The 107,500-nt window shown below is 42.9% G+C and overlaps 1 protein-coding gene across 1 annotated transcript; it reads right to left on the bottom strand.

The window, feature by feature from the left end:
* Positions 1-26,531: 26,531 nt before the first annotated feature.
* On the bottom strand, positions 26,532-101,907 carry LOC143298298 (DNA polymerase theta-like). Its single transcript, XM_076611116.1, has 30 exons — positions 101,011-101,907; positions 87,985-88,504; positions 86,799-87,191; positions 85,446-85,565; positions 84,695-84,849; positions 83,671-83,827; positions 82,953-83,049; positions 81,181-81,395; positions 79,962-80,135; positions 78,316-78,462; positions 76,673-76,885; positions 75,756-75,904; positions 74,371-74,545; positions 71,518-71,672; positions 68,780-68,953; positions 66,764-66,914; positions 62,813-63,056; positions 59,266-62,444; positions 54,915-55,061; positions 53,860-54,174; positions 52,957-53,169; positions 50,008-50,135; positions 46,502-46,753; positions 40,720-40,858; positions 38,863-39,054; positions 34,969-35,153; positions 32,076-32,187; positions 31,515-31,639; positions 29,773-29,908; positions 26,532-26,814 (listed from the first exon to the last, which is right to left on the bottom strand). Exons 1-30 carry the CDS (start codon positions 101,905-101,907, stop codon positions 26,615-26,617), a joined length of 9,459 nt encoding a protein of 3,152 aa, XP_076467231.1. The 3' UTR covers positions 26,532-26,614.
* Between the last annotated feature and the right edge of the window lie 5,593 nt (positions 101,908-107,500).

Below are 107,500 nucleotides of genomic sequence, written 5' to 3'. Positions count from 1 at the left end.
TCTTCTAAAGAATTTCACAAGCTAGATGTATCTCACTTCATGCTCACTTCTTTTTATATGATACTGACCGTTGTCAGTAGTTGTTTGCCCCTGTTCGGGAGCAGTTACGTCCCTTGAATTCTTAGTGGAGTGTCCTGTGCGTGCCTGCACCCGTCGTGAACACAGCGCAGGCCTCCAAGGGTGGTGCAGGATTGTTCCAAGGGCGGGTGGAGACAGTGCTTCTCTGGGTCCTCCCCAGCGCCTACGGGTGTTTCTCTTTCTTCTACGTTTCTTTAAAAATCAAATCAATCAAATCAAATCAAAAACACTTTATTAATCCACATGGAAATTAAGTTGTGCAATCACAGGCTCATTGTAAACACTGGCATAAAATCATGCGCAACATAAGAAGAGATTAAAACTAGTCAAATAAGAATTCCCAATAGCTGACGATATACTACCCCCCCCACCCACCCCCCCCACACACACATACTCATGTTAAGACAATAGGGTATTGCACAACAATATTAACAAATGAAAACATCCAACAAAAAAAAAAGGGTATAAGATTACTAAAAATGATATGCGCGCACGCACGCACGCACACACACACACACACACATGCACACACGCACACACACGTTAAGACCAAAGGTAGCAAAAAAACAAACAAAAAACAACAACAACAAACAAACAAAAACAAAACAAACAAAAAACAACAACAAAAAAACAAACAAAAAAAAACCAACAAACAACAACAACAAAAACAACAGCAAACAAACAAACAAAAACCAACCAACCAAACAACAACAACAAAAATCGAAAAACTGAAAATAAGAGTGAATGAATCTTTCGTTTTACGAATGCTTACTATTATACCACCAGAACGTAAACAGTGATGCAACAGCAAAAAATAATAGCAACAACAAAGAAATAATCAAATAATGAAGGAAGAAAAATGTTTACAACGCGAAAATGAATGAATGAATGAATGAATGAATTGTATTGTATTCCACAATTATTATCATTATCAGTATCAGTAGCTCAAGGAGGCGTCACTGCGTTCGGTCAAATCCATATACACTACACTACATCTGCTAAGAAGATGCCTGACCAGCAGCGCAACCCAACGCGCTTATTATTATTATTATTATTTAATTTTATATTACTATTATCATTAGAAGTAGTAGTATTATGTTTTATGTTATTTTGCTTTAAGTTTTTCTCGGCCGGTAAAGACGCTCATGTGAGAAACACTGTTTAAAAAATAAAGAGAGAGAGAGAGAGAGAGGAGGGTGGAAGTATATATATAGAGAGAGAGACAGAGAGACAGAGACAGAGACAAAGACACACAGAGAGAGACAGACAGAGAGAGAGAGAGATAACAATTGTGCTCCGTGTGTTGCATGCAACTGAGACCATAGAAAACGAAAAAAAAAAAAAAAAAAAAGAAGAAGAAAGAAATACACCGTTCTTGAATCTTAGTGCCAAAGGGTACTTTGCATGCTCTTGAGAGGTTTGGCCCTGCGTTTCACTGCACGCGGCTGGGCCGATGTCTAAAGAAGCTTCCACGCGAGCCATGTCATCCAAAAAACAGTACACATGGATATGGTTTTGACAGAAAAGCGTCACCCGAAACTGTGGCAATCTTCTTCTTCTTCTTTGCGTTTGACAGCTACGCAGTCAGGGTCGAAGTCCGAGGGATGCCACAAACTCGGACGTCCGGTGAAGATCGGCTGCCGTCCCCCAGAGCTTGGTGTTGAGGTCAGCACCCCCAGGCCAGGACTGCTGCCGCATCTTCTCATACAGGGGGCAGTCTTGGAGAATATGGGATGGGGTCTGGTCAGCCTGGCCGCAATCACATAGGGATGTGGCTGCCACTCCAATCCTCTTCAGGTGTGCTCGGAGGCCGCAGTGTCCTGTGCGAAGGCGGTAGATGGTAGTCTGGTGTCTTCTCTCCAGTGTCCTGATGGGATCTTGGTGTGCCTGGTAGCCTCCGTTCAGGGTGACCCAGCCTCTTCGGAATCTGACTGTGGCAATAATTTATGTAATTCGACCCCTGCAAACTGGTATGTAAAATTCGCTGCCGTGGGTTCAGGTGTGTGGAGGGGAGTTGGGGGATGGGGGGTGGGGGGTGGGGGGAATTTGTCCTGCAAGTTTAAAAATCTCTGAGCTTTTCTTCTTCCTTTTTTAATAATCAGTTTCCAGTTTTCCGCATTTAAAACATCTAACATACATAATACTGGGTCTTATGGCTGAAATCGATCTATAATGTAGTTTAATTTATCATTCCATGAAGCATATCAACAGAAAACACACACACACACACACACACACACACACACACACACACCAAACAAACATAATCATCAAAAAATACGTTGAAATTTAATTTCTATCAACTTTGTGCAACTGGTTTTGCTATCCTGACAGGCAATTCATATGTAAAACTCACTCCCTACTACTTACCTGATATCTGATAATAACTGTTGAGAACCTTCCCCACTGATTACCGCTTTTCACGTTCTGACATTCAAAAATTTCCACGCCTCACGCAGCTGGGAAAGGACAATGCTGAATGGGTCTCCTGTCTTGCCTCAATAGCATAGCCAAAAACATCAGACTACTGGTATTGGCCAATCTTTGCTGGTCACTGAGGTTTCAAGCAATATTTTTTTTTATTCCAACCTGGACTGAGTGATTCCACGTGTGACAATGGCCTCTCAGGCTCAAAACACGTTATTCACGAAAGAGGCAAGAAATTCGTGCTTTTAGCTTTACGAGCTCAAAGGGATGGCTTTGACTTGGAAGGGGATGGAGGAAGGAGAGTTATTTTAGTCCAACAGAAGGAGGGCAATGTGTATTGGACAGTGAAACTGGTGTGAGTGACAGGGGAAGGGGGAGGGGCAGTAGCACGTAGCAAGTGACAGGCAGTTGGAATGGAGAGGGTGATTGGTGGTCAATATAATAATAATAATAATAATGGATACTTATATAGCACACTATCCAGAAATCTGCTCTAGGTGCTTTACAAAAACGCCTTTGTTAACATAAAACCTTATATCTATGTTACATACACACACCAAAATGTGACTACACACACACACACACACACACACACACTGCATACATACATTTTAACATACATGTGTATCTAACAGCTACCCTAACACATACGCACACATAGGCAGGCACAAACTTATATAAACGCAGTGTGCTAATAAACTACTGGCTGTTGAAACAGAGGAGGGGGTTGTTTCATTGATGTTTCTTTTCCAACACTTCCAGCATACATGGTGCAAGACACACACAGACAAAAGTTACAAGGCATATATAGTTATAGTTGTTACAGTTGTTTGATGTTAGCGTTTCCTTCTATATTGTGCCTATGTCTCCCGTTTTAATACTTTATTTTTTCCAATGCTCTATATCTTTCCCCACCACACACACACACACACACATACACACACACCATTTTTCACCCTCTGCTCAATACCGTTCCCTCCACCACGCCCGCCCTCCACCCCCCCGCACCCCTCCCCCCTTTTTTTTCTTTTTCCCCCCGTCTAATATCACTTAAAGTGGAAGACGTTAAACTGAAGACTGCTACAAGGCATGACAGACCATGACAGATTTGTGGAAAACAATGCTTTTTTCATGAATAGTGCAGACTTCACCTATACAAATTCTATACCACCCTCACATTTTACGTCATGAAAAAAAAAATCTTTTTTTTTTTAACCTCCTGCTGCACAGAAGGTATTTTAGAAGTTTGAGTTATGAAACATTGTGCTGTCTTTATTTGATACCTCAACAATTGTGTGTCCAGATTTCATGAGACTGTGTTTATTTGTTACTTTTTTACAATTAAAAAAATCAACAACTATACAAACGCCCAGTACATAGAGGAACGCGAGCTTACAAATCGCCCAGAAGGGAGTGAGTTATATACCTGTCAATGGTATTAGTACATTCCCAGCGAAAAGGTCACCTTATTCACATGCACATACTATTAACCATGGTTCTACTCTACCTCCAAAATTATGTTCTCATTATGCTGTATAGAAAAAAAGAGAAAAACAAGAGTCACTCAAAAGAGTGATTGTAAAAGTGTGAAAGCAAAACAAGACATAATCATACAGGAGATCAAGAAGGAAGAGGATGATAAAAGAGTCCAGTAAGGCCAGCAGGGGCAGCGGACAGCATGGGAAAATGCACTCCAAAGGAGCCTCAGCTGGAGCAACATGTAGAGCATGGCCCCTCTGAGGATCAGCTTCATCCTAAGATATGTGTACGACCTCCTTCCGTCGAATACAAACTTGGTGAAATGGGGGAAAACAGAGGCCCCTGCATGCCCACTCTGCCATGGCAAACAATCAGTGGAACATGTCCTCAGCTCATGCAAAGCGGCGTTGAGCCAAGGACGGTACACATGGAAGCACAACCAAATGCTAAAAGAAATTGAACACGTGGTGAGCACTGTCCAAGGAGCACCAACCCCATCAGACGTTCCAGTAGAGTTCCTCTCTACAGAAGGCAATAAAATCTGGCCAGGAACAGCTGTAACATCCAAAGCATGAAAACGTGGGCTGCTTGATGGTGCCAAAGATAGGGAATGCACAGCTGACCTACCACAGGGGAAGAAACACCTGGAAATCATTAGCAAGAGCGGCATGAGACCTGACATAGTACTCCACTCCAAGGCAACGAAACAAGCGATTCTGATTGAACTGACTGTGCCATACGAAAGCAGAATGGAGGAAGCCCACATCTAAAAGACCGAGAAGTATGCTAGTCTAGCCAGCAGCCTGATAGAATCTGGCTTCCAAGCCAAAGTCCTCACCATAGAGATTGGTGCAAGAGGGTTTGTGAGCGCATCTGCTTACAGCCTCATGAAACAGCTGTCGCTTTCTGGCAGAGAGAGAACACGGGCTCTCAAGGCAATGGCAGAAGCAGCAGAAAAGAGTTCCAGCTGGATATGGTCGAGGAAGAATGAAAGCAAACTTCATAAGGATTAAACTTCCCTACTTAAACTAGGCGTGCAATGCACGATGGCTCAGTGGTTAAAACGTCTACCAGAAAAGGTGACTCAATCCTGAAGTGGCGGCCACCCTGGAGGCACGGGTTCGAACCTGCTGAGGACCACGGAAAAAAAAGAAGAAAAAAAGGCGGCAATACAAGGGCATCCAGGAGTCATGACCTGGGTGTGGCCCGGCCCCCTTAGAGTGAAAGGAGTTAAGGGCCGAAAAACTTGACTCAGGGGGGCCGGGCTTCTCTGAAGACCTTGCACTGTCCAGCTCTCCCTTGAGTTTCTTATTACCTTTCACATTGCAGGACCAAATTACATGAATTTCATACACACCCAAAGGCAAGGATACTGTATAGATATCCTGACCTTTGGTATTCACATAAGTTGGCAAAGTTACAAAAGACTAATGCCCAATGAAACCGAAAGCTTGCATCCTCTTTTTATCGAGATGCACAAACGAATAATGTCCAGTGAAACTGAAAGCTTGCATCCTCTTTTTATCGAGATGCACAAACGAATAATGTCCAGTGAAACTGAAAGCTTACTTCCTCTTTTTATCGAGATGCACAAACGAATAATGTCCAGTGAAACTGAAAGCTTACTTCCTCTTTTTATCGAGATGCACAAATGAATAATGTCCAGTGAAACTGAAAGCTTACTTTTTTTCCCCAGGCTATGTTTTCAGTGAAACGAGATACGACTTCTTGAGTCACACTTCGTGAACAAAAGACTAGTTTTGGGACGCATGACAAGTGAAACGTGAACTGCGTTAAAAAGAATCCCGCGTGTTTGTGCAGCTTGCCCATGGATGGGACAGCTCCTGGTGATTTCCTCACAACAATGCTCAACTTCACAGCTGGACACGACAATGTGGAAACAACGCCTCTGGATTCTACAACGACATCTGAAACAGTGGCAGTATTCCCATTGACTGAAGGGAGAGTTTGGATACGTCTTGCTGTTGTGCCCTTCGTCATTGTCCTCAGTTTGTTCGGCAACGTGATGACTATCGTTATCGTGTATCGCTTACGAGCCCGTCGTTCTATTTACGATCATTATTTCCTGTGCTTGGCATTGTCCGATTTGTGTGTTACGCTCTCAGGACCGCTTGTGGTCTGGCTGAGCATACTGACCGGAGTCTCACTGGCCGGACTTCACGACGTTGCTTGTAAGCTGCATGACTTTGGTTTTGGCGCAGGGGCCTGTATTTCTGCGTGGATTGTGCTGGTGATGGTAACACACAGAGCTCTCTCTGTGGTCTGGCCTCACCGAGTGAGTACAGTCTGTACAACGAAAAGATCATGGGGCGTTGTTTTGTTCATTGTCATTGTCTTTGGTATGGTTTATTCGCACGGTCTGTATGGACGGACAGCAGAAGGAGGAGTTTGCGGGTTCAGAGAAGATTACCTGGAGTTCCTCTTGAAGTTTTGGTTGAACATCGACATATTTCTGTTCTCTGTAATTCCTTTCATTGTGATGATGATCTGTAACTGCGTGCTTGTCGTCAAACTAAGAACCTCAGTGAAGGAAGCAGGTGATCAGTTTTCTGCCAGTGATGAACAGAAAAGCAAGAGAGAGAAAAAAGTGAACTCCATCACCCTGACTGCTCTGCTGGTGTCAGTGTCTTTCATTGTCCTGACAATGCCTGCAGGCATGTGGAACATGATACACTTCAGTATTGGACAATTCACTAAAGAACTAACAATCGAGGAGAAAGTATTTCGCCGTTTCATGCAGGAACTTTTATATTGTATCTTATACTTTAATTTTGCCATAAACTTTTATCTGTACTGCCTGACAGGGCAGAGATTCCGAAACGAATTTCGTAAAACCATCAGCGAGTTTATTGACATCTTCAGGTGCTTCAGTCCATAGCCAGCTCACGTTCCAGATTCACATTTATTTTGGGTGAACAGAAGTCTTAGATGCAGTAAGTCTTGCTTTAAACACCAAAACTTAAATAAAGATTGTGTGTAGACACCATAACTGCCACTCCCTCATTTTGTGTGTCACAAGCGCAAGTGTCTGTAAAAGAGCCCATGACAACAAAGGGGTTGTCCCTGGCAACAATGCAATGCAATAAAATACAACGCAATACTGTACATTACAAAGTGCAATGCAGACTCTCTAAAAGATATTTTTTCGTTTCCTCGCTTTTGTTTGTGACCCAAACATTCCACTGAGTCACATCTGTTTGAACACATACTTAACAATGATGAAGTGTGTTGTCAGTTTTGGTGAATAAGGATCAATCAGGCTGCGTAGCACGTAGATATACAGAAGGAAAACTTCGAACAACACATGGTATTATCTACTAATGTTTCTAGAAACCTATCGGGACTACAAATCTCTATCGATATCATATGCACAGCATCATACTTGCTTTCGGATTTTTAAAAGGATTACAAGATGAACTACATCTTTTTTTTTCTTTTCTATTAACATTACAGTACGTTGTATTGAATGGAAATGTATCTAGATGGACAGATATATATAGACAGGGGACGCCGCCAAGGAGATCCCATGACACCCGATATGTTCCTTCTTTGAGCAGAATTATTTGCCTGCAAAATCAGGAGACAGAGGTATCAAAGATATACAGAATAGCTGAATTCATGATATATCAGTTTGCAGACACACTACTTCTATCACTCAAAAACATAAGAATTCATTTAAAAATCTATCCCAAACTATTTTACCATTAATTTGAATTCATATCTGGATTTAAAACCTAACTCTGACGATACAACTAATAATTGGTAGAGAGGAACTTCACAAAAAGTACATTTTCCACATAATTAAACGGTATAACTACAAAATGTGAATCGGAATATGATTCCGCACTTTTCATTGATCCTGTTATAGCTTTGCTGTAAATGTATGGCCCAAAACGACTCTCAGAAAGTAATGTAAATACATTTCGGAGAGTAGTTTTCTGATCATACGAAAAATCTTGCGACCAAGTGAATTTAACTCACTCAGTACGGCCAGTCCTCTCTTCTCCTCTACACAGACCCCTCGGATGTTCAGTGGGTGTCTCAATGACCCAACCTTTAGCTTCCGTCGTCAGAATTGTGGTATTCTTTGTGAACATTCACCTCTTCAGTATAAGAGCCTTCCGCTTGCAGTATTTTGATGGTGGTAATTGCGGTGAAACGCTGTTAACGTCGTCTCTTTCGCCGTTCGTATGGAGAAAGTTAAGACTGATCGAGACCAAACAGCCGGGCCGTATATAATTCATAAAAGTGAGAACTAAATTTCACAAGAAATAGACACAGAAATGTTTTTTTCTTGTTAAACATTTACTGAATATAATGGTGACTTTATAAGTCGCGAATTATTTTCCCCAAAACATCGGCTTTGTTGTAAACGTAACCGCATTCGCTCTGTTCAGTGGAACATACCATTGGATTGTAATACAACTTGTTCGTTAAATATACTTACAGTTACAAAGGGATGAAGCCAGCAATATAATGACGGAAAATATGTTTTTGACATGAAAGCCTTTGTCAGTTGGGTAAGAAACAAACAAACAATCTTAAGGAAATTAAACCACAAGTCATCACACAATACCAACTAATCACAAAACACCAAGTCAAACAGAATACAAACTATTGTGACACAGGCAAAACAGTTTCAGTAGCCCAAGGAGGCGTCACTGCGTTCGGACAAATCCATATACGCTACACAAAAAAACAACAACATTAAGACACTGTTGATGGTGTGTCTTAGTCTCTCCTTTTCTTGGGGGCAAAGGTAGAAACAACTTGGAAAGTCCATAACAATTATTGCGATAGACTGTTAATGCTGATATAATCTTTACAGTGATTATAAAAAACAACACCAACAACAGAACCTGATGATATACTCCTTTGCTGAGTGAAACAATCAAACGAATGGGCACGGTTGACTTTAATTAACGTTCTCTTTTACTTACTTTCAGTAATGCAAATGCGGGTAATGTCTAGATATCTATCCTCCATACCCTATCAGGGGGTAAAGAATTATACATTTTTCTTGATCTTTGATTCTTGATTCCTCGACCACACACACACACACACACACACACACACACACACACTCAGACTCACACACACACACACACACACACACACACACACACACACACACACACACACACAAACACACACGCACGCACGCACGCACGCACGCACATATTTCGAAAATAAAATAAAAGTGGATTTTGATTTTTTTTTTTTTAATTGCCAGGAACAACCCTCTAGTTGTCGCTTAACAATGACAACAAGTAGGAACAAGCTGCCTTCAAGCAAAATGTCAAATGAAAAGCAACAACAATACTGCAACATGGACCAAAAAAAACAACAAAAAAACAGCAACACCCCCCCCACACACACACCGCCACCAACCCCCTCACACACACACACATGCGCACACACACATACACACACACACCATTTCTCACCCTCTGCCCAATACCGTTCCCTCCACACGCCCAGCCCTCCACCCTCTCTCACCCCCCCCCTCCACCCCCCTCCCCTTCCCCCCCCCACCCCCCCGTCTAATATCACTTAAAGTGGAAGACGTTAAACTGAAGACTACTACTACTACACACACAATTTGGCACTCCTCAAGGTGTTTTCGTACGGAAGTTTCCTTTAACCAGATGCGAACCACACACACACACACACACACACACAGAGAAATATGTGTATCTATTTATCTATTTATCGGCTCTGGGCGAAACCTGGGAGTGGTGAATTTGCATCACAAATGTACGTCATGGCGTGCTTGCGTCATAATAGCTGCGTAAATGTTGCTCGTTCGTTCTTTAGTTTAACGTCTTTTCACTGTAAATGATATTAGACGAGGTTAGGAAAAAAATCGAGTGGGGGTTGGAGGGGGCAGGGGAGGCCGGGGCGGGGGGGTGGGGGTGGGGGTTACTGTGTATGCATGCGAGTAAGTGAGAGAGAGAGAGAGAGTGTGTGTGTGTGTGTGACATATAGAAAATACGTAAGAGTGACCCTGGTAACATGTAAACCAACCTATTCCTTGAGGAAGTAACGTGATCGTTCCGAAAATTTGGAACAGGCCTATGTGACAGATTGATGCTTGTTTTTTCTTTTTTTTTTCTTTTCTTCTTCTTCTTCTTCTCTCTTCTCTCTCTCTCTCTCTCTCTCTCTCTCTCTCTGCAAGCGCTTCAAGGACACCTTGAAGACAAACATCAAAGCCTGTGACATTGAAATCGCTTCCTGGGAAACTGATGCCCTTGACCGCTCTCGCTGGAGGATGCTGTGCTCTAGTGGCATAAAGACGTTTGAAAACAAGAGATCGCTGGCCATTAAGGAGAAGCGTGAGCGAAGGAAGCTGGGCTCAACTTCTGGAGACGTTGTTCCTTGCAAAACCTGTAGGAAGTGCTGCGCATCCAGAATCGACCTCTTCTCCCATATGAGGACACACACCGACAGATAAGCCTGCCTGCCTACTCGTCCGTCGGTCCGACGGGAGAGTCCATTATTATTATTATACATCACATACTTTGCTGATCGATGTAGTGATTCAATATTGATCGTGAAGTTAACGCAGATTGTAGTGTGGTCCGTGACGCATTAACTGATCACGCTTTGCGTCATTAGGCTGATATGAAACGTCTGTGACGCATTTGTGATAAGTTCATGTTTTGACAATGCTTATCACTGCCAAAGCCTCCTCATCACCTACGTCCACGATCGTCAAATAATTATGTCCACAGAGCTTTATGTGTATTGTATTGTATTGTACTGTATTGTATTGTACTGTATTGTACTATATTGTATTGTACTGTATTGTATTGTATTGTACTGTACTGTACTGTATTGTATTGTACTGTATTGTATTGTAGTATTGTATTGTATTGTACTGTACTGTATTGTACTGTATTGTATTGTACTGTACTGTATTGTATTGTACTGTACTGTACTGTATTGTATTGTACTGTAATGTATTGTATTGTAGTATTGTATTGTATTGTAGTATTGCTCTACTTTTTTCTGACAACACCAGTTTTTCTGAATGTGGAATTAGGGGCTGCTTTTCCCATTGCCAATGTTATGAAATGTTACGTGTTTCATGTAACTATAACGCAAACGTTGAAAACGCATCTGGCGCTGTGCTCACAATTTATTACGATGGTCATACCAAAATGATTAACTCAGTGATACATTTGATACTTTTGGAGAAGAAAAATACTAGGCGGCATTTGTAAAGCAACGTGACGGGGGTGGGGTGTGTGTGTGTGTGTGTTGCGCATACACACCACGCATTAAGGTAGATATGGGTAACTGCGAACGATCCAGTCGAAGCAACCAGCTCAACGTGTGTACTGTAAAGATAGTATGTCGTATGACAGTCAAACGTAGATCGTTTGTTTTTTGAAGGCTTTCTCCGACTGGTTGCACCAGGAAAAGTTCGTCTGGTCACTCTTTCTAACGTTTTGTCGGACGTTTGAAACAGCAAGGGTGCCTGAGGGTAAATGCGAACGGGCAAGTGTAACGGCGAACGATGGTTTTGGGTACATGTAGACAATTAAAACAGAAGCAGGTCTTTAAGTCATTAGACATAACATATTATTGGAACATCCGACTAGACTGTTGTATTGTTGGTTTTGATTACACACGCACACAAACACACACACCCCACATCGCACACAAACACACCCTTTTGAGAGTGCCCAGTGACTGTACAGCATCGTTCGCAAATAGACTCGCGTCAAAATATCCTATGGTCTAATTGCAAACGACAATATTTTGCAGATTCCTGTTAAAACTGACGTTCGGATCTGTCACTAATATGCTTTCTTAAATTCTCCCAGCACTGGTAATGCGCATTCAACATATCCGATCAAATGAAACTATTTTAAATTCTGTCAAAGTCGGAGTCCTACAACTTGCTTCCCTTGATTTTAGGATTTTGAGAGTACGTTTGTAACCTTGGTCGGCAGTGGTGCGCGAAGAGAAAAAATAGCGCGGAAATAGCCAGAAATAGCTGATGTTGACTGGTTCTTTGGAATGGGTATTAAGGTATTGGGAAAAGCTCGAAGCAGACGTTAAGTTGTGAAATGCAACCATTGAGAACGCTTCCAAGTGGGGCGGTATACGAATCGGTCGCAATTACACGCTGTTCACAATAGACCGCTGGAGAGTTCCGCGGCCATCTTGGATCTTGCGCATGCGCATTTAACTTTTACTCGAAATCGCGAGCAGTGCCAAAGGCGATCGACGAAGGCAAAAGCAGCAAACATGCGCTGTCCCCCATTTCTTCAGTTGATAGCCTCCATTGTTGCAACCAAACTCTGTACAATGTATGCGCAATGAAAAAAGAACAAAATATGAGCACACACCCACCCACCCACACACACACAAAATCGAAAAAAGAAGCCTTCTGTTTCGCACGTTCTGCCTCTCTCGTTCGCCTTGTTGCTCGAAATTCCGGAGAGCCAATCAACTTCGAGAGCACAGATCATGTGACGCGCCTGTATGAGTCATGTCAACACGGAACTCTCCAGCGGTCTATTACCCATACCTACCCTACTCACTGCACATGGGGGTTATGACGGCGTTTGCCGATACATGGTTGCTAGTTGTACGATTCACTTTGGGGTGGTTTCATTGATTTAAAGAAACAGGGCATTGAGTGCTGTCGCCTCGGCGCAGACTCGCCATTCCCACACAGAACACAACACAGACAGTCTTGTGACACATGAACTGATCGCCAGCGAGTCCCCGACAACTGTGCAGACAGGCGTAAGACGCATGGCTTGATCAGTCGATTGTGTCACTTTTGTGTGTGTGTGTGTGTGTGTGTGTGTGTGTGTGTGTGTGTGGAGGGGTGATGTATGTGTGTGTGTGTGCGCGCGCGCGCGCGCGTGTGTGTGTGTGTGTGTGTGCTCCAGATTTGGGGACATTTTTGTTGTGTATTTGCTATTTCATTTCTAACTTTCGTGCTCAAAGCTCAGCCATATTGTGGAAGAAAACACACACCAAAAAAAACAAAAAAACAACAAAAAAAAACCACCAAAAAACAAACAAACAAACAAAAAAAACACCCAAAAAACAAAACAAACTAAACCAACAACAAAAAACAACAAACAAACAAACGACAACCCTGTAAACTTTGGTCCAGTTGAATCAGAAAAACAAACCCTCAGGAAAGAAAATTTAGCATATTAATGCAGTCATATCCATGCACACACACAAACCTTGAACATGCCTTTGTGAAGGAGAACCTGTGAGAGGATTACTGGGGGGTGGGGGGGAGGCCATAAAGTGGGGGCTGGGGGGAGACAGGGGGCTTGGGAAGAGAGTTACGTGGGGTTGTCCTGGGTGAGGGTTACTTGGGGGAGTGGGGGCGGAGGGAGTATTGGGCCTGGGGAGAGGGTTATTCGGGTTGGGGGGTAGGTTGTCTGGGGTGAGGGTTTCTCGGGAGGTGGTGGTAGGGGACATGGGGTGAGGGTTACTTGTTGGGGAGGGAGTATGGGACCTCAGGGGGTTTTGGGGGGTTACTTCGGGCGGGGGGGGGGGGGGGGGGGGGGCGGGGAGGGGGGATATGGGGTGAGGGTTATTTGGGGGGGAGGGGAGGATTATAGGACCTATGGGGGAGGGGGGGGTTACTTCGGGGGTGGGGGGTGAGGGTTACTTGTTGGGGAGGGAGTATGGGACCTCAGGGGGTTTGGGGGGGTTACTTCGGGCGGGGGGGGGGGGGGATATGGGGTGAGGGTTATTTGGGGGGGAGGGGGAGGATTATGGGACCTATGGGGGAGGGGGGGGGGTTACTTCGGGGGTGGGGTGGGGGATAGGGGACATGGGGTGAGGGTTACTTGTGGGGGGGTGGGGGGTCTGGGGAGAGGGTTACATGGTGTGTGGGTATGGGGTTGAGGCAGGGGAAAGGGGGGTGCGAGGAGGGCGAACGGGGGGCTGCAGGCGGGGATATGGGGGGTGGGGGGGGGGGAGGGAGGGGATGTGGGGGATACGGTATGAGCGGCGTGGGAGTAATGCCACCAAAACAGTGCGGATGATGAAAAAAAAAAAAAAAAACCAAAATCCAAAGGCATTCATTGCCTCGTGCAGGCTCGCTGGCGAGTGGTGAGGCCTGTATGGGATAGACCTGTTTTGCCACAGCGACAGCAAGGGGAAAGTTCAGGGGTAGTGCAGGCACAGTTTGAGCATCACAGGTTTAGGGCAAGATATAAAACAAAAAACAGAAATGCACAGAGATGGATACATTGACTAGAGAGACTGTTGCATCGACAGAGAAAGCACTGTTAATTAAAAAAAAAAAAAATCAACCAGATAACCGTAGTAGGTAATTGATAGAAAGTAACTTCGTAAAAGGTTTGTATTTTCGGTTGAGGCACCATTAAGAATAGTTACACTTAATCATGAAGAATCGAGTTTAACGAGCGTTCGTCTTTGCCTTCAAGTTCACGTCATTGGATGCTTTAGTCTCAAGACTATCTCAATCCTGCGTTCATTATACACCAGTGCATCAATCAGACTACTTCCAGGTGAATACATTACCATTAAAGCTGAATGTTTTTATACTGTGCTGTGTACAGTAGGTGAACATGTGATAAAGACCTTGACCACTTTGCCTATGGCTTTGAACATCTGATGCAACCGGCAAACTCAGACATGGCCTTCATAAACTCGTTTCTGAACCTCTGTCCTGTGAGGCAGTACAGGTAAAAGTTGGCAGCGAAATTGATATATAAGATACAATACAAGAAATCCTGAAAAAAATACTCAAAGACTTTTTCGTCGTCGGACAACTGTTTAGTGGATCGTATAGCGCTGAATTTCACGGTGTTCCACACAGCAAGAGGCATTGTGAGGACAATGAAAGACACTGACACCAGTAGAGCAGTCAGGGTGATGGAGTTCACTTTTTTCTCTCTCTTGCTTTTCTGTTCATCACCGGCAGAAAACTGGTCACCTGCTTCCTTCACTGAGGTTCTTAGTTTGACGACAAGCACGCAGTTACTGATCATCAAACCAATGAAAGGAATAAGAGAGGCGATGAATATGTCAATGTTCAACCAAACGTTGAGCAAAAACACAAGATAATCTTCCTCGAAGCCACAAATATCGCCTTGCACCACTCGTCCGTACAGACCATGAGAATAGGCCAGGCTGAAAACAATAACAACGATTAATACAACGGCCCATGATCTTTTCGCTGTACACACGGTATTCACCCGGTGAGGCCAGACCACGGAGAGAGCTCTGTGTGCGACCATCACCAGCACGATCCAGGAGGAGATGCAGGCCCCTGCACCAAACCCGAAGTCGTGCAGCTTACAAACGATGTCATGATAAGCTGTCACCGAGTAGTCACCCACTGTACTAAGCCAGACGGTCAGCGGTCCGGAGATGGTCACACACAGATCGGACATAGCCAGGCACAGGAAGTAGTGATCGTAAATGGACCGGCTGGCCTGTAACCGACGAACGATGACAACAGTCATGACGTTGCCAAACACGCTGAGCACCATGATGACGGGCACGACAGTCAGACGTATCCAGTATCTGGCTTTCAACAACGGGGATTCGCTTAAGTCCACGGGTTCAGAGGTGGTAGTGGAAACATCGAAAGCAGCTGTGAGGTTGGACATGATCGTGAGGAACTTGGCCAACGACTGCTGTTTTCTTCGTGCACTGAAAGAAAATGCTCGACAAATGTTACTGTTTCTTCTTCTGTGTATCGTTAGGAAGAGATATAGATATTTCCACCTAGAAAGGGCATCTAAATGCTCGACAAATGTTATTGTTTCTTCTTCTGTGTATCGTTAGGAAGAGATATAGATATTTCCACCTAGAGAGGGGATCTAAATGCACGACAAATGTTATTTTTTTCTTCTTCTGTGTATCGTCAGGAAGAGATACAGATATTTCCACCTAGAAAGGGGATACAGATGTAGAGTGTTTTAATTAACTTTCAGTGTTGTAAATGATTTGATTTGAAGATGAAGCACGAAGGAACTGAAACAGTACAACTGTCTGTGGCAGTAAAAAGCAATGTCACGGCCATGACTATGTGATGCGAAATAAGTATTGTCGATAGATTCCTTCAATTTAACTCTTTCCATACGAACAGCAAAAGAGACGACGTTAACAGCGTTTCACCCCAATTACCATCATCAAAATATTGCAAGCGGAAGGCTCTTATACTGAAGACGTGAATGTTGACAAAGAATACCACAATTCTGACGACGGAAGCTAAAGATTGGGTCATTCAGACACCCAATGGACATCCGAGGGGTCTGTGTAGAGGAGAAGAGAGGACTGGCCGTACTGAGTGAGTTAAACTAATTTGTGACTGCATTTTTTCCCCTTTCTGATAACGCCTGAACGATCGTGGACGAAACAAGGTAGTAGCAGTGGACTGAGAGCTTGAATAATTATAATCAATTAGAGCTGTATAACCATACAAATAAGTCAAAAGTGAATTTGGCCATGCAAATGAGAACAAGACAATTTAAACCTCTATCAAGTTAATTACGCTTATGGTACAGGGAACACAGTTCATGATTCTTAACATAGGAAGGTATCCATTTTGCTAGATTTCTAATAATAAACATAAAGATACACCTAAACCGTTTTTTTTTTCTCACGCTTTTTTATCACGGTGAAAACCTTAACATCTATTCTCAAGTAAGCCTATACCTAAGCAGATTAACAAAGGAAGAAAACATGGGCAGCGCTGTGCTATGGCGACATGCCGTCCACGGAAAGAGCAACTCGATTTTCACACATAGAAATCTGTTATGACAAAAAGTAATACAATACTATAAAATCACACCAAGCGGTATTTGCCTTCAACAAATGCAGAATTAGAACGTGGTGTATACCTACTGACAATTGATCTCTCTTGCTAAATATGCAGCCGAGTTATTGCTAAATATGCAGCCGAGTTTCTTTCTCATACCTTTATATTTTATCAAACACACACACACACACACACACACACACACACACACACAGAGACATATCTATCTATCTATCTATCTATATATATCTATATATATATATATATGTGTGTGTGTGTGTGTGTGTGTGTGTGTGTGTGTGTGTGTGTGTGTGTATGTGTGTTTAAAACCCAAGGATTGCACACAACTGAGGAACTCATTAACTTTTCCGTTCAGTCATGATTAAGAACAGTCATCAACAGATAATGGTACATGGCAGGGTGGAAGTATGGGTGCGGTGGTGGATTCATGTGTATCATGTGCGTGTGTTGTGCTGTAGTGTGTGTGTGTGTGTGTGTGTGTGTGTGTGTGTGTGTGGTGCATGTGAGTGCGTGCGTGTCTGTTTGCGGCGCGCGTGTGTGTGTTCATGCGTGCGTGTGTGCGTGCGTGTGTGCGTGCGTGTGTGTGTGTGTGTGTGTGTGTGTGTGTGTGTGTGTGCGTAGGCTTATGTGCCTGCGCACGCGGGTATTGTGCCTGTGCACGAGGTGTGTGTGTGTGTGTGTGTGTGTGTGTGTGTGTGTGTGTGTGTGCGTGCGAGCGTGTGTGTGTGTATGTTACCACACACGCAGGTTTGTATGCGTGTGTTTGTGTTGTGTGTGTGTGTGTGTGTGTGTGTGTGTGTGTGTGTGTGTGTGTGTGTGTGTGTGTGTGCGTGCGCGCGCGCGCGTTAAAAAAAAAGGAAAAAAATGAGCATCGAGCACAGCACCAGCATAGTTCATTACACAGCTAAAAAGTAAATATTATCTTGGAATTACTGTAGAACTTTTCATCCCAATGTTGATGTTTTGTTGCTTTGTTTCTTTGTTTGCTTGTTCTAATTTGGGGTATGAGATGTGTATATAATTTGCAGGAAATAAAAAAAAGATATATATCGCTTATTCCACAATGACTCATAGAATTAATTTTGTGGAGAAATCAGTATGCATCTTGTGTTTTTTGTTGGGTTTTTTTCTGTTGGTTAAGACAAGAGTATAAACCTATATCAATGAAAAAATATTCGGTTGACATCGTGTCATCTGCCACACATAACTGTTTTTGAGAAGTATAAAGCGTTTTGTACAAATCACATCAGGAAGAAAATCTGAACCACCATGGCTTATAGAATCAGAAGTATTTTAATGTGAACTGAATCGGATGGTGTTTGCGATTCACAGCCGATTTAAAACAGATACTTAAAAATTTTTTAATCTATACAAATATTATGAATTATTTCCGGATTTAGTGTACATACCGAAATGATATCATATTAATGTTTAGATCATAATAAAAAATAACATTTTGAAAAAAAAAAAGTTTTTCTTCTAATATTCACTTGTCATTATTTTCCTTCGGGTAAGCCTATAGGGTATAGGTAGGCCTGGTTGCGAACGATCCAATCAAAGCGACCAGCTCAACGTGTGTTTTGTGCAGATAACAGGTTGTACGATAGTCAAATGTAGCTTTTCTGGGGGTTTTGTTTGTTTGTTTGTTTGGGGTTTTTTGTTTTGTTTTGTTTTGTCTTTTTTTTTTTTTTAAAATTTAAAGGGCTTTCTCTGGTTGGTTTACATGCGAAAACTTCATCTTCTCCTTCTTTTCAACGGTTGAAACAACAGGGTACACGTGCTTGAGGGAAAATGTGAACGGGCCATCTAATTGCGATCGATGTGTTTGGGTAGGTGTAAAAGTAGACAATTAAAACAGTACCGGTCTTGAACTCATTTGACATAACATATTATTAGAACATCGCACCAGACTGTAGTATTGTTGGTTTTGATCACACTTGCACACAAACACACATTTTTGAACACACACACACTATACACCACACACAAACATACCCTTTTGAGAGCGCTCAGTAACTGTACAGCATCCATCGCAAATAGACTCAGTCAAAATATCTTTGGGTCTTCTTGCAAACGACACTGTTTCGGAGATTCCTGTCAAACTGACGTTCTGGGATCTGTCACCAGCATGCTTTCTTAAATTCTCCCAGCACTGGTGATGCACAATTCATTCAGCAATAACCAATCAAATCAGCTATTTCAAACTGCGTCAAAGTTCCGGTCCCACAATTTGCTTCCCTTGATTTTAGTATTTTGAGAGCACGTTTGCGACCTTGGTCGGCAGTGGTGCGCGAAGAGAAGAAAGAGAGAGGAAACAGCCAGAAATAGCTGATGTTTGACTGGTTCTTGGAAATGGATATTCAATAAGGTAGACATTGAATTGTGAAGTGTGTGTGGTGAGAACGTTTCGAAGTGGTGCGGTACACGAACCGTTCGCAATTACACACTGTTCGCAATCTGGCCCACTTACCCTAGTTAAAACAAATTACCTTATAGTCAAAATTTGTAGATCTCGTATCATGCCACATGGATCATAGATTCATCTTTGCTGTGATGTTTGTATCCTGTGACTGGAGAATTGCATTATTTCACAATGGAATGATACAAATTTACAGTTCAAGAAAATGATTTGTTTTTACACACACACACACACACACACACACACAGGGTCAAGATCTATACGTCGCAGGGGCCATTATAGCCATCGTCGCAATGGAACTTGGGAGAGCGCATAAATTTTTTTTTTTAAATAAAGAAAAGAAGAAGAAGAAAAAAAAAAGCTACTACCACTGCTACTGTTATTGATGGGAAACTAGTTGGCAGGGGTCTTTTGATGGCCGCCATGAATGCTGCGGTCGTCCCCTGCACTCAAAACTCCTTCCTCCTGATGATCCATTCCGCTATTGTCTTCACAAAGAATGAGTTCTGTGGCTGATCTGTCCTGGAGAATGGAATGACATAACCCTTGCTGTTGTTGAAAGTTCTTCTTCCTACTATACTGTCTATATCAAGGTCTTTATAAGATGTAGGCTTGGATCTTCTGCTGGTCTAGCTTGCAGGTGTCAAGAACTTTCCTGGTGGTAAGGCCGGTATTTGATTGTCAACAATCCGAAACATTGTAGTAATTTGTATGGTTTTACGACGATCCTCTGAAGGTGGTAAATTTTGATTTTGTAGCATTTGTGTCATGCAGCCTGGATCCCTTGATCTGTAGTCCCTGGTCATGAATCTGGCGGCCTGGTGTTGGACTCTCTCAAGCCTTTCGATGTCCTTTTTTGAGGTGGGGGTCCCAGACTACTGCTCCATATAAGTTACAGCGTTGAACGTTCAAGTGAAATATATACCATTCGGCGGCTTTCTGGGGGGCAATTCCTCAGGTTACGTCTGAGAAAGCTTGATCAGGATCACACACACACACACACACACACACACACACACACACACACACACACACACACATTAAGTTAAGCGCTCATACGCATTGATTTTATCTGAATAAAAAGTAATAGTATTAATCATAAAATTCCTAAAGCGCGGGGCATTGACAATTTGCTCAGCAAATACAGTAATAGTATCGAGTCATGCGCAAACTTAAATTTTTTTTTTCTCTTTTAATGCACATCCAGCATCCAACACCATCGCTTAATAATCACATCTTTCAAATCGCTGCTCACCTGATAACCGGATTCTGAGACAGGCTATACACACCTAAATGAATGAGCATTAAATCAAAACCACGTTGCTAATGGCCCAGCACTACCGCAGAGAGGACGCTTCAGGTCGGACACCTGTCAGCTCTTAAAACAAGTCGAACAGAAACCAGAACAATGTCAAGAGATCTATAAAAAATAACATTGAAAATACCAAAAACCACCTTCATCTCCTTCTGTCTACCTTGAAATTTCAGTCAAGATGAAAATGTTTATTTCCTTTGGGAACTGAAGGAATTTTTTTTTTTTTTTTATTTATTATTTTTTTTTAATCCAAGAACACGGTTTTCGTGGAGCTAACTGCAACATGTGTGTGTGTGTATGACATCATGCGGAACTCAGAAGTCGACCAGCAGATGTTTGATATAAACTGCGAAGAGGCTGGTTGCACTCAAGGTCTTGTGGAGGGGGAGAAAATATCGGTGGCTGAGCCGTGATTCTAACCAGCGCGCTCAGATTCTCTCGCTTCCAAGGCGGACGCGTTACCTCATGGCCATCACTCCACAGTCCAAGAACACGGTTTTTGTGGAGCTAACTGCAACATGTGTGTGTAAGTGATATCATGCGGAACTCAGCAGTCGATCAGCAGATGTTTGATACAACTGAGAGGCTGGTTGCACATAATTATAGGTATTTACATACATCAGAAAAGAATGGCCAAAGAGCCACAAGCATCTGTATAATTTTGTGCGACACACGGCAGCATTCGTGTGTCCAGATATGTATACAGATGTCTTAAGTTGACGGAGAATGTCTGCATGCTTCACACACATTAATTAAAAACTCCTTGACTGCCGTAAACGTACTACGTACGTGCATAGTGACGTCACTGATGACGTCACCAGAAAAAGGGAAATAAGCTCTGGAAGGCTGAAAATTCACATAGCTGGTTTAGAGTGGTATATCTCCAGACCATTTTCTCAGTTTTAGGCTTATTGTTTTAGATGTTTTTTTATGGCCTGAAACACTACTTTCTGCTGTTTTCCCCTTGGCACTGAAGGGGTTTTAATCTAACGGGATGATGCTATGTTTTTTGTTGTTTTGTCCCCCCCCCCTCCCGTTTCATCACAATCAGTCAGTCACAAAGGGAAACGAAACAAACTCATATTTCACGTGGGTAAATAGACAGTCCAATGTTTGTGCGTTTGTTTGTTTCTTGAAACAGTAACATGTAACGGTTTTGTTGTTTTATATAATTATTTTTCATCTTTAAACTAGCCAGTTATAACCTCTCTCTCTGTTCTTCAGTTTCTTTTGACGTGACCGTTAATACATGTGTTTAACATTTTGGTATGGCTCTGATGTGCTGCTTGTATGTCCATGTAGCGCTCTTCTTGAAGAGTTAATTGTAGCCTGATAATGATTGAATGATTCGTATCTATATTATCCCTGCCATTTATGTTCATGAATTGTGTGTGTGAGAGTGAGAGAATGTGTGTGTGTGTGTGTGTGCGCGCGTGGGTGCGTGCGTGTGTGTGTGTGTGTGTGAGTGTGTGCGCGTGTGTATGTATGTGTGTATGTGTGTGAATGCGTGTGTGAAGTTAAAGTGAAAAGAAATATTTTCACTTCATTAGTGATAATTATAAGGCAACTATTGAACGGCAAGTTCCAAAGGAACAAAGCCACACGAAATAACAAGCGTCTAGCAAACATGATTCATGCATCTAAAATGAAATATCTATAAAAGACCACGAGAATTGACAAAAAGTGCAAAGCTTCCGTGACTTAAATGTGGCTGCAACTAATTTAAACTATACAAATTAGCATTGGTAAAACGAACTGAAGAAAGAAAAAAAAATGTTGCCACTTATTCATTGAAGTAAAAAGTTAATTTGGTAGGTTTTAGTAATGTCAGTGTCTTTATTACATAAGAGATATTTAAACAATCTTATTGCGAATAATCTAATCAGTTGAAATACATGTAAAATGATTAATTGGCTGGTGTGTGTATCATCATATCTGTACTTGGAAATTTTGCTGGTTTTGAGGGGATGTTTGTTTTTCTTGTTTCAGGATCATCTGAGTGTGTGCTTCCACATACACACACACACGCACATGCACACACACACACACATACACACTGTGAGCATAGGATTCAGAAGTTGTGCCCGAGTCAAGCGGGGATTCAGGATCACTTTTATGACGTATCTCTGGTAGCACAACAACATGTGCTCTTTTGTGCTGTTACAAGAGGTCTTATATCTTATCATTGTCACGGATGCCAGTTTTGCCTGTTACAATCACACCTGATACATAGTGTGTATGACTCATTGACTGTGTCACAAACGCTTTAGAGATATTAAAAGATCATATGAAATACAAAAGTAAGTTATCAGAAAAAAGAAAAAAAAAAAAAAAGATTTCACACACACACACACACACACACATATATATATATATATATATATATATATCACCAAATCTCTTGTTCTGGAGTATAAAATTGTTTATGATGACAGTGGTGATGATTGTTATCTCTTTGATAAAGACGGAAGATCCTTAAAAACAACAACAACAACAACAAAAAAAACCCAAAAAAAACAACAACAAAAAACAACAACCAACAACAACAAAGAAAAAGCTACACAAGTGAGTGGCCTTCTTTGACTGAGAGATCAGTTTAACTTGGTAGTCATTATAACAACAACAACAAAAAAGAAAAAGAAAAAAAAAGAGTTCTTGATTGAAATAAGACACAGACAACTCCAAACTGCATCCATGGTCACACACACATGGCTTCATACACAGCCAATGATCTCTTTGGAAAGGGTCTGTATGGTTTCGTGACATGCTCATGTGATCAATCGATGTGTTCACAGAGGGCGTGATCAGTGTGTGTGACACATCGTTTGATCACCTTGATCACCCATGTGACTCGTCATCACGTTAAATCAAGGAGCAGTTCCTCAACTGCAATGTAGAGTTTTATTCAGTGAGTGTGAGGTGGGTGAGGGGGTGGGGGTGGGGGGTTGTATGTGTGTGCATGCAATAAGAAAACTAAACATTTCAGCTTTCATAGCGCATGTTCTAATTCCATGACAACAAAACCACACAAAGCAAAGATGGTTTGTACAAAGATTTATTTCATTTGCAGTATTATATATAGTAACATACCCATCATCATTCATATCCACTCACACATATTCTATTATATCTAAGTTCATATACTAAATAAAATAAAAAAAATTTCCGAACATGTTCCATGATCATGAAAAAATACATGATAAAAACCACACACACAAAAACACCACCTATGATACGCTGTACAATACATGAGGCATATATTTCCGGATTTTTTTTTTTTTTTTTTTTGTACATCAGGCAATGTCCAAAGTTTCACAATGATATCAGATGAGTGAATTGACATTATTCATGTTAAGAATAGAATTCATTATGTCAAGAACTGATAGTAATTGTGAAGAACAGAATTCATTTTGTCAAGAATTAACATTATTCATGTCACAAAATAGAATTCATTGTGTCAAAGAATTAATGTAGCCAAGTGCTCAGCTAGCTACTAACTGTAGTTCAACTCACAGCACATGCCGTAAAGCAGACAACAGTTTCGCTGCAGTGAAACTGTAGTGATGGTGTCCAACCATTGACATGAGGAGGTAACTCCTGTGGCATAAGGCTATTAATATTCAAATTTGAACTGTAAACTGTTGCGTGTCGGCCGGTCACTTTCCGAGGTGCCGCTCTCAAGCACACATCAAGCGTGTCGCACACACAGTCAGCTGCCTAATATTCTACTGCACTGTCTTATCTCTTCTTATCTTCTCATACCTATTGTAAATAAAACAAAAGAAAAAGCCTTTTTCTGATTGGCCTCTGCATGTTCCTGGCCTGTGCGGGGATCTTTTCTATCCTTTAATTCAGTAAATTCTTTTGTACCGTCCCCTTTATGATATACCACTCAGTTTACAACACGGCTACATTAATATTCCTAATGAGTCAAAGGAATAAGAAAATGCAACTCTGTGTGTCATTGACGATATCATCAAGTGGTGATTTTGAAGAAAAAAAAAAAAAAGTTCAGGAACATGAGGTGTGGAGTTTGGGGAATCATAATTGTTTAGTACTTACATAGTAAGGCATGGTTTTCAGTGTGCACTCTGCTTGCCAACATGGATATAAATTTCTGGTCTTGAATTGATATAATCTGTGTTGTCCTAGGTTGAAAAAACAAAAACAAAAACAAAACAAAAAACACACCAAAACAATCAGTAATAACATAGATCAAGAACAGAAACACAATTAACAACAGAAAACAAACTACAGTAGCAAAGAAAAAAGACAACAACAACAACAACAACAACAAAAAAGCCACACACAAAAAAACTGGTCTCGGCATGTAACAGATGTACATTCTGCTACACATATATTTGTATTTCTTTTTATCACAACAGATTTCTCTGTGTGAAATTCAGGATGCTCTCCCCCAGGGAAAGCGCATCGCTACACTACAGCGCCACCCATATTTTTGCATTTTTTTCCTGCATGCAGTTTTTATTTGTTTTTCCTATCAAAGTGGATTTTTTCTACAAAATTTTGCCAGGAACAACCCTTTTGTTACCATGGGTTCTTTTACGAGCGCTAAGTGCATGCTGCACACGGGACCTGAGTTTATCATCTCATCCGAATGACTAGCGTCCAGACCACCATTCAAGGTCTAGTGGAGGGGGAGAAAATATTGGCGGCAGAGCCGTGATTCGAAGCAGCGTGCTCAGATTCTCTCGCTTCCTAGGCGGATGCGTTACCTCTAGGCCATCACTCCATATCATAATAATATACCTTGCACATACTTTTTATTTTTGGACAACGTCAGCATCACGACATAGCCAGGTGCATTAGTACTGTTGTTATTCTGCAGTATATTAGAACATAATTTCTTTTTCTTTCGTTTAATCATGGGATAAGGGGGAAATGAAGCATAAATAAAACCCCAAAACTACAACAACACCAGAGACAAACCAGAAGTACATGCATCATTACTACAATGTGGCCATTTCTTAGAACAGTAGGTTATCTTGAGCAGTAACAGAGCTCAGATAAGTTAGATGTTCACTTCAAGAATGTCACGAAAAGTGCTTGTGGAAGATACTTTTGATTTATTGCACGCACACACACAGCACACACACGGCAAAATATTCAAACATTGCACTTCAAAGTGTATGACTAAGAAACCATACTTTTCATGCAAAAAAAATATACCTATAGAAATTTCTTTTTTTTTAATGAAATCACTATATAAGAAGTTCATTCAGTTAAACACTAATCACTGTATAAATTTCACTCAATCAAAACATTACCAGTGTACATAATTTCATTTAGCACAAAGTGACATCATCTGCATAGAATTTCATTCAGAATGATGTAATTGCTTATAATTTGATTCAGTATAATACATACAATCCCAACAGACTCATGAATGACCCCCATAAAAACAATTTCAAAATGTGCAACAGCATTTCATTTGAGGAAATTATAATGTTAGTGTATAAGTTAAAACACATACACTGAATACGATCAATGATTGTATCAAAGACACACAATCCCAACAGAGTCATGAATGACCCCCATAAAAACAATTTCAAAATGTGCAACAGCATTTCATTTGAGGAAACCATAATGTTAGTGTTTTAATTAAATACATACAATGAATACATACAATGAATACAATCAATGACTGTATCAAAGACAAAGTCCACTTTCTTTACTTAAATAACCTACTTCTAAAAATAGTTACACATCTCACAAAGCAGCAAGTACAATGCTATCCACTAATATGGTTAAAAGAAAAAGAAAAAAAAAGAAAACTCATCTCATACATGCCAGCATCAGTGCTGCTGGATACATACTACTACTGCTACTTAACGTATTCATATAGTGTTAAATCTTGTACAGAAACAAATCAAAGCACTAAAAAAAGGGAAAAAAACAAAAACAAAACAACCCCCCCCCCCCCCCCGAAATCACTCACACTCCCTAAAATATGTTCCTCACTGTCAATCATGGCAAGACATAAAACAGATTAAAGAAAAGAGAGAGAACAACAACAAAACAAAAACAACAAAAAACACACCAGAAAATATCACAGTTCCATATCATGCAAACGACCCCAGCTGGGCCCCACCTTGACCTTGACCGGCAGGCGTACGGAGAGGGGGGTGGTGGTCTCCATGAGCCGTTTGACGATGGCAGCTACCTGCTGAACGTCACTGCCAGAGGCCTCATAGATCAGCTCATCATGAAGCTGCAGCACCAAGAAGGCGCCTCGGGGATGGTCAGCCTCTGCCCATTATATATATATATATATATATATATATATATATATATATATAAAGGAAGGTATTGTAAATGTGTTGCAATGTATTGTATTGTACTGTATTACTCTCTTTAGGTACTGTAAATGTGTTGCATTGTATTGTATTGTACTGTATTACTCTCTTTAGGTACTGTAAATGTGTTGCATTGTATTGTATTGTATTACTCTCTTTAGGTACTGTAAATGTGTTGCATTGTATTGTACTGTATAATGTATTACTCTTTTTTGTCACAACAGATTTCTCTGAGTGAAATTCGGGCTGCTCTCCTCAAGGCGAGCGCTACACTGACAGCGCCATCCTTTTTTTTTTTTTTTTTTGCGTGCCTGCAATTTTTGTTTGGTTTCCTATCAAATTGGATTATTCTACAGAATTTTGTCAGGGACAACCCTTTTGTTGACGTAGGGTTTTTTTTTTTTTACATGCACTTATGCATGCTGCACATGGGACCTCGGTTTATCATCTCATCTGAATGACTAGTGTCCAGACCACCAGTTCAGGTCTAGTGGAGGGGGTGAAAATATCGGCGACCGTAGGACTCGAACCAATGCACTCATATTCTCTCGCTTTGTAGGCGGACATGTTACCACGAGGCCAAAACTGCACATAATGTGTTGTATTATAGCCTTGGGGGCTAGGTGGTGTTTAGGGACCATCCTTTATGCAGACCAGTCCTAAAACACTCTAGGCTGAAACAGTGGGGATGCAGCTTGGGAAGACACACTCCACTGATTTCAAATCCTAGCCCAGATAGTCAGGACAGCAGTTGCTTCCTCTGTTGTTCGGAATGGGTGGACATGACTGACAATTAATTACACCTAAAAAAACTATTAAAAAAAAGAAGAAAAAAGTATGGTATTGTAATACTTAAAAAAAAAGAAAAAAGGATCGTATATTAAAGATAATAGAGTATAGTATCAAATACACCAAAGAATGACAATTGCCGTTGTAATTATGTCAGTTATCACATGAATACCAGGAACATTTACAAACAAGGCCTTTAAGACGCACTTGTGATACACTTTAAAAAAAATCCAAGCTTTTTATGTATTGAGTATAATTTCAAAATGTAATGTTTAAGATCAGAAAGATCAGTTTAAAGCAAATTAAGTCCCCTAGCATTAATTACAGAGTAATTTCCCTTTTTTACTGTCTGCACCAAACATTTGCAAAATAAATAAAACTTCCATGCTTAGCAAAAGAAGTTCCTGTTTGAACAAAAAATGATAATAATGACTGCTCTTGTTGTTGGGTCAGAATATCAGATCAAAGTGCCAAGTTTAGAGAATACAAAAAATATAAATATAACAGTAAATGCAGTTTGCATATAATTAGGCTTCATTTTTTTATTTTTTTGTGCCCATCCCAGAGGTGCAATATTGTTTACAAAAGTGAGTCAATAAAAAAGATGAAAAAAGAAAAGAAACAGGATACATAGATAAATGAATAATTAGACAGACGAAAAACAACAACAACCCCCCCCCCCCCCCCCCAAAAAAAAAAAAAACCCAATAAAAATTAGTAGAAGAAACCTAGCATTCACCTCCCATTCCTCTTTTGGTCTTTATCTTCCCCCCCCCGCCTACTTTTGTATCTGGAATATTTATACAATATTAAGGAATGAAGAACAAAAGTGACATCACCTATGTTCACATATATTCAAGCAAATTATCGACACAACATTGCGAAAAGAAAAACATTAAAAGGGCTGTGTGATTTAAGACATATTAAAGCAGTTTTGACTTAACTGGTGAAGGACAAATAATATCAAATCACAAAAATATTATGCTACTTTTTGTCACAACAGATTTCTGTATGTGAAATTCAGACAGCTCTTCCCCAGGGAAAGTGCATCGCCAGAGGACAGTGCCACCCATTTTTTTCCTGTCTTGCAGTTCATTTGTTCTGCTGTTAGATTGGACTATTCTACATGATTTTGCCAGGGGAAAACCCCTTGCTGTTACGGGTTCTCTCTTACATGTGTTTCATGCATGCTGTACGTGAGACCTCGGTTTATCGTCTCACCCAGAACTACGAGCACCCAGACCACCATTCAAACTGGCGAAGGGGGAGAGCAACACTCCTGCATTCTGGGAATTTTGTTGTTCTTATATATATATATATATATATATATATATATATATATATTAAATCCAGGCCCACATGTCTTTGTATTTATATAATGGAATGGAGAACACACCAAAAAACAGTCTTGGTTAATTCTTTAACCTTTAAAACTGTATTTGTGAATTGGGGTGGGTGGTGGTTTGAAAAGCTCTCATTTGCCCATGTTGGTCCTAAGTACCTCCAAAAGGAAAGTTGATTTACACAGCAAGCGACAGCTGTTTCGCACTTGGGAAGTGCTCATCGGGCTTGGTACCTACCCGCTCTTGACTGCGAATCAGAGAGAAACCACTACTCAAGCAAGGAGAAATTACCAAAAAAGAAAATGTCTCTCAATAACCAGCTTGAGCAGAACATGGCAAGAAAACCCAGGCAAAAAGATAAAAGAAACGTAAAATTGTTTTAAAATCTGCATTTTAAAACGATAAGTCAAGGCCTATGGGGGCCAATTGCAAGGGATCTCTCTCTCTCTCTCTCTCTATATATATATATATATATGTCTTCGTGTGATCTTGTATTCCACTGTGTACTATTATATGTGTATTATTTCTTAAGAGGCACTTAGAACCCACTGTGGTGGGACTTCACACAAGTACCAAATATTAGCTTTATTATCATAGTTATTAATAAACCAGAGACAGAAGAGAATATTGTACAGTTCCTGTGAAAATGTTGCAGATTTGTTTGTTTTTTTGTTATTAAAAGAAAAAAAAAAACCCAGGATTTTCTCACATGTCTAGTAGTATCATCCTACTCAATCAAGCATCACAGCTGTTATCACCACAGGAACTCACTCACGTACCTGCGTGGCAATGTCTGTGGGGGAAACGGGTGTCAGGGAACGCCTGAGCCAGCTCCCTGTCGATGGCATTCATCGCGGCCTTCACTATGTCTGCCGCTGAGCCCTGCACTGTCGTGTTCACTGCCTGTCTCTCTGCCTGAAACATTGATTGACTGATTGATATGGGATACTTATATAGCGCCTAGCCTCGATCGGAGACCAAGCTCTAGGCGCTTTACATATACGGGGTCATTTACACAACAGGCTGCCTACCTGGGTAGAGCCGACTGATGGCTGCCATTGGGCGCTCATCAATCGTTTCCTGTGTCGTTCAATCAGATGTCAGGCACGCACACATACACACTCAGACAAACATGTAACATTTAACATTTCACATGTATGACCGTTTCTATGTTGGCAGCCGTACTCCGTTTTCGGGGGTGTGCATGCTGGGTATGTTCTTGTTTCCATAACCCACCGAACGCTGACATGGATTACAGGTTCTTTAACGTGCGTATTTGATCTTCTGCGTGCGTATACACACGAAGGGGGTTCAGGCACTGGCAGGTCTGCACATAACGTTGACCTGGGAGATCGGAAAAATCTCCACCCTTTACCCACCAGGCGCCGTTACTGAGATTTGAACCTGGGACCCTCAGATTGAAAGTCCCAACGCTTTAACCATTCGGCTGTTGCGCCCGTCAGAACATAAATGAACAACTCTATCATCTCCTAATATAGACAAAGCGCAGCTGGTAGGGCATAACAGACAATTCTTCAACACAAAGATACATCAAACCGTGATTCAATTAAACACCAGCAATTCTGTTCATATGAGAGGGGGAAAAAAAACCAAACTGATTTAACACGGAGCAACATGCACCTGAGTTTCACCCCTTGTGAAGAGCCAACTCATGAATGCCATAGATATGTTACGGAATGCTGTATGGTGCATGAATGTCATAGATATGTTACGGCATGCTGTATGGTGGCATGAATGTCATAGATATGTTACGGCATGCTGTATGGTGGCATGAATGTCACAGATATGTTAGCTGTATGGTGCATGAATGTCATAGATATGTTACGGCATGCTGTATGGTGGCATGAATGTCATAGATATGTTATGGGAATGCTGTATGAATGTCATAGATATGTTACGGTCTGCTGTATGGTGCATGAATGTCATAGATATGTTACGGAATGCTGTATGGTGCATGAATGTCATAGATATGTTACAGAATGCTGTATGGTGCATGAATGTCATAGATGTGTTATGGCATGCTGTATGGTGGCATGAATGTCATAGATATGTTACGGCATGCTGTATGGTGCATGAATGTCAGATATGTTATGGAATGCTGTATGGTGCATGAATGTCATAGATGTGTTATGGCATGCTGTATGGTGCATGAATGTCAAAGATATGTTACGGAATGCTGTATGGTGGCATGAATGTCATAGATATGTTACGGCATGCTGTATGGTGGCATGAATGTCATAGATATGTTACGGCATGCTGTATGGTGGCATGAATGTCATAGATATGTTACGGCATGCTGTATGGTGGCATGAATGTCATAGATATGTTACGGCATGCTGCATGAATGTCATCGATATGTTACGGCATGCTGTATGGTGCATGTTCATGAATATGTCTGTAGTTGTGCAAACATTTTCATTTCCTTTCTCTCTTTTTCTTTTCTCTCCCCCCCCAGGCTTTATAGGATCCTGTTTGTCAGCAAAACAAGGCAGTCTGTTACCTGGGCCCGGGCATGGGGGTTGGTGTCCTTGATGGCAGGCAGGTAGCGCCTTCGTCCAGTGACCGTCATCACGTAGCCACTCTCACGACAACGCTCCACCGTTTTACGCAGGTAGCTACGCATGCCTGTACGATCACAGTCAGTCTAACCTGGGTCCTACATTTGCTGTTATATAAGCTACTTAAAAAAAAAAAAAGACAGTTCTTCATAATGCTATGGACACTCACTACCACTCTCACAATAATATCAAGACAAAAACAAAAAAAGCAGAAGAAATTAAATTTTCTATCGGTGAAAGTACAAGGATAAGACAAATATAGATTGTTACCTCAATATATATATATATATATTTTTTTTTCAAAACAAAATATTGCCAAGTTATTTTCAGTGTGTAATACCAGACTTGAAAATAAGACATTTTCTGAAACTGCACGAAAAATGACTCCCCCCCCCCCCCCCTCCCCCACCCTCTCCAGCAGTTTTTCTCCCTCAATTCTCCTCATCTGTTATCACTTACAGTGAAAAGAACAAGCACACACACACACACACAGCAGACTGTACCAGTGTACTTGGCCTTGAAGGACTCCATAAAGACTACAGCATCATTCTCGTCCACCCCAATCTGCTCGCCCAGGGCTTTGGGGCCGATGCCGTACAGCATGCCGTAACATATCTACGACACAGGGGAAAAAAAAACCAAAAACAACCAACACACTGTGGTCACATGATAAGCTGAGCAAGCAAACAGGTTACATGCTTGACAGGCGCAAACAGCACAGGCGCAGAAAAGAAAGGGGGAAAAAATGTCATGGCTTGCTGGATAAAAAAAAAAAAAAAAAAATGAAGAAAAGGGGAATAAAGTGGGAAGGCAGAAAAAAAAGAGAGCAGATTTGTATTTGTTGTTATTATTATTTATTTTTATTTTTTTTTTTTTATCACAACAGATTTCTCTGTGTGAAATTTGGGCTGCTCTCCCCTGGGAGAGTGCGTCGCTACACTACAGCTAATAGTGAAGAAAGAAAATCAAGCAGAAACAAAACAAAGAGAGCGAAAGAAATGAGGAAATTTCTAGCACAAATTTTCCAGAAGATGGGGGCGGTGGGAGGGGGGCTGTTCATGATGAAAGAACCCCAGTGTAACAGCCTCAAACTATCCCCCCCCCCCCCCTCCAAAAAACAGCAAACATGGGCGAGTTCTATTTTGATAGCCTGTAATGATTCTAACTGGGTCACATTTACTCCCAGGGGTCATTTCAAGCTAGCCTAGGATGACCCACATATCAACTGCAAAAAGTGGTGTGAGGTATGTGTACACCCCCCCTCCCACTCCTCCCTTCAAGATTGTTCCAGACTTATCTGTACAGACCTGGCAAGATTCCAAGGGACTTTAGATTACGCCATATAAAGGACCTTGTAAGGACTTATCTGGACCATTTCCTCATTCTGTAAGGACCTTCGCTCATCAAAGACAAATGAAGTGATATCTTGCAAACTGCACATTATTCTCAAACTCACTCCGGATGATGGAATGCTATAGCGTTCCTGATGTAAGGTTGCGTTCCGGACGACGGAACGCTATAGCGGTTTCGACAATTAAAAATTTTTCCACGTTTTCTTCATGTGGTAGCATAACAATTGCAACTACACTGGGCATTGCAAACGTATCAAGGGTCGAATGGAAAGTTTCTTCATGAGATTTCGTAACAACACACTCCACAGTGAGCCAGTGAGTTCAGGACCCCACACGACAAGCTAATCTGCATACGTATCGAAAATGGCGTCGCAGGTGATAAAAGTGGAAATGTTTGGAGCAAACTAGATCACGACAGCAGCTTTTACTGCTGCTGAAGTGATTGAAATGCTTCAAACTGAAAGTTTCGACATCAACGAGGATGATGAAGACGTTGAATAAAGTATCTGCAGTGAAGAAAGCAACCAGCAAGAAGGTACTGATAGTGACTCAGCTTCTGAGAGCAGTGAAGAGGGAGGGGGATGGGCATTCACACGACGTGAGGAGAGGGGTCAGTGGGTCAAGTGCAGTGAGTTTCATTCAGTTACTTCATGTTTTGTATTTTTTGTGATATTTTTCCTAACCCTAACAAATGGGTTGTCTGTAGGGAAAAGCAAGGGAGAGAACTATTCATCTGGAGTGAGTTAATTAATTCACTCAGTACGGCCAGTCCTCTCTTCTCCTCTACACAGACCCATCGGATGTCCAGTGGGTGTCTGAATGACCCAACCTTTAGCTTCCGTCATCAGAATTGTGGTATTCTTTGTCAACATTCACCTCTTCAGTATAAGAGCCTTCAGCTTGCAATATTTTGATGATGGTAATTGGGGTGAAACGCTGTTAACGTCGTCTCTTTCGCCGTTCGTATGGAGAGAGTTAACCAGTCCCTATATTCTTCCTCTTTCAGCCAACGACCCAGAAATGCACACTACCGTGGCAAGGATTTGAGCTGACCTGAACAAGCACCGGTAATGGCAAATGGAGATACCACAATTTCACAAAAAAACAAAACAAAAAAAAACAAACAAAAAAAAGTCAAGCAGGAGTATTGTCTGTTGTATTGGTGAGGCCTAGGAAGAAGGCCTAGAAGGTCTGAAGTTCAGGAATAGTAAGAGGGGGGTGTTAGCACTGGTGCTGTAATTTGTTGAAAGCGGTTTTGACCAATGACTTATTTGCTCACATTAGGACTTGTAAAGACCTTGATGTCATTGTCAATGCAAGCACTTGCAAGTCCTTACTTGGGAATAGAAAAAATGTCAGGATTTGTAAGGACTGGTAAGGACCCTAACGAACCATGCCTGGGGTTAATCTGGGCTTGCCAGGTTTGTCCCTGGAGTAAAAAACCAACAGGGTGCCCTGCTGTCATGGTGACCTCAATTTCGGTACCCCTCCACTTCGGTGCTTGGGGTGAGTCTTGTCAAGGTCTTCAGTGTCGGCAGATTCAAGGGGCACTGCCGTTCGGCGTTGGAGGGATGTGGTGGCGGTCTCCACGCTGGGAGGGACGCTCACGCAGTCTGGCTCCGCGACTAAGCCATTATTGTCATCAGTAGGAGGCTTAGTAGGTGGTGTCCTAAGTAAGCTAAATCAGAACAGGCACCACTGAAAACCACTGAAGTGACTCAGCAGCAGTGCAGGGTCTCCTCTGGTGTGTGGCCTCCTGGCAACCTAACATCGATGGTTCCCTGTGGACTGCCGACGCTGGGACTGTGATGGATGAACCCGGGTGTGGCTGTGCATGGGTGACTCGGAATGAGCGGCGTGTGAGTAATGTCATTGAAATGGGGCAGATGATGGGATAGCACAAAAAAACAACCCCCCCCGCCCCCACACCCCTCCCTCCCCCAAAACGAGGGGTAAAAAAAAAGGCTGCATCCCAATTGGGGGTGGGGGGGCTGAGAAGAGTCTATGCCTGGTCCCCCCCCTTCCCCCTTCCCACCCTCCATACCTGTTTGGCGTGCTGTCTCTCTTCTGCTGTCACTGCTTCGGGCTCTGTGTTTTTCCACTGGGCGGCGATCAGTTTAAACACGTCCCCATCGTTGTTCAGTACAGAGATGAGCTTGGCATCGCCTGACAGGTGAGCGATGACACGCAGCTCCAACTGTGAGTAATCGGCTGCAAGTATCACTCCCCCTGTTGTTGTTTTTTTTGAGGGGAGGAGGACGGGAAATAATGACAGAAAAAGGGATAAGAAAAAAAATCAAAACAAATCAATGAGATAAAAAACAAATGATAACTAACTTTTTCCCCCCCTAAACAACAGTTCACATTTTTGTCTTGGCTTATTTTGGTATTTACAAAGTGTGGGTCTGTGTAACCCAAAAAGTCAGAATAGGTGTAAATCGTCTGCAACATGTGGTTGCTTTATTTACAAATTAACTGAGACAATAGAAAAATACAAAATAATTATCAGGGGAAAAAAAAGTGAAAAACTCATATGAAATTTGATTTCTTCATTATTTTCTGAAAGATAAAAATGGGTCTGTTACTGCCGTAACATATGGTGATATTTAAAGTGTCATCTGCATCTGCACGTGAAGTCATTTGAAGATCACTATGCACATACATCTATGGATGATAATAATAATCATGGATGCATATAGCACTGTATCCAGAAAACTGCTCTAGGGTGTTTTACAAATCACATGACATTATACATAATAGTCCAATGGTTAAAGCGTTGGACTTTCAATCTGAGGGTCCCGGGTTTGAACCTTGGTGGCGCCTGGTGGGTAAAATGTGGAGATTTTTCTGATCTCCCAGGTCAACATATGTGCTGAACTACTAGTGCCTGAACCCCCTTCGTGTGTATACGCACGCAGAAGATCAAACACGCACGTTAAAGATCCTGTAATCCATGTCAGCGTTCGGTGGGTTATGGAACCAAGAACATAACCAGTATACACAACCCCGAAAATGGAGTATGGCTGCCTACATGGCAGGGTAAATAAACAAAACGGTCATACATGTAACATGTTAAATGTTACATGTCTGTCTGAGTGTCTCATGTGTGTGTGCCTGACATATGATTGAATGACACAGGAAACGAATGATGAGCGCCCTATGGCAGCCGTCAGTCAGCTCTACCCAGGTAGGCAGCCTGTTGTGTCAATGACCCCGTGTTCGTAAAGCGCTTAGACCTTGGTCTCTAACAGAGGATAGGCGCTATATAAGTATCCATATCAATCAATCAATCAATCATAGCAATGCTACATATTCACACCAAAATGCACCCAGCAAACTATGCACACACATAAACACAATGCATACATACATTTCGACATACATTCAAACATTTAATGATATATATATACCTGCCCCCTCCCCACACACACTCTCACACACACACACACAAACGACATATTCATGAATGCATACATGTATACACATACGTATGCATACAGACATTGTCAAAATTCCACATGTAAAAGAGTTTGGATGGACATTTCCACAGTAAAGCATATCGCTGGCGAGAAGAGGGGAGTTCCACGGCCAGATTCAAAAGACTCAAGGGAGTCAGCATCAAGGGAGGTTGTCAGGGAGTCTGTTCCATGTCTTTGAGGCGTGAAAAAAAAAAACAAAAAAAAGATCTATATCTGTACAGGTCTTCGTTCTGACACAAGGTATGCTGAGAAGTAAGGCCGGATTCAAAAGACTCAAGGGGAGTCCGTGTCAAGGGACATTGTCAGGGAGTCTGTTCTATGTCTTTGAGGCTTGAAAAACAAAAAAAGGAAAAGACCTTTGACTGTGGGTCTTCATTCTGACACAAGGTACGCTGAGGTCAGGCCAGATTTAAAAGACATGCCGCAAGGGAGTCAGTGTCAGAGGTTGTCAGGGAATCTGTTCCATCCATGTCTGTTCCATCAATGTCTTTGGGGCTTGAAAAGAGAAAGAAAGATCTATGTCTGTATGGGGAGGGTGTGGGGGGGGAGGGGGGGAAGGGGGGGATGCTAGGGGGGTGAGGGGGTCTGTTCCATGTCTTTGAGGCTTGAAAAGAAAAAGAAAGATCTGTGTCTGTAGGGGGGAGGGAAGGTGTGTGTGTGTGGGGGGGGGGGGGGGGGGGGGGTCTGTTCCATGTCTTTGAGGCTTGAAAAGAAAAAGAAAGATCTGTGTCTGTAGGGGGAGGGAAGGTGTGTGTGTGTGTGGGGGGGGGAGGGTCTGTTCCATGTCTTTGAGGTTTGAAAAGAAAAAGAAAGATCTATGTCTGTAGGGAGGGAAGGGGGGGGGGGGGGGGGTGTCTGTTCCATGTGTTTGAGGTTTGAAAAGAAAAAGAAAGATCTATGTCTGTAGGGAGGGAAGGGGGGGGTGGGTGTCTGTTCCATGTGTTTGAGGTTTGAAAAGAAAAAGAAAGATCTATGTCTGTAGGGGGGAGGGAGGGGGGGGAGGGGTGTCTGTTCCATGTCTTTGAGGTTTGAAAAGAAAAATCTATGTCTGTAGGGAGGGGGCTGGGGGTGGGGGGGGGGGGTTGTCTGTTCCATGTCTTTGAGGTTTGAAAAGAAAAAGAAAGATCTATGTCTGTAGGGGGGAGGGAGGGGGGAGGGGGTGTCTGTTCCATGTCTTTGAGGTCTGTGTCTGTAGGGGGGGGGGGAGGGAGCTTGGGGGGGGGGGGGGGGTTGTCTGTTCCATGTCTTTGAGGTTTGACAAGACAAAAGAAAGATCTATGTCTGTATGGGGGTGGGGGGGGCTTGGGGGGCTTGTTTGTTACATGTCTTTGAGGTTTGAAAAGAAAAAGAAAGATCTATGTCTGTAGGGAGGGGAGGGGGCTGGGGGGGGGGTGTCTGTTCCATGTCTTTGAGGTTTGAAAAGAAAGATCTATGTCTGTAGGGGGGAGGGAGGGGGGAAGGGGGTGTCTGTTCCATGTCTTTGAGGTTTGAAAAGAAAAAGAAAAATCTATGTCTGTATGGGGGCAGAAGGGGTCTAAGAAAAATCTATGTCTGTATGGGGGCAGAAGGGGTCTGTTCCATTCAATCTCTGAGGCTTGAAAATAAAATAAAAAGATCTGTCTGTAGAGGGAGTCTGTTCCATGTCTTTGCAACTTGGCAAAAAAAAAAGAAAAAAAAAAAGAGAGATGTGTGTCTGTACTGTTGGTCTTCGTTCTGACAAAAGGTATGCTGAGAAGTCAGGTCAGATGATTCTACCCACAGCGGCCCCATGCATGGGGGGGAGGCCCCTACCCTCACCAGGAAAGGGGACGAAAGGTATGCTGAGAAGTGTGTGTGTGTGTTTGCGCATGTGTGCATGTATGGGGTATTTTTGTTGAGTGTGTGTGTGTGTGTGTGTGAGAGAGAGAGAGAGAGTGTGCGTGTCCATACCTGCTTCTTCTTCTTCTTCTGCGTTCGTGGGCTGCAACTCCCACGTTCACTCGTATGCACACGAGTGGGCTTTTACGTGTATGACCGTTTTTACCCCGCCATGTAGGCAGCCATACTCCGTTTTCGGCGGTGTGCATGCTGGGTATGTTTTTGTTTCTATAACCCACCGAACGCTGACATGGATTACGGGATCTTTAACGTGCGTATTTGATCTTCTGCTTGCATATACACACGAAGGGGGTTCAGGCACTAGCAGGTCTGCACATATGTTGACCTGGGAGATCATAAAAATCTCCACCCTTCAACCACCAGGCGCCGTCACTATGATTCGAACCCGGGACCCTCAGACTGACAGTCCAACGCTTTAACCACTCGGCTATTGCGCCCATCGTCCATACCTGCAATTTGTAGTATTATCTTGGTGTATAGATACACATCTATGTGTTGTTGTTTTTTTTCATGTGCAGAGGTATGTTATTATCCCCTACTGAGGGGATGGGGGAGGAGGAGGGAAGTACCCAGACACTCACCAGGAAAGGGGACAAAAGCGTGACGCATGCTGACGGCCATGTGGGTGGCCGTGGCCGGGTCGCTGACATGGGCAGTCTGCGGGATGGCGCCGCGCATTGCCTGCAGGCGAGAGTTTCCTCCCTTCCCCCGAGCCTTGCTGGCAGGGTGAGAGGACCCGCCGTGCAAGGCTGGGGGACTCTCTCCGATGACGTCTGTTGGGTCAAGTGAACAGAAAATGCTTGAGTTAAGAAAGAAGGTAAATCTTCTTCTGCGTTCGTGGGCTGCAACTCCCACGTTCACTTGTATACACACGAGTGGGCTTTTACGTGTATGACCGTTTTTACCCCGCCATGTAGGCAGTCATACTCCGTTTTCAGGGTGTGCATGCTGGGTATGTTCTTGTTTCTATAACCCACCGAACGCTGACATGGATTACAGGATCTTTAACGTGCGTATTTGATCTTCTGCTTGCATATACACACGAAGGGGGTTCAGGCACTAGCAGGTCTGCACATTTGTTGACCTGGGAGATCGTAAAAATCTCCACCCTTTACCCACCAGGCGCTGTCACCGTGATTTGAACCCGGGACCCTCAGATTGACAGTCCAATGCTTTAACCACTTGGCTATTGCGCCCATCAGAAGGTAAATCAAAATACAATCATATATATATAAAACCTCACATTCACACACACACAAATACACACATTCACTCACTCTTTCTCTCTCTCTCACACATACAAACAATAATCTGCTTCTCCGTCTCCCAAATCTGAACCCACGAATTCCTCCATACCCCCAACCCTTCGCAGTGGAGTGATGGCCTTGAGGTAACGCGTCCGCTTAGGAAGCGAGAAAATCTGAGCGCGCTGGTTCGAATCACGGCTCAGCCGCCGATATTTTCTCCCCCTCCACTAGACCTTGAGTGGTGGTCTGGACACTAGTCATTCAGATGAGACGATAAACCAAGGTCCCGTGTGCAGCATGCACTTAGCGCACGTAAAAGAACCCACGGCAACAAAAGGGTTGTTCCTGGCAAAATTCTGTAGAAAAATCCACTTCAATAGGAAAAACAAATAAAACTGCACACAGGAAAAAACACACAAAAAAAAGGGTGGCGCTGTAGTGTAGCGACGCAGCTCGAATTTCACACAGAGAAATCTGTTGTAATAAAAAGAAATACAAATACAAATACCCTTTCCCCCTCACACATACACACACAATATTCTCCTCCAGTCAACTCAACCCACAAACTTCTCCGTGCCCTCTCCCTCTCTTCCCTCACACACACACACATACACACACACTACTATCCTCCAACCAACTCTTGACCCACAACCCCCCCCCCATACCCTTTCCCCCCTTACACAAGCAAAACATCAAATTTTGATATTCACCTCCTCTTTAAGTCTTACCTACAAACTCTTCCATGCCCGACCCCACTTCTCTCTCTCTCCCCCCCCCCCCCCTCCCACAGACACACACAATATTCTCCTCCCAACCCCATTAACTCCCCCATGCCCCTTCACCCCCTCACACACACACACACATGAACACACATGATATTCTCCTCCTCCCAACTCTTAACTCAACTCCCCAATGAATCATGATTAACACTTTGTGCCCCCCTCACACACACACACACACACACGAGCGCACACATAACTCTCCTCTGAATCATGATTAACACTATGTCCCCCTTCTCTCTCTCTCTTTCTCACACACACACACACATGAACACACACACACACACAACATCCTCCTTGCAACTCCTAAACCACAAACTCCTCCACACCCCCACCCAACCCCCTCCTCTTCCCTTCCCTTCCCCCCACCCCACCAGAATCCTCCTCAACCCATTCTCTGACACTCGTGCACCTGGCAGGAGGATGTCAAAGTCCCTGGGGATGTTCTGCAGGTTGGGCTCCATCAGACTGACTCTCCCTGTTGCCGTGTGCGTCTGGCACTCGCTGAAGATGCGGTGCATGCCCAGCGCCTCACTGTACACCTTCCCCTTCTGCAAACGGAAGAGCAGGGTGCTCAGGGACTTCAGGCTATGCCATGTAAGGACCTTGTAAGGACTTAGTTACAAGAACACCCCCCCGAAAACAGAGTATGGCTGCCTACATGGCGGGGTAAAAACGGTCATACACGTAAAAGCCCACTCGTGTACACACGAGTGAACGTGGGAGTTGCAGCCCACGAATCAAGTAGCCCACGAATCAAGTAGAAGAAGAAGAAGGTACAAGAACCATTTTCTCTTAGCGATATATGGCAAACTGCACATCGTGCGTATCTAATGCTTATCTTTTGAGCCTTTCTTCAGCCAGTCCCCATATTCTTCTTCCTCCTTAAGCCAACAATCCTCAAATGCAAACGTCCTTGGCATTTCTAATGGCTCGTACTGACTCGAACAAGCACTGGCTATTCTTTCTCACAAAATAAGATTATGAAAAATGAATTTTTCTAGGCAGCCTTATCATCTGCTGTGTCATCTTCCTCTTTTTTTTTTGCTTTTTTTTTTTTTTTTGCTGTTGCAAGGCCCTGGAAAGACCTTGGTGTAAAATTAAGTACTTGTAGGGCCTTACTTGGCAATTCCAAAATGTCAGGACATGTAAGGACTTTTAAGAACCCTGAGAACCCAGGAAGAGCAGGCTTCATACAGGAGGAATGTCATTATAAAATTTAAAAAAAGCAAAAACAAAAGATATATATATATATATATATATATATATTATATATACTTTTCAAAATATTGTCAGGTCAGGTCATTAGATCTGCTACTGGTAACCTGTAATCCAGTACAACCTGTTCAGGGTCGGGTTGCCGGCGACTAAACCGGCACTCCCACCGCTCCCTTCCGGGACTGGTGAGGCGGGTGGCTAGACACCCTTATGGAGATCCATAAAAGGGCGTTGGCTCAGGAGAGCCACCGACGGCCATCTAGCTCCACCGTGCTGTGTGCATGCCACACGCAGTTGGCCCCCGGGGTGTGTCTACCCATGCATGCGAAGTCTGGATCCGGCAGAATCTGCGGAAGAAACCTATCGGTTCAATGGAGAGGAAGGCGGTTACAGCAACGCACTGTGGAGTACAGAGAGCAAGATGAGACACTGAAAGGATATCTTGGTCATCCACTGCATCCGTGCTCATCCTCCAGTCGTCTCGACTTAGTCTTGCCACTGGAAATTGGTGGACCCGGACGAGAGTGTGAGGTCGACGTTGCGCAACTCCTCTTCACTTTAAACAAACTCATAGGCGCAAGTCATCAGTCATCCAAAATGACCTTTCATCCTTCATCATTTCATCACCCCCAAGTCCTGTGGCGACAGGCGAGCGACGAAACAACAAGTGTGGGTACACTGGCAGTCACAGCCGCAGACCTGCACGCAGGCGGCTCAGGCCATAGGGTCGTTCTTCGTCGACAGGAGCAGCGATGGAGCTCGGCAGCCGTCTGAGCAGCCCTCTTTAGGAATGCACTGCTCACCTCCCTGGCATGAGGAAGGGGCTAGAAAAGGTGCCCTAAAAACTGCCTGCTCCATATCACCCTGGCCAGCATACCGCGGCTGGCGGGGACCCTACATCAGCGGTCGAAACAACAAGAAAGAAAAGAAAAAAACAAGGATCGTTCCTCTCACCATTGGTGCTTGGAACATAAGGACTCTCCTGGACAGAGATAACGCGGACAGACCCCAAAAGAGAACGGCACTAGTTGCATCCGAACTCGCCAGATACAACATTGACATCGCAGCCTTGAGTGAGACTCGGCTTGCAGGCGAAGGCGAGCTCTGTGAACAGGGATCTGGTTACACCTTCTTCTGGAGTGGACGAGGAAGTGAAGAGCGACGTGAGGCTGGCGTTGGTTTTGCAGTAAAAACAGCACTTGTCAGCAAGCTAGCTGGAATCCCAAAGGGAGTCAACAATAGGCTTATGACCATGAAACTCCCACTGGCATCTGGCCAGAAGCACCTCACCATTGTCAGTGCCTACGCCCCAACCATGACCAACCCAGATGAAGTGAAGGTGAAGTTCTACGAGGACCTTCACTCTGTCATTGCTGCTATCCCTAAAGCAGACAAGCTCATCATTCTTGGGGACTTCAATGCTAGAGTTGGCTCTGACTACATCTCCTGGGATGGAGTGATTGGAAAGCACAGTGTGGGCCACTGCAACCCAAATGGATTGCTTTTGCTTCAGACCTGTGCAGAGCACGAACTGCTGATAACCAACACAGTTTTCTGCCTCCCTACCCGTAACAGGACGTCATGGATGCACCCTCGCTCAAAGCATTGGCATCTCATCGATTATGTCATTGTCAGGAAAAGGGATAGGCAAGATGTGTAACAAAGACCATGCGTGGCGCCAAGTGTTGGACAGACCATCGCCTTGTAGTCTCGAAGCTGAATATTCGAATCCAGCCCAAGAGACGCCCCCAAGGCCAGAAGGCTCCAAAACGGCTCAACATCGCTAAGCTGAAAAACATCACCATCAAACAGTCCTTTGTGGAGCTGCTGGAAGATCGTCTGGAATCCGCCTCTCTGGACAACCAGAATGTGGAGTCTGACTGGAGGACCCTGCGCGAGCTGATCTATAGTACAGCTTCAGAGACCCTGGGACCCATGACCAGAAAGCACAAAGACTGGTTTGATAAAAACTGTGATGAAATCAAGCAGCTTCTGGATGAGAAACGCTGTCTGCATCAAGCCTACCTGAGCAACCCAAAGTCCACATCAAAAAAGGATGCGTACGATGCCATCCGCAGGACTGTTCAGCAAAAGTTACGCCAGATGCAGGATAAGTGGCTGAGTGACAAAGCTGATGAGATCCAGGGATATGCTGACAGGCACGATATGAAGAGGTTCTATGATGCCTTAAAAGAAGGCTACGGCCCCACATCCTCAGAATCATCCCCCCTCCTCAGTGCAGATGGGAATACTTTGATCACCGAGAAGGAGAAAATTCTCGAACGCTGGGCTGAGCACTTCAACAGTGTCTTAAATCGCCCTTCCTCCATAAATGATGAAGCCATAGACCGTCTCCCATAAGTCCCCATCAACGAAGCACTGGACGATCCGCCAACACCTCTTGAGACCCAGAAAGCAATCCGTCTGTTATCCAGTGGCAAAGCACCTGGCTCAGACTCCATACCAGCAGAGGTCTACAAGGATGGAGGCACTGTGCTGACTGAGAAGCTCCGTCAGCTGTACTCACTCATGTGGAAAGAAGAGACGATCCCCCAGGATTTCAAAGATGCATCTGTCATTCACTTGTACAAGCGAAAGGGGAACCGGCAAGTCTGTGATAACCATCGGGGCATTTCCTTGCTCTCCATCGCAGGCAAGATACTTGCCAGGATCCTACTAAACCGCCTCACAGCACACCTTGACCAAGGTCATATGCCTGAGAGCCAATGTGGATTCCGGAAAGAGTGCGGAACCACCGACATGGTGCTTGCTGCAAGGCAGCTGCAAGAGAAATGTCAGGAGCAAAATGCTGATCTGTTCTCCACCTATGTCGACCTCACTAAGGCCTTCGACACCGTGAGTAGAGAGGGACTGTGGAAGATCATGGCCAAGTACGGATGCCCTCGGAAATTTATTTCCTTGGTCAGCCAGTTCCATGAAGGCATGCAGGCTCGAGTCCATGACAAAGGCGAAACATCTGCTCCTTTTGCTGACACAAATGGTGTCAAGCAAGGCTGCGTCCTGGCTCCAACGCTGTTCAGCCTCATGTTCTCTGCAATGCTTACTGATGCCTTCAGAGATGGCGATGTTGGAATCAGCCTAAAGTACCGAACAGATGGCAAGTTGTTTAACCTCAGAAGGCTTCAAGCAAAAACGAAGGTCATGACAGACATCATCAGAGACTTTTTGTTTGCTGATGATTGTGCCCTCAATGCTGGATCTGAAGCTGACATGCAGCTCAGCGTCGACAAGTTTGCCACTGCCAGCAGGAACTTCGGCCTTACCATCAGCACGAGGAAAACTGAAGTTCTCCATCAGCCAGCCCCAGGGAAACCCTACGTTGAGCCCAACATCACAGTCAACGGTCAGAGACTCAGTGCGGTGGAGCGGTTCACATACCTTGGCAGCACACTGTCACGAAATGCGACCATCGACGATGAAGTGAACGTCAGGATTGCAAGAGCAAGCGCAACTTTTGGTAGACTCAATGCAAATGTCTGGAACAGAAGAGGCATTAGTCTTGAGACCAAGCTAAAGGTCTACAGAGCAGTAGTTCTCCCCACACCACTGTATGCCTGCAAAACTTGGACAGTGTACCAACGACATGCCAAGAAGCTGAACCACTTCCACACACATGCCTCAGGAAGCTACTGAACATCAAGTGCCAAGACAAGACCCCAGACACAGAGGTGCTCGCAAAAGCCACCCTTCCCAGCATCTTCACCATCCTGATGCAGTCCCAGCTTCGCTGAGATGGACACGTGGCGCGCATGCCAGACCATCGGCTGCCCAAAAGGCTCTTCTATGGCGAGCTGCAACAAGGGAAGAGATCACATGGAGGTCAGAAGAAGCGCTTCAGAGATACTCTGAAAGTCTCTCTGAAAGCGTTTGATATCAACCCTGACTCCTGGGAGGAATCTGCAGTGGACCGTGACAAATGGCGCGCTGCTGTGCACAAAGGCGCCAAGTTGTGTGAGGCCAACAGGACTGCTGCAGCTGTTCAGAAGAGGCAGGCCAGAAAGTCACGGGCAAACAAGCTCCCTGACAATGGTATGCCTGTCTTTGTCTGCCCCAACTGTCAGCGAACATTTCGTGCGCAGATTGGACTATTCAGCCATCTGCGCATTCACAGATAGATTCATGAGCATCCTCCCCCCCACCCCACCACCACCCTCCCCCCATCCCCCAGCTGGATGACAACGATGGTCATCATCGATCTCGATGGACACACCACCACTTTTCAAAACCTTTGACTCATTGAACAGTTTTATGTACCTCACCCGAAAATGCTTGGGCGTCAAAATTTGTATCATTAAGAGATTACACATTCCTACAGATGCATAAATTGCAGGCAAGAGGACTAACTTCAACAGTATTTTTGACTGTGTCCACACATGTTAATCTGGAGGCAAAAACCAGTCGATTTTTTTGGTATATTTTCTGCTTCTCCACATCAATATGGCCAAAAGTCAGAGGCTACCTGCACAGCAAGTTCTGGATGAAATTTCTATCGTTTCTGAGTTATTTTTGCCGTGACTGGCTCACGTGAACGGTGCATGTCAACAACAGTGTCTGACCCAGTTTCTTCTCAGTTGCAAGGTGGGCAACACAGAATTAGATAAAGGGGCCCTATCGTGGCTACATAACGTTCTGAATTCACTGACTTTGTTTCAAACTCTGTGTCTTTTCCTGGATTTGGTAACAAGTCATTAGAGTGTGCAAATTTTGAACAAAAAAATATGGATACTTTCATCATCTCACTGTATGACAGCATAAAAAGGGAGGAAGTTTTATATTGTGTCCCCAACAAACCAATTATGTTACTGATCAGTCTGGAAGTTTTCAGTTAACAAATCCTAACATTTGATTTTTTGGCGATTTTATTTCTCACCCATACAAACGGGTCGTCCGTGGGGGCAAATCAGGGGGAGCTAACTGGCAGTACCGAGTGCGCTAACAAAAAAAACCGTACAAACCATGAGGGGGTACACATGCTTCGTCAGGGCGCTGCTGATCCGGCGCCACTCCAGCACGATGGCTGGAAGACGGTGGAAGCTCTGCAGTTTCTCCAATACGTCTTTGGAGGTGCTGAACGAGGGGCCCTTGGAGTGCCGACCCCCACGAGGGGCCCGGCGGCTGGGGCCCAGGGTTCGAACCGCTTTTTTTCCAGCAGCACAGGAGGAGGATGCGTCGCCGTTGACCGGCAGGTGGAGTTCCAGGTATAATACCTGAGAGGAAAAAACAAAACAAAAAAAACAAAACAAACAAAAAAAAAAACCAACCAGAGTGAAGGGGTGGGACTCTAGACTAAGTGAATGTGAGCTGTTGTGTGTGTGTGTGTGTGTGTGTGGTGTGTGTATGTGTGTGTGTGTGTGTGTGTGTGTGTGTGTGTGTGTGTGTGGTATGTGTGTGAGTGTGTGTGTGTGTGTGTGAGTGTGTGTGTGTGTGTGTTTGTGAGAGAGAGTGTGTGTGTGTGTGTGTGTGTGTTTGTGTGTGTGAATGTGCATGCTAACATGTATGTGTACGGGCATGCGCATTTGTGTGTTATGTACATAATTATGCTTGCATGATGTGTATGTGTATGTGCATGTGAGTATGTTTGCTTTCATGTTGTTGTTGTTGTCTTCAGTTTAACATCTGTCAACTTGAAGTGATATTAGATGGAAAAAAAAACAACAACAAAAAACCCAAAAAAACCAAAAACCAAAAACCCCAACTGGACGGGGTAGGGGTTGTGGGAGGGGGAGGGGGAAGAAGTGTGTGTGTATGTGGTGAAGGGGGATAGGAAGAGACAACGCTGGGGAAAAATGGAAACATTATAAACGCCAACATCAAACAACTACAACAACTATAACAAATGTCTTATAGGACTACGCAGCAAACCTTCTGCAATAACAACTAACACATCGGTATTGTTAAAAACACATTCAAAAGAACTTTTGGTGATTGTCTGGAAAAAAAAAAAAATTGATTCTGACATTCAAATATTACATGATTGCTGGAAATATGTTCTCCACATAAGCATTTGACATCTTTGCTGAACTTAGTTATAAAAGCGTTCAGCTTTATCCTGTTTGATAATGTATGGATCTGCCTTAATCTTATTGAATTACTGTATGTAGTTGACTGATTAATAGTTCCCGGTTGTTGAACATTAATTACACAATGGTTTAAAGCTTTGCCGTTTTGCTGATATAATTTCCTGACTCTGCTCCATGATGTTTTTTTTCTAGTAATCAATAACCCTCTTGTACAGACAGAGGCACATAAAGTTCTATGGTTCCCTGTTTGTTTTTTGCACCTTTTCTTGCAGCCCTGTCAGCCCATTCATTATAGAAAATACCAAGATGTGAAGGAACCCAGAAAAAAGTAATATGTCTTCCATTCAAACTTAAAAGATGTAAAATGTGGCTGATTTCTATTATAATCTTGTGCTACCATGTATGTGTACGGGTATGTGCATTTGTGTGAGTACATATGCTTGATGCTTGCATTGTGCATGTGAGCGAGCATGCATGCTTTCATGTATGTGTATGGGTATGCGTGTTTGTATGTGTGTGTGTGTGTGTGTGTGTGTGTGTGTGTGTGTAGGTATGCTTGCAAGTATGTGTACAGGTATGTGCATGTGTGTGAGTACATATATATATATATATGTATATATACGTATACATGTGTATGTGTGTGTGAGCGAGTATGCATGCTATCATGTATGTATACGGGTATGTTTGTGTGTGTGTGTGTGTGTGTGTGTGTATGTGAGTACGTATGCTTGCATGCATGTGTACGGGTATGTGTACGCGTGTTTGTGTGCGAGTACGAATGCTTTCGTTTACATGTGCAGTGTGTGATTCATTTGAGTCTTGTCACCAAGGTCAGGATCTAACGAACCCACAGATGGATGACAAGGACTCAACCCCCAGACTACCTTCACACTGAGACAAACAGCTAGGACTGCATCCATCTACACGACAACCAGAACCCTCCCCTCCCTCCCCCCTCCAGCACCAGATGAACAGCCAGGACCTCAAACCCCCTCTTCATAAAGCCAGGACTCCTTGCAATGCCAGATGGACCTCACAACTGGACAGACACCCAAGATTCCATCCGCTCAAGCAAGAAAACCTTTGTAATCATCAAGACCCAGCCCTGAACATAACTTGACATTAAGGGCACGGGCCGTAAGTTCGTTAACTCTCCCCACACTGAAGGCGTATAGACAGGAAATACACCATAAAGTAATTTAATCAATATCTAAAGTATCTTTCTCACATACTGATGATACATTACAATGGAGATATGGCACAGTAAATAACATCAGTTACGTCAAAGAGTGAAACTTTGTGTAAAAAAAACTAACAAAAAAAAGAAATAAAAACAAGAGAGGCAAGGCCTTCAAGACTCACTTGTGATAAATTAAGTCCCCTAGCATTAATTACAGAGTAATTTCCCTTTTTTACTATCTGCACCAAAACGTTTGCAAAATAAATAAAAATTCCATGCTTAGCAAAAGAAGTTCCTGTTTGAACAAAAAATGATAATAATGACTCCTCTTGTTGTTGTGTCAGAATAAGAGGTCAAAGTGCCAAGTTTAGAGAATACAAAAAATATAAATATAACAGTAAATGCAGTTTGCATATAATTAGGCTTCATTTTTTATTTTTTTGTGCCCATCCCAGAGGTGCAATATTGTTTTAAACAAGATGACTGGAAAGAACTGAATTTTTCCTATTTTTATGCCAAATTTGGTGTCAGCTGACAAAGTATTTGCAGAGAAAATGTCAATGTTAAAGTTTACCACGGACACACACACACACACACACACACACACACACAGACAACCGAACACCAGGTTAAAACATAGACTCACTTTGTTTACACAAGTGAGTCAAAAATGACTGAACAAACAAAGCAAAATAAGTAAATGCACTAACCATTCGCCACCAAGTTCCTGTGTGAAAAACACTCCCCTGTGCCAACACTCTCAGTCACACAACAGGTAGGGACTATTAATGTTCATGTCAAAACAGCACAATGGACTTGTTTACTTCAAACTAGGTCAGGGGGTGAAGGTTAATCATTGTTCTCTTGCCCAGGAAACTGGCTGCAGCTGTCAAGCTTTGTTACAGTGTGAAAAAAAGGTCTTTTTGACATGACCCATGATGTCTACTAAAGTCGCCTATGACGGTGAAAGATTTAAGGGCACAAGCCATTAGGTCGTTAACTCCACCCACACTGAATTTGAAGGTGTACAAAAAATACACCTGAAAGTAACTAAATCAATATCCAAAGTCTCTTTTTCAACAAACATTACAATAGAGAGATGTGGCTTAGTAAATGACATCGGTTACATCAAAGAGTGGAAATTTGTGTAAAAACACTAACATGGAAAAGATATAAAAGTGACTGAACAAGCTAAAGCAAAATAAATGAAATGCATTCACTAAGAGGGAAAGAGGGAAAACGAGCAGCGTTGAGTCCTGACCTGAGCGATGTCATCCGGGGAGGTGAGGGAGAAGGGGTGCCCGGCCAGGACGTATGCCTCCTGCTCCAGCGCCGAGAGTCGGGCCATCATCAGGTTCTTCTGGCTCTCACATTCATCCTCACTGAACCCTGTCACACACAGACACCACACAGCAGCAGCAGCAGCATCAGCATCAGCACCACTACACACACCGTATTTAAAGAATACAGCAAATACACAACACAGGAAAGCACTGACCATGTTACGAATCAGCGCCCATGACTTACAAATCGAACAGGGAAGATATAAAAATACACCGAAAGAACAAAGACTGTGTGATACTTGTAACAGTTTAGAAGATGAGATTCACCTTTTAGACAAATGTGTAAAGTACAATACTTACAGACACAGATTCCTAATCGATATATGTCGTCCAAATGCAAAGCCTAGTGAATTGATCCTTCTAACAGAAATACAGCCAAGGCTGGCGAAATTTGTTCATGAATGTTTCTCTTCTTAATATGCTCATGTTTATGTTTCATTGTGTCTTATAAACTTTAAGGTTTTATGACAATAAAAAGTATTCTATTCTATTCACTCTGACACCATTGGCAAAGAAACTTTTTCATCAAATTATAGTGCTCAGGGCCTCAACGACCACTAAGGCCATCTCAAGGCTGTCGCCACGTTAGCATCTACTTCCAGTCAAAGGTTAAAAAAAAGTACAATAAAAACTAATTGATGCTTCAATCTTTACACTAAAAAAGTTATAAAAAAAACAAACCCAAACTTCAAGAGCTTAATTAAAACAATTTTACCGTATATAAGATGCTTCCAGCTACAAAGAGCACTAACAATAAAACAAAATTATTGTATTATCTGACTACAAGGTGCTTCCAATTATAAGGTACATTGGCAATGAAACAGGTTACAATATTTTACTGACTACAAGTACAAAGTGCTTCCAGTTATAAGGTGCACTGGCAATGAAACTAAATTATTGTCTTTTATTGACTAAAAGTGCTTTCAGTTATAAGGTGCATAGGCAATGAAACTAAATTATTGTATTTAACTGACTACAAAGTGCTTTCAGTTATAAGGTGCACAGGCAATGAAACTAAATTATTGTATTTAACTGACTACAAAGTGCTTCTTTTATAAGGTGCACTGGCAATGAAACATATTTCTGTATTTTACTGACTACAATTACAAGGTGCTTTCAATTATATCAGGCACTTGCAATGGAACTTAATTACCATATTTTACTGACTACAAGGTGCTTTCAATTATATTTATAAGACTCATTGGCAATGAAACAAAATAACTGTATTTTACTCACTACATGGTACTTTCAATTATAAAGTGCATTTGCAATGAAAAAAAAAATGACTATATTACTCACTTAAAGGTGCTTCTAATTATAAGACACACTGGCAATAAAACAAAATTAATGTATTTTATTGACTACAATGTGCTGCTTCTAGTCAATTATAAGTTACATTGGCAATGAAAAAAAAAAAAATTCTACTAACTACAAGATGCTTCTAATTATAAGGTGCAGTGGCAATGAAACAAAACTACTGTATTTTACTGACTACAAGGTGCTTCGGATTATAAGCCCCACTGCCAATGAAACATAATTACCATAGTTTACTAATACAAGGCGCTTTGGATCATAAATATATAAGGTGTGTCCTTGAAATTTCAAAGAATTTCTTATTACAATAATACATAAACTTATTGTAAGGCACACATCAAAATGATAAAAAAAAGGAGTGAAACACTGATGGGTCACTCGTCACCACTACTGTAGCTATATCGAAGCAATGTCAAAACCCTGAGGTCATGATCCGATCTCTGTTTAAGTGTCGTGGCGTTTATTTTTTAAAATTTTCAATTAAAAAAAAAAAAAATCCCCTTGTCAAGAAACATGTACTCACATTCCACATCTGGGTCAATAATACAGCATAATACAAAATCATATTCCAACAAAACCAGTGAAGCATTACACAGTAGAATCTACTTCTAGGAAAAGTACATACTCGTAAACACTGACAATCGCTCCACTGAACTTATATCCTTCATCAACTGCAAGGTATTTTTTGTTTTGCAATATATATATATATATATATATATATATATATATATATATATATATATATATATCCCCTATCCCAGCAAACACACACACACAGCGAGACAGAGACACACAGACACTCTTTAACGTATAATCCCTCGGTCACTATACCACAAAATAGCAACATAATCTCCTGAAGCATCGAGGAAACACAAAGAATAATCCAGATTAATAGTAATAATACAGATTCCTAGAATGTACAAACATAATCATGAAAAAAAAAGCAGCATTATCAAAAAGTCAAAACATGTTACATATTATGGTGGATATTCTATGCTAGCCATCTGTCCCACATTTCTGCTGTTCTCATTCTCTCTTACATAGACAGAATAGCAGACAGACAGACACAAACATGCATACCCTACCACCCCCCCACACCCCTCCCTCTCCAAACATACACACATATACACAAAAGCGCACTCTCGCACACTCTCGCGCGCACGTTCACACACACACACACACACTCAAGGCGTTTATTTTCTCGTCTACTCTGTCAATCTCGGCCTTCTTGAATCCGTCCTGTTTACGCTCCTCCCCAAGTGAGTTGTCTGTGTGCTGTTTTTATTCTGATTCTTGAGAAGGTTTCATTTGTTTTCATCACCACAACACTTCCAGGCTAACACTGATACGACCAAAAACGAGAACATACCCAGCACGCAGACCCCGAAAACTGGCCAAAACAGTCATACATAATTAAATACTCACTCATACATAAGTGAAAGTGGGAGCTTGTTTATGTGTTTTACAAAACAAATGAATCTCTCTTGTTGATTTAATGAAGTATTCTGTATTCTCCAAGCCCACAAATGCAAGAAGTCGACGAGCTCACTCACCAAAGCCGTTCAGCTCCATTCTAGCCAGAGTCAGCACGGAGGGCATCTCTGTGTCGGTGAATGCTGCGGCTAGATCTGCTTCCATCATCTGATGCCAGAAATAGTCCATCAGGCGCCGAGCCAAGATGCTCTCCACCACAGCACGCATCCGCCCCGACCCAGCGCCCTCAACCGTCAGCCCAAGACTGCCGTAACCCTTGCTGCCGCCAATTCCTTTCAGACAAAGATAGATACATAATGCAGGTTTCTTTTTTTGCAGCCTCAACCATCAACCCCGCGCTGCCGAAAACCCTTACTGCTACCAAATCCTGACAGACATAGATAGATACATGTATAGGTTTCTTCATTTTTAGGTTTCTTTTTTTTGTTCTGTTTTGTGGTGTATTGTTGTTCAGCGTTATGTTGGGTTCATGCACTGTTCAGGCACCTGTTCCTTTTTTTTTCATGTTTTTTTTTTCTTCAGCATAACATACTGTGTAGTGTTCATGGATCAGTCCTCATGTTGTGACACCTCCTTCATACTGAATCAGATGCGGTGCTGTGTTCATGGATCAGTCCACATGTTATGACACCTCCTTCATACTGAATCAGATGCGCTGCTGTGTTCATGGATCAGTCCACATGTTGTGACACCTCCTTCATACTGAATCAGATGCGGTGCTGTGTTCATGGATCAGTCCACATGTTATGACACCTCCTTCATACTGAATCAGATGCGGTGCTGTGTTCATGGATCAGTCCACATACTTTTACACCTTGAAACTAAACCTGAAACTCAGTGTTGCATATCATCATACTCGATTGTAAAACTACGTACAAAATATGCACACACACACACACACACACACACATACACAAAAAAAAATCATACTGGTACACACAAGTCTGCAAATTTACCCATACCTTCCAACAAGGGCAGATCACCGGGCAGAAAGTTGGTCACCATGCTGTGAAGGGTTTTCTCCCTTGCCCCCGGGTCCAACAGCCAGCAGGCCACCCGCGGGTCCCGGCACCGTCGTCCCAGGACGGCGCCCAGCGACCGAGCCAGCAGAGTGCAGGCCGACTTGGCATCGAAAGCCACCACAGTGTGAAGGGAGCGCTTGTTCTCCGTCATCTGCAGGACATCCCTCACGGTTCGAATCCTCTGCTCCAGGGACAGGGACTGCGAGCATGGCGCCGCCGCCAGACTGTCGTCTGGTGGGGTTGTTGTCTCTGGTTCTGCTGGGGCAGAACGGTGGAGTTGTAATATTGTATGCAACGTCAGATTAATGACAACGTTAGGGTGGGGCAGTGGTGGTGACCTAGTGTGCCCCTGACAAGGTAGCGTGTGCTCATAGTATTTGAGTTTTAAAAAATGCACTGGGAATTTTTACTGTCTCCTCCATTACATCTCGAGTGCCAAGGACATGACCAGGTCTGCAATGATCCAATCCCTAAATACACCCCACAACCCCCTCCCCCCTCTCCACACACACACGCAAACTTAACACACACACATGCACAACACCTTCCACACCTCCATCCTGCACACACACACATATACCATAGTTAACACCCACACAACACACCCACCTATACACACACACACAACACCTTCCACACCCAGATAGATAGATAGATAGATAGACACACAACAACAACACTCGTGCACACACATTATACACTATGATAGTTAACACACACACAACACACCCACCTATACACACACACACAACACCTTCCACACCCTCCATCCTGCACACACACACATATACCATAACCCCCCCCCCCCCCCAGCCCCCTCCTCCAGATAACATACCCATCTATACACACACTAAACATCTTCTGCCCCCTCCATCCTGCACACACACACACACACACACACACACACATACACACACACACACACAACTGCACACACACCCAACACACACACACACACAACTGCACACACACACACAGAGTACACACGCACAAACCTGTGGTATCCGGAGAGAGGGAGATGTAGTAGGCATCCTGACCAGCCCAGGACACGGCCAGGCCCACAATGATCCTGCCCTCGTCTCCCGGCACCTCCAGCCCCCGCTGTCTGCTGCTGCCCTCCACCCCCTTCACCTCACGCCCACCTGTACACACCAACAATCTAAAATGTTGTGTGTTTTTTTTACCAGACTTCACCAAAAGTTCTTTTGAATGTGTTATTAACAACTCCAATATGTTATTTGCTGTTGCAGAAAGTTTGCTGCGTAGTCCAATAGGACATTTGTTATTGTTGTTTGATGTTGGCGTTTATAACGTTTCCATTTTCCCTAGCGTTGTCTCTCCCTATTCACCCTCCACACATACACACACTTTTACCCCCACCCCCCTCCCACAACCCCTACCCCCACGTTTTTTGTTGTTGTTTTTTTGGGTTTTTTTTGGTTTAATATCACTTCAAGTGGAAAGACGTTAAACTGAAGACGAACACCAACAACACTTTGATTATGACAGCACAGAACGGAACAGACCACCTGTACTCACCAACAACACTTTGATTATAACAGCACAGAACAGAACAGACCCTAACAGCACAGAACGGAATAGACCACCTGTATACACCCAGAACACTTTGATTAGAACAGCACAGAGCAGAACAGACCACCTGTACAACCCAACAACACTTTGATTATAACACTAACAGCACAAAATGGAACAGACGACCTGTACACACCAACAACACTTTGATTATGACAGCACAGAACGGAACAGACCACCTGTACACACCAACAACACTTTGATTATAACAGCACAGAATGGAATAGACCACCTGTACACACCAACAACACTTTGATTAGAACAGCACAGAGTGGAATAGACCACCTGTACACACCAACAACACTTTGATTAGAACAGCACAGAGTGGAACAGACCACCTGTACACACCAACAACACTTTGATTATAACAGCACAGAGTGGAATAGACCACCTGTACACACCCAGAACACTTTGATTAGAACAGCACAGAGTGGAACAGACCACCTGTACACACCAACAACACTCTGAGTTCGATTATAACAGCACAGAATGAAATAGACAACCCGTACACACAAACAACACTTTGATTATAACAGCACAGAGTGGACCAGACCACCTGTACACACCAATAACAACACTTTGATTATAACAGCACAGAGTGGAACAGACCACCTGTACACACCAACAACACTTTGATTATAACAGCACAGAACGGAACAGACCCTAACAGCACAGAACAGAATAGACCACCTGTACACACCAACAACACTTTGATTAGAACAGCACAGAGTGGAACAGACCACCTGTACACACCAACAACACTTTGATTATAACACTAACAGCACAGAACGGAACAGACCACCTGTACACATCAACAACACTTTGATTATAACACTAACAGCACAGAACAGAACAGACGACCTGTACACACCAACAACACTTTGATTATAACACTAACAGCACAGAACGGAATAGACCACCTGTACACACCAACAACACTTTGATTAGAACAGCACAGAGTGGAACAGACCACCTGTACACACCAACAACACTTTGATTATAAGTTAATATAACAGCACAGAGCGGAATAGACCACCTGTACACACCCAGAACACTGATTAGAACAGCACAGAGTGGAACAGACCACCTGTACACACCCAGAACACTTTGATTAGAACAGCACAGAGTGGAACAGACCACCTGTACACACCAACAACGCTTTGATTAGAACAGCACAGAACGGAATAGACCACCTGTACACACCAACAACACTTTGATTATAACAGCACAGAGTGAAACAGACCACCTGTACACACCAACAACGCTTTGATTAGAACAGCACAGAGTGGAATAGACCACCTGTACACACCAACAACACTTTGATTAGAACAGCGCAGAGTAGAATAGACCACCTGTACATACCAACAATGCGTTGATTAGATCAGTACAGAGTAGAACAGACCACCTGTACACACCAACAACACTTTGATAAGAACAGCACAGAGTGGAACAGACCACCTGTACACACCAACAATGCTTTGATTAGAACAGGACAGAACGGAATAGACCACCTGTACACACCAACACCACTTTGATTATAACAGCACAGAACGGAACAGACCCTAACAGCACAGAACAGAATAGACCACCTGTATACACCCAGAACACTTTGATTAGAACAGCACAGAGTGGAACAGACCACCTGTACACACCAACAACACTTTGATTATAACACTAACAGCACAGAACGGAACAGACCAACTGTACACACCAACAACACTTTGATTATAACAGCACAGAGTGGAACAGACCACCTGTACACACCAACAACACTTTGATTATAACACTAACAGCACAGAACGGAACAGACAACCTGTACACACCAACAACACTTTGATTATAACACTAACAGCACAGAACGGAACAGACGACCTGTACACACCAACAACACTTTGATTATAACACTAAAAGCACAGAACGGAACAGACGACCTGTACACACCAACAACACTTTGATTATAACACTAACAGCACAGAACGGAACAGACGACCTGCACACACCAAACAACACTTTGATTATAACACTAACAGCACAGAATGGAATAGACCACCGTACACACCAACAACACTTTGATTATAACAGCACAGAATGGAATAGACCACCTGTACACACCAACAACACTTTGATTATAACAGCACACAACGGAATAGACCACCATACACACCAAGAACACTTTGATTATAACAGCACACAATGGAATAGACCACCTGTACACACCAACAACACTTTGATCATAACAGCACAGAGTGGAATTAAAATCAGAATGGAATAGAATAGATTAGTTTAGAATAGAACCAGGGAAGAATAATGCAACAGAACAGTCTGCATACATAACAGCACAGAATGGAATAGAAATCAGAACAGAGTAGAAACAAGAATAGATTAGATTGGAAAAAAAATAGTAGATAATAATAATAATAATAATAATAATAATAATAATGGATATTTATATAGCACACTATCCAGAAATCTGCTGTAGGTGCTTTACAAAAAACACTTATGTTTACGAAACACATTTCATCAATGTTACATGCACACTGACTAAACACACACACACACACACACACACACACACACACATACAATGCATACATACATTTTAACATACGTATGTACCTAACAGCTACCCTCAACACATACACACACATAGGCACGCAAACATATATTAACAGATGTGTGTGTGTGCACGCGTGCGCGCACACACACACACACACATTCATATACATGCATGTAGTTATGTACACATACACACACATATATATATCTATATGTATATACACATAGTCAAGCACAGCTAATGCAAACGAAGTAGACCTGCCACAACTGAACTTATTGCTGAGGGAAAAGGTGAGTTTTGAGATGAGATTTAAAAGATGTATGGGAATCAGAATGACGTGAGTTTTGAGATGAGATTTAAAAGATGCACGGGAATCAGAATGACAGTGTTATCAGGGAGCTTGTTCCATGTCTTTGGCATCCTGAGAAGTCGAGTGCCAGAGGAAGAACGGAGCTGGCGAGACGGAGTATAGATATGGAGGAGTTCAGAAAGATACTTGGGGCCAGATCCGCTGACTGCAGAAAAGGTCAGAGTGGATAGCTTATATATTACAGTCTATTCAATCAGAAACAGGCAACCAGTGGAGAGACTGAAGGAGAGGAGAAACATGGTCAAATTTAGAAGCTCTGCAAATGAGTGTGGCAGTGTTATTCTGAATTCGTTGGAATCGGTCTAACAGATATTTGGGAAGATAATGGAACAGAACAGTCTGCAGCCCTCCACCCCTTCACTTCATACCCACCTGTGCATGACTCTTTGAAGAATAGCATGGAACAGAACAGAAAAGATCAAAATGGGATGGAATAGAACAGAAATGAATGGAATAGAATATAGAATAGAATAGAACAGAACAGAGTATGTCTCTATTACCAAGTGTACCACTGCCAGGAATACCAGTACTGCTGGGGTGGGGGGTGAAAGGGGGAGTAGGGATGTGGAGATAGCACATAAAAAAACACACACATGAACTGAAAATTATCATCATATACAAGTTTACATAAATCATGTCCCAAAATTAGCAACTTTTAAATATCACACAACAGCAACAAAATCAAGGCCTTGAGGCAACTGAGAACTGAAAGCAACAAATGCAAACCTCAAAAGCATAACTTCACATCATGTGAAGCACATCAAAATCATCACTGTCATCAACAAGGACAAACACCATTGTTTACAAATGACAAAGAGTTACTCACCTTGCACAAAATGGCTGCCAATGCCAGCCCCAATCTGCATGGGACTAGCCTTCTTCTCACAGGCAACAGAGATGGAGTACTGCTGCTTGCTACGCCACTCGCCTGCGAATGTGGCGAACAGCTGGGCGTTGGAACACACATCAATGATGCACAGCGAGTCCTGCGTCAGCGGTGGACTATCCAAATCAATGACGGCGCAGGCCCTGTCAGCATTGCTGTCTGGCAGTGGGTTGTTTGAGGACGGTGAAGTGTTTTTATCTTCCATTATGGTACTTGGCACATGAGGGGAATTCGTGCTGGAACGTACATGTGAAACATGACTGACTTGGTTTTCCTGCTCCTGTAGTGAAACGCCAACATCAGTGCTCTTCGTTTTCGTTTTATCTGAACAATTTTGAAGGAGGCTTTTTACCTTGGGTGCATTCTCCTTGGCGGTCTGTGAATTCTGTGTGGCTGTTTTTTTCTTCAGGGTGTGTTGTGTGCTGCGTGTTGCTTGTGAGTTTTCTTTGTCTTTTGCCTTTCTCTTTTTCTTGTCGTGATGGAAGCTTGATGAAGCATGAGGGGTCTGCTGACATGAACCTTGCCCTCTTGCCCGACAGGCTCGGAGGGGGGTGCGCCTTGCGGACACCAGCGGGGAGGAAGCCGCGGGTGAACTCTCCTCTGGGGGCGTTGGAGGAACAAACTCCTCACTGCTGCGAGGAGTGGAGGATGCCACATGCCCTGAAGGCTTTCTGACGATCAGGCTGGTCTTGTTCTTTCTGTCCAATTTCCATTCTGCTTCCACGGTGGTTTGTTTCGCAGCTGGTGAACTTTTTGGGGCGACTACTTTGCCATCGCTTGGTGGGGATCTCTTTGTAGTGGACTGCGTTATTCCATCATCTGGTTCCACTTCTGCAGTGCTCTTGTTTTGATGTGACATGCTTTTCTGTGGTACTCTTTCCTTCACCGTCAATGTTTCAGAAAAGGAGTCGGTGAACGGTTCGTCAGCAAATGCCTTCTCCATCATGGACATGGTGAAGGAGGTGGAGAAATCGTCACCGCTGCTCCTGTCTGACTGATGTGACTGCACAGTGGCAGTGTCAGTGTCAGCACTAACTGCCGGAATCTTTTCAGCACTGCCGTTGTTCCAAGAAGAAAAGGTATCACTCATAACAGCTGCAATGGCAAGGTCTTCTTGCATGTTGTAATCCCCTGGATTGTGTACATCATCTGAGGTCTGTGGCTCCTCTGATCGCTCCTCAGGATCTCTTTCAGCACACACAAGCCTCTCACTGCTGCCTGTCTTTGCTGCAGTGGTAGCCATACACTGGAAGGAGCCGTCAGCACTATTGTCAATCATACCTTCTTCCATATAAGCCACACGGTCATAGTTGCTAGCGGCTATCAGTTCCACTGAATCTTCAGCTTCTGAACCACCATCATCACAATCGTCCATCACACCCTCCCCATCCTGTAACTGCCTGTGTTCTGTTCCGTTTTCATCATTCTGCTTCCTTACGTCCCCTTCCAAGGTCTTTCCTTCTGTGCTTTTGCCGGAAGACAGGTGCCGGTCACTGCCAGAATGGGACAGAGAATCAAAAGGTGAGGCAAACATGTCCTCCGTGAAGCTGTCCTGACCACAGTCAGGGTGGGTGGGAGGACCGTGGACACTCCCGTGGGGAGGACTGGTCAGGGTGGGTGACGTGGATCCTGCACACTGGGTGGCTGTCTTGCCTGCCCTCCTCCACCCTGCTGACAGCTGCTTCTTGTCACTGTGGCTAGCGTCCACTTCTCTCTGGGAAACATGGTCACTGGATGATGCCGAGTCAGGCCTGCATTCAACAAAACGGTTAACCTCAGTGGTATCCCTTGACATCTTTTGAACAGACTGGACTGAGGCAAGCGGGGTGGATGCTGTGATGTTTTCGAACGTTTTTTCACTTGTGGAATGAGAGTCGTTCAAACGACCCAACAACAAATTATCTGTCTGAGTGTTTAGAATCAGGCTGTCATCAAAGCAGTCATAGTCTTGGTCTTGAACATGGTTGTCATTTGTTTGTTTCTCAGGTAAATCTGCTGCCACTGTGTTGCGTACTGTGATCAGAGGATCTGTATCTTCATGTTGTGGTTGTTCAACCATGATAGCATTAGAATTTCTGTCCTCCTTTTCGGTTTCCAAGGCTTGGGCATTGGTGTTACTGAGAACTGTGCCCAGTGATGAGGTGAGGCCAGGTTTCTTCTTTTGGTAACGCGAACTGACTTCTCCACCAGACTGACTGGTGAGTATGAGTGGGTGTGTGTCAATACACATGGCCTGTGAAGTGTTTTTGAACTGTGCTTTTTTCAAACAGTTCTTCCTTGGCGTGCAATCAGTAGAAGTCTGGAGCAATCCTCGACACGGAGAGAGGAGATCCTTTTCACCTGAATCCAGATCAGAGCTGTTCACTGCAGGCATGTCTTGAGAAGTGGTGGCAACAGCCGGTGATGGTTTGCTGTGAGCTGCGACAGCGTTTCCAGCAGCAGCACTTCCCTGCCTCTGAACGTCAGGGGAAGTTTTCCTGCATGGTTTCAAGGAAGGCGGAGGACTCACCACCACCTGGCCAAAAAACGACACGTCCTTTGGAGACTGGGTCTTCTGAAGTCCTGGCCTGCCTTCTGTGGTGCTGGCATCAGACAGAGGACTCTTCCTGCAGGACATGCTTTTACCACTACTGGCTCTTTTCAGAGCCGAACGACTGGACAGTGACCTCCTGCCCTGACGTTTCCCCACTGGGGTTTGAAATTCCCCAGGTGACCTCCTTTGGGGTTTGGAATGTGCACACTCTGGACTGGTCGCAGTTCCTTGCTGGCTACCAACCACCGCCGGAGACTCTCTGCTGGAAACAGAGCCATTCCTGCTTCCAAGCTGGAGGGGGGATTCCTTCAAGGGCACCGAGGTGTCTGAGGGACGATGACCCAGTAGGGTTCTGGACGCCGAGAGATCGGCGGTGTCGTTGTGCCCATCCTCCCCTGCCTGCCCCACCTCTCCTCCCCACTGGATCTGCACTCCCAGCTCCTGCTGGATGATGGTCTTGGCCTCTGTGATGATGGCTGTGGCTGCCTCCAGCTCTGTCACTCCCTTCCGCCCGGCCAGCCACATGCAGCGGGCCTTGCGGCGCTGCTCCAGCTCCCAGTCAGACTCCCCGTCCTGCTTCTTGTTGCTGGTGACAAAGCCATGATGATGACGACAGTCAGCAGTTCATTCATGTTGCGCTTTCAATCATCTCAAAGCGTTTTTTCCATACTACGTAATCCAGAACCAAACCACACACACATACACACACATACTTACACACATGCTCACACGCACACACTCTCACACTCACACACACTCTCTCACACACATACACACACACACAAACATGATGTACACACACATACACAAACACATAAAACTGAGGACTAACACGCACACACAAGGAGAGTTTGTGGCCCGTACCTACCCAGAATTGAGCTGACAAAAACCAATATAACACAACACAATACAACACAATTCAACACAGCTCAAACATAACCAAAAACCACACACCTCTGAAAAGGAGAGGCCCTGCGGAAGACTGTCTCCACCTCTTCCGGCACTGCGTGAGCCACGGAGGCCACTGTCTGGAAGCCGGCGTTGAACAGCACGCGCGCCATGGACCCCGTCAGCAGCGGGATCCGAACCAGGTCGCACAGCTCCCGCGTCACCCCTAGCGTCAGCCGCTGCTGGAACTGAGCCAAGAGGAGCTCCATGTTGCTCCAGCCCAGCCGGGCACAGAACACCGTCACCATGCCTGCGCAAACCAGCAGTTCACGTTTTTTTTTATATCTTTATATCTATCTATTCATTTATTTATTTGATTACTTATCATCGCCAGGCTGGGGAATTGTCCAGGAGAGTTAAACTGACAAACGGCTGACGTAATCTCAGCAAAACGGGGTGGTGGTGGGGGAGGTGTGTGCGTGTGTGTGTGTGTGTGTGGGGGGGTTGGCGTTGACGTCAAATGCTATGAATGTTCATCTTCAGTGACGAATTTTTCAGAGACAAATGTGTGCGGCGCTTCTTCGTATTTGCTGAGCGTGTGTGCATGTGTGTTTCAGGTTTCGCGGTCGGCAAAATCGTAGTTTTTCCTTACTCGGCCATAGTGCCGTAGTCAGGGGGCTTGAATCGCAGAAACTACAGACGAATCATAGTACTAGGCAGGTCTGGAGTTTCCTCTGAAAATTGGCCGCGGTCCAGGGGCTGCCATAGGCCCCTGGTGGGTGTGCAGGGGCAAACGCCCTGTTGTGGGATCCAGGGGGACAAAGGCCCCCTTGGTGAAAATGAAATTAGTGATTTTTTAAGAGGGTTTGGTGGCCTCTCCTCAAAGTTAAAACAATATTTCACAGTTTCTTCTATGACCCCTAAAAACCTTTTCCTCTGAAAAAAAAAAAAAAAAAAATCTCCTGAAATCATCTGTCTTCCACTGAAAATAGCAAATACACTAAGAGTTCCCCAGTCTGCATCACTTACAGCTACCAGACAGGCACTGAAGTCTGGTCAACCTGCCTGGGAACATGCAGTTTGCATTTTTGTTTATCTATTTATTCATTCACTTATCTATTTATCTACATCACTTATAGCCCAGACAGGCACAGAACTCTGTCACCATACTTGCGAACAAGCAGTTTACCTTTTTATTTATTCATTTATTAATGTATTTATCTTTCTGTTTATCATCACTTACAGCCCAACCAGGCAAAGAACTCTCTCGCTATGCCTGGGAACAAGCAGTCTATGTTTTTATTTATTTATTTGTTCATTTATTTATCTACCTATTTACTTACCACCACTTATAGCCCAGACAGGCACAGAACTCTGTCGACATGCCTACAAACAAGCAGTTTACCTTTCTATTTATTCATTCATTTATCTATCTGTTTATCATCACTTATAGCCTGACCAGGCACATAACTCTGTCGCCCTGCCTGTGAACAAGCAGTTTATGTTTTTATTCATCTATTTATTCATTATCACTTACAGCCCAGCTAGGCAGAACTCTATCACCAATGCCTGCGAACAAGCAGTTTACGTTTTTATTTATTTATTCAATCATTTATTTATCAATTTATCTATCATCACTTATAGCTCAGCCATGCATAGAACTTTTATCACCAAGCCTGCGAACAAGCTGTTTACATTTTTATTTATTTATTCATTTATCTGTTTATCATAACTTACACCCCAGCCAGGCAAAAAACTCGGTCACCATGCCTGCAAATAAGCTGTTTACGTTTTTTTTTTATTCATTCAATCATTTATTTATCGATTTATCTATCATCACTTATAGCTGAGCCAGGCACAGTACTCTTTCACCATGCCTGCGTGAACAAGCAGTTTACGTTTTTATTTATCTATTTATTCATTTATCCATCCATTTATCATCACTTGTAGCCTAGCCAGACAAAGAACTCTGCATGAACCAGCAGTTTACATTTTTTTTTTTTTTTTACCATGTCTGCGTGAACAAGCAGTGGACATTTTTATTTATCTATTCATTTCTTCATCTATCATCACTTATAGCCCAGCTAGGCAAAGAACTTTGTCACCCTGCCTGGGAACAAGCAGTTTACGTAGTTATTCCAGGGTTCCTTCAGATGTGACCATACGAAAATCAAGCCCTTTTCCAGACCAGAACAAAAATGTTCCATAAGAAAACGTGTCTGTAAAACCACGAATGAAAGAGATTAGCAGATATACAAGTATCAATGTTCACTTTTCTTTCCTTTTTGTTTTGTTTTATTTTATTGGCTTTTTTTTTTTTCCTTTTTTTTTCTTCTTTTTCTAACATCTGTGATCAGAACAACATTATCTTTGAAACTTTTCCAACCCTAGAAATGTTTCTCTTGTTTTTTGCCTCCAAGACTTTTCGTCGACTTCCATAACTGAATGAAACCTGTTACTTCTTTCTTCTTTTCTTTCTTTCTTTATTTATTTACCATCCACTTTCAACCAAGTCTACTCAACAGTTAGGGCACATATCAGGGCTGAGTTTCAGTTTTCAGTAGCTCAAGGAGGCGTCACTGCGTTCGGACAAATCCATATACGTTACACCACATCTGCCAAGCAGATGCCTGACCAGCAGTGTAACCCAACGCGCTTAGTCAGGTCTTGAGATCAGGGCTGAAAGAAAAAAAAAAAAATCCTCACCACAACTGTCCTCCCCCTTGTGATTCCGCTCCAATCTCAGCCCTCCCCACCCCCACCCATACAGCCCTTCCATCTGCTCCTCCCCTACCTTCCCCAATACATCCCCCCCTCCCATCCCCCTATCTCCTCTCTCTCTCTCACTGACCAGTGAAGGTGGCACACTCCCCCCTCCCCCCCCCCCCTATCTCCTCTCTCTCTCACTGACCAGTGAAGGTGGCACACTCCCCCACCCCCCTATCTCCTCTCTCTCTCTCACTGACCAGTGAAGGTGGCACACTCCCCCTCCCCCCTCCCCCCATCTTCTCTCTCTCTCTCTCACTGACCAGTGAAGGTGGCACACTCCCCCTCCCCCCGTGCCCCCTATCTCCTCTCTCTCTCACTGACCAGTGAAGGTGGCACACTCCCCCTCCCCCCCTGCCCCCTATCTCCTCTCTCACTGACCAGTGAAGGTGGCACACTCCCCTTCCCCCCTCCCCCCTATCTCCTCTCTCTCTCACTGACCAGTGAAGGTGGCACACTCCCCCTCCCCCCTGCCCCCTATCTCCTCTCTCTCACTGACCAGTGAAGGTGGCACACTCCCCCTCCCCCCTCCCTGATCTCTCTCTCTCACTGACCAGTGAAGGTGGCACACTCCCCCTCCCCCATCCCCCCATCTTCTCTCTCTCTCTGACCAGTGAAGGTGGCACACTCCCCCTCCCCCCCCCCCTGCCCCCTATCTCCTCTCTCTCTCTCTCTCACTGACCAGTGAAGGTGGCACACTCCCCCTCCCCCCCTGCCCCCTATCTCCTCTCTCTCACTGACCAGTGAAGGTGGCACACTCCCCCTCCCCGATCTCTCTCTCTCACTGACCAGTGAAGGTGGCACACTCCCCCTCCCCCAATCTTCTCTCTCTCTCTGACCAGTGAAGGTGGCACACTCCCCCTCCCCCATCCCCCATCTTCTCTCTCTCTCTGACCAGTGAAGGTGGCACACTCCCCCTCCCCCCTCCCCGATCTCCTCTCTCTCTCACTGACCAGTGAAGGTGGCACACTCCCCATCCCCCCCTGTCCCCTCCCCTATCTCCTCTCTCTCTCTCTCACTGACCTCTAACGATGAAAACACCATACATAGTTTTGCTATGTATCTTTATAAAGCACTGCAATTAAGAGAGACACTCATTTCTTAGATTCACTGATAGTTTGTTGTGAATGACGTTGTATTGTTTATATTACCAATTGCAATGACACATGTAAAACTGTTATTACCCCCTATTCATATGGGGCTATGGCCTTAATTGAATAAACCATCTTGAATCTTGAATCTCTCACTGACCAGCGAAGGTGGCGGCCGACTGCATGAGGGACTGGAGCTGTCCTTTGTTGCAGTTGTACCTGGCGGCCACCTCCAGCAGGGGCACCTCCTGCACCAGGTCGTGCAGGGCCAGCGCCGTGTAGAACCGCCGGTGCACCGCCACCGCTCTTGCCTGGACAACACACACAGGTGCTGGTGAAGGTAAGGTCAAGGTGAAGTTAACAGTAATGGGTAAGGTGAGGTCAGGAGAAAGAGGTGAGGTGATATGATGTGAGTTGAGATGAGTAAGATGAAGTGAGTAAGGTAAGGTAAGGTGGTGTGATGTGAGGTTGATAAGGTAAGGTAAGGTAAGGTAAGGTGGTGTGAGGTTGGTAAGGTATGGTAAGGTAAGGTAAGGTGGTATGATGTGAAGTTGGTAAGGTATGGTAAGGTAAGGTAAGGTGGTGTGATGTGAGGTTGTTATGTAAGGTAAGGTAAGATAAGGTGGTGTGATGTGAGGTTGGTAAGGTAATGTAAGGTAAGGTGGTGTTATGTAAGGTAAGGTAAGATAAGGTGGTGTGATGTGAGGTTGGTAATGTAAGTAAGGTAAGGTAAGGTGGTGTGATGTGATGTTGGTAATGTAAGGTAAGGTAAGGTAAGGTGGTGTGATGTGAGGTTGGTAAGGTAAAGTAAGGTAAGGTGGTGTTATGTAAGGTAAGGTAAGATAAGGTGGTGTGATGTGAGGTTGGTAATGTAAGGTAAGGTAAGGTAATGTAAGGTAAGGTAAGGTAAGATGGTGTTAAGTAAGGTAAGATGAGGTGGTGTGATGTGAGGTTGGTAATGTAAGGTAAGGTAATGTAAGGTAAGGTAAGGTAAGATAAAGTGGTGTTATGCAAGGTAAGGTAAGGTAAGGTGGTGTGATGTGAGGTTGGTAAGGTAAGGTAAGGTAAGGTAAGGTAAGGTAAGGTGGTGTGATGTGAGGTTGGTAAGGTAAGGTAAGGTTAGGTAAGGCAAGACATGACAAAGTAAGGTAAGGAGCACATCACTGGTTTTTTTTGTTTTATGTGTCATTCGGATAAACTTCAATCATGAGCACATTCACCAGTATTTTCCCTCCCCTCATTAGAACTTGAACGGTGGTCTAGATGCCAGTCATTTGGTTGAGATTATAAACCGAGGTCCAGTGTGCAGCATGCACTTACTTAGCGCACATATGCAAAAGAACCCAAGGCAACACAACGGTTCTCCCTGGCAAAATCCTGTAGAAAAAATAAATCCACTCTGATAAAGGAAAACAGATATACTTGCAGGCAGAGAAAAAAACAACAAAGCAACGCATTCTCCTTGAGGACAGTGGCCTGAATCTCACACAGAGAAATCCCTCACGACAAAAGAGTGATACAACACAATACAATACCATACCATACAATTTAATAAAATACAATGCAATTCAACACAACACAACACAGCACAATACAATATGTTACAATGCAATGCAATACAACGCAATACAACACAATACAATACAATACAGTAAGATAAAGAAAGATTTGTATTTATTTTGTATTTTTATTTGTCTTTCTTTTTATCACAACAGATTCCTTTGTGTGAAATTTGGGCTACTCTCCCCTGGAAGAGCGCGTCGCTACACTACAGCGCCACCCATTTCTAAAAAAAATTTTCGTGCGTGCAGTTCCACCTGTTTTTCCTAACGAAGTGGATTTTTCTACAGAATTTTAACAGGAACAACCCTTTTGTTGCTGTGGGTTCTTTTACGTGCGCTAAGAGCATGCTGCACACGGGACCTCGGTTTATCGTCTCATCCGAATGACTAGCGTCCAGACCACCCCTCAAGGTCTAGTGGAGGGGGAGAAAATATCGGCGACAGAGCCGTGATTCGAACCAGCGCACTCAGATTCTCTCGCTTTCTAGGCGGACGCGTTACCTTTAGGCCATCACTCCACACTCCAAGACAAGGTAAGGTAAAGTAAGGCGTGGTAAAGTAAGGTCAGGTTGGGCAAGGCAACGTAAGGTAAGGTGAAGCACAAGAAGACTCACCTGGGCGGCAGTCTTGGTGGGGAGGCGCCCCGTGATGGCCTTGGCAAGGAAGGCCTCCTCCACACCAACGGTCTTGGCCACCAGCCGCATGTCGGGCGACAGCTTGTCCCACAGGCAGTAGAAGTGGTACCACTCCAGGCTGCCTGAGATCTCCTGGCTGTAGATGGGAGTCACCTGGCCATCCACACACCACAGACCTGGTATAACGTACTTGTCGAGTGTCCAAGGACAAAAAAAAACAACTGTTCTTTCTTCTTCTTCTTCTGTGTTCGTGGGCTGCAACTCCCACATTCACTCGTATGCACACGAGTGGGCTTTTACGCGTATGACCGTTTTTACCTTGCCATGTAGGCAGCCATACTCCGTTTTCAGGGGTGTGCATGCTGGGTATGTTCTTGTTTCCATAACCCACCGAACGCTGACATGGATTACAGGATCTTTAACGTGCGTACTTGATCTTCTGCTTGCATATACACACGAAGGGGGTTCAGGCACTAGCAGGTCTGCACATATGTTGACCTGGGAGATCGTAAAATTCTCCACCCTTCACCCACCAGGCGCTGTCGCCGTGATTCGAACCCGGGACCCTCAGACTGACAGTCCAACGCTTTAACCACTCGGCTATTGCGCCCGTCAACTGTTCTTTCAAAAACTCATATGGCCAGTTTCCACTGAACGCATATTTCTCCGTAGAAGATGTTTTCAATGATTATTTATTACTCCGATAAAATTACAGAATGTCTGAACCAAAATCCAGCTGGTGTTCACCTTTGATTGATTATGGTTTTTGTTATAGTGAGCATGCTTAATCCTGTTGTAGGAATGTTTAAGATAGTTATACTTTACTCTCAGTCATTTCAATTTTTCATAGTTCTTCCTTTTAAACCTCTGCCACGTTTCATGTCTCTTGTCCTGTCTCAGTCATCCCACCACCTCTTCCCATCACCCCTCCAGCCCCCCCCCCCCCCTCACCCCCACACACATACTACTCCCCCCCAGCCCCCCACCCCCACACACATACTACTCCCCCCCCCAACCCCCCGCCCCCCATCCCCAACCCCCTTCCCCATCTAATATCATTTAACAGTGAAAAGACGCTCAACTGATGAAAGAAAACACCACAGACATTTATATCCCCGCAATCTCTAACAATAACAACAAACGACAGTAAGACGCACACATACTTTCTGTTGTTAGCAAACGTTATCAGTGTCAAAGAACAGTAAGATGCACACATATATCCTGTTGTTAGCAAAACGTTATCAGTGTCAAAGAACAGTAAGACGCACACGTACATCCTGTTGTTAGCAAAACATTATCAGTGTCAAAGAACAGTAAGACGCACACATACATCCTGTTATTAGCAAACGTTATCAGTGTCAAAGAACAGTAAGATGCACACATACATCCTGTTGTTAGCAAACATTATCAGTGACAAAGAACAATAAGATGCACACATATATTATAGCCTGTTAGCCAACTTTTTACTTACAACTGCATCATCAGTATAATTCCCCCAGAGAAATTATAGCTGTTAATCAGGGAGGTTTATTTCAAAGAAGGCCATCAGTGAGCCATTTGAGAAAGATCACCATATGTTCAAAAAGAATAACAACAAAAAACATTGTACTATGTGGTGTGAAAAAAAATTTTCAGAACAAATGAAGAGAATCATCCAAAAAAAAAAAAAAACAAAAAAAAAAATTAATAATAATAAAAAAAAGAAAAAAGAAAAAAAAAGTCTTCCCTGCCTGTGTAAGAAACAGTGACTATGTTGGAAGGTATTTATTCTCTCCTTCTCTTCTTTTTTTTGTTTTTTTGTTTTTTGTTCCCCTTAAGTTTATTTGTTTTCGTTGTTAGCAAACATTCACAATGACAAACAACAATAACAATATGTCTTGTAAGGATTTTATAACTGACAAACAACAGCATATCATCAATATAATCCCCCTGAGAAATGAAAGCCCTGAAGTTTATCTGTTTTTGTTTGTTTGCCTGTCTTTTCCCATTCCTGTATTGTTGTTTCTTCAGCACGGTACATGATGCAACATTCACTCTTTTCCTTTTTTTTCTTTTAAATCAGAAAAAGTGCGGTTAAATACACTGATACAAAATAGCACTTGTATATGTCTGGAAATAAAAATTAACAAGAGAGGCAAGGCCTTCAAGACCCACTTGTGACTGAGAGTATAATTTCAAAATGTAATGTTTAAGATGAGCAAGATCAGTTTAAAGCAAATTAAGTCCCCTAGCATTAATTAGAGTAATTTCCCTTTTTTACTATCTGCACCAAAATGTTTGCAAAATAAATAAAACTTCCATGCTTAGCAAAAGAAGTTCCTGTTTGAACAAAAAAATGATAATAATGACTGCTCTTGTTGTTGGGTCAGAACATCAGATCAAAGTGCCAAGTTCAGAGAATACAAAAAATATAAATATAACAGTAAATGCAGTTTGCATATAATTAGGCTTCATTTTTTATTTTTTTGTGCCCATCCCAGAGGTGCAATATTGTTTAAAACAAGATGACTGGAAAGAACTGAATTTTTCTTATTTTTATGCCTAATTTGGTGTCAACTGACAAAGTATTTGCAGAGAAAATGTCAATGTTAAAGTTTACCATGGACACACAGACACACACACACAGACAACTGAACACTGGGTTAAAACATAGACTCACTTTGTTTACACAAGTGAGTCAAAAAACCTTTCAAAGAAAAAAACCCAAACATATATACCAAGTAGATAATGTGCAGCTCGTTAGCGAGGACAAAGCACTGGCGGGCCCTCTGCAGCTCTGCGAAGACGGCCAGACCTTCGTCAGGGGACATGGAAGAGGCCAGCACAGCCGACCCCAGCTGTGTAGGCTGGTACTTCCTCACCTCGCTGCCCTCTGTGAACAACAATACCAACACCATCACCCTCTGCAAACAACAATATCAACACCATCACCCTCTGCAAACAACAACAACATCACCAACACCATCACCCTCTGCAAACAACAACATCACCAACACCATCACCCTCTGCAATCACCAACGTCACCCTCTGCAAACAACAACAACATCACCAACACCATCACCCTCTGCAATCAACAACAACATCACCAACACCATCACCCTCTGCAAACAACAACAACATCACCAACACCATCACCCTCTGCAAACAACAACATCACCAACACCATCACCCTCTGCAAACAACAATATCAACACCATCACCCTCTGCAAACAACTACAATATCAACACCATCACCCTCTGCAAACAACAACAACACCAACAACACATTCACCCTCTGCAAACAACAACAACAATACCAACACCATCACCTTCTGCAAACAACAACAACAATACCAACACCATCACCTTCTGCAAACAACAAAAATACCAACACCATCACCCTCTGCAAACAACAACAACATCACCAACACCACCACCCTCTGCAAACAACAACAACATCACTAACACCACCACCCTCTGCAAACAACAACAACATCACCAACACCACCACCCTCTGCAAACAACAATATCAACACCATCACCCTATGCAAACAACAGGAACAACAACACCAACACCATCACTCAGCACTGACTTCCAAGTATACTCTCGTAACAGCAAACGCCCAAGTCCAAACCTCGTACGTGTACACCCATGTTTTCTCAATCCTTACCGTATTAATTTCAGAAGTTACTTCCCTTCACAAGTCTTCCGTCCTTTATTTGATTTATGTTTGGCAGTCTTTGTTCAAATTTTAACACTGTAAATGTTATTTAAAAAAAAAAAAAAAAAAAAAAGGTTTACAGCAGAAGTAGTCCTTCAAAAAGTCTTCATCGACAGCAACAGAGTCAGTTACAAGGAGCTGAATAAATCAGATTTTAGCCCCAAAGATGACAATTTTGAAGAAGAAAATGACTCGAAATCAAACAGCAATGTAGTTATCATCATGCTAAATTTTAGGCCAACCTGTCAACAAATAAAATCACAGTATGATATGAACTTGTCACGGCTGCTCAGCCGAGCACAAAATCCGGCTCTTTAGTTAGCCGAGCAGCGTCTAGCGTCTTAGGTCAAAAATTTTTTAATGCCAGACTTTCCCACCGCACTCTGTACTGACCCGCACATTCGCCGCGGTATTTCTGGCCCCGCGCGCCAAACTGGGACACTGCCTTCTTTGTTTCACTCAGCCCCGCAGCCCCCGCCCCGCTTTTCCCACCTTTTCACAGCATCCACACATTTCCTGCAGCGATTACAGAAAGTTGAATTATTGCTATTCCTGCTTGTATTATTGGAGTGCAGTTTGATTTGATTTACACAATTTCATTATTTTATCAACATCATCGTTTCATTTTTTTTTTTTTACCTTAAAAATCTTCGTCTTTCTCGTGGAATGAAGGGTAAGGCAGTGCCATAAGCCGACAGACACTCACCCCGCTCTCCATCCCCCTGCTGCTCGCACTCACCATGATACAGTGTGTTCATTTAAACGTTTGTTGTGCTGCCAAGAAAAATCGCACAACTCAAAAGGTAAGCTGATCTGCATGCAGGCATGCTATATATTCTGTGTGTATTTACGATGTTACTGTTCTAAACGCCTGTTTTCTTAGAGAGGGATTTAAACTTAACGATTTTTGCGATCATGTTTCTGCTTATCCTTCTCTTCTCTTTCTTCATTTATGTTTCAGCCGTTGCCGCAACAACCGCTATGTAAGAAAACATATTGTGTTTGGAGTCAATGGAAAGCTTATTTTGTGTTCCTTTTAGAAAACCACTTCTTTAGTCGTTGTTTCCGATCCATCCAAGGAGATGATGCGCGAAAAAACAAAGCAGATTTACCGCCGAACAAGCGTACAGCGAGTGCTGCTGGCGTGGCCTGTTTGTCAGCCACGTTTATTTACATCCATGCCCTACTTCCTGGGTTCACGAACTTTCGCAGGGCCAACTAAAGTGCCAGCACTGAACACCCGTGTTGTGAAATGTATTAAAAAAAAAAAAAAAAAAAAAAAAAAAAGTCACAACTGCGCTGTTGATACTATCATCATCATCATTATGGTAATCATTATAGTTCTTGTCATTAATCAATTGTTGTCATTATGGTAATCATTATAGTTCTTGTCATTTATCAATTGTTGTCATTATGGTAATCATTATAATTCTTGTCATTAATCAATCATTATCATTATGGTAATCATTATAGTTCTTGTCATTCATCAATCATTATCATTATGGTAATCATTATAGTTCTTGTCATTCAACAATCATTATCATTATGGTAATCATTATACTTCTTGTCATTAATCAATCGTTGTCATTGTGGTAATCATTATAATTCTTGTCATTAATCAATTATTATCATTAGGGTAATCATTAAAGTTCTTGTCATTAATCAATTGTTCTCATTATGGTAATCATTATAGTTTTTGTCATTCATCAATCATTATCATTATGGTAATCATTATAGTTCTTGTCATTCAACAATCGTTATCATTATGGTAATCATTATAGTTCTTGTCATTATATCAATTGTTATCATTATGGTGTTCATTACAGTTCTTGTCATTCATCAATCGTTATCATCATTCCACTGACTGACCAGAGTCCCTGGCGGTGTGCAGGGTGACAAACTCGTTGTCCTCCAGGAATGACAGACAGGCCGTGACCAGCTCCCTAGTGCTGCTGTCACCTGACGGCAACGAGGCCGACAGCAAGGTGCACTCCACGTAGCAGGCCACGTCCTCAGGGGTGGAGGCCACCCCACTCACCACTACCTGGCCACAAAAAAAAAAAAAAAAAAAAAAAACAGGGAAAGGTGAGGTAATAGGAAGGGTTTGCAGGCCTGCTTTCTTTCCGGGTGGACCTTTCGTCGCTCATATCGACTCATACCCTAATTCTCATATATATATAATCGACTTATTGCCATATGCATAATCAACATGGAGTTTAACTCCTATTTGGTTCGGAGACATTACAACTGAGCTTAAAGTTACATCATGCAAATTTGTTAAGACTGTACAAAATGTCTAATTAATTTGTGGGTGCAGTATTTGCACAGTGACAAACACAACACAATACATCAACATAAAAGTACAGGCATGAAGAGAGCATAGACAGAGATGCCAACCCCTGTCAAGTATTTGCAGGAACTATCAGGAAATTTAGTAAGAACATCATGAATTTGATAGAAACACTCAGACTCCGAGCCACATCTACAAGTATACATTTTATCTACAAGGCATACAAACTCTTGGGCCTACCTGCAACATGGTGTAACTGTTACCGGAGGCTGTTTGTAACTGTTACATTAGGTCTGTTTTCCACTGTCCAGTCTCTTAATGGTGCACTGTTTATACTTCCTCTGCTATGAAGTCGAAAATGAACTTGTCGGAACAATTTTGACGTTGGCGTAACGTTGTGACAAACTGAGATCAAGCGTTCAATACCCCTCCACTTCCGTGCTTGGAGTGAGTCCTGTCAATGTTGTCAGTGTTGGCAGATTCATGGGGGACTGTTGTTTGAGGGATGTGGTGGCGGTCTCCACTCTGGGAGGGGCGCTCACTCGGTCTGGCTCTGCGACTAAGCCATTATTGTCGTTAGTAGAGGGCTTAGTAGGTGGTGTCCTAAGTACGTTAAATCAGAACAAGCACCACTGAACACCACCGAAGTGACTCAGCAGCAGTGCAGCGTCTCCTCTGGTGTGTGGCCTCCTGGCGACCTAACATCGATGGCTCCCTGTGGACTGCCGACACTGGAACTGCGATGGACGAACCCGGGTGTGGTCGTGTATGGAGGAATCTAAATGAGCGGCGTGGGAGTAATGCCACTGAAACAGTGCAGATGATGGGGCAGCAAAAAAAAAACTAAAACAAAAAAAAAAAAACAAAAAAAAACTGAGATCGAGCGTAACAAAACACGGCAAAATCGTAACACAGTTGGCATCTCTGCACAGAGCGCTGTGCTAGCAGTAGCTCAGGCACCTACCTCCAGCACTGCCCGCTTCATGCTGCGACTGAGCTGACAGCCATCACCTGCCGACACCTGCAGACAGCTGGCGACAGGGGGCAGCTCTGACCGGAGCAGTCTCTGTGCCGTCTTCTTCTCCCCCTCTTTGCATACCAGCACACACTCCCCTGCAACAGCCGGTGCTATCATTCCTTCATTGTCCTCTTTATCCTTTTTTCTCCTACCTGACAAGACACTGTGTCCAACTTGTCTCAAACCATTCTCAAGGGACACCTGGTGGAATGGTGGCCTGGTGGTAATACATCAAGCCAAAATCAACAACTTACATGAAGATCAGTTGAGAAATTAGTCTGTACGTTTGTAAAGCGCTTAAAGCTTGGTCTCCGACCGAGGACAGGCGCTACATATAAATATCTATATCATTCATGGCAGGGAAAAATAACCATGTGGAATATCGGTAAACTAATTCAGTTTCTTTCTAACTGGCAATAATCATATCAATACTTTGTGACTGATGTCAAACTGTCTTGAAACAATATCTTGAGTTTAACACGTTTGTATATTGCAGAACTTTATTCATGCCACATGCACAGTGTCGTTAAAAGTGCTTAGAGCCGCAGGGTAAACAGTATATAAATGCACATAAGTATCTTTACTAACTCCTTGACTGCTGCTGTTGAGTATGCTCGTCAGAGAAGAGCTGTCATCTCACTGAGACGACACAGAGCTTACAGGTCAGGGCATCATCAGTCACCAGTCTGTAACTGGACTTCTTCCTGTTGGGATTACATTACCTGGTACTATTCTTCAGTAAAATTAATCGCATCCTTGATAACCGCACAAAAATGTAGTAACTGCTTTTCAAATGTGACGCCATCACTGATCTCAGTTATTTTCGCCAGGGCCCAGCAGTTAAGGGATTAAAACAACAATACCTTCAGTATCCACCCCTTTCCTGCCCGCCCGCCCGGCCATCTGCTTGTAAGAGAGGGCGTCAATGACGCGGCCGCCGAAGAGGGGGGACCTGACGATGACGCGACGTGCCGGCAGGTTGACGCCGGAAGACAGGGTGGAGGTGGCCACCAGCACTTTCACGGCACCTTGCCGGAACGCTCCCTCCACGATGTCCCGCTCGTCAAACGTCAAGCCTGCAAGGTGTTAAAAAAAAAAAAAAAAAAGTATCAATTTATTTTCATTTTCACTCATTACAACCCAACCACACTTCACCTAAATCTTTACTGTACAGGCTTTCAGGTCATCTTCATTCCCCTTTCTTTCCATTGACAGGCTCCCAACCATGCAATGAGTCAACAAATGATTGTCATGCAGTGTTCATGATATGGGTATTTCTATCTGTGTTTGAACTCTCTCTATATATACATATGTTTTGAGCATCTAATTGGATTAGTTCTGTCACAACTGTGCGGACTGACAGTACCGTTCTGAATTGGGTTATGCATCATAACCACTCTCTCTCTCTCTCTTTCTTACCAAACATCCATTACAAACGAATAAACCATCATAAATCCTTGAGAAACCGCTGGGGTAGGTGGAGGAGGTGGTGGAGGAATTGAGTCGACCGGAGGGAGTGGAGGAGATGGAGGGTTCGACATGGAGACAGGGCCAGAGGTGGAGGGCCCAGAGTGTCCGCCCATCGACTGTGATCGTGGCTTAATCTTAGCACGATCGCCCAATCGAGCCAAGTAATCTTGTGGCCTGCTTGTAAATCATGATCGGACACAAAAAGACAGCGACAAAGAGTCAATAGACAGGCAGAAATTACAAAAAACCTTAGCTGCATGTAGAGCACCAGGAGCAGGAGTCAAGATGGCTGCCAGAAAAAGAGGGCGCTAGTCAGGGATGCAATGGGGAGGTAACCTACTACGGGAGGTTATCGGCCGTTGATACTTTCTCCGCATAGGTGGGTAGTAGTTTGCACAGGACAGGAATCAGACCCCTGCTGGAGTCTGCACTGGTGGGTCACGGTTAAGTAAGTGTAATTAAAATATTACTTCAATTCACACAAGTAACAGGAGAAAAAATGATGAGGTTTCGGGGGTTGGGGGATCTAGTCAACCGTACACAGCAAGTGTTGATCGGTATCAATGAGGTGGGCAGTACATTACACAGGCATAAGGTGGGAAAGTTAATGTTATTTTAAGGCAGTCGCGCAGTGGTGTTGTTTAACTGTTTCTGGGAGTGAGTTCCATAGAGTGTCGCCTGAGTAAACCAAACTGGATTTGAACAAAGCAATTCTTCGGATCAGGATATGTACTTTGGGGGGATTACTTGATGAATTTACAGAAAATTTGTTTACCAGTGTTGGTGGTGCATTTCCTGTCATAATCTTGCGCACTGTTACTTCTTTGTTGTACTCTAATCTTATTATTGTGTAGTGCATGCTTTTATGATTTTATGTAGTATTGTGTGGTGTAGACCCTGTTCAGGGCAAGGACTAGATGTAAAAAAAAAAAAAAAAAAAAAAAAAAAAAAAGCACGCCAGCGCTTGTCTATTATCCCTGAAAAAAAAAAAATTGTATTGTCTTGTCTTGTCTTGTATTGTTTTGTCTTGTCTTACCAGCATGGTGGTAGGCCACAGCGTAGTGCAGAACCTTTCCCAGCATGGGGTCCACACCCACAGGGCTGCGGCCCAGCTGCTCCACCACGTTGCGCAGGGACTCCTGGTCGACTGGCAGCCGGGCCATCTCCGATGCCTTCACAAAACCTGGGTCATAGAAAGGGAGCAGGTGTACACAACACTCTCACAAAACCTTGTGCTTACAAGGGGAACAGGTGTGTAGAATAGGGGGACACAGCACTCTCACAAAACCTTGCGCTTACAAGGGGAACAGGTATGTAGAATAGGGAGACACAACACTCTCACAAAACCTTGCGCTTACAAGGGGAACAGGTGTGTAGAATAGGGGGACACAGCACTCTCACAAAACCTGGTGCTTACAAGGGGAACAGGTGTGTAGAATAGGGAGACACAACACTCTCACAAAACCTGGTGCTTACAAGGGGAACAGGTGTGTAGAATAGGGAGACACAGCACTCTCACAAAACCTTGTGCTTACAAGGGGAACAGGTGTGTAGAATAGGGGGAGACAATGCTCTCACAGGAACAGGTGTACAGAACATAGAGGGGACAGAGTAACAGCATCAGAACTGTATCTTATCTAACACTTTGTACCTCATCAGTGCAGCTGCACTGCAGTTTCTGTGGACCAGCCTCAAAACAGCAAGGGGGGGACAGAGTAACAGTATCAGAATTTTGTATCTAACACTTTGTACCTCATCAGTGCAGCTGCACTGGAGATTCTGTGGACCAGCCTCAAAACAGCAAGGGGGGACAGAGTAACAGTATCAGAATTTTGTATCTAACACTTTGTACCCCATCAGTGCAGCTGCACTGCAGATTCTGTGGACAGCTGAGTGCACTGCTGCCAAAGCCATACTTCATACACAAAACGCACAAACCATCGTCAAAATCAAAGCTGAACACTACTGAGGCGAAAACCAACGCACTAAAAGCACACAGTGAAAATACAACTGATTGAGAAAGAAAGCAAAACTGAACATGCCCACTGCAGTACAGCAAAAAAAGAAAGAAAAAAAAAGAAAAAAGAAAAAGGAAGCAACAAGGCATTACGGATAAATCAGTACTTAGAGTGCATTAAAAAGAACAACAAGGTTATGAAATAGACTCGTTCTGTTTACACATGTGAGCCAAAATAATAATCAGCTTAGTGTAGACTCTCTCTTTTTTTTTCTTTTTTTTTAATCCCACTTGCTTTGCTGGAGTCGGCCCATGAAGGGAGATGGCTGACATCTGCTGTAAAAACATGAAAATTTCATCAAGGAAACTAGCAGCTGTCTATAACCTGGGCTTCTTCTAACACACAAAAAACATACACCCCTGATGCCTTGAAACTGGAAAGGACACACTGCAGGTTCACTGAGCTGGTCCTTGGGGCATTCTGAAACATTTCTGGAACGAACAAATAAACAGAGTGAAAGTTTATATTGGAGCTTATGTCTGATGCTAGGACTGTCGGTTACAAAGAAAGAAAAGGAACTTTTGCTGATCTGGAGGTGGATGAAAAAAGCCCAACAGCCCCAAAACAAACCCAACCAATTAATAAATCTCTTTTTTACTTTTACAAATAAGACCAGCATCGTTCAAAATACGTGTCCAATAATATGAGTCTGCATGAAACTTACCAGTCTCTCCGGTGTACGCTGCCAATGCCGCGGGGTTCTTCAAAAGCCCGTAGAACTCTCTGGCAATTTTCTCTGCCATTCTCTCACACCAGGCTTTCGTAGGACAGAAGATCAGCACAGAGTGGCCTCCCATGATAGTCTCCAGGCACAGAGGTACGATGTGATCTTCATCCCCTGCATGTACCATGGCACGCTCTTGGTTATGTATTGTACTGTATTTCTCTTTTTTGTCACAACAGATTTCTCTGTGTGAAATTTGTGCTACTCTCCCCAGGGAGAGCACATTGCTACACTGAGAGCGCCACCCTTTTTTTTTTTTTTTTTGTATTTTTTCCTGCCTGCAGTTTTATTTGTTTTCCTATCAAAGTGGACTTTTCTACAGAACTTTTGCTAGGGACAACCCCTTTGTTCCCGTGGGTTCTTTTATGTGCGCTAAGTGCATGCTGCACACAGGGCCTTGGTTTATTGTCTCATCTGAATGACTAGCGTCCAGACCACCACTCATGGTCTAGTGGAGGGGGAGAAAATACTGGAGACAATGGTTTAAGCAAATCTCTGTCATTCAAAGACAATACAATGCAGCAGTAATCACTAACATATTGAACATGATAAGTAAGAAGCTGATGAAGTGTACTCTTGTAATAACACGTGCACAGAATTGGCTGCGACAGAGAATCATTAACAATACAAGCAGAATATGGGAAAACACCAAGACACTCTCACATGAACACAAGTAAAAACTAACAAAGAAACACACACACCCAAAACTCCCCCCCAAAACAAATATAAACAAGAAAATGTATGCTCACTCATTAATCACCAAACTGCTTTTCTTTCGATCCATGTGTATGTTGTCTTTTGTTTGATTATTTATTTGTTCTCACTGTATAAATCCTTTTGCAGGTTCTAATCCAGGTATGTGAACTGAATATCCTCATCACAGTCTGAATGTGTTATTTGAAAGAATGTTCAAAGAGTAGTTTTCTTTTCATGTATTCTCCACCCCCCCCACCTCGTCCTTGTCTTTTTCTGTTTTTCATTTATGTATTAAACTATGTAAATGTCAATATCTGTACTAGTATGCTTTAAAAATATTGCATCAACTTACTTTCTATGACCTAAAAAAAACTATAAAAACTAAAAGAAAAAAAGTTATTTCAGTCTATTATTACTATTTTCTTTTACAATCTGCATTCCAAGTTTTCAGTTCCTTCCCTACCTGGGAACACAGTCTTGACGTCAATGTCCCTGACCTTCGTCATGACCTCATCGTAGAGGCAGGTCCCGACCTTGATGTGCTGGGTCAAGGGCACCGGGCGGAAGTCGCTGTGGTAAAGGTCAGCGTTCAACCAGGAGGCCAGAAGGTCAAGGTTGGGCAGCGTGGCGCTCATCCCAATCACCTGAATTCCATCATGCTCTCTGTTCTGCCTTGACCTGTGCAAGGTTCAGTCATGATGAATAAATATCATAGTTACTTGTTATTACAAACTCATTATCGACTACGTATAAATTATTGTTGTTTATTTCATGTTTCCGTTGAAAAAAAGAAGATATACCATCACATGATATATATTATTCAGAACATTCAATTCAGTCTAAACATGAACAAAATAAGGTGAATAAGGAAAGGAAATTCAATATCAAACTCAAAGTAAAGTTTTCTTTAGAATATATAAAACAAAGAGTTGGGCTAATTCTACAAAATGTTGTCCTCCTTACAAATTCAGAACAAGCTGGTTTTTAACGACAATGGAAAGTTTTCCTCTGAACAGCAATAACAAAATGTAGATACGTTAATTCTACATGATGTTGTCTGTCTTCCACGGATCTGGATATGAATTTTGAATGCAAATGATTTTTTGATGTACTCAATTACTTGAAAGTGACACATGCTCCAAACAGTACTACTTTATGTTTTTGTATCAGGGTCATACATAGACATCAAGGGGAAAAAAAAAGGATAAAAAAGCAGTACAACTTTATTGACTGCATAATTCTGGAGGAAAGAAAATCAAAGTGTAACTCATGCAATTTTTATCATATCAATTTCTGATAATCAATATATCCACAGCTGTTTTGAAATGGTTAGAAAAAAATAATACAATAAAATAATCATATTATCAATTGTAATTATGACTGTAATTACCGTAATAATAATTGTAATAATAACAATAATGTTGATGATAAGGATGATGATATCAGTAGTAGTAGTCATAGCAGTAGTAAATTTAAAAAAAAAAAAAAAAAAAAAAAAATCAACACTAATGGCTTTGTGATCCATGATACATTGTATAATCTTCCTAACTTGTGTGGTTCAAAATGGATCATACCCAGACCTGCCTACCCTAAAATATATACTCGAGTACTAATATTCAACAAAAATGTGTGTACTTTCAAAAAAAACAAAACAAAACGAGTACTCATAAACGTTGACACAATAAAGGAACGTTTTGATTTAACGCTGCCTGCAGCATCACCTGTCATGCTTTCACCGTTTTGTGTATCCTTTCCCAATGCTTACTGTAACACCCTATCACATCACATGGCCAAGAGGTTTTGGGGGTTTGTATTTTTTTAGAGTGGTGGGGGCGACATTGGGAAGGTGGACTGGGGGGAACATATCTCTATTCACTGTTACATATTATCGTACTCAACTGAAAAACTGCTGCAAACATCGCACACACACACACACACACAGGCAGGTCCGGATACCCGGGAGTTCTATAGCAAAATAATGGCTTGGCAGCGGTACAGGATCTCTTCTGGTGAGTGACCTCCTGGCAACCTTACACTGATAATTCCCTGTGGTCTGCCAGCGCTGAGGGTGAAGACTGCCACAGGCAACAAAACATGGCTGTGGCTGTGTACAGAGAGGAGGCTTGAAATAAGCGGCATGGGAGTGATGCCGCTCAAACGGTGCAGCACAAAAAAAGACAAAAAAAAAAAGACAAAAAAAAGACAACAAAACATGAAAATGACTAATCACATTACCTGCGTGCCATGTAGCAGAGCTTGGTTAACAGCAGTTCCAGAAGGTAGCCCCGGTTGGAATCCCCCACCATGTGAAGCTCATCAATGACCACCACACCTGGATGTTCATAAAGCTGGGATATAAATCATACATAGCTAATTTGTGCTTGCACATTTCTTCTGTCATTGCTGCTGTGTGCACATGTCAAATGATTGGTACTATAAGGGCAAGCCCGGCGCTTCCTTTCTCAAGGAAGTGTCTGGGTTTGTTCCAATGTATCTGTTATTCACCTGTGTGCTATGCTGAATCGACAGCATAAGCAGCACTGACTTGAAGTTGTGTACCTTGTGAATGGAGAGATTTACCACTTTTTACTATTTGTTAATAAATAATACATACTTATGATCTTAGCAGTACCTTCATGTCTGGCTTTCAGCCATCTCAAAAGCGCTTTACAACACTACAACAAAATCTGAAATAAACCACAAACACACATACATCCACACACACCACGCACCATCTACCCTCTAACTCCCCCCCCCCCCAACCCCTCTTCTTCAGCAAACACCATCCAACTACCCCAAACCCACACACACAAAACTGAGCTGGTCATTTCAAACATTCACACAAACACACCCACCCACCTACCCCACACACAGCCACACACTCTCACATAAACAAAAACACACCCACCTACCATCACCCCCCCCCACACACACACACACACCCAATCCTCACCCAACTCGTCCACCTTGTTCTCCTCCATCAGCCTGTTGACTACACCGTTGCCCTTCTCTATGGTGCACACGGCCACATCCACGCTGTGCACACCCCCGGTAGGGCTATGACCGCCCATGAACCCCCCTACACGCACACCCGCATCTTGATACAGCCGCTGTCACAAAAAAAGAAGAAAAAAAAAAAGAGAAAAAGTCACCAAAAAAAAAAATGATAAAGCTGAGAGAAAAGACAAGAAAAAGTCTTCTTAACTCATCGAAACCCACTGCCGAAAATTTGCTTCGTTAAAACTGTTTTCATGTTCAGGACTACATTGGCGATAGCCTTGAGATGGCTTAAGTGGTCGGCGAGGCTCTAAGTACGTTGAATTTGAATTTGACGTTCCTACCAACGCATAAACCACAAAGAAAGGGAACTAACTTAAGGATATGTCCACACATAATTTTTGAGGAAAATCTATTCATTTTTGACTCACTTGTGTAAACAAAGTGAGTCTATGTTCTAACCCGGTGTTCGGTTGTCTGTGTGTGTGTGTGTGTGTGTCTGCGTGTCCGTGGTAAACTTTAACATTAACATTTTCTCTGCAAATAATTTCAGTTGACACCAAATTAGGCATAAAAATAGGAAAAATTCAGTTCTTTCCAGTTATCTTGTTTAAAACAATATTGCACCTCTGGGATGGGCACAAAAAAATAAAAAAATGAAGCCTAATTACATGCAAACTGCATTTACTGTTATATTTATATTTTTTGTATTCTCTAAACTTGGCACTTTGATCTGACATTCTGACCCAACAACAAGAGCAGTTATTATTATCATTTTTTTGTTCAAACAGGAACTTCTTTTGCTAAGCATGGAAGTTTTATTTATTTTGCAAACGTTTTGGTGCAGATAGCTAGAACCCAGTCAATTTGACCAGATGTAATAGCACTTGACAAGCATACAATGATAAAAAAAACAAAAAAAACAACAACCAAAACACCCAAATATACACAAAATTTTATACAACAAATGATCAACAGACCTGTAAAGACACCATCTTTTCCCTCGTCACGGACACAAAGGGGAGGATGAAGAGAGCTTTGCGCCTGGTTTCCAGCACCCTCTTCAGCACCAGCAGTTCAGCCACCATAGTTTTGCCTGCGCTGGTAGGGGCGGAGTACACCAAGTTGCCACCTTCTGTAGATCATAAATTTATGCAAAAAGGTTTTCCATGTGAGCAAGCTAGCTACCTGCAGAACTGTGGTGGTACAAAATGTCAGCAGGACATATCAACAAATATTTGGAAAAAGAAACACATCCTGGACGTCGATGTAACTGCAGTGAAATATGTCAACATTTTTGTTTTCCATGACAACAATTCTAACACTTTTTTGTGTTGGTTTTATCAAGCAAAGTAAAAATCATCTGAATGTTGCAGAGTTCTCTAACAATTAACAGTCTTTTATATTCACAACCATGCCAATTTATCAAGAACATTATCAGGACTGAAAATTTGGATACCAATCCCGTAGAACCTGAGGGGGAACAAAAAATCAGAATTTCCAAACTTTCAACGTTCCGTCTTGTCACCGCATGAAGAAGGAAATTAAATTCAAATTCATGAACATGCAGAAAATGTTTCTTACACATTCCCACCTTTAGAGAAAAACACAGGCCTGAATCTAAACCATGCCATCACTACCCACTCACTCACACCCGACTTTAAAAGCCATCAGTACACACACGCTCACTGAGGCCCAAAGTCATGCGACATAAATTTTCTACACACTCACTCAATACGTTTCCCGTCATGAGGCACTCTGCTTGCCAAGGGAACATGCTGGTGATGCCTTGACTGTAGTATGCCTCCAGCACAGGGCTTGGTAGTCCCCATGATGACAACGACAAACACTCTGAAAGATAAACCCCACAAGTTACAAATGATAACAATGATAATGCTTTGGAACGTACCTGAGACATGACACATGCTTGCAAAGAGTTCTGCAATAGAAGAAGAAGAAGAATGATAGATGTTTGACTTATGGATACAGCCCTGAATTTTGTACAGAAACAAATCAAAGCAGTTCCACACCTGACATTCACAAGCATGTACAACTCTGAATCAAAGGGATGAAAAGCGAAATACAAAATGACGGGTGCAATAGCCAAGTGGTTAAAGCATTGGACTTTCAATCTGAGGGTCCTGGATTCAAATCTCGGTGACGGCGCCTGGTGGGTAAAGGGTGGATATCTTTCTGATTTCCCAGGTCAACGTATGTGCAGACCTGTCAGTGCCTGAACCCCCTTTGTGTGTATACCGCTATACGCAAGCAGAAGATCAAATATGCACGTTAAAGATCCTGTAATCCATGTCAGCGTTCGGTGGGTTATGGAAACAAGAACATACCCAGCATGCACATCCTGAAAGCGGAGTATAGCTGCCTACATGGTGGGGTAAAAATGCCATACACATAAAAGCCCACTTGTCTACATATGAGTGAACATGGGAGTTGCAGCCCATGAACAAAGAAGAAGAAGAAATACAAAACATGTATACTCTGACACTGTAATGGTAGTTCACTTTGGCAAGATATCAACAGGGGTGAGAGGGTGCATATATACATACACAATATATATATATATATATATATATAATGTGAAAGTGATTGAGTGAAGTTGTTGAAATGATACAGAGAGAGGGAAGAACTTTAAGGAAGTGTGGGATGCATGGTACACAAGCAGGGAATGCATGTCTCTATGCAAACATAAGCACAGATTCATACACATGAATGCATGTGCTTTGACTATTTCTATTAAAACTGTAACCCCTCAAACACACGCCCCCCTTCACCCCTCCAACCTCCCTGAAAAAAAAAATCTACTTGCACACCTAAAAAGAAAGAAAAGAAGAAGAAGAAGAAGAAATATATACATATATATATCTACACTTCAGGTATCATGGCAGAGATAAGCTTGTCCTTTGTTTCTGATTGACATGGCTAAAAATTAAAAATCAAATGATACATTCATTCATGAACAATACAATTCTAGAACTGCACAGCAGGAATGCTGGTCACCAAATGAAAGAAATTCATTCATTCCAAAGACTTTGTATCAAACAATATAGTTTATGTTGACTATTTTACCTGCATTCTGGCTTCCGATTCTACCAGAGACATGTTGGTCCTGAGACTTTGAAGCTAAGTTGGGCTGAAAACTGTTTCCAGAGTCCATGTCAGCGTCTCTGCAGTCTGCATCAGCAGCAGCATCTTTCAGTTTCACCGGAGAAGGTACTCTCCTGCTAGGCTCAGGCACTTCAGTGCCCCCGTCAGCCCCAAGCTCTACGGCGCCAGATTTAAAGCCAACATCACTGATGCCATTTCTTTCTTCAGTCACAGGGTTTGATCTGTCACCAGGCACTTTAGCTGTGGATGGTTCAGTTTTGGACACAGATGCTGACCCTGAGACAGAGCTTGTGGCTGTGGATGGTACAGTTTTGGGCACAGAGGATGAACCAGAGGCAGAGCTTATGGCTGCAGCTGGTAAGGTTTTAGACACAGAGGATGAACCAGAAACAGAGCTTATGGCTGCAGCTGGTAAGGTTTTAGACACAGATGATGAACCTAGAGACAGAGCTTATGGCTGTAGCTGGTAAGGTTTTAGACACAGATGATGAACTAGAGACAGAGCTTATGGCTGCAGCTGGTAAGGTTTTGGACACAGATGATGAACTAGAGACAGAGCTTACGGTTGTAGCTGGTAAGGTTTTGGACACAGATGCTGAGCCTGAGACAGAGTTTATGCTTTTGACCAAGGGTGGTGATGACCTTGAAGCAGCGGTAATGGTATCTGTCTGTGCATCTTTGGGGTTCTTCCCCTGGTCTTTTTTGAGGCTGGTGAACTGGACCTGGTGGTCGTCAGCCTTGCCACTGTGGCTATGACCATGCCTATCATCATCATTTTCTTTGACCAAACAGGAAGAATGTGCAGTGGATAGGACTTTCGATGAAGTCAACAAATGATGATGATTGTGTTGGACTTTACCAGAGCTGATGATTTTATCTAAATCTGCCCCTAAACTGCATGGAAGTGCTGATGATTGCTGAATCTCACAGTGTAATTTATTCGGGCTTTTCAGTTTTCCTGCAGCTTTCTTATTGTTCAGATATGACGTTTTAATTTCCTCTGGGGAGCGTTTTCTTGGTACTAAGGATCCCCTGTATGCACCCTGTTTAGAGGTACTTTTACTGCACTCTGACTTTGAAGTTTGTTCTGAAACACTGAACACTGGTGAGACATCTGTCTCAATTTCTACCTCCTCCTCCTCCTCACCAGCACCCTTCTTTGCCCCCCTGTGAGAGACTCCCTCTCTGGGTGACGAAAATGGCGCGGGAGAGAGACTTCCACTGCCGTGATGCTGATTTTTTGGCTGTGGCTCAGGGCTGGGGGTGGCAGGGCAAAGAAGACCGCACTTCTTCAGAGTCGTGGTCAGGAGCGTCTGCTCACAGTCCTTCCTTTTCTTGCACATCGGGCTGTGTGTGGGTGTGGCAACCTCAGCGCTGCTGTCATCACCAAAAAGACTTTGTTTTCGAACACCTGATCTTCTGGCATTCTTCCGCTTCCCAGGATTGGTACCGCTAGCATGCCCTGGGGTCTGTTTCTGCCTGGTAGGTGTCTTTGCAGGAACTGGATGACTGCGACTGGTATCTTTGTCGCTGGCAGTTTGGGCCCTATAAGCGGCTGCTTCTAAGCTGTCCACCTCTTTCAGAACATCAGGATCAAAATCTACAGCGAAGGAAGAGGTAAAGGAACAGCCTGGGTTTTCCAGACCAACAGACATGGATGGAACAGCCTGGAAACAAAGCATAGATTCAATATTTACTGTGACCATGTTTTCAACAGCAGTTGGTAATAATAACATGCATATATTTCAGTTCTTGAGACAATGCATATTATAATTAGATTACATTTCATTTTAATGTATTGTAAATATTTTATTGTACTGAATTACTTTCTGTCACAATGAATTTCTCTGTATAAAATTCTGCCTGCTTTTTCAAGGGCGAGCGCATCACCACAGTACAGTGCAATGCTTTCCCATTCTTTACTTAGTTTTCTGTGCAGGTTTATTTGTTTTGATGTCCAAGAAGATTTTTCTGCACAATTTTGCCAGGGTAAGTATTATTTTTGTTGCCACGGGTTCTTTTATTTGTGCTCAGAGTCAGAGCATACTGTGCATGGGACCTTCGTTTACTGTTTCATCCAAAAGACGAGCACCCAGACCACCAGTTAGTCTTGTGGAGGGAGGAGTAAAAACTGCAGTCCATGCCGATCTTGAACCAGTGGACACTCACTTCCAAGTTCAGTGCATCACTCCCAGGCCACTGTGCACAATAACGCGCGCGTGTGAGCGTGTGACTGTGAGCGTGTGTGCATGTGTGTGTGTGGGGGTGTAAAAATACAACAATACTAACATTTTAAATGTAACAGGACTTTAAAAGGTTACACTTACAGCTGTACTATTTCTCCTGGCACCAGCATTAAATGGCTCATTGCCATTTCCTTTTCTTTTAATTAACTACACAATTCAACAAAGCACTAAGCTGACTAAAACACCCTGTTTACTTCATAAAGAAAAGCCAAACCCCAATGTAATTTTTTTTCAAACAATAGTGGGGGATATTTGAATGATGATCAAAACTAGCCATTCTACTTAGACATCCAGTTCCTTTTTCAAAATGCTTCTTTCTGTTGCATACATGTAAAACTGCAAACTTTGATTTGGTATCAATGATACACTTAAACTGTTAGTGATGAAAACTAAAAACTACAAATTATGTGTAAATGCACACAACATACATTACATACTATACTGTAAGATGTGTAAAATTTAATATGAATGACCATGTTTGTAATTGTATACCTATTAAGAGTAGTAAATGATTATAAATAATCATAATGTATACTAGCACACATAAAAAGTATATGTGCCTATATCTACTGCATCCATGCATCTGACCAGTATGAAATTTAATATTGAAAATTGAACTGCAACCACGTGTTGTTGTAGTTGTTGTTTGCTTGTTGTTTTTGTGCTTTTCTGTCTGTTTATTTGTATATTTGTTTGTTTGTTTATCATTGTTACTAATCAATGTGTGTATTGACACTGCTTTCAGTACTCTACCTGAACTTTTGTTTTTGAGCTGCCGACAGAGACTGTAGGCCTGAAAAAAAGAATGGAAAGATGAAACGTTAACATGAAAATAAACACAAATATTTTTCGAAAATCAATACCTTACTTAGTTACTACTAAGATTGTAAAACTGAAAGTAATTATACTGATATTGCAATATATATGAAGATAACTAACAGTGATAACTAGTAATTGTGGGGGACGGAGGGAGGGGGATAAGGTATGGGGATGGAGAGCATGTATCACTCAGTCTATCACATACTGACAAAGTTATAAAAAAAAAAAGAAGAAAAAAAATATATATGCAAGATTACAACACAATAGTCAATAGTGTGTGTGTGTGTGTGTGTGTGTGTGTGTGTGTGTGTGTGTGTGTGTGTGTGCATAGTTATACACACGTATGTTTTAGGTTTATAATAATATTTACTTTGTAAAGTTTGTTATAATATCAAATATTACATTCTTGTTACCTGTTTTTTGAGATGGGCTGGATTGCAACTCGCCCAAGCCTTTTGGTGCCTGTGACTGTGCCCACCACATTTTCTCTAGGATCTGTTGACGTCATAGTTCGAACAAGTGGTTTCTTTTGCTTCCACGTTTCTGTCAGCTTCTTCATCGTGGTTATGTGTCTCACTGTCTGTTAGATCAGGAGTCGATCAAACAACTTCACTCCTCGTTTCTCTTTCACTTTCAGTCACTGTACAACACAATGGTTGGTATCGCTTATCATGTGTCTAATAAAACTTCAGAAGATATTGCAGGTATGTTGATAAAGAATGGATAAACAATTTAAACTGAACTTTTTTTCTGAAATAAAACACACGTCGTTAGGAACAAGAACTGTTTTTGTAAATTGAAACTGCCGCTTGATGGAAAGCAGCCATTTTGAAGATAAACTTTTCCGTCTTTATACCGAAGATTGCCATAACATCGATGAAAATATGGAGCTGCAATCTGTCGTCCCGATATGGCCACAGTTTGAATAGAATTAATGGACCGAACCATTCTGTACCTCACTGTGTCACAGCAAAGTCATTTTGATGAAAATATATAAAGCAGTGGTGACAGCTTGAGAAGCAACTGTGTCGCGCGAGCAGCAGCCATTGCCCGGGTGAACCGGCCACAAATTCAATCAGTGAGCTTCAGTTTCAGTTTCAGTTTCAGTAGCTCAAGGAGGCGTCACTGCGTTCGGACAAATCCATATACGCTACACCACATCTGCCAAGCAGATGCCTGAGCAGCAGCGTAACCCAACGCGCTTAGCCAGGCCTTGAGAGAGAGAGAAAAAAGGTGAATAAATAATAGATAAATACATTTAAAAAAAAAACCTACTACCACTACTAATAATATGTATAAGGCGCAAAAACTTGATGAAGTCAACAATAAGCGTACATAAATAAGTAAATAAATAAATAATTATAGTATAAAAAAGGTAATAATAATAATAATAATAATAATAATATTATTATTATTATTATTATTATTATTACCTTTTTTATACTATAATTATTTATTTATTTACTTATTTATGTACGCTTATTGTTGACTTCATCAAGTTTTTGCGCCTTATACATATTATTAGTAGTGGTAGTAGGTTTTTTTTTTAATGTATTTATCTATTATTTATTCACCTTTTTTCTCTCTCTCTCAAGGCCTGGCTAAGCGCGTTGGGTTACGCTGCTGGTCAGGCATCTGCTTGGCAGATGTGGTGTAGCGTATATGGATTTGTCCGAACGCAGTGACGCCTCCTTGAGCTACTGAAACTGAAACTATATACATGAACTATGACGTTGTCTCATTGTGAACTGTCACTGACTATCTCAGTCCCAGCGTAAGTCTCTCTGTCGTTCAAATAGGATTAACTCTCTCCATACGAACGGCGAAAGAGACGACGTTAACAGCGTTTCACTCCAGTTACCATCATCAAAATATTGCAAGCGGAAGGCTGTTATACTGAAGAGGTGAATGTTGACAAAGAATACCACAATTCTGACGACGGAAGCTAAAGGTTGGGTCATTCAGACACCCACTGGACATCCGAGGGGTCTGTGTTGAGGAGAAGAGAGGACTGGCCGTACTGAGTGAGTTAAAAACTTCGCTGTCACTTGCTTTCACTAACCTAGCCATGCACTATGCTGGTTCTAATTTTTCAGTCAAGAAAATGACAAGCTAAAACACAACATGAGCAAAATCATTTGACCCGACAGCAAATTTAATCGGTTTAAAAGGTATATATATATATTTTTTTTTTTTTTTCCCCAAGGATAATAGATAAGCACTGGCGCGCTTTTTTATATCCAGTCCCCGCCCTGAAACAGGGTCTATTTATTCAGATTTATTTAGACTTCTTGCTATAGCGCATACAGTATTATGCTACACTGCACAAGGGAGAGAGAGAGAGAGAGAGAGAGAGAGAGACAGACAGACAGACAGACAGAGAGACAGAGAGAGAGAACGAGAGCCTGTGTGTCAGTGTCTGCACCCGCCCATGTGCATGTGTTTCAAACAACGGCGATAGTGATAACTGCAGCAACGTCAATCAGTGTATTGCCGCATCATTGGCTAATTACGTCCAGCCGGCTTAACGCAATCATTTTGCTACCGTGTTCTTGCTGTGTTGCATTTCGGTGCTACTTAAGGTGGTTTTTTTTTGTTTTGTTTTTTTTGTTTTTTTTTTTTTTTGTTTTTTTTTTTGCAATTGAGATGCTAAAAAGTGATTGTTGCGAAAAGTGACTGGACACGAATGGAAATCGTGCACACACGCGCGTGTGAGTATGTGTGTGTGTGTGTGTCTGTGTCAGTGTGTGTGTGTCTGTGTGCGCGCGCGCGCGTGTGTGCGTGCACGAGCGTTGTTCATACAAATTATTGAATCCAACAGAACAATCTTGCTACTCAGTAGGATTCAGCATCCCAAAAGATCATATATTATGAAACTAGTGCGTGCATGTGTGTGTGTGTGTGTGTGTGTGTGTGTGTGTGTGTGTGTGTGTGTGTGTGTGTGTGTGTTGGGGGTGGGGTGAGGGGTTGGGGGATGGGGGGTTGGGGGTAAGGTTGGTTCAGGGGGTGCAGGGGTGTCGTGGGGGGGCGGGGGGGGGGGGGGGGGGGGGTGGCTGGGTGGAGAAGTGGTGTTGGTGGTGGCGTACGTGCCATCTCTCGATAAAAAGTGTCATCACAATGCAGCCGAAGAAGAAATATTTTCTTTGCTACGTTTGCTTGCGTGACAGTTGTTGTTTTGTTAATTCCGTTCCAGGCGCGGCTAGATTTGATTAGGGTTTATTTTCCCGTGTCACTGGACAAGAAACCACCCTTTGATTAACGTATAGGCTGTTGACGTGCAGAGAACATACAGACAACAGACGCCATTCTTCAAAGACATAATTATAGCACGCTACCCTCCTCTCGAAGTATTACAGTGGCGAAAAGAACCACCTTCTTCTTCTTCTGCGTTCGTGGGCTGCAACTCCCACGTTCACTCGTATGCACACGAGTGGGCTTTTACGTGTATGACCGTTTTTACCCCGCCATATAGACAGCCATACTCCGCTTTCGGGGGTGTGCATGCTGGGAATGTTCTTGTTTCCATAACCCACCGAACGCTGACATGGATTACAGGATCTTTAACGTGCGTATTTGATCTTCTGCTTGCATATACACACGAAGGGGGTTCAGGCACTAGCAGGTCTGCACATATGTTGACCTGGGAGATCGTAAAAATCTCCACCCTTTACCCACCAGGCGCCGTCACCGTGATTCGAACCCGGGACCCTCAGATTGAAAGTCCAACGCTTTAACCACTCGGCTATTGCACCCGTCGAAAAGAACCACCGGCCGTCCTCAGTTTTTGTCTTTCGTTATTTTATCCTTTTCTCTTTGTCAGTTGGGGATGGGAGTAGAGGGAGGGAGGAGAAGTGGTTCAAAGATATAATAATAATCAATAATAATAAGAACAATAGTAATAGCGCCTATTCTTTAGATAGGGCTCCTGGCGCGGCTTTAAAAAACACACAAAAAAACACACAAAAAAACAACAACAACAAAAAACAAACAAACGGGTACACACACACACGTTTTAGACGAAGTATGTAATTCGTTAACATCGTAATATAAATGACAAATGGATGTTTGGTTGTACTGACAAAATAGGCAGCGCTCTGTCATCAGTTTATGCCACAACATTAATATCGTGAAGTATGTTCTATGCTACGTCTTTTGCAAAATGTTATATGAACATTTCTTCATATATCCGTATGCTGAACTGCCTACATGTACATTAATGATATTTGAGCAAACTGACTGGTTTATATTTCATAGTACAAGTATTGTTGATAACCGTTTGTGTTGACATGCATGTGAATTCCCGGATTTTAATGTCAGATATGCGTATATTGTGAGAATTTCACTGGTGCATATGCCCACGCAAAACTGAAGTTTCGAGTTGGGACTAATTAATCTAACATGGTGACCATTTGGATCTTGCAGTCAAATATATCTTCTATGGCCCAAAACGGGGTGAAATAAATAGTATTTGTATTTCTTTTTATCACAACAGATTTCTCTGTGTGAAATTCGGACTGCTCTCCCCAGGCAGAGCGCGTCGCTACACTACAGCGCCACCCATTTTTTTGTATTTTTTCCTGCGTGCAGTTTTATTTGTTTTTCCTATCGCAGTGGATTTTTCTACAGAATTTTGCCAGGAACAACCCTTTTGTTGCCGTGGGTTCTTTTACGTGCGCTAAGTGCATGCGGCACACGGGACCTCGGTTTATCGTCCCATCCGAAAGACGAGTTGTCAGCTGTTGAATGGAACAGCACAGCATTGTAAACATATAAGTTTAATCATTGTTCTGTAGAATAGGCTACATTAGCTAAAATACTGAGTTGCAATTGGGTTTCGTTGTGCTATGTTGATTCGATTTCTTAAAATTTTTATATCTCAACAGGGAAGAGTGTGCTACTGTAATTGTAATGAATTGTATTGTGAAGATTGTGTTATTGTATTGTAATGAACTGTATTGATTTTGTCACATTGTGTTGTAGGCATACTGAATTACATTACTTTTTACATATTTTATTACACCATTTATGTGAAATTCGGACTGCTCCCCGGGGAGAATGTACGTGTCGCCACAGTACAGCGCCACCCATATACTTTTTTTTCTTATTGTCTATAAGTGTATATGCTTGACTATCTAAGTGGGGTTTGTCTACAGAGCAGCCCTTTTGCTGCCATGGGTTCTTTTTTTTGTGTGTGGTCTGAGTCCCAGCTGCACACGGGACCTCGGTTTATGGTCAAGTTTGGGTCCTGTTCTGTTTGTGTGCAAAGTATGAAAACTGTTTAATTTTTTTTTCCACCCCAACCTCTGATTACACTGTACTACATCCGGCGAAAGACTGGCACCCAGACCACCACTCAAATTCAGTCTACCGGAGTGCATGCATACGTTGTTTGTGTGTGTGTGAGTGTGTGTGTATGTGTATTTTACTTATATATACGATTTATTCCCTTGATGTTTTTATTTATGTATTGTTGTACAATACCTTATGGTCTTAACGCGCGCGCGCGCGTGTGTGTGTGTGTGTGTGCATGTGTGTGTGCGTGCGTGCGCGCATGTCATTTTTAGTAATCTTATACCCTTTTTTTGTTGGATGTTTTCATTTGTTAATATTGTTGTGTAATACCCTATTGTCTTAACATGAGTATGTGTGTGTGGGGGTGGGGTGGGGGCGGAGGGGGAGTTAGTATATCGTCAGCTATTGGGAATTCTTATTTGACTAGTTTTAATCTCTTATGTTGCGCATGATTTTATGCCAGTGTTGACAATGAGCCTGTGATTGCACAACTTAATTTCCATGTGGATTAATAAAGTGTTTTTGATTTGATTGATGTGATTTGAGCCAGTAAAAAAAGCCCCTGTGCAAATGTGGAACTGGAACCCGTGGACACTAACTCCCTAGTCGTGGTGCAATGCCACTGTCTGGGCCACCGCTGCTGGAGTTCACTAATCTGCACAATAGGCCACGTAGAAAATGTACGGAGTTGTACTTGTTTGATACTGAACTGTAGACCTATTGTTTCCTTTTCTTTCTTTCTTTTGCGTTCGACAGCTACGCAGTCAGGGTCGAAGTCCGAGGGATGCCACAAACTCGGACGTCCGGTGAAGATCGGCTACCGTCCCCCAGAGCTTGGTGTTGAGGTCAGCACCCCCAGGCCAGGACTGCTGCCGCATCTTCTCATACAGGGGGCAGTCTTGGAGAATATGGGATGGGGTCTGGTCAGCCTGGCCGCAATCACATAGGGATGTGGCTGCCACTCCAATCCTCTTCAGGTGTGCTCGGAGGCCGCAGTGTCCTGTGCGAAGGCGGTAGATGGTAGTCTGGTGTCTCCTCTCCAGTGTCCTGATGGGATCCTGGTGTGCCTGGTAGCCTCCGTTCAGGGTGACCCAGCCTCTTCGGAATCTGCTGCGGAGGAGAGTTTCCGAGTTCCTTGCTTGGTTATTTGTATTTGTATTTCTTTTTATCACAACAGATTTCTCTGTGTGAAATTCGGGCTGCTCTCCCCAGGGAGAGCGCGTCGCCATACTACAGCGCCACCCATTTTTTTGTATTTTTTCCTGTGTGCAGTTTTATTTGTTTTTCCTACTGAAGTGGATTTTTCTACAGAATTTTGCCAGAAACAACCCTTTTGTTGCCATGGGTTCTTTTACGTGCGCTAAGTGCATGCTGCACACGGGACCTCGGTTTATCGTCTCATCCGAATGACTAGCGTCCAGACCACCACTCAAGGTCTAGTGGAGGGGGAGAAAATTTCGGGGGCTGTGCCGTGATTCGAACCAGCGCGCTCAGATTCTCTCGCTTCCTAGGCGGACGCGTTACCTCTAGGCCATCACTTATCTCAACCGGGAAGTGTGTGCTGTCGCACAATCGAGCCAGTGACGAAACACACAGACACCCGAAACCGGGTTATTACGTAGACTCACTTTGTTCACGGCACACAAATGAGTAAATGATTACCTCCATGATTTTGTTTCATTGCGAGTATGCCGCGCGCACACGGCATGCAAATAGGTGTGTTTGTTGTCTTCTACAAAACATGAGTTCCCATCCGCGTACACTAGCACTGAATCACTGTCCAGAGGGCTGAGGATGGTCCATTGAGGACTGAGAGGAGTGCCGGATGGAAAATCCTTGCCGTGCTGAAATTCCAGAATTCTTCTTTCCTGGGTGGGTTGCTTTCCATTTTGGCATCTCTCTCCGTCTCTCTCTTTTCAGATCACCACAACACACACCCGAGTTTGCACACACACACACACACACACGCACGCACGCGCGCGCACACACACACGCACACACAGACACACACACACAGACACGCACACACACACACACTTAACAACCGCCGCCAGCTCAGCTGCGCTACTATTTTTACTTCTAATGACAGCACTAGTGTACTAAAACAACAACAAACAACAGAAGAAAATCACACAACATTTTGAGTATAATTTGCCTTGTTTTACGCACGATCTCCACTATCACCTAAACTCATGCGCAGCTGTTGAAACGATTTATTGTAGCACAGTAGGCTATAAGCATATGAAAAAACAACAACAAAAAAACTGCATGACCCAGGTGAAGTTCAAAGTGATGCAAGAACAATGGTAAAAGCAGAAATGTTCAATATTAAGCGACAAATTAAGTTCCCACAAAATGAAACACACGTTACAAAACGATAGAAAACGCGTGAACGAGTTCCAAAGTAATTTATCTGCATGATTCGTATTGTCCGTAAGTGTTGTCTTCTTCTTCTTCCTGTTCTTGTCAGAATGTTGGTTCCGCTGAATGTGTAAGACCGGGTCTTTCTGTTTGTTCCCCCCCCCACCACCCCCAATACACAGCATTACAAAAAAAAAACACAACTATTTATACCATTCGGTTGAGACGATATACTGAGACCCTGTGTACAACATGCACTTAATTAGCGGTGCTAAAAAAAAAAAAAAAAAAAAAAAAAATCCACGGCAACAAAAGGGTTAGAGAGAGCGAGAGAGAGAGCGAGAGAGAGAGAGAGAGAGAGAGAGAGAGAGAGAGAAGGGTGCCGATGTATTGTGGCGACACGCTCTGCACTGGAGATCGAGCAGGCCGAATTTCACGCAGATAAATAAGATGTGTTACATTACAATACAATGCAATACAATACAACAAAATGTTTTACAATACAACAAAAATGTTTTACAATACAACACATTATAACAAAATGTTTTACAATACAATACAACAAAAATGTTTAACAATACAACACAACAAAAATGTTTTATGATACAATACAATACAACAAAAATGTTTTACAATACAATAATTACAATACAACAAAATGTTTTACAATACAATGCAACAAAAATGTTTTACAATACAACATGATATAATACAACTACAATGTTTTACAATACAATACAATACATACAATACAATAGAACAAAAATATTTTACAAACAATACAACAAAAATGTTTTACAATACAGTACAATACAATACACTACACAACAATACAATGCAATGTTTCTGACTGCGAAAAAGAGTATTTGGGGTTGTAAAAATGAGTGCAGTAAATTGCGCAACCTTACAAATGTCCACAGCAATGATAATAACGCCTCAGTACAGTAGTAGGTCCGCCCGCCACCCCTACCCCGCCCCCTCCTTTTGCGCAACCTCACGAATGTCCACAACATTGATAACAATACCCCCAACAAGTCCAGTACAGCAGTAGTTTTCCCCACCGCCCCTCCTCCCTCCCCGAACACCCCACCCCATCCCGAGCACCCCACCCCATCCCCGAAACACAAAGTCATGAAAACTCCTATTCCCCTCATCCCATCTACTTATAATCACTTAGTCCACTTGGTGTACTCTGCTGACAGACCCCCCCCCCCCCCACCCCCAATCCTCCTCACTCAATTGGTTTCCTTCTGGATCTATGTTCAGTTACGAAAAGCGACAGATCTCAACAAATCAATGTTCATGATTATTGTGTTATTCATGATGTTGGCACTTAGATCTATGACGAACATCTGTTTGCAGATTACTAGAATGCATACTCTGTTTTTTTTTTCTTTTCTCGTGTGCTTACCGATATATATATACCTAACTTACTTTCTTCTATTTTTTCATTTTAAAAATGTAAAGTATTTGTATTGTATATGGGTTTTTTTCTGTGTTCATCAAATTATGAAAAATGTCATAAAGAAACAAACATGATGTATTCACCTGGTGGTTAAGGGAACACTAACATAGGATACAACAAAATAACAAAAACTCTTATGACACATTCCATGATCGTCAATTAATCACAGACACACGAACAGAAATTCTAATGATGCAATACATGATCGTGAATGAGTCACAGGCGCGCAGACAATATATATAACTCTATGACACTGACACCACGAAGCAAGTCGGGTATGTATGATTTATATGTGACCAGTACAATTTCACACACACACACACAAATCTATGCAATAATTCTGTGATATACGGTATGAACAGAAACATACACATGCATAGAACAGCTTTCCATTTCAGGGAGCTCATGTGATAAGGATACAGCAGATGCTGTGTTTGTACAATAATAATTATATAACCATCAGCGGTAATGTAAGTGGGTATACTACCACTGTTCTAAAAATACATGGATAGCGTATGCCTTCTTTGAGCCCCTTTGCTAACTGAAACCAGTGAATGTTCAATCAGCCATTTTGCTTCTCGTGTCAGTATACTGCGCGGAGCGGTGACTTCGTATGTGTAGCCGAGCGCTCAGCTGGCTTCACGAGAAGCTTTCACTTGCTCGCAGTGTTAGTTAAGCTGACATTCCTGGGTGTGTCTCCACTGCAAGTTTGCGCCACGTGTCACTGCACTGTTTTCCTGTAATAACTTTGGTAGATACACGACTGGCAGATTTCAATCGAGACACAACATTTTGCATGTCGTGGGGGCAAGCATAACACGATTTCATCGAAGATACACGGTTATAGTTCAGAAAATACCACCAGTTGGCAGACGACTTGTCAACGGACTGACGGCCAGATACGAGAAACAATATGGCGTCCAGTTGGCTTCAGCTTTCCTGGCCAATGAACAATCCATGTATTTTTTTAAAATATAGGTATACCACGCATGCAAGGAGATCTTGAAAAAGAAACTAACGCTACAGAAACAGGCGAGAGTGGTGAACTGAAACAAAACGAGCTACACACAACATTCATCAGCGATGTAGATAAACACACAATTGTTGCATGAGACACATATCAGTTCAGATGAACGTCGTTGTGTAGCGTGCTATCATTCTTCAATACACAACGTCTATAATTTCATATCTAACTATCTATCTATCTATCTATCGATCTATCTATCTATCTATGTGTACTCTGTGACCTACAACACAGTATGCTTGCAATGTTTGCAACTCATTCTCTACACAATGCGAGTGGCAGTTTCCCGTGTACATCAAGAGGTAAATCAAACAACTCAACGAAAAAGTTGAACATCCAGTATCAAACATTAGCCAGAAACACCACTGAAGAGGCGATGATCAAAATTATACAACTCAATGAAAACAGTTGAATTTCACACTTAATTACACTTTTTCATATTGGCTGCAGTCGCCCCCAGACACACCATAGAAGAGGTGATGGTCAAAACAATAACTATTTTGAAGTGTTTTCCGGCTGTAGAACATAATCACCTGGCATAATTCAAAGTTGAAAAAAAAATTGTTCAGACTCGTTCAAATTAAAAAAACAACAAACAAACAAAAACCACACAAAACAACAACAAAAAAACAAAAAACACAACAACAACAAAACAAACATACAAAAACAAACACACACACACACACAGAGAAAAAACAACAAAGAAACAAACACACATACACACAAAGTGGTGGGATATGCAGTTATTGAATGGATGTAACTGAAACGATATGTTCGAAAGTACAAACATCCACCGGATCATGTCTTTGCGGATCTGAAGACGTTGAGTCCGCTCATGATCTTTCCAAATTCATTTCTGAATTTTTCGCCTGTCAAGCAATACACGTAAAAGTTTATTGCAAAATTAAGATAGAAGATAGTGTAGAGAACATCCTGGAAAAAGAACTGAAAGGCTTGCTCACTTACGGACGCCTCCCCGGTTGATTTAAGACCAGTGAACTCTATCGCGTTCCACACGGCAAGAGGCATTGTAAAGACGATGAAACATACAGATACCAGCAGAGCAGTAAGAGTGACAGAGCTCACTTTCTTTTCTCTCTTACTCTGCTGGTTCTCACTGGCAGAAAACTGGTCACCTGCTTCCTTCACCGACGTTCTCAGCTTGACAACAAGAACAGTGTTACCGATCATGAGACCCACAAGGGGAATGCCAGAGTATATAATCGGGTCTATCTTAAACCACACGTCGTTCAGAAACTGAAGGTAATCGTCTCTAAAAACGCATCTACCATCTATGACTTTCCTGCCGTACAAACCATGACAGTTAAACAAGATTGAAGCGACGTAAACGACCGCCATGATCTTCTTCGATTTGGACGCCGTGCAGATCAGATTCACACGGTGAGGCCAGACCACAGAGAGCGCTCTCTGAATCACCATCACCAACACGAGCCACGCAGAAACGCACGAGCCCGCCGCAAAAATGACGTCAGCCAATTTGCACGTGACGTCGTGGAGATCAGGCAGGCGGACCCCGGTGACCGTGTTCATCCAGACTTGAAGCGGACCCATGATGGTCACACACAGATCCGACACCGCCAAACACAGGAAATAACGGTCGTAGGTGGTACGTTGGAACCGACACACAATAGCGATGGTCATGACATTGCCGAACACCCCGAAGATGTAAATGAACGGCAAGAGGATGAGCCGCATCCAGTGTTGGGCATGAACGAACGGAGAAGAGTATTCGTCCTCCTCGGCCACAGACGTTAAATCGTAAGACCCGTTGCCTGAATTTACGTCATCAGTCGTGAAGTTGGACACGTTAGTGAAGGGATGTGTTTCTGTTGTTTCGTCCATGGTGAACCGTTGTTCTCCGCTCAGTCTTTTATTTATTTATTTATTTATTTATCTATAAATTAATCACGTTTCACACCTCCTAATCGAATAAATGAGTCTGTGGTTTCGTTTCAGAACGTTATGACAGACAACTCAAACCGATATAGGTTCATTTGACACAGACTGAAGCATATGAAGGCTTAACTTCAAGATGTGAAGTAGAAACGTGTTTCGTTGGTCTGAAGACGGTCACACGTACACGTGTAGCCGCGGTGATTGGGCTTGAGGAAAGAATGCAAACTGTTTTCCCGTCGAAGACACAGTGCAGGCAGACCTGTAAAACACACACACACACACACACACACACACACGTTACCGTGAGAAACAGACATAGAAAAATATATTTGGTTATTTGTTTTTAATTTTTAAATTAAAAAAAAAAAAAAAGCAATGACTGACTTGAACTTTTGGGTTTTCTCTCTAATAACCATTCCAAAATCAATCTGATAAGAACACTCAATCACAGCATTAGAGACAGCCATCACGAGCATTCTATAAAACTGTCTCCTTGAAGTGAACCTGTTTACATACCGGAGATTTGAGCACAAAGTCACTCAGGCATGGAAGTGATAGACAAAAACCGAGTCACCTCTTGGATCACCAAGACAAGTTTCAAGTCTCAAGTTTTCATTATCCTTTCACTCCTATTGGAGTATGGAAGATTACTGCAAAATAAATGTTTTCATGCCCAGAACAAACATTTCCAATGTATACAACAATGTCACATAAAAGTTGAGAAAACACAAATGTCTTTAAACTCCAAAAGTGTACGTAGGTAACATTTGCAAATCTAATCATCTTACTTGCAGCTAAAATGACTTTTTTGCCTGCTGTGAGCACATTACAAAAATTAACAAGAGAGGCAAGGCCTTCAAGACTCACTTGTGATACACTTTAAAAAAAAAATCTAATCGTTAAAATGTGTTCTGTATTTGCTATTATAAAGCTTCGCGTTTAAAAAAAAAGAAAAAAAAAGAAAAAAAAAAGAGAGAAAAAAGTCCTAACCAGATTCGAACCCCGCGTGTTCGGGTGAGAAGAAATTAGTTGCCTTATCCATTACACTATCGTGGTTCCTTAACTGACAGACCACACACACAGAGACAAACACACACACACACACACACACACACACACACACACACACACACAGAGACACCCGAACACCGGGTTAAAACATACTCACTTTGTTTACACAAGTGAGTCAAAAACCGATTTTGGAGACAAATATTTTTTTAGGAGCATATCTATTTCGTAACTGATCATAACTGGGACATTCCATTACAAAATGAAACTCATCCCCAATCACATACATGTTACAAACCTTACAAAGCCACCTTACAGCAGGCTACGAAAGGCATGTTTTCCTTAAGGATACTCTGCTTCATGGCCACGTGGTCTGATGGTAATGCACCCCCACCAGGAAGCCAGTGTTCGCGAGTTCGAGTCCGTCCAGCATAGACAGAGCATAATAAATCATTCGTTTCTACCTTCCCCCCTCCCCCGCCCCTTCCCCCGTCCACTAAAGACCTAAGGGGGTCTGGGTGCTAGTCTTTTGGACGAGGCGAAAAGGCAGTGTCCCGTGTGCAGCATACATTTAGCGCACGTAAAAGAACCCGGTGTTGTTCCAGTCTTTGAGACCAAAGAAACACTAAACTCTGGGTAAGAGTCGGTCACAGGCCGAAATAGGTATAGCCCACCTTTGATGGATCTCAAACACGTTTTCACCCAGCAGTCTACTAGTATTTCTATTTCTTTTTATCCGTGTGAAATTCGGACTGCTCTGCCCATGGAGAGCGCGTCGCTACACTACAGCGCCACCCCCCTTTTTTTTATTTTGTATTTTTTCCTGCGGGCAGTTTTAATTGTTTTTCCTAGCGAAGCGGATTTTTCTACCGAATTTTGTCAGGAATAACCCCTTTGTTGTCGTGGGTTCTTTTACGTGCGCTAAGTGCATGCTGCATACGGAATCTCGGTTTATCGTCTCATTCGAATGACTAGTACTACTACTAATAATAATAATGGTATTTATATAGCGCTGAATCTTGTGCAGAGGCAAATCTAAGCGCTTTCGCACCAGTCATTCACACGCATGCAAAACTCTAAAACTGGAGAAACTGAAGACAAGGAAGAGGCAGGGAAGGGAGGCTATTTTGGGAAGAGATGGGTTTTAAGGCCAGACTTGAAAGAGCTGGGTGTGGACTAGCGTCCAGACCACCACTCAAGGTCTAGCAGAGGGGGAGAAAATATCGGCGGCTGAGCCGTGATTCGAACCAGCGCCCTCAGATTCTGTCGTTTCCTAGGCGGACACGTTACCTCTAGGCCATCACTCCACATGCGACGCTAATCACTTCGCCATGGCTGCCGGAACCGAAAACCAAGTTTGCTGTGGCAGTGGCGTGTCTATTCCTGCCAAAAAAGTGTTCCCATCCAACTGCTATGAACCTGCCAGATGCCATAATTCGTGGAGGTTTGGGGAGGGGATGTGGGGGGCGGGGGTTGAGGGAGAAGGAGGTGACTGATTTTAGAATTGTTATGACACTTTGAACTATCTTGGCATGTCACAAGTGTCTTTCTTTCTAATGTTAATTATTTACTTCCATATCCTTGTTTGAAGATGGACTTTACTCATACAACACACACACACACACACACACACACACACACACACACACACACACACACACACAGAGGGAGGAGAGTCGATTGATTGACTACTGCGCAAAACACGCTGTGGATTATTCCCCGCTTGCCCTCCCTCTTCTGGCCATCTCAAGAGGTATCGTCTTGTTATCACCACCAGAAAACCTGAGCTGTGCACGTCAGCCGTGTGTGTACGCCATAAAGATAAGACGTGCCCACAAGACATGGAATCGATCTCCAAAATAATGCACTGCAAACTGTTGCCTTCCTGACAGACCCAGCCCCGGGGACACTGCTGACTGCACCGGTGGGGGTCATTTTGGGGACCCGAGGACAACAACATGATAGCCTGAAGCAAAAAGAAAAAAGACAAAAAAACAAAACAAAAAAAACAAAACAAAAAACAAAACAAAAAAACAAACAAACCAATAAACAACAACAAAGACAGTATCAGTACCAGTATCAGTATCAGTAGCTCAAGGAGGCGTCACTGCATTCGGTCAAACCCATATACACTACACCACATCTGCCAAGCAGATGCCTGACCAGCAGCGTAACCCAACGCGCTAAATCAGGCCTTGAGAAAAAAAGAAGAAGATAAATACATAAAAATACGACTACTACTACTACTACTACTATTTAAAAGGCGCAAAATCTTGATTAAGTGAACTCTAGGCGCGCGCGCGCGCGCACACACACACACACACAAATGATGATAAATAAACAAATAAATGTAAAACATGCAGACACACATTCACACATATACACACACACATGCATAACAGATATGCAACAAACATGCAGTTTCACAGATATGAAAGCACGATCAAATACACATAAACGTACATGAGCACCAACACACACACACACACACACACACACACACACACACACACACACACACACACAGAGTTTTAGATTGTAACACAGCCTTCCTACCCTGCTGCTGTGGATACTAGCTCAGTTTTTGGATCCATCCACAACTTTCTGACCAATGCATGGTCTGATTCTGCATCTAAATGAGCAGATCCATGACGGCTATCGTTGTTGAAATTAGTTTTTAGCGATATCCACGGCAGATGAGACGCTCACACAGTCTGGTTCTATTTTTGATTGACTGATTGATTGATATGGATACTTATATGGCGCCTATCCTCGGTCAGAGACCAAGCTCTAAGCGCGCTTTACAAACACGGTGTCATTTAAATGCACAACAGACTGCCAACCTGGGTAGAGCCGACTGACGGTTGCCACTGGGCGCTCATCAATGGCACTGCATTGCGTTGCGTTGTGTTATGTTGTGTTGTGCTCTGTTGTATTGTGTACGTAAAGAACCCACAGCAACAAAGGAACTGTCACTGGAAAAATTCTACAGGGAAAACTGAATATCCTTTGATAGAAAACAAATACACTTGCAGGGGGTGGGTGGGGGTGGGTGGGGGGAGGTGGTGATGCTGTTGCTGAACTTTCATGATGCGCCCCCCATCCCCCTTTCCACCCTGGGAGGACAGCCCGAGCTTCACACGAAGAAATATCTATGACAATACAATACAATACAATACTATACAGTATCAGTATCAGTAGCTCAAGGACGCGTCACTTCGTTCGGTCAAGTCCATATACGGTACACCACATCAGCCAAGCAGATGCCTGACCAGCAGCGTAACCCAACGCGCTTAGTCAGGCCTTGAGAGAAAAAAAAAACTTAAAAAAAGAAAGAAAAAATAATATAATAAAATAAACACACACACAAAAAGAAAAAGATAAATACATAAAACTACTATTGCTGATAACTCTAAGCGCGCGCGCGCGCACACACACACACATACACACAAGACAACAATGATGATAAATAAGCAAATAAATGTAAAACATGCAGACACACAATACAATACAATACAATATCACACGATACGATACGATACGATACGATACGACACGAGACGATACGATATATACATACGAATGTCATCTTCCCAACCATCAGAGGACAGAGGCAACCCAAGCGTACTGCTACCCAGTAGCACATGTAACAGCTTCATGGAACAATCACCAAGGAGTAACCAACCGGACTTGGGCTCAGCTTTTGTTAATATTTCTCACAGGGGGTTGTCACTGAGTGACAACGTGTCCACAATTATTCGCTACACGAAACATACTGCAGTGTAAGGCCCGCAACAGCGAAAGAGGTCCACAAACTGGGATGGATGAATAGATTCCAATAATATCATACAGACATAACAATGAATACAAAGAGGAGCTGTCGTGACGAAGCCGAATTGTTAAACTGCGCTTTGATTTATACTGAATACCGTTGTTTGAAATGTTTGAGTCATTTAACAAAATGTCGTAATGAATGTTCGGGGGGAGGGGAGGGGATGTGCATTGTATCTTAGAACTGCAATCTGGGTTGCTCGATAATTTCAGTATTTCAGTATGTAGCACCATATGATTTGTCGTATACAGAACCGCACCGTAGCCAAAGAAACTGCCCGAAAAACGGCACATAATACATGTACACGAAACGATTTGCCTGTTGCATGCTTTCTGAAAAAAGACAAAGTCAGAATGATGTTCAAAACAGGGGAACTAAGATGAGAGAGAGGGGGAATAAAGGTGGTTGGGTAATCCTGCAGTTTAGAATACTAAACTCAGGGGGCCGTTCAAATGAAAAAATAGAGGTTGTTTTAGACTGACCTTGATGCGCTGAGTCGAATGCAACCCTCAGCTAAGCTCTACGGCCACTCATTGTCAATGAAACAGAGACATAATAAATAGTAAACTCAGTCGGTCACTTCCCGAGCAACTATCGGCGAGCCATTTTGATTGCTGGTAACTGACGCGTTCACCCACGTGATCAGCAGTCAAAATGGCGTGCAGGTCGGGAAGGAGTACTACTTACCGTGCATTTGAT

Source organism: Babylonia areolata, chromosome 23, assembly GCF_041734735.1.
Source record: "Babylonia areolata isolate BAREFJ2019XMU chromosome 23, ASM4173473v1, whole genome shotgun sequence".
NCBI classification, from domain to species: Eukaryota; Metazoa; Mollusca; class Gastropoda; order Neogastropoda; family Buccinidae; genus Babylonia; species Babylonia areolata.
This window is presented reverse-complemented; position numbering and strand designations above follow the sequence as displayed.

Coding starts and splice junctions, on each gene's coding strand:
- LOC143298298 (XM_076611116.1), bottom strand. CDS start 101,907: ATGGACGAAACAACAGAAACACATCCCTTCACTAACGTGTCCAACTTC. Junction 32,188..34,968: donor AGAGACAGCACGCCAAACAG/GTATGGAGGGTG, acceptor CCTGTGTCGTAG/ATATGTTACGGCATGCTGTA. Junction 26,815..29,772: donor CCACAGACATTGCCACGCAG/GTACGTGAGTGA, acceptor TATAATGGGCAG/AGGCTGACCATCCCCGAGGC.